Source organism: Lithobates pipiens, unplaced genomic scaffold, assembly GCF_037356315.1.
Source record: "Lithobates pipiens isolate NorthernLeopardFrog02 unplaced genomic scaffold, aLitPip1_a1.2 Scaffold_16, whole genome shotgun sequence".
NCBI classification, from domain to species: Eukaryota; Metazoa; Chordata; class Amphibia; order Anura; family Ranidae; genus Lithobates; species Lithobates pipiens.
Genome location: NW_027507748.1, coordinates 169604058 through 169748236, shown reverse-complemented (window position 1 = coordinate 169748236; position 144179 = coordinate 169604058).

The window sequence follows — 144179 nt, the reverse complement described above, 5'->3', positions numbered from 1 at the left end:
TCGGTACAATGTATAATTGATGATTTCAGCTGTTTCGTACTATAAAGTAAACACTACCAAGTCCTATATATTACCTATGGCTTTAACTGAGAAACAGCGAACCTTCTTGCAAAACAGTTATCATTACGCGTGGTCCGCAAAAACTCTCAATTATCTGGGTATAACACTTACTGCTAACTCAACTGACCTCTACCAAGCTAACTATCTAACCTTCCTACATGCTTTACCCACAGATTTGCTTAGACTATCTAAAGAGACGCTCTCCAGTGCAGGCAGGTTAGCTGCCTTCAAAATGATCCTACTTCCGCGATTACTCTACCTCTTCCGATCGCTGCCCATCCCATTACCCACTTCCTTCTTTACGCAAACCCATTCCCTTCTCAAACGCTTTGTATGGCAGAGTAAGAGGCCTAGAGTGAACCACAAGACTCTTACAAAACACAAACTGACAGGTGGTATGGGATTTGTTGATATTAAAGACTACTATAATGCAGCAATTTTAGCGCAACTAAGAGCCTGGTTCACTCCTGACCCTGTTAACCACTGGAGCTCCATTGAAGCTTCCCAGGTCCCTAGTGGCAACCTGAAAATTTGGCTCCTGAGTGCCCCAACTTTACGCAAATCTGACAAACTTATGTCTCCGACCATTCGTGCATCAGTAGCAGCATTCTCCTATCTCCTTACTAATTCACCTGCATCTGACACTCCATGTAAAATACCCATACCGATAGACATCCTCAATCTGCTCATACCCCACATGCAGATAATCCCATGGAAAGATAAAGGTATAACACATATTGCAGACTTATACTCTTCTGACTTCCTCCATTCATTCCCTACACTGCAACGTACCTTCTCACTCACCTCAAAAGATTACTACAAATATATTCAAGCATCGCACTGTTTAATCAAACACCCGCACCTTCAAATTACCATGCCCTTGAAACTCTGGCGATATCTCTCCAGCACTACAGCCCCTACTAAAGGCATATCGCTTTTTTATGCTACGCTTAAAGGTAAATCCACTTTTGATAAACTTCCCCCTATGCTTAAATGGGAAAGAGATATCGGTACTACTTTCTCTTCGCAACAATGGCAAACAGCACTACGTTCCGCCTATACAACAACAAAATCAGCTAACCTATGGGAACTTACATATACAGTGGTGTGAAAAAGTGTTTGCCCCCTTCCTCATTTCCTGTTCCTTTGCATGTTTGTCACACTTAAGTGTTTCGGAACATCAAACCAATTTAAACAATAGTCAAGGACAACACAAGTAAACACAAAATGCAATTTGTAAATGAAGGTGTTTATTATTAAAGGTGAAAAAAAATCCAAACCATCATGGCCCTGTGTGAAAAAGTGATTGCCCCCCTTGTTAAAACATACTATAACTGTGGTTGTCCACACCTGAGTTCAATTTCTCTAGCCACACCCAGGCCTGATTATTGCCTCACCTGTTCACAATCAAGGCATCACTTAAATAGGAGCTGCTTGACACAGTAAGGTCCACCAGAAGATCCTTAAAAGCTACACATCATGCCGAGACCCAAAGAAATTCAAGAACAATTGAGAAAGAAAGTAATTGAGATCTATCAGTCTGGAAAGGGTTATAAAGCCATTTCCAAAGCTTTGGGAATCCAGCGAACCACAGTGAGAGCCATTATCCACAAATGGCGAAGACATGGAACAGTGGTGAACCTTCCCAGGAGTGGCCGGCCGCCCAAAATTACCCCAAGAGCGCAGCGACGACTCATCCAAGAGGTCACAAAAGACCCCACAACAACGTCCAAGGAACTGCAGGCCTCACTTGCCTCAGTTAAGGTCAGCGTTCATGCCTCCACCATCAGGAAAAGACTGGGCAAAAATGGCCTGCATGGCAGAGTTCCAAGGAGAAAACCACTGCTGAGCAAAAAGAACATCAAAGCTCGTCTCAATTTCTCCACAACACATCTTGATGATCCCCAAGACTTTTGGGACAACATTCTGTGGACCGATGAGACAAAAGTGGAACTCTTTGGAAGGTGTGTGTCCAAGTATATCTGGCGTAGAAGGAACACTGCATTTCATAAAAAGAACATTATACCAACAGTAAAATATGGTGGTGGTAGTGTGATGGTCTGGGGCTGTTTTTCTGCTTCAGGACCTGGAAGACTTGCCGTGATAAAAGGAACTATGAATTCTGCTGTCTACCAAGAGATCCTGAAGGAGAATGTCCGACCATCTGTTCGTGTACTCAAGCTGAAACGAACTTGGGTTCTGCAGCAGGACAATGATCCTAAACACACCAGCAAGTCCACCACCGAATGGCTGAAGAAAAACAAAATGAAGACTTTGGAGTGGCCTAGCCAAAGTCCTGACCTGAATCCTATTGAGATGTTGTGGTATGACCTTAAAAAGGCCGTTCATGCTCGAAAACCCTCTAATGTAACTGAATTAGGACAATTCTGCAAAGATGAGTGGGCCAAAATTCCTCCAGGACGCTGTAAAAGCCTCATTGCACGTTATCGCAAACGCTTGGTTGCAGTTGTTGCTGCTAAGGGTGGCCCAACCAGTTATTAGGTTTAGGGGGCAATCACTTTTTCACACAGGGCCATGATGGTTTGGATTTTTTTCACCTTTAATAATAAACACCTTCATTTACAAATTGCATTTTGTGTTTACTTGTGTTGTCCTTGACTATTGTTTAAATTGGTTTGATGTTCCGAAACACTTAAGTGTGACAAACATGCAAAGGAACAGGAAATGAGGAAGGGGGCAAACACTTTTTCACACCACTGTAAGCTCAACCTCAGGTGGTACATTACCCCCACGCAAATACACTCCTACAATAACTCCTTAAACACCAACTGTTGGCGGCAATGCGGAGCCCCAGGCACCCTTTATCATATATTATGGGAATGCCCCAGAATCAATACCTTATGGGAAGAGGTTTTCCGCCTCATTGCAGAAGTCACTAACATCCCTATTAAACCGTCCCCTGAAATGGCAATTCTGTCCATAGGCATAGAGAACTACCCGCACAACCTCCGATGTATAATTACACAGATTCTTTTGGTAACTAGACTATTGATAGCCCGCAACTGGAAATCCTCTGCACATATCTCCTGTGCAGAAATTATTTGCCTGGTACATACTTATGGTTCATACGAACGAATGTACGCTATTGCAGAAGGACACCTAACCACAACAGCAAGGCGGTGGGAAACATGGGATGCTTGGTTCTCCAACCAAAGCCCTCTACACACCTGATCTATCACTCTTACAATATAGACACTATAGTACACCATACTCTATACCACCTGCTTCTTCCCCCTCTATCTCCCCCACCCTCCTCTCTTCCCCCCCCCCCTTTTTTTTTCTATTTTGCTATTTCGATATACCACATTACACTGAAGGTACTATGAGATTTGAGTTCCTCTACCTCATACCTTAAGATGCGCAGTTCCATACTTACTTGTTCAGGTTTATATAGTTTTTTTGGTTTACTTACGAACCAGTTAATATGTTGTTTCTATTAATGTACTGTACTGCAGGCAGCTTGTTTTAACATCCTCATTGAGAACTTCACTCCTGTGTCAGTAGAGTGCCTGCTCCTCCAGATACAGCATGTTCCCAGTTGGGGTGTCTGGATGGGAGGCTTTCCTACATAAAGTTGTTCTCCTTCTGTTTTGCATGCCTTGTCTTATATTTGCACGGCCCGGATATCTTATATATCCTTAAGTCTTGGCCTGAACCCACCTATGCAATATTGTTATAATGTATAATGTATATGTGGTTTCACTATCGTCTTTATTTTGCTTTCTTCTCTGTATTTGAATTCCAATAAAAATATTGAACACAAAAAAAAAAAAAGAGTCACTTTGAGGGCTTACAATGTTGTGGCAAAACCAACACCTTGTTCCGCCATTTCTGCAGAGCATATAGGGCAGGCTCCTACTTTCAAACATCCAACTTACAAACGTCTCCTACTTGCAAACGGAAGGAGACAACAGGAAGTGAGATGAAAAAAGACGGGCGGCAAAACAAATTATACAGGGGTGATAACCCTTCCCTATGTTTTCCAAAAAGCTTAAAAATAGATTTTTTGACTGGAGCTACACTTTAAAAATGTACCAGTTCAAAATTACAAACAGATTCCACTTTATACAACAAACCTACACAGTCCCTGTCTTGTTTGCACCGTCTGTATACTGCTGTTCTGAGTAAATAGTGCCTGGGGGCCCCACGTCTTTCCTTTTTTTAATGTGGGTGCGGGGTTCCCCTTAATATCCGTGCAAGACCCAAAGGGTCTGTTTAATCCTGGCAGAGAGAGTATTAACACGGGACATAGACTTCTGTGTAAAGTGTGTTTTTCTCTCCACTCCCCAGTGGGCATTATTTTTTCTCCCTACCCCCACCGGGCACCATTGTTCTTCCCCATCCTATACTGGCCACTATAATTCCTCCCCACTCTTGCTGGGCATTATATTTGGCCCCATGCTCCAATGAGCACTACTGTCCCCCCATCCCCACCATAGCACTGTTGTCTCCCCACCTCCCATAGGGCTCTGATGGTCCCTTTGATAAGTTTTCCCGACCACCTGATCAGCACAATTGTCTACCCTCTACTAAGTACCAATACTACCCACCCTCCTAAACATCGGCGTTGCCCCCTCCCCTCCAACTGAACACTATGATGCCCCGATGACACAAATGCATCTTTTTATTCCTTACATCCCCCACACTAACTACCAACATTAGGGCATTATTTTTTCCACTGTGAATTGTATGTTTACAATGACAATAAATCTTGTTGTATCTTTTCCTCCCACAGATACTAACACCAGGTTTTTTTCATCCCATCGACTACCAAACCAAACTCATCACAGGTCTGAGGGTATTTTCCTCCCATTGCCCAGTATGCAAGGGACACTATGATACATACTCCTTACTGCTTCATTCCTTACTATCAGGGAAATTGTATATACGGTAATGCTCATAATAATTCTCAAGTGACAACTAAAGATTCCCTAACTTGTATTCATGCTCATAATAATTCGCAACTGACAAGTAGACATGACCTAACTCATGAGCATGCCCATGCATATTAGCATGAACATACATGAATACTTGGTGCTCACTTGCCTATTTAAAGTGGCTCCAGAGACCAGAGGTTTGCTGAGTGGTCGACAGCTTCTACTGCCTGTGATCTCATCCTGTGTTTGTTCATGCGTTGACCTGGCCTGTTTGACTCTGCTTATTCCTGATATCTTGTTGCTGACCCAGCTGTGACCTGATTCTGCTATTTGCCCATTATTCTGGTGTTTTCTCTGCTTGCCTAAAACTGACCCTGGCCTAGCCCTGACTCTGCTCTGGATCTGAATCTGTACCTATGCTGCTTGGCCGATACCAACTTCTGCCTACCTGACCACTAGAGATTCTGCATCCACCTGATCACCAGCTTGGTTTCTGCCTGCTGTTCTGTACCTGCTGCCGTGTACCTGCACCTGTCAGTCCTGCAGTCTGCCTGCTGTCTTGCACCTGCTGCCATCTATCCGCATCTGCTAGTCTGCCTGCTGCTTGGCACCTGCTGCAAGTACCTTCTGTCCATGATCTCCAACCAGGAATCCATGCCACTCTGTGCCCTGTTACATCCTGTCACCATATTCAGGAGAAACAGGACAGAAGGTATAAAGGAAAACCCTCCTGTTCAGCCACAATCAGTTATGTGACATTTACACTGTTCTGTTTATTGCATTGCTACATTGTGCCACGTAGTATGTTACATAGAGCTGACCCCTAAACTCTATATGCTATCTTTGTGTATTACATGCAATATCTGCGACAAAAGTGTTTATTTTCTCAGCAGTTGGTCATTGCTGTTTATGTATGAAGACTTTAAGGTAGGCTAAGACAAAGTCATGCCCAATATTCTGTGCAATTTAGCTATACTTAGGGGTTGATTTACTAAAGAAAAGTAGACTGTGCACTTTGCAAAGTGCAGTTGGGCTCTGCACGTGCAGGTGCTCCAGAGCTTAGTGAATGAGGTAAAGCTTTACTTTGCGAAGAACACCCAATCATGTGAAAGAAAAATAAAAAAAACAGCATTTTTTCTTGCACATAATTGGATTATGAAAGTCAGCAGAGCTTCTGCTTATTTACTAAGCTTTGGAGCAACTGCTCTTGCAAAGTGCAACGGTGCACAGTCTATTTGCTTTTAGTAAATCAACCCATTAGATTTGTAATAAATCATGCTCAATATTCAGTGTAATTTAGCTACATTTAGCTTTTTTGTTTTGATTGAGAAAAAAAAAAAAAAAAAAAAAACATTTAGCTTTTTTGTAATGCACTTAGAAGATCACATGTTTTCTCTGTCCCAAGCAGTCCCTCTTTCTCAGGTTAAAAAGTTGGGAGTTATTAGCTGTTACAATTAACCCTAAGAATCTCATGCAGGCATTGCAATGAGACAAGTTAATTCATTCAAATTATTGATTTATTGTAGTATAATGCAAGATACAATGAAAATAATTATATAATTAATTTATAAAATGTATGTAAGCTGATCAATATAATTTAACAGCACAGAATATGATCAACAGCTACTTTCTGCAACATGTTTTAAATGTTGGCATTTTAAATCTAATGAAATAATGAACTCAATTTTCATTGACTTATAGTAAAGAAAAAAAATCATTTCTAGCAGGCATGAATGATGAAAATTGTTCCACTTGAAATGAAAACAGTACATAAATCTCTGGAAACAAACTTTGAAGGAATTAAGCAGAGTCTAGGTCAGTAAACTGACTCTTCATTAATCAAAGCGCTCAATAATTGATTTTTTTTTCTCCTGCAGGTAACCTCTGTCTACAAGATGCTGGCAACTACAATGCCACTATATTAATTGCTGGAAATGCCAAAATGGCAAAATTTGCTTAATTCAATAATGCAAATATCTCAGACAAAAATGGTCCCAATGTGTACTCATTTACCCAGCTTATGCAAGTGTATGTACAAATATACTGTATTGCCACGTTCAATCAATGGTGTACCACACACCTGTTATTTTGGATGCTATTGCTTGCAACTGGAAACTGTTCAAAGTTCCCACATACAAAGTAATACCAATTTGTTGCAGCACTCTTTGTTTTATTATTCAGAAGTAGGGATGAGCCGAACACCCCCCTGTTCGGTTCGCACCAGAACCTGCAAACAGACCTAAACTTCGTGTGAACTTTAGAACCCTATTAAAGTCTATGGGACTCGAACGTTCACAATCTAAAGTGCTAATTTTAAAGGCTAATATGCAAGTTACTGTCCTAAAAAGTGTACATGGGACATGTCCAGGGGACATGGGTCAATGCAAAAAAAAAGTTTTAAAAACGGCAGTTTTTTCAGGAGCAGTGATTTTAATAATGATTAAAGTGAAACAATAAAAGTGTAATATTCCTTTAAATGTGGTACCTGGGGGGTGTCTATAGTATGCCTGTGAAGGGGCGCATGTTTCCCATGCTTAGAACTGTCCCTGCACAAAGTGTCTTTTGTGCAGGAAAAAAAGTATTTTAAAATCACTTGCGGCTATATTGTCGGCTCCCCGTAATACAGAGAACACTCAATGAGTGTTCTCTGTATTAGCCGACAATTCATTCATTCATTGATAAAAAAAAAAAGCATGGAGGTTCCCCTAAATTCAATTACCAGGCCCTTCAGGTCTGCTATGGATATTAAGGGGAACCCCGTGTCAAAAAAAAATAAAAAATTTGACGTGGGGTCCCCCTAAAAATCCATACCAAACCCTTTATCCGAGCACGCAACCTGGCCGGCCACAGGTAAAGAGGGGGGACGAGAGAGCGGCCCCCTCCCTCCTGAACCGTACCAGGCCACATGCCCTCAACATTGGGAGGATGCTTTGGGGGTCTGTGACCCCTCAAAGCACCATGTCCCCATGTTGATGGGGACAAGGGCCTCATCCCCACAACCCTGAGCAGTGGTTGGGGGGGTCTGCGGGCGGGGGGCTTATCAGAATCTGGAAGCCCCCTTTAACAAGAGGACACCCAGATCCCGACCCCCCCCTGTTTGAAATGGTAAGGGGGTACAAAAGTGCCCCTACCATTTCACAAAGAAAGTGTAAAAATGGTTAAATAAGAAAAAAACACTTTTGAAAAATTCCTTTATTAAAAATAAAAAAAACGTAAAAAAGATTCCAGCGGTGCTAATCCACTCTTGCTATCCAGCGACGGATCTCCGGGGTCCAGCGATGGATGATCATATCCAGCGACGGGGGATCTCTCAGTCCAGCGCTGTCCATACATCCGTCTTCTGTCTACACTCCGGAGACACTGCGGGGATCCCAGCGCTGACGTTTCTTATATTAGGAGGGTAGGGCCACCCGTCATCTGACCCGCCCCCTCTGACGCTGGTGAGGGGAGCCAGGGGTTCCCCAGTGACGTATGGGTGACCCCGCCCCCTCTGATGTAACGGAAATCTGCGTTACACCCATAGACTTGTAACGGGTGTTCCCGGCTTTTCGAATTTGCAGCGAACAGCCCAAATTGTTCACTGTTCGCTGAACAGGCGAACAGGCAATGTTCGAGTCGAACATGAGTTTGACTCGAACTCGAAGCTCATCCCTATTCAGAAGTAACACATCTACACTGTTTCAAATATGTAAACATGACAGTGAACTGGCAACACTTTTAGGTCTTGTTTCTTGACCCTTGACTTCTTTTTTCAGTTCCATACCACTATGGAGGCACATGTGTATAAGTGTAAATATGAGCCTGATATACAGTAAAGTCCCAAATCCTTTTCTCCATTTAGCTTCTTGACTATTCCTCAAAGTGATTGTTTTTTTTTTTAAATAACAAAACGTCATTCTTACCTGCTCTGTGCAATGGTTTTACACAGAGCAATATGATCCTAAAAATAGTCCTGGCTCCTCCTCCCTGCAAAGTGCCCACCATCTTAAGCTGCTGGCTATGGTAGAACTTATGAGGGCCCGCTTCTGAGCTGGGCTCTGTGTGCCCATTGACTGGCTGTTATTGACAGCAGTGGGAGCCAGTGGCTCCCGCTGTGGACTCTGAACCTATGAGAAGGGAGAGAGCAGGGAGAGACACTACTCTCATTCACAGTGCTTGATTGAGATCTGGCTCAGGTAAGTAATGGGGGGGGGGGGCTGTTATTTACATTATGTGTTAATGGAATTGTTTAGATTTAAAGCCCCATTATGATTGACTCACATTTATCATTCACATGCTGTTTGGAGCACTGGTCATCTGCATGATACGCATGTCCACGTGCAGTTTGGACATTAATTGTGATGTCTGTATTAATCTGATTTTCTGTTAGTAGGTCTGTGGAGACCCCATTGCATTCTACATTTAATTACTGCATCGTCTGACTGGTTTCATGACTTTTATGTATTGGTCCTATGCGGGCTTAGATGTACTAAGGCACACAACATCTCATTGGCTAGTGCATAGTTTGGTTTCCTAGGAACCCCAGTGACCCCATTCTTATCCTTCTATAAGTGTGACAGTCTATGCAATTGCTTTGAATGGTTTGGCATGTTTGGGATATTAGAGATGTGCATTTTAACAGACAATGTTGTCTTTTAACCTTTTGCAGTTTTCTATTGTAGTTCTCTGTCAAATTTCATAATTTTTGAATACTTTTTTTTCTGAGTATACCGCTGACAGTTCCCATTTTTCTTTTGAGGTACAGGCCTCTTTTTGGACCCTTTTCCCTAACCCCCTCTTTTTTCATGTTACTCCTTTCCTCTACTTCAGAACCAACATCAGAATAAAGTAATGTCTGTACATTCTCAAGATGCAAGTGGCTGACGCTGTGTTCAAATAATTCAGCTGACTTCTCCATGCATGATGCTGGGGCTATGGCAGGAGTAGCTGTGGACAAGGAGAGGAGGCAGAATAAGTCATTCTGGCAGCTGCGGTTGACTGCGCACTAGTGTCAGCTTGGGTCATAGAGGATAAGGAGGATAAGGATGGTTTAGTAAGCCAGTCCACCACCTCCTCTGCATGCTGTGGCTGGATAGCATGGGCAACATCACTAAACAGAGACAAATGTGCCCTGCCTTAGGACGGACCACGTCTGCCTTTACCTGTGGACACAGACGCTGCTGGCCTCCTCATAGTGCATGGGAATATCTGCCTCTCAGACATAATGAGGAGGGCTTATTACCCAAGTTTAATAGAAACTGGGACATGTATGATTGGATGCACTTTATTGAATGAAAATTAGTGTTTGGTGCACTTTAAATGTAGGATTGCCACTGGCAGAAATGTAAAAATTATAAAAAAAAGAGGGGGACACCAGTGTCACAGTCAGAAAAACTGCATCTGACAATGTAAAAAAACAGGGCCGGCAGGGGGCAATAAAAAAGACAAAAAAGAAAAAAAAACAGAACGCCCCAAAAAAAACATGCAGCAATAAAAAAAAGGGGTATATAGCACTGTATACAGCACTAAATGTTATGTAATGCTGGACACACACTACACTGACACACTATACCCACACTATTCTGACACACTGCGCCATACTAACACACCACACTGTACTGATACACTATATTCACACTATCCTAACACTACACTAACACTCTACACTAAGAGTCACAATAAGTGAACACACCAACTTGCTAGTAGCAAACTGAGCCCTGCTATATCTATTGCCACTCCAAAAACACACTGCAAAAGCTTTCTGTGGGAAGGAACCTTTTAGAGTGTGGGACTATGAGCACTAAGCCATGTTTGGACAAAGTCATCATCACTTTGTCCGCTCAGGCCACTGACAGTGCTCTGTGCCCTAATTGGCAAAGCCTTGCACCTGACCAGCAGTCAGGTGCATTTCTTCATCCAATTAGGGCCCTAGAATGCGTGTGAAGTGTGGAGCGCATTGTGAGGCTCTCGTCAGGTAAACATCGTGCCAAGCGCCCTGAAAATTCAGTGTTTACCGAGTGGGCGAAAAGGTGATGTTTCGGTAGAACTTTTGTTCAGCCCGAACCATTCACCCCAACTCTAGTGGAAATGTTCTGCCCTGAGCTCAGGAGAGGGAGATAGTTCTGTAAATGAAAGCATTTATTTACAAAACTATCTTTCTCTGGTGCAGTATTAGCATGTAAGAAAAAATAGCAAAAAGAACAGCACCAAAAATAACACTGAATGTAAGTGATTCATATCGCAAAGTAAACAAATTTAACACATTTTGTAAATAGCGCATTTTTTAAAGTCAATTGACTACTTTTGAAATATATACCGCATGAGTTATTTTACTTAAAAATTCATGCAGTATTTATCTCTTAGTGAATTGACCTCTATTTTGTTGGCTGATTTTATTATATTATGGGTGCTGAGCTAATTATTATCTGTCAGGCCATGGTTCCACAGTCTCTGCACATTTACAAGCATGTAACTTATCAATCAGCAGCTGGCCACACCTAAGCCTGCCCACTGCTTATTGAACTGACATCACTGCAAAGGGTAGTGCGTTGATTATAAGGAATATTGGGCTCCATTCATGAAGCTGTATTGAGCACCTTAGGAAATGTGGTAAAATACTGCTCACCATTTTTCAAAAAGTTTTTTGGTATTCACAAATAAACGCTCCTAAAATACCACATATGTTATTTGACAAATTTTGTGTTTTTTGTGGCATGAAACACTGCGATAATTTACTGCAGGTGTGTGATAATTTTCTGCAAGTGTTGTCATATCCATCGGGTGGGGCTTATTTTCTGATGCACAATTTTCAAGGGCCCTGGAAGAAGTGAGCAATGGTGGAGGAGAGCTCAAGAAGCTAAACATTCTGAATCTAGTGGAGCACATAGTAAGCCTTTTAACAGTTTAATTTGTCTTAGCAGATGCACTGTCATGTATAGCTTGTCGCATATATTTTATCTGTTTTATCTGTCTCATTTCTGGTGCCTACCTTGCTTGGGACACATGTTTCTTCTGTATTAGATGCCTCATTTCTGTTGCATATCTTGCTTGTGGTACATGTTTGTTCTGAATTAGATGCCTCATTTCTGCATGCTTAGATCCATTTTTAGCTATACACTTTTGTTGTGTCCCTCACTGCTTGCTGTGCACATGTTTCCTGTTTGTCCAAAAATGCCCAGTGTGAATGTTCAGCCTTTCTTCTTCATTTGTTTGGACTTCTGAAGCATGCCCAAATAGGCTTGCTGTGCATTTGTTTGATATGGTTTAGCATAGGAAAAGAAGAAAACCACAAATTACATGATATCTTAACAAGATTTCTTTTTAGTAACAGCTCCAAACATCCAACTTTGATCCAGCCTTATCAACAGCAGTGGTACATATACAGTACATATTCTTATGTGTTTTTTTTTTTTTTTTTTGTTATGTTTTTTTTATATTTTCTTTACTGTATTCAAGTCATCCATTGGAAAAGTTTTATTTTGCTTGTGCTTCATTTGTTTTCTCTGTACCTTCCAAGCCTTATATTTTAACTTTTCTACAGTATGAAAACATGGAGCACAAGTAACCAGCTGCATCCTTAAGGTCAACTCAACTTTACAAGGTGGTCATAAACTAAAGACCACCCCTTCACCCCTCATTTTTAGATATATTTATTATTTTTATTATTTTTTTCCCAACTTTTTTAAAAGTACAAAGTGTACTTCTGTTCTAGCCAGGCCATGGCAAATTACATCTATTACTCTTCTGCAGCGAGCCCTCCTCCTTCTCCCTCCCTGCCTTCTGGGACCTGTGTGTGTTCAGAAAGCGCTGTGCAACTTGAGTATGCGCAGTAGGAAACCAGCTGTAAAGCCTAAAGGCTCCACTACCAGTTTCCCTTAGTTGTAATGGCGGCGCCTGCACCTGAGCCAGTGGATGAATCATCCTCGGGGAGGCCAACATCGCAGACTCCCTGGACAAGTAAGTGTCCTTATTAAAAGCCAGCAGCTACAGTACTTGAAGCTGCTGTGTTTTAAAAAAAAAAGAAAACTTTTGACGCTGGAACTCCACTTTAAAGCATCCATGGTCCAATTTTAGGTATTTTTCATTCCTACCTTCTCATGCATAAGTCCAGAATTTAGGACTAACACATTTTTATTGTGTCCAATAAATACAGCCCAAATAGAGCCAAGAGAAAAACAGGAGATCAATAATGAATGTTATGGAGGTTAGTAATGATAGTTTCCTTTCAATCCTAAAATCCATGTATTCAAATGCTCTCACGTGTACTATGTGCCTAGTTAGTAGAAAATATGTGCCTAGTGTTGTTTGAAGGAATTTCAAGTTGAAGCATATTCATTTTTTTTCCTTTGTAGACACCAAACTTATTCACCATGGAAAGTACCAAAGGGAAAAACACCTCCGAATGTATAATTCCCAAAGTAAGTGCCAGACTGCACTCTTGTGAAGGTAGTTACTCCTGTCCAACCAAACATACTTCACATTTCTCCATCTAACTGTGCATAACTTTTTGATTCTCTTGTAGTTGAAAGATGCATTGTCCAAAACAAAACGCAGGAAGGATGGGCTTGGTAAAACCAGCAACGTTTATGGTAAACAATAGTTGGTATTTTTACGTCACGAGAAAATTTAATTAATTAGCAACTTTGTGTTTTTCATAGTGCCCCAAAAAAAAAAAAAAAAAAAAAAACATCAACTGACAGCAGAGGTGCTTGCATGAAGACTGCTCTCTCAAGATTCCAGAAAAGCAGACATCATTAAAGTTCCTAGAAAGTAAAACATTTATATCTGTGCTAGGTAATTAAGTGATATTCAGTTATGTTGAACAGTTATGTTCAATAATAAAAACGGTCATGAACAATTTGACCTGCAGCTGAACACTATAACCCAGATATTGGGCACCAGATATTAATACAAATAATAAAGTGCAGTGCTAGATTATGCACAAAATTACGCTATGCATGAATAATGTGTATCAAAATAAAAGTGAAAAACAATGCAGTAAGTGCAATATGACCTAAGATATAAATGACATATGTCCAATAAAGTGCAACTGTATAGTGAAATATAATAGGCAATACTATATATAATCAAAAAAAGATGCACAAATTGTGCAGTTCTATGAGACTATGTATAATAAAGCCATAATTGCATACAGAATGCACAAGATATATATATATATATATATATATATATATATATATATATATATATATATATAATGGAATAGTGAATGCTGTATGTGAATGGTGCAATATAAAAAAAAAAACTGGAACATTTAGCTATAAATATATGTGTAAATAGAAATAGATGCACTACTAAAAAAGATACAATATATATATATCTATATATATATATATATATATATATATATATATATATAAACTCAAAAGATGCAAAGTTTCAACTGTGAACAAAGATCTACACCTGAGTTAATCTAACACCGTGAGGTAAAGGAAATTGATTAAATGTCCAACAAAGAAATACAAAAAGAGTCCATATAATAAAATATAATAAAATGTCCTAAGTCCTTGGACAGAATTACCCGAAATCCTTCTTACAGCATGAACACACCCTGTGTCCATGGAATATTAAATGCCAGATGGCCGCTTACCGAAAATTTAGGATCTCTATTGTGGAGATTAGACCAGCACAAATAGAAGGGATCACTCAAGCAGGGATAGCACCTTCAGATATTCATTCATCCGATCCTCTCCTCCACTGATTAATCAAGGCTTCCAAAGATAACTCAGGGCTTCCTAAAAAAACACTCCGTGGCACTTCCGTTTGGGGAGCAAGGACTTGTAGAAGACAGGTTATAAGATAAAGAGAAGGAGCTCCATAGTGCAGTAGATAAATGTAGCAAATTCCTTTAATAAAAAATTTCAAATTTCCAATACAAGTGCTGCACCACAGATGAACGGATAATTCTTAAACGAAAAAGACAGCCGTAGCTCGCACAAGCTGACTACTGCATTGTGTGTTGTGACGTCCTGTACTAGCTCCGCCCAAAGCTGCGTTTCTCCATAAGAGGCTTCCACAGGGAAGGAGGCTAGACTATGGATAAAAGGCTTACCAGAAAGCCTGCAACCTCCTTAACTTAACTCAGGGAGGTCAAAGAATGCATAGTAGAATCAAAGATCCGCTGATGGAATAATCTGGCGTTCCCCTCCGGAGAGATCCATAGACATCAGATGGAAGCCCAATAGTGTAAACAGCAGGAGATGATGATATGTTTAACTACTTAAGGACCGCCGCATGCCAATGTACATCATCACAATGGCATGTACAGGCACAAGCACATACGTGCTTGCCTTCCAGCGGGTGGGGGGTTCGTTTCGCTGCAGGAGCGATCCGGGATGAGTGGATGGCCGTTGGTTTCTGGCCATCCCCTCTCGATCGCTCCTGGCGAATGAGAAGCTTCCTCCCACTGTGTAAAGTAAACACAGGCAGGGAGGAAGTGATGTCATTCTCCTCGGGCGGTCCTTTTGACCGGACTACAAGAAGTGAAAGTAAGTGTGCACCAACACTACACTAAAACGTAGGCACACAAACCCCCCCCCCCCCATCACCCCCCCCCGTCACAGTGTCACTGATTGCAGTGATCATTTATTTACTGATCACTGCATTCAGTGTCAGTTGTGACAGTAAAAACTGTCAGGGCAGTTAGTGTTAGTGATTGCCCCTAGTTAACCCTTTCACCCCCTTTTGCCAGTGTCACTAAGCGATAATTTTTCTGATCGCTGCATTAGTGTCGCTAGGTAGCTAGTTATTTTTTTAGGTTCACCGCTAGGTTTTTATAGCGCTAGGTACCCCCATATACTACCCAATAATGGTTTTAACCCCCTGATTGCCCCTAGTTAACCCTTTCACCAACGATCACAGTATAAGTGTCACTGGTGACGCTGGTTAGCCAGTTTGTTATTTAGGTTCCCCGTCAGGTTTTTATATAGCGCCAGGGACCCCCATATACTACCTAATAAAAATTTGAACCCCCTGATTGCCCCTAGTTAACCCTTTCACCACTGATCACCGTATAAGTGTTACGGGTGACTCTGTTAGTTTGCTTTTTATAGCATCAGGGCACCCACCATTTATTACCCAATAAAGGTTTAACCCCCAGATCACCCGGCGGGTGATATCAATTAGGTTTTAGAGTCAGGGTCTACGTCGCCCCAGGCAGCGCTAGGTTAGTGCCAGTACCGCTAACACCCATGCGCAAAGCATAAACCTCCCGTAGTGGTATAGAATCTGAACAGATCAATATCTGATCTGATCAGATCTATACTAGCGCCCCCAACAGTTTAGGGTTCCAAAAAAACGCATTGTTAGCAGGATCAGCCCAGATACCTGCTAGCACCTGCGTTTTGCCCCTCCGCCCAGCCCACCCAAGTGCAGTATCGATCGATCACTGTCACTTACAAAACACTAAACACATAACTGCAGCGATCGCAGAGTCAGGCCTGATCCCTGCGATCGCTAACAGTTTTTTTTTGTAGCGTTTTATATTTAAATCTGGAAGGTAGTGCTTGGTTTTCGGGGTCCCGTACGTGGCTAGGCTCCCAAAAAGTCCGCCACATGTGGTATCCCCGTACTCGGGAGAAGCAGCAGAATTTATTTTGGGGTGTAATTTGACTTATGCCCATAGCATGTGTGAGCAATATATCATTTAGTGACAACTTTGTGCAAAAAAAAAAAAAAATGTTAATATTCCTGCAACTTGTGGCAAAATATAAAATATTTCATGGACTCAAAATGCCTCTCAGTAAATAGCTTGGCGTGTCTACATTCCAAAATGGGGTAAGTTGGGGGGGGTCTGTGTTATTTTGGCATTTTATGGCCTTCGAAACTGTGATAGGTAGTGAGGAGTGAAATCAAAAATTTGCACCCTTAGAAATCCTGAAGGCAGTGATTGGTTTTCGGGGTGCCGTACGTGGCTAGACTCCCAAAAAGTCCCACATATGTGGTATCCCTGTACTCAGGAGAAGCAGCAGAATATATTTTGGGGTGCAATTTCACATATAACTATGGCATGTGTGAGCAATATGTCATTTAGTGACAACTTTTTGTAAACTTTTTTTTTTGTGTCATTATTCAATCACTTGGGACAAAAAAAAAATATTCAATGGGCTCAACATGCCCCTCAGCAATTTCCTTGGGGTGTCTAGTTTCCAAAATGGGGTCATTTGGGGGGGGGGGTTGTATTGCCCTGACATTTTAGCACCTCAAGAAATGAGATGGGCAGTCAGAAATTAAAAGCTGTGTAAATTCCAGAAAATGTACTCTAGTTTGTAGACGCTATAACTTTTGCGCAAACCAATAAATATATGCTTATTGCCATTTTTTTTACTGAAGACATGTGGCTGAATAAATTTTGCCCTAAATGTATGACTAAAATTGAGTTTATTCGATTTTTCTTATAACAAAAATAAGAAAATATCTTTTTTTTTCTCAAAATTTTCGGTATTTTTCCATTTATAGTGCAAAAAATAAAAATCGCAGAGGCAATCAAATACCATCAAAAGAAAGCTCTATTTGTGGGAAGAAAAGGACGCAAATTTCGTTTGAGTACAACATTGCATGATCGCGCAATTACCAGTTAAAGCAGTGCAGTGCGAAATTGTAAAAAGACCTCTGGTCCTTAGACTGAAAATTGGTACGGGCTGAAGTGGTTAAAAAAGAAGAAGAAAACTCCACTAGTGTAGAGTATCTTCCCAAGGCATTTTATTAATAAAAAAGGGGGGAGTTGCAATGCATACAATCTCCAATATGGGTGTAAAAACACAGCAGTATTCCTTGCAAGGAAAAAAACCCACAAGCCCATTTTGTATAAAATTGCGCATTATGAAATCTCAAAATGCAGCACACATTCTCATCTTCTTTAATGGAATAATAATGAAGCTGCTTGGCTGCTTATACTGATTGAGTTATTGCAAATACATTTTCAAAGTTTTTTTTTTTTTTTCTAGTGATATAAAGAATAATATTAATATTATAATATTAATATTAGTATGCTTGCTATTTTTTTATTTTTTGGTGCAAGTTACCACAACACCATTATCCTGTAGTTTTTAAGATCAAAGATACAACTATGTTGGTGTCCCTTGTTAATTTTACTTTGTATTTTTTAAAATGTAACTGCTTACTCCCAAATTGTCTTTTGAAGTAAAACACATAGCCAAGTATTATTCTCCACATTTTTTTTATTGTGCATTAAAAAAAGAAAACAAATAAAATTAGACATACCATCTGCCAATAGAACTTAACCAAAAAGTGCATTCTATGCATCCAAAAATATAGAAAATATACAAAATCAAATCATTATTCAACCAAAAAATAAAATAAAAGCCTCATGCATTTGTCCTGCTTCTTAATATAGGGGGTCAAAAATGCCAAGAGTTGGTGAAAGCAGGGGTCCGTCGGCCAAAGATAATTCCGAAAAATATCTGAATTATTCTCCTGGAGCTCCTGCAGCAAAGGCACATGACATAATCGATTTATAAAGAAACCAATTTTTGGTCCAAGAAATCCTCCTCCTCCTCCTGTTTCTGGACTGGACTTGGGTCAAAGCAAAAACTCCACGTCCAATAATAAATAACATGATCTCTCCTCCGATTCCGCAACATGGCTGGTTGATGAATGGCCATTCAGAAATGAACTGAAAAGCGAAAACTGAAAAGTGCAAAATAAAAAGTGTGAATCAACACTCACCAAACACAAAATTAGCAGAAAGAGCCCAAAGGGTGGCGCTAAAGAGCTGAAAAACCACGAAGTACGTCACCACATTTGTGTTTGTTGGCCGACAATTGTGTGCCGTTTGTATGCAAGACAAGCTTAGGACGAACCTTGCCCTTCGGACAAAAGTCAGCGGTTTTGTCTGCAGAACAAAAGCAATGGGAAATCATTAACAGAGCTGTAAATGCAGTAGAAGTAGCACCTCATAGTGAAGATATTAAGATATCAAGGGTGACATCAACATGGTGTTGATCAGGAAGGAAAGGTTAGTCTGAATATGTGTACTGACATTAGAAAGTGACTACAAATGCCTAGAATTTGTATCAAGTTAATGGCATTTCATCTTTTCTACTATACATCTTAGATGTCTAACTTGTTTGCGTCATTGCTTAGAGAGAGAGAGTTTCCAGCAATGGTGGCTGATGCTCCATCGGTCAGGGGGCGGAAGACAGACCTGACCACCCCGCGTCGCTTTAGCACGCCCCACACCCCCCGTCACCAGATCACTTACCCTGTGCTGACAGGTGGCGGCAGTGGTTTTCTCCCTCCCTGTCTCCTCCGTGTCCCAGGCTTCCTTTGATGGTGGTAGCTTTATACCTCCCTCAGTCTCCTCCATGTCCCGGGCTTCCCTTGTGTTGTGTCTCCTCCTCCTTCCTTCCTTGGCTGTACATCTTCTCCTCAAATAGGAAGGTTTCTCCTTTTGGGCAATCAGGAAATGGCTCTCACAGTCCACTTCCTCATTCGCTGGGAGGAGAATCAGTGTGATAATAGCAAATATCCATTCGCTATTGTCACACAACTGTGTTGGCTCGGAGCGCAGTGCTCAGCGCCCCAACCCCACCCTTTTTTGAAGCATATTAGAGCCTCTGGCTCCAATCACATGCTTAAACCCCTCATTGGAATCCAGGGTCCAACGGATTTGGTTGTCGGAATCTCTGACCATGTGTACAAGGGCTTAGAATTCTATACCCTTATAAGAGACCCAGAATTGGAGTCTTTCAACTCTATTATACAGCTTTGAGGATGTGGATTATGTATATTAATAATATTTGTGGAGTTTCTTGACATACATTTATGATCCACAGAGGATTTTTTTTATTTTGGTTATACAGTATGGGCTCACATATTCAAATTCTTGTTTTTTTTTGTTTTTGTTTTTTCAATCAATTTCATATCATTTAGGATATACACTTAGTTGCTTAATATCGCACTAGATGATACTGTAGACACATTTTGACAGAACTAAGCTCTGGGATACTAACAGTATTTAAATTATTTAAATGTATCCAATTTGGGAAAATTTTAAATAGTTTTGAATTTGTATTCTTGTTAAACACTTTCTGAAATAACAACTAACAATGTTCATTGGTCAAACTGGCATTCATACATTTCAAATCTTTTATCTATAGGATTTCTCTGTATATACTTCTTTTTTTTGCTAGCTTCAAAACAAATTAAATTGACTTCAAGAGATCCTTGCTATATATAACTGCTCCTATTCTCATTCCATTTGTCCTGTTCCAATCCCATAATTTCCTCCTAGAAGTCTTCAGTAAATCTGTCTCAAGAACAATGATGTGCACAACAGCTTAAAGGAAGTCACAGCTGGTATCTGTCATTAAGGCATGGGAATGTAGAGCCAGTGGATCAGTTATCATGTAAAAAGGCAAGAGAAGCCATTCACAAGGATTAAAGTGAGTCTTAGGACAAAACATGGTATTTTTATTTTTTTTTGGGGGGGGGGGGGGGGGTGGTTGTTTTTGTGATTCAGTAGGGAATAGAAAAAAAAAGTTTTCATTTTTTTTTTGGCTGTCTGTGTTTTATTAGGGAGAATTTCTTTCACTTTCTGTTGGGTAAATACAACAATAAGTTGCCCCCCAGAACAAGTGTCCCTCATTACCCTCTATTGCCCTTTATTCCTTTGAAAACCTAGGATTTTCCATGTTCATTAAATGCCAGTTCTAGTAACAATGGCTACCAAAAATAGGTAGAGAAAATATCACTGGTGGAAACACAAAGAGCAAAAAAAATAAAAATAAAACTGACAGTGGTTCAAAGTCTTTCCTACTCTAAATTAAAATAAAAAAGGCTTGGCTTTAGATACAATTTCAACCAAGGGACAAGGTAGATGTCTTTATCATCCCTTGTTGCGATTTTCTCAATATTCTATTTTCATTCTAATAATTAAAGCTAGTGAATTTCCTCATATGCACAAAATGCATAGCTAATACTTTCACTAACATGTTTCAGATTTTGATACCACATTTCTGTAGGAAAAAAATCGTATATAATTACAACATAGAATTTACCAGGTAAAGGCCACTAAAATGTCTAATTTCTATCACCTCATTGTAACCTGCCCATTTAATAGAAGGATAATCTGGTTTTAACTTTTTAAAGAATACTCTTCAGATATTACAAAGGAGGGCACAATAAGTACCTTGAAGAAATCTCTGAAATTACTTTTCTTAGTGAACATCAGTGCATGTCACCTCCAGTTTAACTTTACTTAAAATAGTATTAATATAAAATCAGTCAAGTGAATAAAACCAGCGTAAGCCTTGATTAGAACAACATAGAATAGGAGCTCCACAAAGAATACTGCATAAAAAAATAAGGTCACCAGTCTGCAGGGATACTGTTCATCTTGTGTTAACTGGAAAATTTCCCGACTTTTATGTCTTAAAAATACTGAAAAAAATGATGACACCTTCAGTGAGTCATGACAATTATTTAAGTTGTGAAATGATGCTTATAAATGTTAACAGAAATTTAGCATTCCTTTATAAATGTGAAACTGCTGACATGTCTATGAAATTGTATGACCATTTATGTTATTAGATTCTTAAAGGGGAAGTAAAGGCTAACGTAAGTCTACTTAAAAACACTGCCTCCCCTTTTCTCATACTTACGGTACATATCATTTGTTAGTGATCTTCATATTTCAGATTAACATATGTAGTAACCATGTGATTGTTTTAGTTAATTGCGCCAAGATTACAGATACTTTTACTTTTATGTTTTATTGTATAAAAAATAATGCATGTATAAATGCTTCCCATGTGCATTTACATCATTGTGTGAAATCATAATCCTGTCAATAAATATATAATGAATTCCCTGTAAAGCTATACTGTTTTCAAACCTGGGTTTTAAAAATTGAAAAAAAAGAAAATAAAAAATATATTTTCATCCCACACATACCCATACTCAGGAGAGGTAGCAGAATGTGTTTTGGGGGTGTAATTCCACATATATTGATGGCATGTCACGTATATGTACATCACGGTGTTCAAGCAGTTATACTAGGGCATGGCTACAGCTGTCAGCCATAATCCTGGTATTTTTTTGTAGCCACCTTGGCAGTATGATTATGTTGGATTGTTGCATCTCAAAACGGTATGCAATTGTTTTGCATAGAAATTTGGTGTTTTATATTGTAGGCCTGTAATTCTTAACAATAACACATTTAAATCTGTCCAAACAAGAGTCTAGTAGATATCCAAGGTATGATAAAGTTTGAAACACAAAATTATAAATTATAATATAATAAATAACTATAAATAATTAAAAAATAATAATATAATAATAATAAAATTAATTTCCCCATGATTCACTACCACTCAATTCTGCAAGTGTTCTAATTTACTATCGCTGTTTTCTAGCTGGTCTAAAACCACTTTTGACGTAAAGGGACACTTTTTAGTTGCTATGGACAATCTCAAGTTTCCAGGTAGAAAGAACAGTGTATATAATATAAAAGAGCAGTAATATAAAACTGCATGCAGAGCATTGGCCAAAGCACTAGGAACAAAAGGGATGTGAAATGATTTCATACAGTAATGTAATCTGTAAAATTACAGTGTACTGTATGTGTTATGAATTTTCTATTCTTTGAGTTTGCCGCCAGGCTCACCCCCCCGTGTGTTGCGATACTCTCAGGGAATGGAGCCCAGCACACAGAGGCATTGGGCAGAGGACACAGCCCGCAGACACAGCGGGGGCACACATTGCAGGATCCTGGGGACAAGGTAAGTAACCTGCACCAGGATCCTGCAATGCAATCCAGAGTGTGGCTTGGGGTCACTGCTAATGGCACTGAAATTTAACCCGAGCCACGCTCAAGAAAACCACCAGGGAGGTTAAGCCAGTAATGGCCTACACTGTAAATTTGATCCTAGTGGCTAATTAGCCTACCTGTGGACTTTTGTTGTGTTCTGAGCTCTTCTGTCCCACTGGAGAATCCAGGATCTGATCCAGCAGTTCCTTCTAGTAACAATAGAGGTGGTCGGGGACCAGAATGTCACCAATCATCTCTATGGTCTAGGAAATCAGAAACTACAAGCATTTTGTCACTTCACGGTTAGGGAAATTGTAAACAGTGAGGGGGGGGGGGGGGGGTTATCTCATGTTTTCAAGGGTATAGGAGAGATCTGGAGTCTTATGGACCCCAGATCTCTCCATAAAGAGGACCTTTCATGCTTTATTTTTATCACAAGGAATATTTTGTAAATATTTTATTATATCTTTTCATGTGACAACACTGATTACACTTTGCTACAATGTAAAGTAGTGTGTATACAGCTTGTAGAACAGTATAAATTTGTCCCCTCAAAAGAAAAACCAAAAAACTAACACACAGCCATTCATTTCTAAACCCCAGGTAACAAGTGAGTACACCCCTAAGTGAAAAAGTCCAAATTGAGCCCTATTAGCCATTTACCCTCCCGCTGTCATGTGACTCATTAGTGTTACAAGGTCTCAAGTGTTAATGGGGAGCAGGTGCGCTAAATTTGGCGTTATCCCTCTCTCTCATATACTGGTCACTGGAAGTTCAACATGGTAGCTCATGGCAAAGAACTCTCTGAGGATCTGAAAAAAAGAATTGTTGCTCTACATAAAGATGACCTAGGCTATAAGAAGCCCATTCAGAATGGGACCCACCATGGTGGACCAAAGAAGCTGAGTGCACGTGTTCAGCATCATATCCAGAGGTTGTCTTTGGGAAATACATGTATGAGTGCTGACAGCATTGCAGCAGAGGTTGAGGGGGTGGGGGGTCAGTCTGTCAGTGCTCAGACCATACGCCGTACACTGCATCAAATTGGTCTGCATGGCTGTCCTCCCAGAAGGAAGCCTCTTCTAAAGATGATGCACACGAAAGCCTGAAAACTGTTTGCTAAAGACAAGCAGACTAAGGACATGGATTACTGGAACCATCTGATGAGACCAAGATAAACTTATTTATGGTGTCAAGTGTGTGTGGCAGCAACCAGGTGAGGAGTACAAAGACAAGTGTATCTTGCCTACAGTCAAGCATGGTGGTGGGAGTGTCATGGTCTGGGGCTGCATGAGTGCTGCTGGCACTGGGGAGCTACAGTTCATTGAGGGAACCATGAATGCCCCTTTCTAACAAATGACACAACAAAGCTCTTAATTCACTCGCTGGTCATCTCCCGCCTCGACTACTGCAACTCCCTTCTCATTGGTTTACCTCTACATAGTCTATCACCTCTTCAATCCATCATGAATGCCGCTGCCAGACTCATCCACCTTACCAATCGCTCTGTGTCTGCTACTCCTCTCTGTCAATCCCTCCACTGGCTTCCGCTCAGCCAAAGAATTAAATTCAAAATACTAACAAATACATGCAAAGCCATCCACAACTCTGTCCCAGCTACATCACTAGCCTAGTCTCTAAATACCAACCTACCCGTTCTCTTCGTTCCTCTCAAGACCTCCTGCTCTCTAGCTCCCTCATCACCTCCTCCCATACTCGCCTCCAGGACTTTTCCAAAGCCTCTCCAATCCTATGGAATGCCCTACCCCAATCTGTCCGCCTATCTCCTACTTTATTAGCTTTTAGACAATCCCTGAAAACACTTCTCTTCAGAGAAGCCTACCCCACCCACACCTAACTGTATTTGCATTTTTTCCATCAGCTCATCCCCCCACAGTTATTACCTTTTTGTTTCAACTTGACCCTCCCTTCTAGATTCTAAGATCTAACGAGCAGGGCCCTCTGATCCTTCCTGTATTGATTTGTATTGTAAGTGTACTGTCTGCCCTCAAATTGTAAAGCGTTGCGCAAACTGTTGGCCCTATATAAATCCTGAATAATAATAATAATAATAATAATGAATGCCAACATGTACTGCGGCATACTGAAGCAGGGCATTATTCCCCCCTTCAGAGACTGGGCCGCAGGGCAGTATTCTAACATAATGACCGCAAACACACCTCCAAGATGTCCACTGCATTGCTAAAGAAGCATAGGGTAAAGGTGATGGGCTGGCCAAGCATGTCTCCAGACCTAAACCCCATTGAGCATCTGTGGGGCATCCTCAAACAGAAGGTGGAGGAGCGTAAGGTCTCTAACATCCACCAGCTTGGTGATGTCGTCATGGAGGAGTGGAAGAGTACACCAGTGGTAACCTGTGAAGCTCTAATGAACTCCATGCCCAAGAGGGTTATGACAGTGCTGGATGATAATGGTGGCCACACAAAATATTTAAACTTTGGGCCCAATTTGGACATTTTCACTTAGGGGTGTACTCACTTTTGTTGCCAACGGTTTGGACATTAATGGCTGTATGTTACGTTATTTTGAGCAAAATCACTGTTATACAAGCTGTACACTCACTACTTCATATTGTAGCCACGTGTAATTTCTTCAGTGTTGTCACATGAAAAGATATAATAAAATATTTACATAAATTTGAGGGTTGTACTCACTTTTGTGAGATACTGTATATTACACAACAGAAAAACATAGCAACCTCCTGGGTCTATGCCAGATAGGAAGCAGAAAAATTGAATTCCCTGGCGAATGAGGATACTCACCCCCCTATAATAGCCATGAGAAAAATAACTACATATGTCCATAGTGTTCACATTGATAATAATATCCTTCCTAGAATGCAGTGTTAACAAGGACCAGCAATCCTGGACAGTCACCCCCACATAGAAAACCTGGCCAGGGAAAACGTTATAGAGGATAATGATATGTGATCCATTGTGAACATGTCAGAGCTGGGCTCAACCCTTCCTTCTCTGAGATGGCCACTCAGCTTTCGGCTAATTGCCAGCTCCTCTCTCTCCATAGTGACTCCCCTGTTGATGATATCCTGCTTGTCAGTCCTGCTTACTTAAACCTTCCAGCTCAGATTATCTACTTCTGTCTCGGTCTGAATCATGGTTTCTGACAGTAAGCAAAGGCCATGAATTCAGAAGATGTAGTCAATCCACGTGTTGGTAATATTTCTTCCAGATTGGATGAGCAGGATCACCATATGGATCAGTTTACCATGGCGTTACAAATGCTCCTGAGTTGCACGGCTCACCTGGAATTTCCCTCTGTGGCTGCTCCAGTACAACCTGTGTTGCAGCCTGTCCCTTCTGCTGCTCCAGTCTCTGTGCGGGCACCAGCCTCGAGTATTACCTGTCTAAGAGGTATGTCTGGTTCTCCTCCGATTCCCCAGCAATTTGGGGGTGATCCAGTCCAATGCAGTGGGTTTCTCCACCAGGTTGAGATATACTTTGAGATGACTTTTTAAACATACAGCAATACAAACGTGATTTTACCTTACTGATTGTGAGTAGTTTTATGTTGATCTAAATAAATTTATACTTTAAACATACTACACCATGGATATGCCTCTTCCCTGTAATATGTAAACGAGGCACAATATACCCACGGGGGAACGAGGGATTCCCCAGCACCACAGCAGAGGCAGGCCAGGAAGCGACACAGTGGCTTATACTGTGAAGGCTGATCCACCCCGGATGGGGTCATACCTCTGGTGAGAGCAAATTTCATAAGTGGTCATCGAGCACTGGGAACAGAAATTGAAGTCACCCCCTCCACCCCTCCCCCATACATAGAAGATTCTTTTACCACCTGATTCTATTTATATTTTTTATCACTGTTTTTTTCACTGTTTTTTTACCATCATACTTTTTCACTTTTTATCATCAATTTTTATCATCTATTTTTCACCTTTATTTACTATTATATTTTTTGTCATCATCTTACCCTTTTTTCTCATTTTTAAATTTTTAAATTTTTTATATCAATTTTTACACTTTTCCATCAACTTTTATAATCAAGTTTTTATTTGTTTCACCATTTTTTTCATTTTTTCTTCTTTTTATCACATACCATTTTATGTTTGGACACTTACTTCATGATTGGACACTTGTTCTGTTTTTTTGCATTTAAACAAAAGACACTGGTTTTTGTCACTGGCACTAGCACTTTAGTATTTGTATTTAAGGAATAGTATATCTGTTTATATATATTTTCTGTATGGACTATTGAGATTGATTGATTAACATATACATAGGAGTATTATTTTAGAGTATTATATCCTTACGCTTTTATTTTTATTTCTATTCTTATCTTTATTTTTATTTTTATTTTTAAATTTCTACTCAAATATTTGCCAGCAACGCTGGAAAATTTATGCATATTTTTTCCTATACTCATTTAGTTTGAATTAGGAATGGTATAGCGCCAAATCTATTCCCCTCTCTTATTTCGTCTTATTGTTCCATCCAAGTTGGGTGGAAATTAATAGAGGCTGCTTTTACCAACATCGCATTTTTTGCACTAAAAATTCCATAGTGCGACCTACCCCCCCCCCCCCTTTTATTTCGATATACTTTGAGATGATGCCCCAGGCGTTTCCCGCAGACAAAGGCAAAGTAGGTTTTGTGATATCTTTGGTTTCTGAGAGAGCTTTGGGCAAACCCTTTATGGGAGACGTAAAAACCCATTGTCCTGAGTTACCCAGACTTTGTGGCTTCCTTTAAAATGGTATTTGACATTCCCACACACTCCGATTCTACTGCCAAGTGCCTCATGTCCATCAGAGTACAATAACGGTTACACCATTTAATTCCATAATCTAGCAGCAGAGGTTGCTTGGAACAATGAGGCCCTCATGGCTGCTTTTTCTCATGGTCTTTCAGATACCATCAAGAATGAGATAGCAGTCTCAGATATACCCACTGAGCTGGAGAAGTTGATCACATGTGCCATCCTCATTGACTCCAGACTAATTCCGAGTCTGGCTCGGGCTGGGATTTCAGTACCATAAGCGATAACCCCAAGCCAGACTCGGGATCGCATCGCTGGATACAGGGAGAGTTACTTACCTTGTCCCCTGGATCCAGCGATGTCCTCAACGCTGTGTGATCGAGCTGTCCTCCGCTCAATTCACACAGTGCCTGAATGCCGCCGAGCTCCGTTCCCTGTGACGTTACGGCGCACGGAAGCGGAGATCGCGCCAAATTCAAAAAGTTAAAATACACAAAACACACACAGTACTGTAATCTTACAGATTACAGTACTGTATAAAAAAATTACACACCCCCTTTGTCCCTAGTGGTCTGTGCAGTACCCTGCATGCACTTTTAAATTATAAATACTGTTTTTTCCGCCTGGAATTTGGAGATTGTCCATAGCAACCAAAAACTGTCCCTTTATGTCAAAAGTGATTTTAGACCAACTATAAAACAGCGATAATAAATTATAATCACTTGCAGAATTGAGCGATAGCGATTTGTGGGGAAATTCGTCATCAAACACTAAATCTAATGACAGCAACAATTCTGCAAATTGGCAAATTTCTGTGTTTTTGGATTTGATTACATTGAATATTATTTATTATATTATAAACTTCATCATACCCGGGATGTCTGCTAGACTCTGGTTTGAACAGAGTTATTCCTAAGAATTACAGGACTACAATATAAAACACCAAATTTCCATGAAAAATAATTGTACCGCTTTCAGCACCTAAAACCAGAACTAATCATACTGCCAGGGAGGTTAAGGAGCGCTTGCGGAAGCCTCCTGTACATTTGTTTTCAAACTTTGCAGTCCCACCCTTGCCTCCCTCACTTCCCATGCCTACTGGTACCGAGTCAGTCAGTCAAAGTGAACCAATGCACTTGGACTTTACGTGTCTCTCTGCAGATGAGAGAGCCCTTAGGAAGATAAGGGGATGAGGGAAGCCAATTAAAATGTGAGATCATTAAATATTGAGCATCTACAGAAATCAACAAGAATGCTGGCATATTGTCTTGAGAACTCAAAGTTCCTTAATCCAGGCACAGATAACAACCATGAAGAAACATGCACATTCGTATCTTCAACCACTGGCACCACATGTCAAGATACTGAGAAGTTCTAGCAATTCACTTAGTTTAAAATAAGGCGCCAAGTGAATTAGCCTATTCATTCTTTATGCTATTGAATTTATTAAGGTATGACTGTGGGACAGACTTCACCCCTTGGTCAGTCACCTCTGGGGGTGCTACCTTACCTCAGCAGAGGTCTTAACTATAGGTTATATTTAAAGCTGATTCTGATGGCTGGGTTAGGGTTAGGATTTCTGACATCTGTACATCATCCCATAGTTCACAATGTTTAATATTAGTTGTTTCCATCTCCCTGGAACTTAAATTTTAGATTGTATAAAAGATGAAACATAATCCCCCAGATGCTGGTTCAGGGACAGCAACCCTATATAAATTCTGGTGCTTGCACAGTTCTGGACTGTGTCCACCAATGGTTTACACAGATCAGTCCTTTAGGTTGCTTTTTACTTGTATGTTGTGATATGTCAGAAAAATGTATTCATGAAAAATTATAAACTTACTGTCTAGCAGCCAGAATTCCCAGGGGTTACCATATATGAAATTGGTGTTTAATAACTGTTATGACTGATTTCTGATTGGGACTCTAAAACAAAGTTAATACTGCAGCTGCAGGAACAGATTCACAGGACTCAATCACTGTGTTTAAAATGTCCGTTCAGTGTCAAAATTTATTATTACATGTTATTTTATACATAGATAAGAAAGGGGTGGTGTGAGATGTTATTAAAAACGAACAAATAGAAATATGTTATTAAGAGCTAAACAAATAGAAATATATTATTAAAAGCTAGCGAATAGAACAATTGCAAAAGTAAAACATTGAGAAGGGAGGGGGGAGTAGAGAGTGTTTAGTAGGAGAGGTTTCTGTGTGTTAGGTGAAGGTTACAGAACACTAAAGCAGAGGAGGACAAAATGGAGTCTCTTGTGCTTAAATGAACAGTACAGTGAATGTCCATGTCATTTCCCTCCTTTTGTTTATTTGACACCATTCTTCTCCGCGTTACATTCAGCCGATTGCTGGTAACTCCTGTTACATTGGCGCAGAGAGACGGCGTCCTGTTCAGCTCTCTCCTAACTTTCTCACAATAATGGGTTCATCAGGGCTGGTGGACCATTTGTCGGTACAGCAGGTAGTCACACGGAGGCACAGCCTGATGAGGAAGTAAATGACAAATATGAGAAATAGGAACATCGCAATGTAAGCGCCTAGTTTCTGTAACCATGTTGCTATACCATATAAAAAGTCACCAAAACCTCCTGAAGCCTTAAAGGGGTTCCATCCATCTTTAGCAATATCTCTGGCCTTATTCTGTAGTTCTCTTATCTTAGCAAGATGTCCTTTAATAATGTCCTCATTATCAGAAATGTATATACAACAGTCGGTGCAAAATAACTTACACATCCCACCTTGAGCTGCAGTGAGAAAATTCAGCGTTAATCTGTGCTCTAATACTACTTTTTTAATCTGAGCCATTTCTTCACTTAATAAACCTATATCAGTGGTAGTAAGGTTAATAATCTCATCTACAATTCTAGTGTAATTATTTATTCTTTTCATTGCTTCAATTCCCCATCCTGTCCAGGAAGGGAACCAGGACCACGCCATGTCGCCTTCAGTGAACAGCTCTCTTTTGAACACTAAAGGGTATTCTGGATTTCGATCTGCTCGCACTGTATCTTTGCGAACAGCCAAAGCAGGTGCTAACTTCCCAATATAACATGTGCCTGTAACATTAGCAGGAAGCCAGGCGTAAGCTTTATTTCCACATATATAATATAACCCTCTACGTATGGACGGTATGCCTGCGCCTAAGAAACTGGAAGCAATAACATGGAATCTCAGGTAACCGATATTTTCACATATTGGGAACTGTGAACAATTTGTACTATTAAAGGGTTCTATTTAGTTCTGGATCTGGGATATAATAATATTGACCATGGTTTCCTCCATAAACTGTAATCTTTGCCCTGGTGCAATCTGAATTGCCCAACCATGTACATTTAGTGTTAAACGGGCATGTAATGTTTAAACAAATCTGTGGAGTGTCTATCTGTTTTGAAACCATCAAAGTTACTGATCTATGCTCATTAGCTGTGGAGACTATGTATGAGCCGTTTATTCTGGTCCTGTTTAGATCAGTGAATTTGAGAGGCATTGCTATCATGGGTATTGTTCCTGTTTGGGGATGTAAGTGAGAACACACCCAGCAGTCACTAGCGTTGCTATGGGTTGCATACAATTTTAACATTTGTATGAAAAGGTTATGTTTCCATCTCTCAGTTCTCACAAACAACAAAAAGAAAAAGAACAACATCATAATTTTTTCAAAGGATATCATCACTTCAGGATTTTCTTGCAGTGACTGGCGTGAATCCAGGAGGGCTTTCCTTCCAACTTGACTGCGGAACCGGTTGTCAAAAGCACCAAATGTGGTCCGTCAAATTTTGGTTCTAGCGGCTTTCTGACGTGTCGCTTGACCACCACCCAGTCACCTGGTTGGATTCTGTGAATACCTGAAACAGAATCTGGGTCGGGAAAAGATTTATAAACACCTTCATGTATTTTATTCAAAGTTCTTTGCAAAATCTGAACATATTCTAACAGACTAGAGTGAGAAGCCTGCAACTGTTGGGGAAAATATAGCCCTGTTTTGGGTGGCCCTCCAAATAAAATCTCATAGGGGGACAGCCCATGTGGTTGTTTTAGGGGTAGTTCGTACAGAATATAGGGCTAATGGCAAAGCTTCCACCCATCCTTTTCCTGTATCTGCTTTAATTTTTGCACATCTGTTTTTCAAAATTCCATTAAGTCTCTAAACTTTACCACTACTTTGTGGATGATAAGGTGTATGGAAAGCTTGCTGTATGTGAAGGGCTCCCATTACCTCTTTCATTACTTCCCCAGTAAAATGGGTTCCTCTGTCACTCTCAATAGTTTCAGGAACTCCATATCTACAAACTATTTCATTCAAAATTTTCTTTGCTGTTGTTTTTGCATTTGCTTTGGCTACCAGCCAGCACTCTGGCCAGCTTGAAAACATGTCAATACAAACTAAAGCGAACTCATAGGTGCCTATTCTGGGCATCTGAATGTAGTCTATTTGAATTCTTTGGAAAGGGAAATCTGGCCTAGGAGAATGCTTTTGGGGAACATGGACAGGCCTCCCTGCATTGTACAGAGCACAAGTGAGACATGAAGCACAAAACCTGGCTGCAAATGCACTAAATCCAGGTGCTATCCAATAGCAGTCAGTAAGTGCCACCATCGCGCCCTTAGCAAGATGACTGACGCCATGTGCCAGTTGTGCTAAAACTGGGTACAAACTCCTGGGTAGACACCACCTGTTGTCAGCGCTCCACAGGCCCTGCTGATTTTGGGTAGCATTACATTTGATCCACTTATCCATCTCTTCATCAGGGGCCTGGTTCTGCAACTGAATTAGAGTTTCTACATCCCACTGCTCTTGATGAGGGGAATCTGTCCCCGCTACCTGGGCAACCCCTACAGTGAGTGTGACTCCCAATGCCATAAGGGCAGCATCCTTTGCCGCTTGGTCCACTAAAGCGTTTCCTCTGGCTGTCATGTCATTTCCCCTTGCATGCCCTTTTACCTTCAAGATGGCAACTTCTGCTGGTTTCTGAAAGGCCTCAAATAGCTGCTCTATGAGTTTTGCATGTCTCACTGGCTTCCCTGCACTAGTCAGGAAATTCCGTGCTTTCCAAATAGGCCCAAAATCGTGAGCGATTCCAAACGCATATCTGCTGTCAGTGTAAATGTTTCCCCTTTGATTCTCTAGGAGATGACATGCTTTGACTACAGCACACAACTCTGCTTCCTGTGCTGACATCTGGGGTGCCAATGCCTCCTGGTGTAAAATGGTGTCTGTAGTAGTTACAGCAAAACCTGTGTGTGGCTGACCATCATCGGTGTAAAATCTGGAACCATCTACAAATAAGTGTGTGTCACAATCTGATAAAGGCTCATCTTTTGCTGGTGTGACAGAGGCCCTTTCTACCTCCATCAGAGCCATACAATCATGAGAAAAACTCTCATCAGTACCATTTGTTGCATCTTCCTCATCAATTATAGGAAGAAGAGTAGCCGGATTTAAAGTAACACACCGTTTGATTGTTAAATTCGATGGAGCAAAAAGAGCAGACTGGTACTTGTCAAATCTACTGGCAGACACATGTCTGGTATTTACTTGATTCATGATTTCCTGTACTGCATGTGGCACATACAGGATCAGAGCAGAATCTAGTACAAGCTCAGTTACTTTGTCTAGCAGCAAAATGCAGGCTGCTATGGCTCGCATACAACTGGGGGAGCCTTTAATGACAGGGTCTAATGAGGCTGATACATACATCACAGGCCTCTGTTTGTCTCCATGTAGCTGGGTGAGTACACCTGCAGCAAATCCATTGACTTCATGACAGAACAACGAGAAAGTCTTATTATAGTCAGGAAGTCCAATGGCGGGAGCTTCAGACAAAATTTTAATAAGCTCCTTCATCTGCAATTCATTTTCCCATGTGAGGTCGAAAGGGTTTCTAGTGGTAGCCTCATATAGAGGAGCCATAAGTTCTGATGCATTTGGAATCCAGTCCCTACAATATCCCACTAACCCCAGGAAGGCACGTAGTTGCCGTACATTTCTTGGCTTTTCAAATTTTTGTAGAGTTTTAACTCTATCTGGGGTTAGGTGACGGATTCCATGTGAAATGAAGTGACCCAGGAAGATCACTTTCTCTTGGCAGTATTGTAGCTTATCTTTGCTAACTTTGTTGTTACTGTTATAGAGAAACATGAGAAGGCTTACGGTTTCTATGCTACAAATGTCTTTTGTATCAGAACAAATAAGCAAATCGTCTATGTACTGAAGCAAGACTGTGTTTGGGTGTGAGGGGGACCATTGGTCCAATACCTGCTTTAACGCAGTATTATATTCAGAGGGGCTACTCACACAGCCTTGGGGCAATCTTGTCCATGCTAATTTTTGGGCATCATTGGTAAAAGAAAAAATATGCCAGCAATCTGGGTGCAGGGGCACCGAAAATAAAGCATTTGCAAGATCAATCACTGTAAAGCAGGAGCTGGAGGCAGGTATTCCACTTAGTAAAGTGTGGGGATTGGGCACAATCGGGGTATCTGCCTCAATTATTTTGTTAATGGCTCTCAAATCATGCACCATGCGGTATGTCACCTGCCCACCCTTCTTGTCTGGCTTCTTTGCAATTGGGAACAGGGGTGTATTGACTTGGGACTTAATTGGTACAACAACCCCTGCGGCTTTCAGCTGAGTGATTTGATCGTTTATCCCCTCAATCTGAGCAATACTCAGTGGGTACTGTTTAATCTGTGGGAGATGGGCTCCTGGTTTAATTTTTATCATGACTGGGGTGCAATCCAGCAGACCTACATCATATTTGCTGGTGGCCCATAATTCAGCAGGAATCACTTTCAATTCTGGTGGAAATGGCGGAGTGGAGTCTTGAATTAAAAATACTCCACACGCAGTATTTAAAACTTCTCCTGACAGACTACTGACCACTTGGACTCCTGTAGGAGTGTAGTCTATGTTTGCTAAAATTTGATTCAAAATGTCAGCTCCCAAAAGATTGGTAGGAACTGTGTCTGAAACTAACACTTTAGTGACAATTTCTGTTTGCTGTCCTAGCCTGAGTTTAAGTGGCTTGGACTCAACCAAATCAGTAGAGGTCCCGGTTAGGCCAACACCAGAGATAACATTTGTAGATAATAATCCTGGAGGTAAGTCCTCTATATTAAAAACACTTCGGCTTGCACCAGTATCTATTAAACAGGTTAATTCTGTTTCTCCTCCAGGATAGGGGAGTTCTCGTAAAAATAATTTTACTCTGGCCTCGGGACCATTGTCTCCCCTATTTAACTTGATTGATACTGGCATGCCATTTTCCTATGCCTGATCCACTGCTTTTGGCAGAGAACTGGGATCAGCATGAGGTCCCTCTAAGCTCTTTTCCAGTCTACGGTCAGGAAGATGGCAGTATTTGGCTATGTGTCCTTCCCCATCACAATTGTAGCATATGATTGGTCCCCGATTGCCACGATTTCTGACATTGCCTTTGCCTCTTCCTCTACCTCTCTGCTTCCCCACATACATAACCTTGGGTTTGCTGTCTTTTTGGTTAATCCTGTTTTCTATGGATAACAGGATAGGCAGGACGTCTCGAATAGACATATTGCCTGCCTCAGGCCTTGCTGTGAACAACTTTTCTTTCAACTGGGGTATTAAACCATCTAGAAACCTTTGTTTCACCAGTTGTGTAGATGGACTTGCAGTTTCTCCCGCCTTCTCTTCCTCTATTTTAATGCCTGCTTCCTCAGCCATATCACTTAACCTCCTCCAATAAGCCCCTGATGCCTCCTCTTTCCCTTGCTTGGCATTCATAAATTCAGCATGTCTGGTTTGTCCATATATTTGGGGCAATTTTTCCTTCAATTTCTCACAAACCTCCCGTCCATTAACCATCTTACCTAGATTTTTGATGTCTATACCACATTCTTTAAGTATATAACCAGACATGTTGCTTCCCACTGCTTTAATAAGAAGCTGATGAATGTCAGTAGCAGAAGCCTCATATGCTTCCTGTGCAGCGCTAAGTTTGTTTGCAAACCCAATTGGATTCTTTCTAGGGTCTCCCAATCCCTCTAATATGGATCTCATATCTTGGGGACTAAAAGGTACATGCCATTTAATTTGAGACTTACTGTCAACAGCATTACCTTCAAAAACTAATTGGGTTCTGACAGGATAAACTGCAACAGATTGATCTATGACCGGGGCAGAAGGGGTGGCATCTCCCTTCTTTCTCTCTTCATCTTGCTGCCACAATTTGGAAATGATGGTTTGCTCCGGAAGTTCAGACTCTATCTCTCTTTGTCTGGCCAAAGCCTTAAGTTCAGATAGATCTAGTTTTGCATATGTGCCTTTGGATTTATGCCAATCATCTGCTTCTAAGATACGAGCCAAATCCCTCTTTGTAGGTTGATATGGGGCTGTTAAACCTCTGCTCTCTACTATATTTCCCAGCTCATCTTTTGTATGTTCCATGTAATCTAATTCTTTTGCTTTTGTGCGTGGACCCCTTAAAGCCAAACTGGCAGCCACATAAGGTGGGGGGTCCTCCTCCATAGAGTCTTCTGGCCAAACGTAGTAAATTTGGGCAGTACTTTTATTAAACATCTCCATCAAGCCAGTTTGATTTGCTACTTTAGCTTCTGTCTCCCATGTGCAAGCTATTCTCCACGTTCCTCCACTGCACAGTAGTGGGCCATAATCGTGCAGAAAAGTTTGCCATACTTGTAAATCAAAAGTCCCTTCAGATTTTAAAGGTTTAGCTGTTCCTTTTGTCCATTCTACCCATTTACCTAGGGGCTCAGTATAGGCGGAACCATACCTTCGGTTCATATATTCTCTAGCGCTCATCTTGCGCTGGGCATTTTCTGAAGGCTTCTCTCCCTTCATTCTCTTACTTAAATTAATGCCCATAATGACTGGCCAGTCTTCTCTATATGTGCCTATACACTCTTGCCTCTAAAACAAATAGTACAGCAAATCTGCAGATTTACAAGAAAAGTCTCCACTTATCTACGTGGATAGAAGGGGTTTATGACAATAGACAAAACACTCATTAACCCCCCTGACGGTATTCCCGAGTCTGACTCGGGGTGGATTTTTTATACCAAGAGCGGTATCCCCGAGTCAGACTCGGGACTGCATCGCTGGATCCAGGAGGAGGATTACTTACCTTCTCCCTCGGATCCAGCGTTGTCTCCCCACTGTACGAGCGAGCCGTGTCTCGCTCGATGCATTACATCGCCGATCTCCGTGCCCTGCGAGCGTTGCGACGCACGGGCACGGAGATCGGCGCCAAATTCAAAAAGTGAAAAACACAGTAAACATACAGTATAATGTAATCTTACAGATTACATTGCTGTATGTAAATATTTCACATCCCCGTTGTCCCTAGTGGTCTGCCCAGTGTCCTGCATGCAGTTTTATATAATAAAAACTGTTCTTTATGCCTGGAAACTGGAGATTGCCCATAGCAACCAAAACTGTAATTTTACATCAAAAATGATTTTAGACCAGCTAGAAAACAGCGATAATAAATTAGAATCACTCGCAGAATTGAGCGATAGCGATTTGTGGGGAGATCCGTCATCAAATACTGAAAAGTAATGACAGTGACAATTCTGCAACTGAGCAAATTTCAGTGTTTTTGATTTGATTACATTATTGAATAATTTTTATTATTGTTATATTATTATTTGGTACAATTATTTATAATTATTTATTATATTATAATTTATGATTTAATTTTTCAAACTTTATCATACCCAGGATGTCTGCTAGACTCTGGTTTGGACAGATTTAAGAGAGTTATTCCTAAGAATTGCAGGACTACAATATAAAACGCCAAATTTTCATGCAAAATAATGGTACTGCTTTTAGCACCTAAAATCCGAAATAATCGTACCGCCAGGGAGGTTAAGAGACCCTCCTCGTCTCTTCTCTTCTCTGAGTTTTATCTGACCCTACCATGCGCCTCTGACCCAGGTCGCCCACAAGGAGTCAACGCAGGGAACTGCAGAGGATTCTCCCTATCCACACACAGTCCAGCCCGTGAAGGGGGACACAAACACATTCACACACACACGTTACCCAACCAGAAAGGTCCGAGAGTGGTCTGGTTTCCTTGAGAACCGACAGATAAGATACATAGGAAAGGCAGAAATATAGCAAGCTTAAGGACAGCTTACCTAGCCGGCATTTAGATGTCTGCATTCCCGATGATCCAGATCAAAGCGTGGTTCCTTCTGGAAACTCTGCCAAGCTCCTGGCTGGCTCGCCAAAATTGTTATGACTGATTTCTGATTGGGACTCTAAAACAAAGTTAATACTGCAGCTGCAGGAACAGATTCACAGGACTCACTCACTGTGTTTAAAATGTCCGTTCAGTGTCAAAATGTATTATTACATGTTATTTTATACATAGATAAGAAAGGGGTGGTGTGAGATGTTATTAAAAACTAACAAATAGAAATATGTTATTAAGAGCTAAACAAATAGAAATATTATTAAAAGCTAGCGAATAGAACAATTGCAAAAGTAAAACATTGAGAAGGGAGGGGGGAGTAGAGAGTGTTTAGTAGGAGAGGTTTCTGTGTGTTAGGTGAAGGTTACAGAACACTAAAGCAGAGGAGGACAAAATGGAGTCTCGTGTGCTTAAATGAACAGTACAGTGAATGTCCATGTCATTAACAATCTTCATTATATACAAAAACCTGAAATAACAGCAACCATAACACTTTAACACTTTAATTTCATAACTAAAGAATCTGACATTATATATTGTCTTTCATTCCTCTTTTGAAGCTTTATATTCTCTATCCTACAACCGGTCCACTTCATTGTAATACTAGGTAACTTGAGACAGTGCTGGTGCAATGCACTGCATTACTCATGTAATATTATATACACAAAGACCGGAAATTACATTTGTACATATTCAATGTGTTATCAAAATGAATAATATGCAATACATTTCTAATTTTAATGCTGTTAATCATTACTACTGTCTACAACTTGCTATTTATTTGTGTGAACTTAAAGTATGATTTATGTAAAATAATATTTCCTATTAAAACAAATCATTATTGGTGATAATTTCCTCTCTGCTGCTGTCCTTAAATAATTGATATTTTAAAACATCAAGTGACCTATTAATAAATCATGCATTTATTTACACAAAACATCATTCTCTTTACACAGATGTCTACCTTGGGGGGTTGCCATTATTAGAAGATATACATCTCCTACTGTTCACATTATGTAGCTGCTGTATGATTGAGGTAGCATTTCACTCAAAGGCAAAGATGCATTTTTTTTTTTAAAGACAATTTCTATCCAGAGCATTTACAGTACGTTTAGATGGCAGAAAACCGAAAGCATAGTGTGTTACCAGTGAAGTCATTTTAGTGCTTACCTCCTTGCACCCAGCCTCAGCATCCTTTTAATTGGGCTATTGCGTCCAGTGGGAAGGTTTGCCTGTACATATGATTACTGTGATTGACTGTAGTCACTTGATAGGGTGCTGGAGATGCAGGCTGCTAATCATTGATAGATACTGGGAGCTGTGTTGAAAACTTGGTCACTATGCTGGGAACATGCAGTGAACGCTCAGTCAGCACAGAAACCTCAGCCGTGCATTGACGCATGTGTGTAATGTGTGAGTATTAAAGCATACCCTCTTTGCCGCAACCCATATGCGCAATGTGTGCAGCAAGAGATTAAAGTGCTTTGTGTGTACATTGCTTATATGATAGTTATTTTATATTTTGTTATTGTAGTGCTGTAGTTGTAGACTAAGCACTAAAAGGAGCTCTCAATGGCTCAGTGCTATCACAACAGCTGCTGAGATAAGACAAATAAAGAAATGAGGAAACTAATGCGCAAAACCAAACTGCATAGAATAGGATGTAAAAGGATGGGAGAAGCTGCCAACATATAAAAAGATATAATATTAGTGCGCTGAAATCAATAGTGGTCAAAAAATTCAATTATACCTTCCAAAGGGTTTAGCTAAACCCGTCATATGACCCTAGTCACATAAAGTGCTCTCATGCATAATGTGCAAAACAAATCCAATTAAATTCAATAAAAGTGCATATTGTGCATAATAAAATGCAATCTTCATAAATACTAGGCTTATGGAGACTTAAAAAATAAAGTGCTAGAAAGATAATAAGTGTCCTAGATGTCAAAAGTCTCCAGCGGATTTAATACACATGATGTGGAATTGTCCAAAAGTGGCTAGATATTGGCGAGAGGTGGTTAATACAATCAATGCTACATGTAATACGCATATCGACAGGACCCCTATGACATGTCTACTGGGATATTTGGACGAGAAAGGTTTCTTTCCCAGGGAGGTGATGATATTAGTTACCAGACTATTGTTTATTGCACGTAAGTTAATTGCTCTAAGGTGGATATCTTCGAATGCACCTTTACTTGAGGACTGGCGTCTTCAGGTAAATGAAAACATCTTGAAAGAACAACAAATTGGTTGCAATAGGGGAGAATCCAATAACTGGATTAAAATATGGAAACGATGGATATCGGATCCACGGGTCGGGTAGCTCCACCCTCATTGGTAATGGGGGAGTCTGTATTGAGTGGTTAGTATAGTTTTTCTTTTTCTGTTTGAGTGGGACAGTAAAAGCAGTATTCAAAGGAAGATGTGGGTATAAACATTCTCCTCCTTTGTCAGCTTGTGATATATAACTCACTATGGAAACTACGCTATGGATTTTTCGCCCGGAGAGTGCGTGTGTTTTTTATATTTTTTTATTTATTTATTTATTTTTATTTTTTTTTGTTTTTTTTGTGTTTATGTCTGTGTGTATGTTTGTAAATACTTGTGTCTAAAGGATGGTTAGGTAGTATATATGATAGTGGCAAGTAAGAATAAGAGAAAAATATAAAAAGTTGTTTTGCACGGATCAATTGAAATAAATAGGAAAACGAGAATATGATGTATTAGCGGTATAAGGAAACAAAACTGTAAAATATAAAACTGATATTGTAACTTGGTCTGTTATAACTTGTAATATGTCAAATAAAGAAATAAACAATAAAAAAAAAAAAAAAAAGAAAGATAATATGTATTCACATGCAGTGCTGATGTATCAAAAAAATATTCCATAAAGTGCCTATGTGCATATGTAAACTTTACACTAGTGCCTAAAAACTTATACACCAAGATCTGTGAATAATATGATTCTAATATCCCACATGAGTTCTCTCCTTTAGCGTGCTCCACAGTATTAAACAACTTATTCTTCTGATCGCTTATGATAAGGTGCTAGTATACTTATACAGATCACAAAAAAACGCCAAAAAAAGTTACTTATAATAAAGACTACAACTTTTTCCACCACTAGATCTTGCAGTCAGCTCCGATTACATCCATTCCTCTGCAGTTACTTTTACCTTCAGATTTGAGCCACACACTGGTCTCTCAATCACCCTATCTCATCCTCCCTCCGATTTATGATCAAACCATTTCAACAGGTGCGGCCATACGGGAGAACAAAGAGAAAGAGACACAATAGTGTGATACTGCAGGTACAGATTGATACTGGACTGTGCTCGGCGGTTCTACTCACAAAACCTGAACTTATATCAAGCCTCTGATAGAGCGTCAGTGTATTCACTCCTCCTCACAGCCTTCCTGCCGACCGAAGGCTCCACGCCACTTGGTTCCTCTTTTTTGGGAGGATTTACATGGAAAAATCCCTTGCTGTCACTACAAGTACCTATTTGGAGTATACCTGGTCTATAGCACTGTCAGGACTGTGCAGCTCTACAGGTAATTTGATATTCTCAGCACAGACAGTAGCAGAAATTTTGCAGAGGTTCTACCTCTTCTCTATTCTCCTAAAAAAAAAAGTGCTTTTATTGCCACCCATGTCCCAGAGACCATACAAGAAACGTTTTGTTCATAATATTCAGAAAAATCGTATGTCCCATTTCGCTTATATTTCTTGGTTCAATAATATAAAAAAATAAAGTAAAACTATTACAGAAATGTTTTTCCTATTTATGAAAATTAAAGCAGAAAAATGTAGCGGGAGTTTCATACTAATGGCATGGGATGCAAACCTAGTGGGAATTACATGCATCAGGCTCACTAGATCCAGTGATATAGGCAAATAAAGTTATTTGGATATCAATTTTTTTACTGGAAAGCATGGCTCCCTCCATGTAGTGCATATGCTTTGATTGAAATTATTTACTCAATTAAATTAAATGTGTCTCTTTTTTTTTTTGTTAATATTCAAGCACTCTAAGCCCTTGTACACACGGTCGGAGATTCCGTCGGAAAGGGGCCGATCGGAGCGGTTTGTCGGAGATTCCGACTGTGTGTGGTATGCATCGGACTGTTTCCGTCGGAATATCCGTTGGACCAAATTTTCCAACTTGCTGGAAATATTTTCTGACAAACTGCTCCGATCAGACATATTCCGATCATGTGTAGAGAATTCAGAACGGACAAAGTGCCACGCATGCTCAGATCAAATTCCTACATCAAAGCTATTGGCTACTAGCCTGAACGTAGTCCCATTGTAACGAAATTACGTCATCACGTTCTGAAAGATCGTATTTTCTGACAACTTTGTCCGACCGTGTGTATGCAACAGTTTCAGACAAGATCTGTCGGACAAAATCCGACGGACAAAATCCGACGGATTTGGTTGTCGGAATCTCCGACCGTGTGTACAAGGGCTAACGCCCTAAATAAAACCAGGTATCAGCCTCTTGTAGTCCCTGCACAGCAAGGCTGGAATGCAAGAGAAAGTTGCAGCACAATGAGCTAAGCAGTTCATGACAATAAACATGCTGATAGGAAAAGAAGGAAGAGTGGCAGAAATATGAGCTCATCACTGTGCTGCTTCTCCTTTCATTGTCCAGTTACAGGCTGGGTGGGTTCATGGTGACCTGGGCTCAGTGGGTAGAATGATGCTGGCCATCAGTCAGAGCATATCTAGTAGCAGAAAAAAAATACTGTTTATGCAGCAAACACTAATATTATATATATTTTTAATCTTTGACTAGGATATACATTTTTATCCTGGTAGCTTTGTCTGAAGTTATGATTTAATTGTTTTTTCCCTATAAGTTAACAATTGTATCTAAAGTAAATAATAAAAAAAAGTATTAACACTTCAAAGAAATCAGTGTGTAAAGCTACATCTGATTATTTTAAAAAACACAGTGGTAGAATTTTGAGAATAGAAGAAAAAACAAACAAAACGTATATCTTAACAAGCACATTTTACCTCTGGCCCTGTAGAGATACATAATGAGTAAAAATCTGTTTCTGACAGTTGCTGCCTCTGGATATTAGTCTTTCATGCTTTGCTTCTGATTGATGTTTCAGTAACTGATTAACTATCATTGTAATTTGTATTTGCAAAGTAAAGCTTGCATGGTTTCTAAATATGTTCTAAATATGTATAATAAACATAGAAAAATATAAAATAATGGAGACTTTAAAGGGGCAAATAGACACAAAATAATTATAAAATCACCTATTTGCACCTTTAAAGTCCCCATTTAAAAAAAAAAATTGATATTCAATAATTGGGATGTGGTGCCAAAATATTTTTTCCTCATTTAGGACGTAATAGTAGTCTGTATAATAAACATATTTCAGAGAACTGTTTTTTTTTTATTATTATGATTATTATTTTTTAATAATAAGTAAAATAAAAAAAATGGGTACAGAGTTAAAAAACAAGGTGCCCTTCCTTGCAGGCTATGGAAAATAAAGAAAACAAGCTCTGTACTGGGGACTTTTCAAACTTCCACTAGAGGCAATTAGGTTGATAATAATATGATATAAAAACCTTCCTTCCCTTTGTGCAGTGAGCTTAAAGGCAAAAATATAATCCAGAGGTAGCAAGGCCAGCTTTTTCTCTTTAGATGTTGTAAAACCAATTAATATGTTTTTACACTCCAAAATATCTAGCCAGCTCTAATTCTCCCTTGATCCAAATATCCAAAGCACTACATTAGTAAGATAATAATAATAGTAAATGAACAAATGCATACATGAATAAATAAAAAATATGCACTTAAAGTGGATGTAATCCACTAGATTCTCATATGAGCTGTAACATGTCATTGTAAAATCGAAAGCCACAATCAGTTATTTTTTTTTTTTTAAGTTGCAGCTTCCATTTAAAAACAAAAAAAGTACCTAGCAATCTTGCCATGAAGGTTGTTATTCTGGCATTTCCAATTATGGAGTGCCAACTGTATCCCAGTCTGAAAAATAGAAACTAACACAGTCACCATGTCTAAGGACTGGATAAACTTCAGTATGGAAAATGTTTGTTTTTGGGCTTAGATACACTTGAAGTATAACTGCTGCAAATGTTTTTTACCCTACATAATGACCAAAGTATCTCCTACCTAACTACAGTTATGAGTAATTTTTTTTAAATGTGGATACATTTTCAATGGAATTAATTCACAAGATTCCAAAAGATACTTTGGAAATGCGTTGTTTTGAGTAGGGACATTTTTACAAAACAAAAACGAGAGAGGACGGTGCCCTCTAAGTGCAGCGTGTTTCTTACAACAAATTTATTATAGTGGATTAAAAACTCACATTTGATTTAAAATCCAGCATTGTAAACAATAGAGTATTTTCATCCACATGTTTCCAAGTAGTAGGGGTATCACAGGCCACTGGAGAGTGTCCTCTGTCCTGGGTCCTGTGTCCTGTGGCTTTCTGGCGGTGCTGTGGGTAATCAGCGCTTCCGGGTGGCTGGGATGCAGATGGACAATGCTCCATGTAGTGCTGGTGTCCTCACTTCCGGGAACGGGGTCAGGCGGGCGGCGCTTCGCGTTCAAAGCATGCATGCTCCTTCATCAGGCTATACTGGTGGCCATCTTGGTAGAGGGAACTTATACATAAGCGAGAGGAGGGGTAGGATCATAATAGGGGAGAGGGTGGAACTGTGTATAGTGATGCAGTGAATTTGCAACCATGGAGCAAACATAATACAGGAATAGTGCCTGTGTCACGGGGGGAATGAGGAGGATGTGATGGGACAAGGAAGTAAAAGGAGGACTGGGGGATTGAAGCTATGAGATTGATACACTAATTAGATGTGTAAATACATAATACTAAAAAGGCGTGGGATAAATATATATATATATATATATATATATATATATATATATATATATATATATATATATATATATATATATATTGGATATTATTTAATGAGTCATTTTGGAACATATTTATATGTTAGCAGCTAAATTTAGACACATACTTATGTAGCTAAAAGTGAACAGGGCATTTGGTTTAGGAGTTACCAATATATTTTTTGCATTGCTAATTACTAATAACTAGTTTTATGACTATATACTTACTGGAGTTTATATAAAAACAACCGGTGGGAAAAAAGATTTTGAATCTATAAAAAAAATATTTAAAATAGAATTTAAAATGAAATAAATTAACCCCTTGACATTTTACAAAACATTCATATTTTCCATTTGTTCTCATTTAACATACACTATTTTCTCATCTATTTTTAATAAATAGACAAATGAAATCCAAAGAATTCTAATGGTCATTGCTTCATGCAGAACAAGACCATTCATTTTAATAACACTCAAAAGAACAGAAAAAATAGGCAGAACTTAATTTTATTCCTGTGCTTGTAGAGAGCATGAAACCTTACTGTCTATGGGAATAATTTATCTCCCGCAAAGCAATTATTCTGAAAAGACAAATGCGTAAGTGAGCTCCTGCTAGAACTACCGTATTCTACTTTACATTAAAAAAAAAACACACCCCAAATCAAGTTTCAGTAATATCTGTATGTCAAAAACTGTATCCCAGAGAAGAGCTTTATCTGGTTAGATGCTCATTCTTTTTCCTCCTACGAATTTACCCTAACAGTGATGAATGAGTGACTGTCATTCTGCCATAAAATAATGGCTTGAAAATATAGTTGCTGACAGCTGACTATGTTTTGTAGCATTGATTATGCAGCACGAATAAAATAAACACTTAGAATTTGTTTTGTATGGTTTTATATATTCTAATCTGATCTAGAAATATGAGGAAACAGAAATGCAGTTTAGTAACAACGTACAAAACAATTTTAAAAATTAGCTCCAATGTATCATTGTTTAGAATTATGTCCTACAAATATTTTGTGGCTATTTAGGTTTTACTAAAGTGTCAAAGTCTTCCACTGGCTATGCAGAAAGCAAACCTATTATGCTTACTACCTTAAACTATTATTTTTTATTTTTATTCTGTTTTTGCTGTCTAATGATTGTGGATGAAACCATGGCGGGTCTAGTGACTGACTCAAACACAATACCCAGAAGTGCCTCAGTAGACCCTTTTTTGTTTGCATTATTCAGAAAACAAATATTTGTGAAAACAGTGTTTGATTAATTCACAAAAATATTGAAATACATCCTATTTATGCTATGTTGATGCTAACAGGGTTGGATATTTGTAAAGTTACAATATGTTTTCTATAAATATAATATAAAGCATAAATGAATTACAAAAAAATCTAGTGTGTCATGTGATTCGACACAATGTCTTTACAATGTCTTGTGAGGGGCTTCATATTTTTTTATTTCAATTATAGCATACACTTTTTATAGCTAAGCCTTAAAATGTGCATTGCAGCAACAAATGGTAATGCAATGTACATGCATGGGTGTTTTGCATATGCACATCCATAGCCCACATTGGGGTTGATTTACTAAAACTGGAGAGATCTAAATCTGGTGCAGCTCAGCAAAGAAACTTGCTAAAGTCTGCTTTATTTTTCTCTGCAGTATAATACACATTGCGGAAGATTTACTAAAATTGGAGTATGCAGAATCTGGTGCAGCGCTGCATTAGAAACTCATCAGCTTCCAGTTTTTTTTTTCTCAAAGCATAACTGAACAAGCTGAAGTTAGAAGCTGATTGGCTACCATACACACAGATGCACCAGATTACTGCACCAGGTTTTGCGCTCTCCAGTTCTAGTAGCTAAACCTCAGGAGATTTGCTAAAAGTTCAGCACTCAGAATTTGGTGCAGCTGTGCATCGTAGACAATCAGCTTCTAACTTCAGCTTGTTCAATTAACCACTTGCCGACCGCCTCACGCCGATGTACGTCGGCAGAATGGCACGGGCAGGCATAAGCACGTACATGTACGTGATTTGCCTCCCGCGGGTCGGGGGCCCGATCGGGCCCCCGCCCGGTGCCTGCGGCGGTCGGTTTTCGTTCGGGAGCGATCCCGGACGAGGGGACGGCCATTCATTCATGGCCACCCCCTCGCGATCGCTCCCGACGAATGGAAATCCTCGGTGACATCACTTCCTCTCCTGTAATGTAAACACAGGAGAGGAAGTGATGTATTCTCTCCTCCGTGTCGGTATTTTTCGTTCCGACACGGAGGAGAGCGGATCAGTGAGTTGCACCAACACATCCCACACACAGTAGAACATGCCAGGCACACTCACACCCCCCCTTTACCCCCCGATCACCCCCCCAATTACCCCTGCCCCCCCAGTCACAGTGACACCAATGTCATTTTTTTTTTTTTTTTTTTGCATTGGTGTCATTTGTGACTGTAATAACTGTTAGGGCAGTTAGGGTTAGCCCCCTTTAGTTCTAATGTACCCCCCTAACCCCCCCAATAAAGGTTTAACCCCGTGATCACCCCCCGTCGCCAGTGTCACTAAGGCTGGGTTCACATTGCAGCGGTTTATGAGAACGAATGTGATTCGCACCGCACTGCAGTGCAAATCACATCCGATCTCTGTGCGATTCGAGTTCAGCCATTCGCCGCACCCGCCGCACCCGCCACACCCGCCGCACCCGCCGCAAATTCGCACGGGACCCTTTTTTTGGCCCGCAGCAGAATCGGATCGCATGGGTGTTCACACCATGCGATCCGAGTTTGCAGATCGCACTGCGATATGCGAACTGATCTGGGGGTGTCAGTAACATTTCACTGACACTCCCAGCAGTTCGCATAGGGCAGTGTGAACTGCCGCCTGGAGGCATGCGATGCGGGAACCCGCCGCGGATTCGCGGCGTTCCCGCATCGCTCCAGTGTGAACCCAGCCTAATAAGCGATCATTTTTCTGATCGCCGTATTAGTGTCACAGGTGACGCTAGTTAGGCAGGTAGGTATTTAGGTTCGCCGCAGCTTTTTATAGCGCTAGGGACCCCCATATACTACCGCATAAAGCCCCCTGATTGCCCCCTAGTTAACCCTTTCACCAGTGATCACCATATAACTGTTACAGGTGACGCTGGTTGGTTAGTTATTTTTTTATAGTTTCAGGGCACCCGCCATTTATTACCTAATAAAGGTTTAACCCCCTGATCACCCGGCAGGTGTCATTTGTGACTAATAACTGTTAGGGCAGTTAGGGTTAGCCCCCTTTAGTTCTAAGGTACCCCCCTAACCCCCCCAATAAAGGTTTAACCCCGTGATCACCCCCCGTCGCCAGTGTCACTAAGGCTGGGTTCACATTGCAGCGGTTTATGAGAACGGATGTGATTCGCACCGCACTGCAGTGCAAATCACATCCGATCTCTGTGCGATTCGAGTTCAGCTATACAGATAGTATGGCTGAATTCGTGTCGCACCCGCCGCACCCGCCGCAAACTCGCACGGGACCCTTTTTTTGGTCCGCAGCAGAATCGGATCGCATGGGTGTTCACACCATGCGATCCAAGTTTGCAGATCGCACTGCGATATGCGAACTGATCTGGGGGTGTCCTTAACATTTCACTGACACTCCCAGCAGTTCGCATAGGGCAGTGTGAACTGCCGCCGGGAGGCATGCGATGCGGGAACCCGCCGCGAATTCGTGGCGTTCCCGCATCGCTCCAGTGTGAACCCAGCCTAATAAGCGATCGTTTTTCTGATCGCTGTATTAGTGTCACAGGTGACGCTAGTTAGGCAGGTAGGTATTTAGGTTCGCCGCAGCTTTTTATAGCGCCAGGGACCCCCATATACTACCGCATAAAGCCCCCTGATTGCCCCCTAGTTAACCCTTTCACCAGTGATCACCATATAACTGTTACAGGTGACGCTGGTTGGTTAGTTATTTTTTTATAGTTTCAGGGCACCCGCCATTTATTACCTAGTCTCACTAGTGTACCCCTAAATTTAGGGGTGTCTACTTTCTAAAATGGGGTCATTTGGGGGGGGGGGGTTTGTGCCATCTTGGCATTTTATGGCCTTCAAAACTGTAACGCCCTTAGAAAGCCTGAAGGCGGTGCTTGGTTTTTGGGGCCCCGTACGCGGCTAGGCTCCCAAAAAGTCCCACATATGTGGTATCCCCGTACTCAGGAGAAGCAGCAGAATTTATTTTGGGGTGTCATTTCACATATGCCCATGGCATGCGTGAGCAATATATCATTTAGTGACAACTTTGTGAAAAAAAAAAAAAGTTTGTAATTTTCCCGCAACTTGTGGCAAAATATAAAATATTCCATGGACTCAACATGCCTCTCAGCAAATAGCTTGGGGTGTCTACTTTCTAAAATGGGGTCATTTGTGGGGGTTTTGTGCCATCTTGGCATTTTATGGCCTTCAAAACTGTAATAGGTAGTGAGAAGTGAACTCAAAAAATTACGCCCTTAGAAAGCCTGAAGGCGGTGCTTGGTTTTCGGGGCCCCGTACGCGGCTAGGCTCCCAAAAAGTCCCACATATGTGGTATCCCCGTACTCAGGAGAAGCAGCAGAATTTATTTTGGGGTGTCATTTCACATATGCCCATGGCATGCATGAGCAATATATCATTTAGTGACAACTTTGTGAAAAAAAAAAAAAAAAAAAAAAAGTTTGTAATTTTCCCGCAACTTGTGGCAAAATATAAAATATTCCATGGACTCAACATGCCTCTCAGCAAATAGCTTGGGGTGTCTACTTTCTAAAATGGGGTCATTTGTGGGGGTTTTGTGCCATCTTGGCATTTTATGGCCTTCAAAACTGTAATAGGTAGTGAGGCGTGAAATCAAAAATTTACGCCCTTAGAAAGCCTGAAGGCGGTGCTTGGTTTTCGGGGCCCTGTACGCGGCTAGGCTCCCAAAAAGTCCCACATATGTGGTATCCCCGTACTCAGGAGAAGCAGCAGAATTTATTTTGGGGTGTCATTTCACATACGCCCATAGCATGTGTGAGCAATATATCATTTAGTGACAACTTTGTGTAAAAAAAAAAAAAAAATTTTTTTTTTGTCATTATTCAATCGCTTGAGGCAAAAAAATAAAATATTCAATGGGCTCAACATGCCTCTTATCAATTTCCTTAGGGGGTCTACTTTCCAAAATGGGGTCATTTGGGGGGGTTTTGTACTGCCCTGTCATTTTAGCACCTCAAGAAATGAGATAGGCAGTCGTAAACTAAAAGCTGCGTAAATTCCAGAAAACGTACCTTAGTTTGTAGATGTGACAACTTTTGCGCAAACCAATAAATATACAATTATTGACTTTTTTTTTACCAAAGACATGTGGCTGAATACATTTTGGCCTAAATGTATGACTAAAATTGAGTTTATTGGATTTTTCTAATAACAAAAAGTAGAAAATATCATTTTTTTTCAAAATTTGCGGTCTTTTTACGTTTATATCGCAAAAAATAAAAATCGCAGAGGCAATCAAATACCATCAAAAGAAAGCTCTATTTGTGGGAAGAAAAGGACGCAAATTTTGTTTGGGTACAACATTGCATGACCGCGCAATTACCAGTTAAAGCAGCGCAGTGCCAAAGTGTAAAAAGACCTCTGGTCATTTACCAGCAAAATGGTCCGGTCTGAAAGTGGTTAAGCTTTCACAATAAAACCTGGAAGCTGATGGGTTTCCAATGCAGAGCTGCGCCAGATTTTGCATGCTCCAATTTTAGTAAATCCCCTCAATGTTCAAATACACTGAAAAATAAAGCAGAATTTTTTTTTTGTGTGTGTATTGAAGTGAATTACCGTCAATTCATTTTGATGGTGCAGTCTAAAACAAAGCACCCCAATTCAGAACAATATGTGCATTATCATGTAAACCAACCCTCAGGCTTATCTATCGTGGTGCTGGATGTAATAGACCCCAAAGTATTTCAGAACAACATGAGGCTCTCCCAAATTATACAACACTACTGATGCTGTTTAATTAGCATGCAGATTCTTACTCGCAGACTAATTTAAAGTGGTTGTAATGTCACATGCATTCATTACTTTGATTCTCTTTGTTTTAGGTCCCTGTTCAGTACCGTCTGTGTGTTTTCCTAAAATGATAATGTTAAATACCTTCTTTTGCAGAGCCCTGCTGTCCTGGCATGTGACCTCCCTTTGCTTCCCTTCCCAAGTAGGTGAGTACAGTGGGAGGGGCTGAGATTCCCCTCTGATGAATGCAAGCTGGCATTCACAGCAGGAAAGAAGGTATTTAGCACTATACTTTTAGGAGAGCACACATACTGTAATGAACAGGGACCTAAAACAGACACAATCAAAATAATTAATACATGTTTACTTTACAATCACTGGATGAGCTGGGAATAGAATTATACAGGCATGAGAGGAAAGGGGAAGGGAGGGGAGGGGCGGGGAGGAGATTGGCTCACACACAGGCTATGGACCTGACAGGGAGAGAGGAAGATGGAGGTACAGAGACATTGAAGTGATAGCAGGATGACAGAAGCACGTACACTGACCACGCTATCAGAGATCAGCAGCCATGATAAACATGGTCAGTTCACAGAGGGAAAGACAGGAACAGGAGGGATCAGTCAGGTATTGTACACCATAGAAAGGGACAATTGACATGGAAAAAGCACTGTGCTATATCTTGTTGCCTTTTTAGGGTTACAACCAATTTAAGTATGTTAGGTGACTTTAACTGATTCACATCAGCAAGCTGTATATTATTGTTACTTAGCATGATGCTTTACAGTGAAGTAATGTTAATTCATGTTCCATCACAGAACTAGTAGCCCCTGGAAGGGCTCCTAAATCTGAAATTGCACTGCCACTGAGAATTCTGGTGCAACACTAATAATTGGGATCTACTCTTATAGGTTCACAACATATTTTCCTAAAAACAATCCTGCCTTCTCAGCTATTATAGCTGTATATATAGTCACAAAGTGAAATTGGCAGTGATAAATACAATAAAAATAATAGAAGATGCTGAGTATAAAGTGCATTTTTTAAACATTTATGTCAATTTGACAGCTTGAAAAAAAAAGAACATAAGCAGGGAATTTATTAAAACATTATAACAACTTTAAAGAACCCGGAAAAGCAATGTAAAAGTTGTTTAGGTAGTCAAATCAGTTTTAGAGTTACCAAGTTAACCAAATCATACAGACACTACTACATTTGTATGGTCTTCTAGGTTTTAATCATCTCTAGTGATAAACAGGTTAACCACTCTGTTCTCTTACAACCACAAATATATTTCATGTAGCAACATATTGCTATTTCAAACTGCAAGGGAAGTAAAAAAAATAAATAAAATCAAAGATACTTCTGCAAGGTACCAGACTTTAAAACATGATATTTGAAGGAATGTAACAAAAACATCACTTGTCCAAACAAAATGCTGAATTCTAAACAAACAGCTAAATATGTAAGTGAAATGCAAATATGAAAACTGTATTACTGGCAAACTTGTCTTGCATACACATGGTCGCACAAAGTTGTCAGAAAATCTGATCATTCAGAACGAGGTGGCGTAAAACATGTAAGACGGGACTATAAAGAGGCCAGTAGTCAATAGCTTTTGTCTCATAATTTATTCTGAGCATGCGTGGCACTTTGTGCATTGGAGTTGTATACACACGGTCGGAATTTAAACGATCTGATTTTGTTGTCGGAAAATTTTAGATCCAGCTCTCAAACTTTGTGTGTCGGAAATTCCGACGCAAAAAGTCCCATGGAGCCCACACACAATCGAATTTCCAGACAACACAATCCGATCGCACATTTTCCATCGGAAAGTCTGACCGTGTGTTTAGGGTATTAGTCTTTTGGTTCAAGTGCTGGCAGTGTAGCTACTGTTGGGCTGATTTACTAGAGGAGTTGAGAATGTTCACTAAATAAATTGTGTGAATATTCATTTCAATTTCCAATCATGTAAAAAAAATATATATTTATTGTTTACTTCTTCATTTGCACATAAATGGATAATTGAAGTGAATATTCACACAATAAGGTTGATTTACTAATAGGCTGTTAACTTTGCAAGGGTAGTTGAACTTTGCTAGAGAATTTTCCCCAAAATTTAATGAATATGGTGAAGCTCTGTGTTCTGTCATCCAATCGCGTGCAAGCAAAAATATTTTTTTTTCCTTGCACAGGATTCAGTATTTGTTGCAAAGTGAAATTTCACCACATTCAATAAGCTGTGGGGATGATTCCCTTGAAAAGTTTCTTGCAAAATGAACAGTCTATTTACCTTTAGTATATCATAAAAAGTATATCCTAAAAGTCTATTACTAGCTCTATGTAAAATCACATTTTTTAATAAACATGTAACTTGAATATATAGCTTATTTTATCTAAGTTAAGTTCATCTTCAACATCAAAACACTGCACTAAAATTGTAGAACATTTTGTTTTTGCAATGGGAAGGATATGAATACATTAAGCATAATAGTGCTGAGAAAATGTAAGGCCAAAATGGGATATTATCATTCATTATGAATCACTATTATTGTTTTTATTATTATAATAAAAAAACCGAATGAATCCTTTATTAAAGTATCAAAGATACTTGGACAGTCTTGGATAGGGATGAGCCGAACACCCCCCCCCGGGTTCATTTTGCATCCAGAACATGCAAAGAGGCAAAAAATTAGTTTGAACATGTGAACACCATTAACCACTTCAGCCCCAGAAGAATTTACCCCCTTCCTGACCAGAGCATCTTTTGCGATTTGGCACTGCTTCATTTTAACTTACAATTGCGCGGTCGTGCAACATGGCTCCCAAACAAAATTGACGTTCTTTTTTCCCCCACAAATAGAGCTTTCTTTTGGTGGTATTTTATCACCCCTGAGGATTTTATTTTTTGCGCTATAAACAAAAAAAGAGTGACAATTAAAAAAAAAAAAAAGCATTATTTTTTACTTTTTTCTATAATAAATCTCCCCAATAAATATATAAAAAAAAAAACGTTTTTTTCCCTCAGTTTAGGCTGATATGTATTCTTCTACATATTTTTGGTTAAAAAAAAATCACAATAAGCATTTATTGATTGGTTTGCGCAAAAGTTATAGTGTCTACAAAACAGGATAGTTTTATGGCATTTTTTGTATTTATTTTTTTACTAGTAATGGTGGCGATCATCGATTTTTTTATTTTTTTTTAACAATAACATTTTTATTAAGGTATTTAAAAGACATACAAGTTTTCTCCATAGACAGAGTATAAACAGTGCATCTTAACGAATAAACAGCATTTGTTCACGTTTAAACGACCTAGACGGCCATATTAGATCTATCTGATACAGTTCAAACCTTGGTGAAACTTCAATTAGTGTAGAATAATATTAACCCCACCTTCAATGCTTATATAATGGAAGAGCTGGGTGTCCCCTGACCCCACACCCCAACTGGGATCACACTGTGTAGGGCCAAGAGAACCCCCACCCCTCCGGTTGCTTTTAGTGTTCTATTGGTTGTGTAAGACCTTGTCACTGATAACCTTCAGTATCTTCAACCTTGTATCGAATGTGGGAGCAAATGCAATATAATTTGAACCAAATTCAATACAGATTTGCAAAAACAAGAGATAAAAGAAAAACACACAAAAAAAGAAAAGAGAAATTAAAATAAAAGTACACAGTCTTTCGTGTCCGTTGTTGGTATGTAATTCACATCTATTGCCCAAGTAATCAAAAGCCCTTTTAGGGATGTTGCTCTGGTCTGTACCAGTCAGTCCACGGTTTCCATTGTGCTTGTGCCATCGGATATTTTCCTTGGGATGAGGCAAACAGAATTTCATACGTAGCATGAATATTAGTGGTAGCTAATATTTCTCCCAGATCAGCGGGATTGTGATCCCTCCAGTGTCTCATGATCACCAGCCTAGTGCTCAGTAAGATGTGTGTAGCTATTACTCTTGCTCTTTTGGGTAGTGTATCTAAGTCAAGTGAGAGAATGGCCATACCGCGATCATTGATTTTTATCGTGACTGCAACATTATGGCGGATGCATTGGACACTTTTGACACTATTTTGGGACCATTCACATTTATTCAGCGATCAGTGCGATTTAAAAGGCACTGATTACTGTGTAAATGTGACTGGCAGTGAAGGGGTTAACACTAAGGGGTGCTGTAGGGGTTAAGTGTGCCCTAGGGAGTGATTCTAACTGTGGGGGGCTGGGCTGTGTGGGACACAGAGCTCGCAGCGGACACGCGCACACACTCCCGGGGCGCACCCGTACCCGCTAGCGAAGCCTCGTGAGATCACCTTCAATAACATGATTTCGCGCAGCGGAGCCAGCCTGCCACAGTAAAACTGCGGCAGCTTGTCCGCAAGCAGTTAAAGTTTATGGGACATGAACATGAATAATCAAAAGTGCTAATTTTAAAGGCTTATATGCAATTTGTTGCCATAAAAAGTGTTTTGGGGACCCGGATCCTGCCCCAGGGGGCATGTATCAATGCAAAAAAAGTTTTAAAAACTGCTGTTTTTTCAGAAGCAGTGATCTTAATAAAGCTTAAAGTGAAACAATAAAAGTATAATATTTCTTTCAATTTCATACCTGGGGGGTGTCTATAGTATGCCTGTAAGTTGGCGCATTTTTCCCATGTTTAGAGCAGTCTGAGAGCAAAATGACATTTCTAAGAGAGAAAAAGTAGTTTAAAACTACTTGCGGCTATAATGAATTGTTGGTCTCGGCAATACATATAAAAGTCATTGAAAAAAACGGCATGGAAATTTTTTTAAAAAATGCGTGGGGGTCCCCCCAAATTCCATACCAGGCCCTTCAGATCAAGCACCTTGCCCCATGTTGATGGGGAGAAGGGCCTCATCCCCACAATCCTTGCCCCGGTGGTTGTGGGGGTCTTCGGGCAGGGGGCTTATCGGAATCTGGATCACCCTTTAACAAGGAGACCCCCCAGATCCCGCCCCCATGTGAATTGGTAATGGGGTACAAATATACCCCTACCATTTCACAAAAAAGGTGTTAATAATGTTAAAAAAGACAATAGCCGGTTTTTGACAATTCCTTTATTAATGTCTTCTTCTTTCCCAGCTTCTTCTTCCATCTCGTTCTGTTCTTCCTTCGGTTTTCTTCTTCTTCTTCCTCCATCTTGTTTTTCCCCCACTTCTTACTCTATCTTCCTCTGTTTCTTCCTCCGGTCTTCTCGTTCGGCATCTTTCTCTGGCTTCTTCTTCCCCGATTCCTCCTCCGGATGAGCCGCCTCAATGTTTTTGTTCATACCTGCAACATGTAAATCTGCATCTGGCTACTGTTATTGACCCTGCTTGTCTTGACTACTCCTTAACTCTGCCTGCATTGATCCTGGCTTGCCTCTGACCACGCTTCTGCCTGTCCCCTTTGCTGCTGCGCCACTGTTACCGACTCAGCCTGCATCTTGACATTTCTCCTGTCTACACAGCTGTGCCTGATCCATCTGACTGTGTATGACCCGGTTCGTCTGACTCTGCTTCTGTCTCCATTGCTCCTGGACTGCCTGCTACGAGCCTCTGCTAATATTTCACTGGTGTCCATTTGGCACTCCTGCTCCACTGTGGTTTACTGATGGTCTCGGCCTGCTCTTGTCTCCTGATCATTGCTCTGCTATGGTCTACTGACAATCTTCACACTCATGCCACTCTGCACTCCTGCACTACCTTTCTGCTCTATCGGGGGGCCCCAAGTCAGAGGTGTAAGGGGGGCCTTCCTCACCATGTCAGGCTCTTCAACCATGTACATGACAGTAGAAGACATCCATGTCTGAGCCTGAACGAGGAACCTCTCCCCTAGGTGAGTTGTGCCAACATCTGGCAGCTCTCACACAAGCGGTCAAGAACCAGCAGGAAGGTTATAATTGACTTGAGGAACTTGTTTAGGCTCTGTCATCACTTCCTCCATCTCACGGTGTGATTTCTTCACCAACCACTCTAGCTGAGGCACCTGCAGCATCTGCTGTTGTGATGCTACCACCTGAACCTAGAGTTCCTACCCCTGAAAGATTTTCAGGAGATCGCAGTAAATTCAGTTCCTTCCGTAATGCCTATGAACTGTATTTTCCACTACAACCTTGCACCTTTTCACTTGAATCCACTAAGGTGGGATTTGTCATCTCCTTGGGATTTGTCATCTCCTTGCTGCAGGGTAAAACCAAGTCATGGGGCCATCACTTACTGGAGCAAAATAATTCTGTGCTGTCAACTCTAGGGATGAGCCGAACACCCCCCGGTTCGGTTCGCACCAGAACTTGCGAACGACCCCCGCGTTCGGTACGAACGTTAGGACCCCATTGAAGTCTATGGGACTCGAACGTTCGAATTGGAAAGTGCTAATTTTAATGGCTAATATGCAAGATAGTGTCCTAAAAAGGGTTTGGTGACCTGCCTCCTGCCTCAGGGGACATGGGTCACTGCAAAAAAAAGTTTTAAAAACTACCGTTTTGGCGGGAGCACTGATTTTAATGACGATTAAAGTGAAAAAAAAAAAGTGAAATATTCCTTTAAATATGGTGCCTGGTGGGTGTCTGTAGTATGCCTGTGAAGTGCCACGTGTTTCTCGTGTTTAGAACAGTCCCTGCACAAAATGACATTAAGCGGAAATAACACCATTTAAAACTGCTTGCGGTTTTAATGTTATATCTGGTTCCTGCAATATGGTTGAAAATCATTCAGAAAAATGGCATGGGTAGCCCTCCCTGCCCATTACCAGCCTATTTGGGTCTTGTACGCATATTAAGGGGAACCCTGTACCCATATTAAAAAAAGGAAATGCGTGTGGCCCCCAGGCCCTATATACTCAGAACAGAAGTATACAGGCGGTGCAAACAAGACAGGGACTGTGTAGGTTTGTTGTGTTAAGTTGAATCTGTTTGTCATTTTCAACCGGTACATTTTTAAAGTGTAGCTCCAGTCAAAAAAAATATTTTTAAGCTTTTTGGAAAACATAGGGAAGGGTTATCACCCCTGTATAATTTGTTTTGCCGTCCATCTTTTTTCATCTCACTTGCTGTTGTCTCCTTCCGTTTGCAAGTAGGAGATGTTTGTAAATTGGATGTTTGAAAGTAGGGGCCTGCCCTATATGCTCTGCAGAAATGGCAGAACAAGGTGTTGGTTTTGCAACATTGTAAGCCCTCAAAGTGACTCTTGGTGGGCGCTGGAGCGCCCTGCTGTGAACGATTATATCAAGAATTGTAATTACATGCCATTGTTGAACAGTGGTAGAAAAATTGACCTTTGGTGGTTGTGGTGCTGGTGCCACAACACTATAAGTCCTCACAGTTACTCTGGGTGGGCACAGGAAGGGGCCCTCCTGTGAAATATTATATCAAGAATTGTAATTACATGTCCCTGTTAAACAGGGGCAGAAAAATTGGGCCTTAGGCACTGGTGCCATCACACTGCAACCTCTGCCATACACTCTAGTTTTATTGCAGGAATTAGCCCTGCTGCAAAGCATTGCATCAAAAATTGTACTTAAACGCCCCTGTTAAACAGGGGCAGAAAAATTGGGCCTTAGGCACTGGTGCCATCACACTGCAACCTCTGCCATATACTCTAGTTTTATTGCAGGAATTAGCCCTGCTGCAAAGCATTGCATCAAAAATTGTACTTAAACGCCCCTGTTAAACAGGGGCAGAAAAATTGGGCTGCTGGCATCACCCAGAACCAAAAATGTTCTTCCAACATATCAGCGGAGGAGGAAGAGGATAGACAATCAACATAACAGGACAGTCACTCAGCATCAGCATAGGCAGTCTTGAAGGGATGTGGTATTTCAAAAAAAATTATTCGGTTACATTAGCTTCAGGTGCTTGGTAGCTGTGGGTGATCCAAGACTGATTCATCTTGATGAAGGTCAGTCGATCAACTGATTCAGTGAACAGGCGCACCCTGTGATCGGTAACGAAGCCACCAGCAGCACTGAAGGTGCGTTCCGAAAGAACGCTGGATGCAGGACAGGCCAGTAGCTCAATTGCATACTGTGCAAGCTCTGGCCAGTGATCCATCCTCAAGACCCAGTAAGCCAGAGGATTTTCAGTGGGAAAGGTGTCCAAGTCTGACCTTGCCCCTAGGTATTCCTGCACCATGTAAATTAGACGCTGGCGATGGGTGCTGGAACCAATCATACCTTGGGGCTGCGGACTAAAAAATTGTCTGAAAGCATCAGTCAGACGGCCACCTTCTCCACCGCTCCTTCTGACTGATGCCTCAGCAACACGTTGTCCAGGACCAGGAGTTTGTGACCTCCCAGTCTCTGGGAACGCGTTGCACAGAGCTTTCTGCAAGGCCTCCCGGAGATGTCTCATCCTCTGCTCCCTCTGTGATGGCAAGATAAGGTCGGCAACCTTACCCTTGTACCGTGGATCAAGGAGAGTGGCCAGCCAGTAATGGTCCCTCTCCTTGATCCGAAGAATACGAGGATCCTTCCGCAGGCTTTGCAGGATCAGGGAGGCCATGCAGCGTAGGTTAGCTGAGGCATTCGGTCCGGAGTCCTCTGGGTCACTAAGGACAACATGATCCGCAGCTACCTCCTCCCAGCCACGTACAAGTCCACGTGTTTCTTGGGACTGTAAATCATCCCTATAAGACTGCTGCTGCTGATGCTGAGTGCCAGCCTCCACCTCCATGCTGACACAATCATCCTCCTCCTCCTCTTCCTCCTCCTCACCCTCTTCCTGTGTGATGGGTGGCACAGCAGGAACACTGTCTGGATAAAGGGGGCCTTGAGAGGCAAGGAAGTCCTCCTCTTCCTGCCTCTGTTCTGCCTCAAGTGCCCTGTCCATTATTCCACGCAGCGTATGCTCCAAGAGGTGGACAAGAGGTATAGTGTCACTGATGCATGCACTGTCACTGCTCACCATCCTTGTGGCCTCCTCAAACGGTGACAGGACAGTGCATGCATCCCTGATCATGCCCCACTGGCGTGGTGAGAAAAAACCAAGCTCCCCTGACCCTGTCCTGGTGCCGTAGTCGCACAGGTACTCATTGATGGCCCTCTGCTGCGTGTGCAGCCGCTGCAGCATGGCCAATGTTGAGTTCCATCTGGTGGGCATGTCACATATAAGGCGGTTCTTGGGCAGGTTCAACTCCTTTTGGAGCTCAGCCAGCCGAGCACAGGCATTAAATGATCGGCGGAAATGCACACAGACTCTCCTGGCCTGTTTCAGGACATCCTGTAAGCAGGGGTACCTGCCCAAGAACCGCTGCACCACCAGGTTAAGGACGTGAGCTACACAGGGCACATGGGTCAGTTGTCCCTGTCGGAGGGCGGAGAGGAGGTTGGTGCCATTGTCGCAAACCACCATTCCTGGCTTAAGCTGGCGTGGTGTCAACCACCTCTCGGCCTGCCCCTGCAGAGCTGACAAAACATCCGCCCCAGTGTGGCTCCTGTCCCCCAAACAAACCAGCGCAAGCACGGCATGGCATCGTTTTGCCTGCGTACTTGCGTAGCCCCTGCAACGCCTACGGAGCACCGCTGGTTCTGAGGACAGAGCACTGGAAGAGGCCATGGAGGAAGAAGAAGAGGAGGGGGTGGAGGAGAGAGGTGTGTCACAACCAATAGTAGCATTTTGGAGGCGTGGTGGCGGAACAACCTCCAACACTACTGCACCTTGTCCTGCATCCTTCCCAGCAGCCAGGAGAGTGACCCAATGGGCCGTGAAAGACAGGTAACGTCCCTGTCCATGCCTGCTGGACCATGAGTCAGCGGTAATATGCACCTTACCGCTGACCGCCCTGTCCAGCGAGGCAAGGACATTGCCTTCCACATGCCGGTAGAGAGCCGGAATCGCCTTCCGTGAGAAAAAGTGGCGTTTGGGGACCTGCCACTGAGGAACCGCACATTGTACAAACTCACGGAAGGGGGCCGAGTCTACCAACTGAAAAGGCAGCAGTTGAAGTGCTAGCAATTTAGCCAAGCTAGCATTCAACCGCTGGGCATGTGGATGGCTGGGAGTAAATTTCTTCCGCCGGTCCAGCAGCTGGGGCAGGGACATTTGTCTGCTATAATCGGACGTGGATGTACCACTAGCAGAGTTCCTGGAAGCACTTGGCTGTGACACACCTAATTCTACACCTTCATTCCTCTCAGAGCAGGTTTCAGAGAGGACTGAAGGTCTAGTGGGGTTGGAGATGCCAGCTGATGAGGAGCAAGGAGAGGTCCGCTTTGTTCTTTGGTGTGGGTCTTTGAGGTATGCTTGCCAACGAGCTGCATGGCAGGTCAACATATGTCTGGTCAAGCATGTGGTGCCCAAGCGGCTGATGTTTTGGCCACGTGAGATACGCTTGAGACATATGTTTCAAATAGCAGCGGTGCGATCTGATGCACTCGTCTCAAAAAAGGCCCACACCAAAGAACTTTTAGAATAACGCGCAGAGGAAACGCTCTGCGCAGGCGGAGCTCTGCGGTGTGATTCAGTCGGTGTGCTGCCCCTAAGCTGGCCCCCGGAGGGCATCCTGCCTCGTTGGACATGTGCCTCCTCCTCCTCCTCCTCCCTCCTTCCAGGCACCCACGTGGAGTCAGTGCCCTCATCATCCCCTCCCTCTTCATCGCTGTAGCAAACCTGGCAGTATGCTGCAGCTTGTGGAACATGACTGCCAGATTGCTGTCCTTCTTGAGCATCCCCTCTCTCTGTGCTCACGCTACTGCCTTCCTCTAGCTGAGTGTCATCATCAGAGCCCACCAAACACTGGGCATCCTCCTGGAGCATGTACCCAACACTGTGCTCAAAGAGTTCAGGAGACTCCTCAGGAGGACGTGGTGGGTCTAGGGAAGGAGTCACTGATGATGACATTGAGAGGAGGGACGACGATGTGTTGGCAGCTGCTTTTCTACTACCCTGAGACTGGGTGAGAGAGGATGAGGAGGATGAAGAGGGCTTGGTCATCCACTCTACCAAGTCGTTGGCATGTTGCGGTTCAACATGTCCAGCTGCAGAAAAGAAGGACAAGCATGTCCCATGGCCACGTGCTGATGACAATGCACCGCGTCCACGACCAGCACTGTTGTCTCTAGACACAGAGCCTGCTTGCCCTCTTTTATCGGCTCGCGCCTGTCTGCCTCTCCTTGCTGGCCTTCCAGACATGGTAATGGCCTGAAGGGAGTTGGGTAAAACAGTAGTTGGGTAGTTTATATTGTGCTGGAGGCACACAACACCCACTAACTCCTGCAGATGCCTTTTTTATAGAACAGCAGAGTTAAAGGGGTATATACAGATGTATACTGTGCTGTGCTGGAGGCACACACAACTTCCAATAACTCCCGCAGATGCGCAGATCTCCTGAGTGACACTACTGACTGCAAGCTCTATTGTTAAAGATGGACCACTAGCTATATAGGTGAGGTGAATATCACGGTGTATACTGCGGTCAGGGCACGCAGACAATAACAAGAAAACAGCAGAGTTAAAGGGGTATATACAGATGTATACTGTGCTGTGCTGGAAGCACACACAACTTCCAATAACTCCCGCAGATGCCAATTGGGCCCAAATAGAGAACAGCTATGTAGGTGGATAATAGCGGTATGTACTGGGTACAGAGCAGGCACACAGCACGCACTATCTCCTGAGTGACACTACTGACTGCAAGCTCTATTGTTAAAGATGGACCACTAGCTATATAGGTGAGGTGAATATCACGGTGTATACTGCGGTCAGGGCACGCAGACAATAACAAGAAAACAGCAGAGTTAAAGGGGTATATACAGATGTATACTGTGCTGTGCTGGAGGCACACACAACTTCCAATAACTCCCGCAGATGCCAATCGGGCCCAAATAGAGAACAGCTATGTAGGTGGATAATAGCGGTATGTACTGGGTACAGAGCAGGCACACAGCACGCACTATCTCCTGAGTGACACTACTGACTGCAAGCTCTATTGTTAAAGATGGACCACTAGCTATATAGGTGAGGTGAATATCACGGTGTATACTGCGGTCAGGGCACGCAGACAATAACCAGAAAACAGCAGAGTTAAAGGGGTATATACAGATGTATACTGTGCTGTGCTGGAGGCACACACAACTTCCAATAACTCCCGCAGATGCCAATCGGGCCCAAATAGAGAACAGCTATGTAGGTGGATAATAGCGGTATGTACTGGGTACAGAGCAGGCACACAGCACGCACTATCTCCTGAGTGACACTACTGACTGCAAGCTCTATTGTTAAAGATGGACCACTAGCTATATAGGTGAGGTGAATATCACGGTGTATACTGCGGTCAGGGCACGCAGACAATAACCAGAAAACAGCAGAGTTAAAGGGGTATATACAGATGTATACTGTGCTGTGCTGGAGGCACACACAACTTCCAATAACTCCAGCAAATGACAATCGGGCTCAAATAGAGAACAGCTATGTAGGTGTATATAGTGGTATGTACTGGGTACAGAGCACGCAGACAGCACGCACTAACACTACTGACTGCAAGCTCTATTATTAAAGCTAGATCACTAGCTATATAGGTGAGGTGAATATAGTGGTGTATACTGCGGTCAGGGCACAGACAGTAACCACTACACAAGAGCAAAATAGTAAATCAGCCAAAAACGATTGGTGTGTAACTGTGTTGAAGGTACACAGAACACCCACTGCTTCAGATGCTAACAAACACTACACGAGGCCGCCTGAAAGGCAGCTTTATATAGTGTGGGGCGTGCACTACACAGCCTGAGCTATGATTGGCCACAGGCAGGATGCCTGTGGCCAACCATTGCTCTCCTCGCTACTGGCGCTGCGATTGGCCAAGCATGCGGGGTCACAGTGCATGCTTGGCCAATCGTGAGACAGCAATGCATTGCGCCATCGCAATGCATTGTGGGCCACACGAATTTTGCCGCGAACGGCCCAAACGTTCGGAATTCGGCGAACGCACGAACGACCGATGTTCGAGTCGAACATGCGTTCGACTCGAACACGAAGCTCATCCCTAGTCAACTCAATCTACATTCCTTGATGCCAATGCACAGCTCTATGAGGATCCACAGCAAACCACTACTGTGGAGACAGGTCTCCATGCACTGTAACACGGCCGCAGAGTGGGTGATGACTATGTGTCAGACATCAGGCTCTGGAGTGTTGATAACAACTGGAACAACCCAGCCCTCTGTTATCAGTTCCATTGGGCCTCTCAGAACCCCTGAAAGATGAGTTAGCCCAGGTTGGAGTTTCTAACTTCCTGGATGCTTTAATAAATGTAGCTGTTCAGATTGACCCACGGCTGAGGGAGTGCAGGTCAGGAAGATCTACCGGTTTGTCTCACCCTGTATGAATAATATAAATATGATCAGTGCGCTAATATGAAACTAATATCACACATATCCTCTGTGCTCATTTGATATATAACCGAAAAATAAATATAAATATGAAATTCACTGTGTAAATAAATAAGAATAAAAATGAATTAATTAATAAATACCATGTTAGAAAAATCCCATGTAAAAAGGTTAAATCAATTGCACGTGTATACCTTATAATATCTCTGCACCTGATATATGTAATAAAAATCAGAATTTAGAATAAAAATGCACCTCTCATGGACTAAACCACGATCAAATGACTCACAAATTTACTAGCCAAAGGAATCAAGATAAATTGAATTAAGTCCGGTGTCCAACACTCAGTCTCATGCACCTTGTCCGCAAAACACCAGGCTGGGAAAACTAGCAAAAAAACGACCCCGCTATGGCATATATGCTCCTTCAATCTTGATCCACAACCTGTTGGCTAGACCCATTACGATACAGGCAACAGTAGCAAAGGAAAAACGTCAGGGAGTGTAATCTGACGTTTTGCCTTTGCTACTGTTGCCTGTATCATAATGGGTCTAGCCAACGGATTGTGGATCAAGATTGAAGGAGCAGGGTAGTTTTTTTGCTAGCTTTCCCAGCCTGGCCTGGATATTATAAGGTATATACATGCAATTGATTTAACCTTTTTACACAGGATTTTTCTAACATGGTATTTATTAATTAATTTATTTTTATTCTTATTCATTTACATGGTTAATTTCATATTTAGATTTATTTATTCGGTTATATATCAAATGATGCCAGAGGATATGTGTGATATTTAGTTTCATGTTAGCGCACTGATCATATCTATATTATTTATTACTATCTGTTTAGGTGAGAAATCACTGGTATTTGTGCAGCTTTTATTTTATTTTTATATAGGTATTTTGGATTCACATTATTATTAGGCTAGGTTTTTCACCGGACCAGCACTTGAGTTTTTCTAGTATTTTATCTCACCCTGTATGAATGCTACCACGGGTGGTCAGTACACCGAACCCAGCTCCTCCAGTCCCAATGGCTCCTGCCTCTGATGCTACTGGTCGGCTTCATCCCTCACTCCCACCTGAAGAAAATCAGTTACATCGCCAGAATTATTTATGACTGTACTGCAGGGAACCGGGCCATTATGTGAGGACCTATTCAGCCAACCTCTGTAAGTGTCTGTCTATTTCTTCTAGTAACTACCCACCTCTTTCAAGTGACTCTACTCACCTAGCTCTTCCCATTTCCCTGCAGCTTCGGGGAAGAGTTATCCAGGTATCGGCCATAATTGACTCCTGAGCCTGCAGATGCTTAAATATACACCACTTCTTCAAATTCAATCTATCCAAAACAGGGCTTATAATTTTTCATCCCCCATGTGCCCCTGCAGATGCTTAAATATTTTTCAGTTCACCTGGCTAATGGATCTTTCATGAAATTTGAGCTTGTTCTATTACCTGCTACTATAGCCACTAACCACAAAGATATGTTGTGCCTGATTGCTATTGCATCGCTCTTGTTTTCCATCATACTGGGCATGCCATGGCTACAGGCACACAACCCTTGCATTAACTACGCTGACGACACCCAAATCTAGTTCTCTACCCCTCAGCTCACTCCCTCATGTATCTCTGATTTACTAACAGATATATCAATCTGAATGTCACACCACTTCCTCAAATTCAATCTATCCAAAACAGGGTTTATAATTTTTCATCCCCCATGTGCACAAATATAAGCCCATTCCCGCATGCCAAGGTCCTAGGTATAGTCCTGGACTCTGAACTCTCCTTTAAGCCCCACGTTCAATCACTGTCCAAATCTTGCCACCTCAACCTCCACAACATCTCCCTTTTTAACCAATGACACAACAAAGTAATTCATTCATTGGTAATCTCTTAGGCCGCGTACACACGCGGGGACTGTTCGGCCAACTTTGTCCGTCAAACAGTTTCGGCAAACAGTCCGCTCAAAATTAGCATGGACGGACATGGCCACACACGACGTACGAACAGTTTGCTGAAACCGTGCGCGATGACGTGAACGGCACGTACGACGGGACGAAAAATACGACGTCCTATACACTGCATTATAACTTTCGGCGTGTAAATCCTTTCTGAGCATGCGTGGAACTTAGTTTGTCGAACAAGCCTACACACGAGGGAACTGTTCGCTGAAACAAGGTTTCAGCGGACAGTTTTTCGGAAATTCCGAAAAACCTTGTTCAGCGGACTGTTCGCTGAAACTGTCCGCTGAACGCCCACACACGGGCGGACTGTCCGCCGAAACACTGTTCAGCGGACAAAGTTGGCCGAACAGTCCCCGCGTGTGTACGCGGCCTTACTCTCTCTTACTGCAACTCCCCTCTCATTTCCTTGCCTCTACATAGTCTATCCCCCCTTCAATCCATCACGAATGCTGCTGCCAGACTCATCCACCTTACCAATCGCTCTTCGTCTGCTACTCCTCTCTGTCAATCCCTCCCCTAGCTTCGGCTCACCCAATAAATTAAATTCAAAATACTAACAACTACTTACAAAGCAATCCACAACTTAGCCCTCAGCTACATCACTAGCCTAGTATCAATATCAACCTATTTAATTCTCTTTGGTCGTCTCAAGACCTGCTGCTCTCTAGCTCCCTCATCACCTCCTCCCATGCTGGCCTCCAGGACTTTTCCAGAGCCCCTCCAATCATATGGAATGCCTTACCCCAATCTGTTCAATTATGTCCCACTCTTTTAGCTTGTATATGATCCCTGAAAAACCTTCTCTTCAGAGAAGCCTATCCTACCCACACCAAACAACTGTATTTTCGTTTCAATAATTTTTATTGAAGATTTTCAGCAGAACAAAGCAAAATAGATGAACATTCCTTATAATAATCAAGTAAAATCCACTTTTGCATAAACAAGGGTAATCTAGAAGAACAAAGATCTAGACAAAAACCTGAGGCCGCGTACACACGCGCGGACTGTTTGCCCAACCTTGTTCGTCAAACAGTTTCGGCAAACAGTCCGCTCAAAATTTGCATGAGCGGACTTGCCCACACACGAGCGGACTGTTTCAACGAACTGTTTGCCAAACAGTCCGCTCAACTTTTGAAATGAACGGACTCGCCCACGTAAGGCGGAGGCAAATCCGCCCATTTCGAGCGCGTGTACAGGTAGGCGGGGCCCGCGAAGGAGACGTCGCGGGCTCCGCCGCCTGGAATGGGCTTAAAGGGGAACCCCAACGCCGAAAAAAAATCGGTGTGGGGGTTCCCCCAAAGTCCACACCAGACCCTTGTCCAAGCACGCTACCCGGCCGGCCAGGAAAGGGGGGCGAGCGAGCGCGCCCCCCCTCCTGAGCCGTACCAGGCCGCGTGCCCTCAACATGGGGGGGTGCCTTGGGGAAGGGGGGGCCGCGCGGCCCCCCCACCCCAAAGCACCTTGTCCCCATGTTGATGAGGACAAGGGCCTCTTCCCGACAACCCTGGCCGTTGGTTGTCGGGGTCTGCGGGCGGGGGGCTTATCGGAATCCGGGAGCCCCCTTTAAGAAGGGGGCCCCCGGATACCGGCCCCCCACCCTATGTGAATGAGTATGGGGTACAATGTACCCCTACCCATTCACCTGTGAAATAAAGTACAAAAAAAAACACAACACAGGGGAAAAAATATTTTATTGCACAGCTCCGGGGGTCTTCCGTCTTCGGGGGTCTTCTCGCCGGACTCCTCCGCTATGTGTGTGTAGCTCTTTTGCTAGCGGAGGAGTCCGGCTTTCTTCCTCCCCGCCGCCGGCCTCTTCTCCCGACTTCGGGGGTCTTGTCCCCCTCTTCGGTTCTTCTGCCGGGCCACCGCGCCTTCTTGTAGCTCTTTTGCAGGCGGTGGCCCGGTCTTCTGTCGCCGCTGCCTTCCGTTCTTCTGTCGCCGCCTTCGGTTCTTCTGCCGGGCCACCGCGCCTTCTTGTAGCTCTTTTACAGGCGGTGGCCCGGTCTTCTGTCGCTGTCACCGCCTTCCGTTCTTGTTCTTCTTCTTGTTCTTCTTCTTCTTCTCCAGGCGATGTTGACACGTCGCTCCCTCCGGCCGGAATGCCAGAGCCGCGCTGTGCGGTCACTTATATAGTGACAATGGGGCGGTGTCACATGGTATATGTCACATGGGTTGGTCACATGGTGACCCCGCCCCCTTACAATGTCATAGTCCCCATGTGACATCAACCCATGTGACCAACCCATGTGACATATACCATGTGACCCCGCCCCATTGTCACTATATAAGTGACCGCACAGCGCGGCTCTGGCATTCCGGCCGGAGGGAGCGACGTGTCAACATCGCCTGGAGAAGAAGAAGAAGAACAAGAAGAAGAACAAGAACGGAAGGCGGCGACAGAAGACCGGGCCACCGCCTGTAAAAGAGCTACAAGAAGGCGCGGTGGCCCGGCAGAAGAACCGAAGGCGGCGACAGAAGAACGGAAGGCAGCGGCGACAGAAGACCGGGCCACCGCCTGCAAAAGAGCTACAAGAAGGCGCGGTGGCCCGGCAGAAGAACCGAAGAGGGGGACAAGACCCCCGAAGTCGGGAGAAGAGGCCGGCGGCGGGGAGGAAGAAAGCCGGACTCCTCCGCTAGCAAAAGAGCTACACACACATAGCGGAGGAGTCCGGCGAGAAGACCCCCGAAGACGGAAGACCCCCGGAGCTGTGCAATAAAATATTTTTTCCCCTGTGTTGTGTTTTTTTTTGTACTTTATTTCACAGGTGAATGGGTAGGGGTACATTGTACCCCATACTCATTCACATAGGGTGGGGGGCCGGTATCCGGGGGCCCCCTTCTTAAAGGGGGCTCCCGGATTCCGATAAGCCCCCCGCCCGCAGACCCCGACAACCAACGGCCAGGGTTGTCGGGAAGAGGCCCTTGTCCTCATCAACATGGGGACAAGGTGCTTTGGGGTGGGGGGGCCGCGCGGCCCCCCCTTCCCCAAGGCACCCCCCATGTTGAGGGCACGCGGCCTGGTACGGCTCAGGAGGGGGGCGCGCTCGCTCGCCCCCCTTTCCTGGCCGGCCGGGTAGCGTGCTCGGACAAGGGTCTGGTGTGGACTTTGGGGGAACCCCCACGCCGATTTTTTTCGGCGTTGGGGTTCCCCTTTAAGCCCATTCCAGGCGGCGGGGCCCGCGAAGGAGACGTCGCGGGCCCCGCCTACCTGTACACGCGCTCGAAATGGGCGGACTTTCCGAGCGGGAACAGTCCGCTCATTTTGAAAGTACAGCGGACGGGCCCACACACGGGCGGACTGTTCGCTCAAACACAGTTTCAGCGGACAGTTTTTCGGAATTTCCGAAAGACTTTGTCCGTCCAACTGTCCGCTGAAACTGTCCGCTGCAAGCCCACACACGAGCGGACTGTCCGCCCAAACACTGTTCAGCGGACAAGGTTGGGCGAACAGTCCGCCCGTGTGTACGCGGCCTGACAGTACATATTTGTATAACAACCAGACATGGTGTTTCCATATCAACTGCAGTGTCATGGACCCATAGCATTCAATTAATTCCCAACCGTGGAGAATGTCCAGGCAAGGCTCACAAGCCCGTAGCCCCTGATGCCCCAAACGGGATCAAGCTGCAGACCAGGGGCTGGGCTCGCTCACCAAAACCAGGGCACTCCCCATCCATCTCCTCCAAGGTCCAAAGTTTGAGGTACCGCTAGAAAATTGTGTAATCAATTAGTCCAAAAGATAGCTACTGTCTGTCTTCTAACCCCTTTCGGGGTACCACATAGTACACCAAGAGAGGTGGTAAAGGAGGGAAAAGAGAAAAACGTGTGAAATGATAGAAAAAGGAATAAAGAACGTAAATTGCTATTCAGGTATTACTCACTCCATAGGCCAGGGATCCAGGCCGCACCCCCGGAATGAGAGAAATATTACACTTTGTAGCCCAAGGTTCCCAAATCAACCGGAATCTCTCTGTTTTGTCTTTCCATTTGGCCACTATTTGTTCTTGTACCATAATCCAAGTTACCTTGGTTTTAAACATCTTAAAGGAGACCGTGTGTTTCTTCCAGGCTTTAGCTATCGTAACTTTGGCTCCAAGAAAAATAAAAAACGCCAGTTGCTGCAAATGTTTGGGTAGAGTCGGGATAATGTGATTTAGCAGGGCTGTACTGGGATGTGGAGCTATGGTGGTCCCTGTAATGGAGCTAATTGTGCAGAACACTTTCCGCCAAAAAGTGCGGATGCGAGGGCAAGACCACCAGACATGAGACATGTCACCTTCCAGATCACAGCCCCTGAAGCACACTGACGAGGAGCCCTGAAAGATCTTGGCCAGCCTGGAAGGAACATAGTACCATCTAAATAAAACTTTGACACTCACCTCTATGAGCGAGATATTCAGGATACCTTTGTGAGCTCTCATTGCGGCCCCATACCATTGTTTCGACTCCTAGGTGTGGCCCAAGTCAGCTTCCCAAGCCCGAGCATAAGGGGGCTTATTGTCCGTCTTCAAAAGAGCCGCGTAGATCAGTGAGATGCCCCCCCTCTGGTCCGTAGCCTGAGCACACCATTGTTCATATTGTGTCATAAAAGGGGGAAGTGGCTTAGAGGTCCAAATGGAATTTAAAAAGTGTGAGAGTTGCGTAAATCTATATAATTCCGAATCGGGCATATCTAGTTTCTTTCTGCAGTGTGTTAAAGATAGAGGGCCTGTGGGGGAAAAGAAGTGTACAATTCTGTATAACCCCTTATCCGTCCACCATTTAAAGGCTTCTATATCTTCCCCTGGGGGGAAATCCCCATTGTGGAAAATGTGTGTTAGCGGTTTCAGTGGGGAGATCAGCGATTCCCGTTTAAAAAGGTTAGAGCTCAGCGCCATGGAGTGTGAAAGGGTGGGAGCTAGAATCGCCGGTTTGCGTTTAGGGTTGCAAGTCATCAGGAAATCTATCGTGTGGTGAGGAGTAGACTGTCTTTCCATCAACAACCAATCCGGTTTTACAGAACCGGAAAAAGCCATAGATATCTGGGACAATTGTGCTGCTTGATAATAACCCCACAGGTTGGGGAGACCCAAACCCCCTTGAGATTTCAGCCGGTATAGCGTGTTTGAGGAGCATCTGTAACCTTTCTTCCCCCAAACAAACCTCACAATGTCTGATTGTAATTTGTTCAGAAATGTTTTGGGGATCGGAATTGGGAGGGAACGAAACAAGTACAAAAGACGTGGTAAAAGTGTCATTTTCACCGCATTAATCCTACCCAGCCAGGAAATCCCACATCCAGACCAACGAGTCAAATCCGTTCTACATTTTTTCGCCATGTTAGGATAGTTAGCTTGAAATAGCGTGTGTATGTCCGAAGTGGGATTGATCCCTAAATAAGGAAGCTGGGAGCGAGCCCAGGAGAAGGTAAAATTGTTCGACAGTTGGGAGAGCATATCCGCGGAGATCGTAACGTTCAGAGCTAAAGATTTTTCCATATTGACCTTTAGGCCCGAGATCCTACTAAAATCCAATAAAGTCCGGTTAATTATGGGCATAGAGGTTAAGGGCGAGGTAACAAAAAGGAGGAGGTCGTCCGCATAAAGAGCACATTTGTGTTCACAAGACCCGCACATGACTCCCCTAATGTCGGGATTGGAGCGTAAGGCAATGGCCAAAGTTTCTATGGCTATGGCAAAGAGAAGCGGTGATAGTGGGCATCCCTGTCTTGTCCCCCTACCGATGCTAAATGCGTTAGAGTACCTACCCATCAGACGTACTTGAGCCGTAGGATGCGAATATAGTGCCGATATAAGGTTAAGAAAGTACTGGCCGCACCCCCATCTCCCCAGAATATCCGTTAGGTATGACCAGTCAACTGAATCAAACGCCTTGTGAAGGTCGATGGATAACAGAAATCCTTGTTGCGGGGTACCCCCATCCCACTGTGCCTTAAGGAGTGTTATAATATCTACTGCACGTCTAATCTGGTCTGGTCCCTGTCTCCCAGGGATGAATCCCACCTGATCTTTGTGTATGTATCTAGGGATAAAGCTTGAAAGTCTGTTCGCCAGAATTTTTGTCATTATTTTAATGTCATTATTCATAAGCGAAATAGGCCGATAATTGCCCACCTCGCTGGCATCCTTTCCGGGTTTTGGAATCACTGAAATAAATGCCGAATTCATATCCGGGTGCAAGGAGGCTCCATCCCTGAGAGAATTGAACATTTTCACCAGATAAGGGGCCAGACCAGGGCCAAACTTCTTATAATACCCATTGGAGAATCCGTCCGGACCCGGAGCAGAGCCCACGGTAAGAGATTTAATAGTGTCAAGGACTTCTGCAAGAGTGAACGGATCCTCCAACAGATCCTTATGTGCCTTGGATAACTCGGGCAATGGGAGAGCATTCAGGAGTGTCTCGCGGACATTTGTAGGGGGGACAGGGCCTTGTTTATATAAGTCCGAAAAGAACCGCATAAAAGTTTCCATTATTTTAGAGGGATTCTGAGAAAGGTCCCCGGAATGTACCCTGATCTTAGGAAAAGAGTGTGAACGTGGCTTGGGGGTCAGTTTTACCGCTAATTTTGAGCCAATCCTATCCTTCTGAGAATAAAATCTGGCCCCCGTCCAGGTAAGATGCTGAGCAGCCGCTGTAGTCAAGGACATGTTTAGTCGGGCCCTGGCCTCGTCTAGTTTGGCTAGGGAATCTGCCGTGGGTCGTTGTTTATGTGCCTTAGCTAGTGCACGGAATTCTCTTGTGAATTTGAGAGTGTCGGCCTGATGTTGTGCTTTGAGATTAGAGGACAACTGTATCAACTTACCTCTTATTACAGTTTTATGTGCAGCCCATAGTGTAACCGGCGATATTTCCCCTGTATCATTCAGTTCAAAGTATTCTCTGATAGAAGCCGCTATGTCTGCGCTATGTGCAGGATCGCTCAGAATGGATTCCCGGAGACGCCAGCACGGGCGACTCCCTGAACCCATAGGTCTCCTGGACACTACAACCACCATGGAGTGATCTGATAATGACGAGTCAAGAATTCTCGCATGTTCTAGCAAGGGGATCGTTTGGGGTTTTGTAAAAATGTGATCTATTCTAGCATAAGTGTGGTGTGGAGCCGAAAAGTGTGTATAGTCCTTTGCCCGTGGGTTCATCTCTCTCCAAGTATCAATCAGATCCTCAGAGTGGATCGTGTGGGCAATGTTAATGCTCTGTTTTGACGGACGTTTAGGTTTGGACCTACCCGATGCTAATTTGTCAAGAGAAAAATCAAATGCTACATTCGAGTCTCCTCCGATAAACACCGTGCCCTTAAGGCGGTGTCGCAGCTTCCCCAGCATGGATGTAAAGAAGGAGCTTTGGCCCTTGTTGGGCGCGTAATAGGAAACAAAAGTGTAGCATTCCCCATCTATGTATCCGGATACCAGTATATATCGACCCTGAGGGTCCATAAAAGTCTCAGGTTGAGATAGGTTAATATGTTTGGAGATACATACTGCTACCCCTCTAGTTTTGTTCTCTGCGGAGGCTAGAAAAAATTGAGGATAATGTTGATGTAAATATGTGGGTTTGAAAGTAGAAGGGAAGTGCGTTTCCTGAAGTAAGAGAATGTCCGCGTGTACGGAGCGGTAATGTTCGAAGAGCTTCCGTCGTTTGAGTGGGGAGTTAAGGCCTTGAGTGTTGTGTGAAAGAATTTTAAGGGTGGGCGGCCTAATGGGTGTATCAGTCATGGACCAGAGGAGGGCAAACTACACAAAAGATCAAAGACTCACCGCTCCTATGAAGAGAGCCATACTGTCTGTGATTCATGAGCCACCAGTAATAACCACAAAAGTCCCGGAGTGCAGGCTGGATGTCAAAGCTGAATTGGAGATACCTGCAAAATACATAGAAAGAGAGAAGAGGGGAAGAAAAGAACATGAAGAAGAAAGGAGAAACAAAAGGAGAACGGACAGTAGCATGAGAAAAACCATGTCGCATGATCAATATGCTATCAAATAAATTCCTACAGGGGATCCAAGTCCCCATCAACCCCCCTGAGTGGTCAGAATCCCCCCAACCACCCCTTAATTGCAAAAAGTCGGGGAAACCCTAGAAGAGGGTATCCCAACTGCGGCTCAGAAGCGCCGAAAGTGCCTCTGAACCAGGAGGAGCGCACTGAAACCACCACCACCCCGCCACCTTTAACTATATAAACTATTGGGCCGGCAAAAGCCCACATTCAACTGCTAACAGAGCGCCCATAATGAGCTGAAACAGGGTAACTGAAATTCTAGACCCAGATCAAAAGGTATGCACCCGGTAAGTCAATCCAGTCCCACCACCCCACTCCCCCTTTCCCGCACATAGGTATGGTGGTGCACTGACCTAACCTCTATCGAATCTCTACCTAGGTCCCGTATTAAGTTGTACAACAAGATAAACATAAACATGAACTAAGGCAGGCTCCCTGGGACATCCCTTGTGGCCGCTGAGAGCAGACCCAATGTTATCAACAACATGATAGTCACATGTCTGGTCTTGCCGTTGTGAAAATAGTCTGTTTCACCAACTGCAAAAGTTATGAGAGTCAGTTACCGATACCTCAGACAGGAAGTAAAAGAGGCCATCCTGGATCTATGGTAAAGAACAGATCTTTTTTATAGGGAAAAGAAAAAAAAAAAAAAAAAACACCCAAAAAACGGAGTAATAAAGGCCCAACATGTATTTCTCCAGATGTGAGAACACCTCCCTCATATTTCCCTGTACATCAAAGAGGGAGTGAGGGGGGCTCCCGAATTTCCCTGTGTCACAGAGCATGTGGTACAATCAGGGGATCCATTCAAGAAGAAAAAAAGGGGTAGAAGATCATCCCCAGAAGGGGAAACAAAAGCTGTCTCAAGGTGGTAAATTTTCCTTTGAACGTTTGGAGCTTTGTGTCAGCCAGATCTGTTGCAGCGGACTCGCTGGGGACGGTCTCTTGACTGATGCAGGGGTCCCCCTGTTGGACTGATCCGTTGTGGGTTCCAAATGTATCAGGCCAATTCGAGTCAAAAGTTTTTCGCCTTCCTGGAACGAGGAGAAACCAAAGCTTTTGTTCTTATATGAAAAATTCAGCCGCAAAGGAAATGACCATCTGTATGCGATTTCTTTATCCAGTAACACTTGTAGTAATGGTTTGATTAATCGTCTCTTCTGTATAGTGTATGGGGAGAGGTCAGCGAATATCTGGATCTTGTGACCCTGAAACGATAGGTTCTCCGCATATCTGGATTTACGCATGACCTCTTCTTTCACCGAGTAATAATGTGGTTTGACTATAATGTCTCTGGGTAAGCCGTCGGTACGGGGAGCCTGGAGAGCCCTGTGAGCTCTATCCAATTCCAAATGACGCTCTGGGATGTCTGGGATCAAATTCTTGATGAGAGATCTCATCACCTTATGTACCTCTTTTTCAGTTTCGGGGATCCCCCTCACCCTGAAATTGTATCTTCTCGATCTGTTTTCAAGGTCATCGATTTTTGCAAACGCTGTTTCCAGTTGGTCCTGAACCTCCTCTAATCTGGCCGAATTCTGGTTGATCCGGGATACTGCCTGGTCAGTTTTCCGTTCCACAGTGTCCAGTCTCTGACCTATCTGCTGTAAATCTGCCTGTAGAGAGGTAGTGATCTGGTGTGCCTGCATTGCAAGGCTTTTGGACAACATGTGAGAGAAAGCAGTCATCATAGAAGGAAAGTCTGTGGGGGGGGGGAGATCATCTTGTGCCTCACTGACTGCAAGCAGCAGGCCTGTATGTGGATCCCTCATAGGGGTGGATGGATATCCTGCGCTCAATCCACCCAGCAGGGACTCAGTGGAGGAGGGAGAGTTAGTTATCTGTAGGGGGGCACAGTCTGTACCTTGGAAAGGCAAATGTTCTTGGTCCTGATCCGCGATGGAGGTGTCCTGAGGCGCTGTGGCCAGGAGGCCTCGTGACGCCGCCGCCATCTTAGCATAGCTGACAGGGCCGCTTTCAGCCTTCATGCGGCCGGATAGATCCTTCCTGGCGTTCGGGGTCGCCATCCGCAGGATCCTGGAGTATTCCCCCGTTCGAATCCGCCTATTTGCTGTGTGTTAGGACGCTCTGTGCTCCGTGGTGGTCTTTACAGGGCTGTGGTGGAGCGGAGCTCTAGAAGCCGGCGGCCATCTTGGGAGACTCCGCGCATGCACCCCTTAACAACTGTATTTTCATTCTCTCCATCAGCTCATCTCCCACAGTTATTAACTTTTGCTCCACTTGACCCTCCCTTCTAGATTGCAAGCTCTAATGAGCAGGGCCCTCTGATCCCTCCTGTATTGATTTGTATTGTAACTGCACTGTCTGCCCCCATGTTGTAAAGTGCTGTGCAAACTGCTTGCACTATATAAATCCTTTATAATAATAAAAATAATTAACTGGGCCACAGGAGGGCTCAAGTTTGAATCAGCCTACCGTCAACAGCACTGCCTACAGAAACATCTCCTTCCATCTTTTTTATGCATTGACTCTGATTCTGAGGCATGTTCACCTGTACCTGCAGCATACCAAGTCTTCCTGGATGTTTTTAGCAAAAAGGGGCCAGAGACTCTTCCTCTCCATAGATCTTATGACTGCCAGATTCAGTTGTTCCCTGGGGCTGAAATACCTTTCGGGTGAATATTCCCCCTAACTGAACTTGAACTTGTGGCTCTAAAGGAGTACTTTGATGACAGCCTGAGGAAGGGTTTCACCCATCCCTCTATGTCTCCTGCCTTGGCGGGTATCTTTTTTGTGGAAAAAAGGATCACTCCCTTCGGCCCTGTGTTGACTACTGCCAACTTAATAAGATCACAATTAAAAACCGTTACCTTTTACTATGCCTTAACTGTTTCACAGACTTAGAGTAGCTACTTTTTTCACAAAATTGGATTTGGGAGGGGGATACAACTTGGTCTACATATGGGAGGGTGACGAGTGGAAGACTGCATTTTGCACCTGATTCTGGCATTTTGAATACCTGGTTTCGGACTATGCCAGGATCCTGCTACATTCCAACACTTTGTCAATTACATTTTCCGGGACTATTTAGATCTTTTTGTCATCATATACCTAAATGACATTCTGATCTTTTCTGCTTCTCTGGAGAGTCATTGGGTCATGTCAGGAATGTGTTTTTCCGGCTCAGACAACATGGTCTGTATGTCAAATCTGATAAATGTGAGTTTGAATGTTAAAACATCCAATTCCTGGGCTTAATAATCTATACAGAGGGTATAAAGACAGATTCCCAGAAAGTCTCCCCCATCTTGGACTGGCCAGCACCCACAGACAAAAAGGAGATACAGCGCTGAAGCTCAGTCTGCCTTTGAAAGAATGAAAGGACTATTTACTTCTGCACCTGTACTAAGGCACCAGCCTTGCCATGTGTCCTGGAAGTGGACTCCTCAGAAACAGCAGTAGGGACAGTGTTATCACAAAGACAAGGAGCCAAATTTTTATTACATCCGGTTTCTTTATTTTCACATAAACTCTCATTGGCAAAATATGATTATGATGTGGCAGACCGCAAACTTATGGCAAATAAAGCTGCACTTGAGCAATGGATGTATCTTCTGGAAGGGGCAGCTCACCAAATATTGATCTACACTGACCACAAGAACCTGGAATATTTGATTACCATGCATTAGAGGACATTTTGAGATCAGCAAAACCATTGAACTGACATAAAGTACTTTCTGGTGGTCTGATGTGGAACAGGACTGTATGAGGTATGTTGAGTCCTGCTCCACGTGTATTCAGAACAAAGGTAACAGGACCAGAGCATGGGGTCTGTTCAAGCTGCTGCTAATTCCAGACAGACCCTGGGAGATGCTATCAATGGGTTTCATTGTCGAGCTTTCTCCATCAGAGGGTTACACTGGCATATTTGTGGTGGTAGATGGGTTGTCAAAGATGGCACACTTTGTACCCATGAAAGGCAAGCCATCAGCCTTGGAGACAGCACAAATATTCATCAAAGAAATAGTAAGAATTCCAGCTAACATTATGTCTGATTGTGGGGTCCAATTCAACTCCAGATTTTGGAAATCTTGAACATTTAGTTGTCATTCTCCTCTGCTTATCATCCACAAACTAACAGTCAGACTGAAAGAACCAATCAGACCTTGGAGCAATATTTACAATTTGTTCTTCTTTTTTTCAAGATGACTTGGTGTCATTACTGCCATTAGCTGAGTTTGCCTATAACAACTCAAATCATTCTGCTACTGGGCAATCTCTGCTTTTTATAAGAAATGTGAGGAAAAGACTGGTCTACAACATACATAAATTAATTTAAAGTGAAGAAAAAGCTGCCAACACTCAAACAAAGTTCAGCGCGAATAGTAAAACAACAGTGTAGCAAAGAAGAATATGAAGTTGAAGCAATTCTGGACCATAGGAAGAGAAGGAATCAAATTCAGTACCTGATTAAATGAAAAGGGTATGACCCTGAAGATAACTTGTGGGAGCCTGAAAACAATACCCATGCCAAGAGACCTATTCAAGAATGCAGTTGTGCCCATCCAGTTGGGAGGGGGGGATGCCAAGAAACATATTCCAGCAGACAGAATGGCTATTCTAGATGGCGTCCTGTGTGTAGGGACAGGCAAATTCATGTCCCTGTTCATGCTAATGGAAATTGTGCACGTGCACGTACTCGTTCACACACATATTCTGTTAGTCACGTGTGCGCATCTGTTGCTCATATTGGCGCCAAGCAGACTATTTAAATTGAGCCTGTGCTATGCTTCAGTGCTGTCTTGTCTACAGTGCTCCTGTGCATACCTGCAACCTGTAATCTGCATCTGATTACTGTAATTGACCTGGCTTGTCTTGAATACTCTTGAACTCTGCCTGCATTGATCTTGGCTTGTCTCTGACCGTGATTCTGCCTGTTTCCCTTGCTGCTGTTCCACAAATTTCTCTTGTCTATGGATCTGTACCCGATCTGTCTGTCTGTGTATGACATGGGTAGTCTGATTCTGCTTTTGTCTTCATTGCTGCTGGTCAGCCTGCTATGAGCCTCTGCCGATATTCCACTGGTGTCCATTTGGCACTCCTGCACCGCTGTGGTCTACTGATGGTCTCAGCCTGCTCCTGTCTCCTGCTCACTGGTATCCATCCGGCACTCTTGCTCTGCTGTGGTCTACTGAAGATCTTCCCTTGCCTGTTCCTGAGAGCCCATCCAGCCCTGCTACTAGCCAAACAAATAGGCAGGCATGCCACTCTGCGTTCATGCACTACCTGCGCACCTGCTCTATCAGGAGCCCAAGTCAGAGGTGTAAGAGAGGCCTTCTTCTTCGTGTCAGGCTCTTTTACCAGCTATGTGGCACAGCCACTTTAATGTCCTCATAACTGTGGATATTAAACTCCTGTACTCTGGCCAGATGTGTTTTATCCCTCAGATCTTTCTCTATTTCTGTTGTCTGGATTTAATGTATCTTATCAATATATAATGTATCTTATCACAAATATATCAATATATTTGTGTATAGAAGTCCTCCAAAACTTCACACAGTATTCTAAATGAGTTCTAACTAGTTCTAACTAGCATCAAACCCTATTTAAGTCTATGGAAACCAAATCTTGTTATTTTTCCATGCCTTTATTGGGGCTAATGTCATGGTCAGGGGTCAGGCTCAGAGACCAGTAGCTATAGCAGTAGGGGGGCTACCACTGACCAGCAGGATTGGTGTACAAGCAGGTCACCCTGGCAATAAATGCAGGCTCACCTGAGGTGTGGAGTCTAGTTGTGTGTTAGTACCAGGTCACAGTCCTCTGGATCACCCACCAGGAGGTGAGCAAGCCTGGGTCCAGTAGTGTGCATGGTGGGTAAGGCTCAAACAGAAGCATAGTCAGTAAACAAGCCAAAGGTCAATAACAAGTAGTTGCAGGTTGGGATCATGCTGTAGCTTAGTCGAGGAACAAGTCAAATGGTCAGTGACTAGTGGTATTAAAGATACTGGTGGCAGCTGGACAGACAAAAGCGAGATACTGGCTGGAGAAAGCACAATAATCTGGCATACAAGCAGTTCCGGAGACATTGGTTTAATCAGGAAATTCATGAGAGGAGCAAAGCATTCAAGGTTCAGAACAAACAAGGTTCAAAGCAGGATGATTCAAGGAATTGTTCAGGAAGCTGTCCAGCATTCCAGGTGGCTCAGCAAGGAGAGATGTTGCCTGACACAGCCAAGGTTCTGGTTCCAAATACAGGCCCTGAAAGCTAATTTGTAAGCTTTTGATTAAAAAGGCATAGGTAGCTTAGCGCTGCTATGGGTAACATGTACCAATGCAAATTAAAATAAAAAGAATACCATTTAGAATTGTAAGCATTACAGGAAATCTATCATTTAGCACTGGCACCACTACATAAACAGAGTTTTGGGTAATAGAACAACGCTTCTCCACTGAGAAACTGTCAGCCATGCAGCACAGTGGTACAAGCAGGAGCAGTCTTAACCAAATAGCAGTAACCCAGCAGATAAGATCTAATTTTATATTGCATTTGACCCTTTCTGCAATGCAGTGCCCTCCTTCGGCAATGTGACATTCATGCTTTCCTTTATCTGTCTATAGCTATTGGTGACATCTACAGTATTCCCAGTCTTCTTCAGGTGCCAGGGGTCTTCAGCCATTGTGATTGGCTGGCCAAGGATGAAATAAGTGTATGCCAAGAACTTACAATGAGTTCACACCAAAACTTTACACTGAGCTGTTTATGTGCAGCTCAGTGAAGAATCAGAAGAAACATGCTAAAAAGCAATGAAGTAGCTTTTATTGTAAAGGACACATACAGAAAAAAAGAGTTTGTATATATACATTTCTCCTTTTAAACTGAAATCTATTACAACACAATCTTTTTTATAATTCACTTTAAAGCACAACTTTGCTTTTAGGACATTTGTATTTGCTGCATTCAGTTTCTCCTAATTTTTAGATACATTTTTACTTTTGAGTAAACTGGCCATGCACTAATGTTTTTTTTTTTAAATCAACCAGGCGGTTGAACAAAAAAAAAATTATCCAATTTCCACTCCTGCTGTGCTATTGTGCTCTGATGCTTCCCCTCCGTCAGAACACACCTATCATTGTTGCCAGCTGTAGACGGCAGTACTGATCATTTAGGAAAAACCTGACAAGCTGGTTGTACAGAAGTTGATCAATAGATACACCTCTGTATTAACTGTCAAAAACCATGAATCAGGCTGAGACAGAAGTGCAGCAAAAATCAAACTTTTTAATAAAATGGTAAAATGGTACAAACACAGCAAACTTAGTCAAAACATAGCCAGCGCTCGGTAATCATAGTGGGTAGTCAGAATAAGCCAGCAGGGCTAGCTGATGAGCAGCAAATGAAGACCAGGTGAGTCACTGTGGAATCACTGGCAATTAACCGACAGCTGAGCATAGAGCTTTGAGAAGGAAGGGCTAAGCCCAGCCCTGACAGTACCCCCTCGTCAATGACTCCTCTCCCTTGGAGGACCACCAGGTTTGAGGGGAAAATGTCTATGGAAAGCACAGAGGAGGACAGGAGCATCTACATCCAAGGATGAGACCCAAGAGCGTTCCTCCGGACCATATCCTTTCCAATGAACCAGGTACTGTATGTGCCCATGGAACCTACGAGAATCAATGATAGATTGTATTTCATACTACTCATGGTTCTCGTCCTGAACTGGGTGAGGACGTGGTACCGAGGTGGTGAAGTGGTTGCATAGCAAAGGTTTTAATAAGGAGACATAAAATACATTAGAAATACGCATATTAGAAGGAAGGTCTAAAGCGCAAGCCACTGGGTTGATCCTACAGAGAAAACAGAAAGGCAAGATAAACTGTGGTGCCAGTTTCAGTGAGGGAACACAGAGTCAGAGGATGCGAGATTACAGCAAGACCCTGTCCCCAACTTGGTAAGAAGGCACAGGTAGGTGTCCACGGTCAGTATGGAGTCTGTATCTATCATTGACATGTCGCAAGGACTCTTGGACATGTTCTTCCAATGCATGAATACTCTGAGGAACAAATGAGTCAGGCAACATGGATGGTTGGAAACCATAATTTGCCATGAATGGAGAAAATTAGGAAGCAGCATTGATGTCACTATTGTGAGAAAACTCCGCCCCAAGGTAAGAGGCCTGACCAGTTGTTATGGTGGCCAGAAATGTAGTAATGTAAAAACTGGTCCAAGAACTGGTTGGCTCGTTATTAGACTGCAGGTGATACGCAGAGGAGAAGGGAAGCTGAATTTCCAACTGTACACAAAAGGCTCGCCAAAACCTGGACACAAACTGGCTACCCCTGTATGAGATAACAACCTTGGGTAGCCCATGAATGCGAAAGAGCTCCTGAGCAAAATTGGAAGCCAGTTCTTTGGATGTGGGCAACTTGGTAAGTAGAATACAATCAGACATTTTTGAGAACCAGTCAACCACCATAAGGATAACTGTGTTGCCCTAAGAGTTGGGTAACTCCACAATAAAATCCATAAACAGAGGCCTCTCTCCATTGGGTATAGGTTGTAGGAGGCCCACTGGAAAGTGTAGTGGTGCCTTACTCTGAGCACACACGGAACAAGCAGCTACAAAGGCAGCTACATCAGTGTGTAGACTAGGCCACCAGAATTGTTGGGAAATAGCCCAAATGAGTTGATTCTTCCCTGGGTGGCCAGCAGCCTTGGGATAGTAATAAGTCTGGAGCATGGCAGTGTGGAGACTCTCAGGAACAAATCAGCAGTCGGAAGGTTTCTCAGGAGAAGAATGGATCTGAACAACAAGAATTCTGTCACCCAAAGGTGAAGTGAAACTGGTACGAACCGTAGCCAGATTACAATTGGGAGGTATCACAGGAACGGGAATTGACTCCATCTTGGAAGCATAGGAAAACTGTTGCGACAATGCATCAGCCCTTATATTCTTAGTACTATGTAAGAATGAGATTATGTAATTGAAGCATGACAAGAAAAGAACCCATCGTGCCCTTATGGGAGAGAGGCGTTTAACCTCAGACAAGAATATGAGATTCTTTTGATCAGTCAGAATAAGAACCTGCACAGTGGTACCTTTGAGGAGATGCATCCATTCTTTAACGGCTAAAATGATGATCACCAACAACTCTCTGTCCCCAATCATATACAGTGGTGTGAAAAAGTGTTTGCCCCCTTCCTCATTTCCTGTTCCTTTGCATGTTTGTCACACTTAAGTGTTTCGGAACATCAAACCAATTTAAACAATAGTCAAGGACAACACAAGTAAACACAAAATGTAATTTGTAAATGAAGGTGTTTATTATTAAAGGTGAAAAAAAATCCAAACCATCATGGCCCTGTGTGAAAAAGTGATTGCCCCCCTTGTTAAAACATACTATAACTGTGGTTGTCCACACCTGAGTTCAATTTCTCTAGCCACACTCAGGCCTGATTATTGCCACACCTGTTCACAATCAAGGCATCACTTAAATAGGAGCTGCTTGACACAGTAAGGTCCACCAGAAGATCCTTAAAAGCTACACATCATGCCGAGACCCAAAGAAATTCAGGAACAATTGAGAAAGAAAGTAATTGAGATCTATCAGTCTGGAAAGGGTTATAAAGCCATTTCCAAAGCTTTGGGAATCCAGCGAACCACAGTGAGAGCCATTATCCACAAATGGCGAAGACATGGAACAGTGGTGAACCTTCCCAGGAGTGGCCGGCCGCCCAAAATTACCCCAAGAGCGCAGCGACGACTCATCCAAGAGGTCACAAAAGACCCCACAACAACGTCCAATGAACTCCAGGCCTCACTTGCCTCAGTTAAGGTCAGCGTTCATGCCTCCACCATCAGGAAAAGACTGGGCAAAAATGGCCTGCATGGCAGAGTTCCAAGGAGAAAACCACTGCTGAGCAAAAAGAACATCAAAGCTCGTCTCAATTTCTCCACAACACATCTTGATGATCCCCAAGACTTTTGGGACAACATTCTGTGGACCGATGAGACAAAAGTGGAACTCTTTGGAAGGTGTGTGTCCAAGTATATCTGGCGTAGAAGGAACACTGCATTTCATAAAAAGAACATTATACCAACAGTAAAATATGGTGGTGGTAGTGTGATGGTCTGGGGCTGTTTTGCTGCTTCAGGACCTGGAAGACTTGCCGTGATAAAAGGAACTATGAATTCTGCTGTCTACCAAGAGATCCTGAAGGAGAATGTCCGACCATCTGTTCGTGTACTCAAGCTGAAACGAACTTGGGTTCTGCAGCAGGACAATGATCCTAAACACACCAGCAAGTCCACCACCGAATGGCTGAAGAAAAACAAAATGAAGACTTTGGAGTGGCCTAGCCAAAGTCCTGACCTGAATCCTATTGAGATGTTGTGGTATGACCTTAAAAAGGCCGTTCATGCTCGAAAACCCTCTAATGTAATTGAATTAGGACAATTCTGCAAAGATGAGTGGGCCAAAATTCCTCCAGGACGCTGTAAAAGCCTCATTGCACGTTATCGCAAATGCTTGGTTGCAGTTGTTGCTGCTAAGGGTGGCCCAACCAGTTATTAGGTTTAGGGGGCAATCACTTTTTCACACAGGGCCATGATGGTTTGGATTTTTTTTCACCTTTAATAATAAACACCTTCATTTACAAATTGCATTTTGTGTTTACTTGTGTTGTCCTTGACTATTGTTTAAATTGGTTTGATGTTCCGAAACACTTAAGTGTGACAAACATGCAAAGGAACAGGAAATGAGGAAGAAGTCAAACACTTTTTCACACCACTGTAATTGCATTCCGCAGGAGACAATGTCTTGGAAAAATAGCCACAAGGATGCATAGCGCTCTCCTCTATCGCTGTGCACCTAACCCAAGGTCTAAAACTTCTCTTTTATTTTTATTTTTTTTATTTTTTTTCTCAAAACAACTCCAAATCTGACTTCGACTGTGTTTTCTACACGAGTCTTGATTTAATCTGGCTCTAATTGTGGACCCTTTCCAGCATCTTTGGCCAGTCACCTAAGATGTATTATGAACGCTATATCCATCTACAATAGTTCTAAACAGCAAAATGTAAAAGTAGCCAATATCTGTCTATACAATAGATTACCCTATCTATTCTATCAGAATATCTGCCCTATGCTTGTATAACAGCAAAAAAGTGATTTGTGATATTTAAACTACCCAAAACCCATGTTGTCTCACCATAAATGGCTTCATCGGGAGTAAAAAAAAGGTGCAATATGAATAAAAGTAAAAAAATGCAGCCCAAAGCCACAGTTATAATTTGTAAAAAGACAACTATATGATCGAAACACATTATCTTTTTTAGTATATCAAGGTATACCAAGGAATTTTGCAAATATAAACTCTAATTTCTTTGTATTCCTTTGTGAAGATTTGAGAGATGTCAGCAAAAACTCAGTTTAACTTTACATTGATTCACTGCATTCAGGCTTAGCTATATTGCAGATAAATGTACAGTTCTGATAACAGTGATGACAGTGCTTTTGAAACACATTCGCTTTGTAATGCATGTAAGGATACAAAATCACTTTGCAAATACAACCTATAACCTTTGTGTTTTCTTTCCCTGTGCTTATGGAGCTGTCATCTCAAGCCCAGGTGCTGGTAACATTTCTCTGTTTATATCAAGCAAGTCTGGCACTACTTTGAAAACAAGAAGTGTGAACAACGATTGTGTGGCACTACTTTGTAAACAAGAAGTGTGAACAACGATTCACTGTCTTCACTTCCATTAACCAAAATGAATGTCTTCTATTCTGCAACGCAATCTTACGTAGCACTTGATATGTTTGGTCCCTGTTCCTGTGCCCAGAACTCTGTAAACAGAGCCACATATTTTGGCACACCTGGCTGAATGGGGAATGTTTATGCACGTAGCTACAGTGGGGATCGAAAGTTTGGGCACCCCAGGTAAAAACGTGTATTAATGTGCATAACGAAGCCAAGGAAAGATGGAAAAATCTCCAAATGGAATCAAATTACAGATTAGACATTCTTATAATATGTCAAAAAGTTAGATTTTATTTCCATCATTTACACTTTCAAAATTACAGAAACAAAAAAATGGCGTCTGCAAAAGTTTGGGCACCCTGCAGAGTTAATATCTTGTACTGCCCCCTTTGGCAAGTATCACAGCTTGTAAACGCTTTTTGTAGCCAGCCAAGAGTCTTTCAATTCTTGTTTGAGGAATCTTTGCCCATTCTTCCTTACAAAAGTGTTCCAGTTCTTTGAGATTTCTGGGCTGTCTGTCACACACTGCTCTTTTAAGGTCTATCCATAGATTTTCAATAATGTTGAGGTCAGGAGATTGTGAAGGCCATGGCAAAACCTTCAGTTTACGCCTCTTGATGTAATCCCCCGTGGATTTTGAGGTGTATTTAGGATCATTATCCATTTGTAGAAGCCATCCTCTCTTTAACTTCAGCTTTTTCACAGATGGCATCAAGTTACCATCCAAAATTTGCTGAAATTTTATTGAATCCATTTTTCCTTCTACTCGTGAAATGTTCCCTGTGCCACTGGCTGCAATACAACCCCAAAGCATGATTAATCCACCCCCATGCTTAACAGTTGGACAGAGGTTCTTTTCTTTAAATTCTGTGCCCTTTCTTCTCCAAACGTACCTTTGCTCATTCCGAGCAAAAAGTTATATTTTAACCTCATCGGTCCACAGAACTTGTTTCCAAAATGCCTCAGGCTTGTCTATACGTTCATTTGCAAAGTTCAAAGGCTAATTTTTGTGGTGAGGACCTAGAAGAGGTTTTCTTCTGATGACTCTTCCATGAAGACCATATTTGTACAAATATCTCTTTATAGTGGAATAGTGTACCACAACTCCAGTGTCTGCCAGATCTTCCTGGAGGGATCGCAAAGTGAAATGTGGGTTTTGAATTGCTTTTTCACAATCCTGTGAGCTGTTCTGTCTGATATTTTTCTTGGTCTTCCAGATCTTGCTTTAACTTCCACTGTTCCTGATGACTGCCATTTCTTAATTACATTCCGAACAGAGGATATTGACATCTGAAAATGCTTTGCTATCTTCTTATAGCCTTCTCCAGCTTTGTGACCGTCAACTATTTTCAGTTTCAGTTTTCTAGACAACTGCTTAGAAGAACCCATGGTGTTGATTGTTGGGGCAAGGTCAGATGAGTCTGGCCATTTAAAACCTTTGAGATTGACATCACCTGGTCTTCCCAGACGATGATTGAGAACAATCCATGACACTGGCAGGTCTCAGCTTTGCAAAGGGAGTAGTATATGCTATAAATTCTGCAGGGTGCCCAAACTTTTGCAGACGCCATTTTTTTGTTTCTGTAATTTTGAAAGTCTAAATGATGGAAATAAAATCTAACTTTTTTGACATATTATAAGAATGTCTAATCTGTAATTTGATGCCATTTGGAGATTTTTCCATCTTTCCTTGGCTTCGTTATGCACATTAATACACATTTTTACCTGGGGTGCCCAAACTTTCGATCCCCACTGTATATATACACCTGAAAGGCTCAAGTTGCATAGTCACTGGGAATAACAGAGCAATTGATTGAGTAAGAGCAAAAAAAAAGGATATTGCAAAAGGGTAAACAGAGACTAACTATGCTGTAATGGTTAAAGAGTAAGAGACTGATACTGCTGTTTAAACAGAAAGAGAAATATACTGCAAAGATTAGGCAATAGGCGTAGTATGCTACAATCATTGTTACAAAAAACAACCCTTCCTGAACTCTGTACTGGGCAACCCTAAGTAAGGGAGATAAACAGTATATACCACAATAAAAGTTCAGCAGTCAGTAATATGCTAACCCATTTCTTCGGCCCAATTAGGGCCCAATTGTTCCTTTAGGCATTGATGCAGGCAATGCTACTGTGTTTCTTGCAGACAACTCTGTCCCTCTTTTCTCAAGGTGTAATGCAGGGTTGACCACTAGCCTATCATTCTGTATTAGCAGGTGATTTCCTTCTGTTTACTAGTAAAGCAGACCCGAATCAGTGTCCTAAGCATCTGGCTCCTCAAACGAGCAGAAGACTCAACCAAGATCTGATGTTCTGTGTCACTGTGTCTTTATTTCACTAAAGTGAAGCAGTCCCCTCACACCCTCCGTTTCTCTGCAAGTCAACTTTTTTTCCTATCCTCAGCCCAAAAACTTTACCACACTCCCCCTCCTTTCCACTACAGTGCTGCTGGGAACTGAAGTATTTTTATATTAGAATCTAAGCCCAGTTCAGTCTGTAGAAACCACACATCCAACAGCCCTCCACATGTTTCTCCAAATTCTCTAGCAGTCCAAATCCTCAGTGCACCCTTAGTGGATTGAGGGTGGATTTAACTCTGCTTTGGCTCAACTCTTCACACCTCTAGAAAACAATGCCTTGTGCAACATTTTCAACCCACCAGGCACCTTGGGGTTCTCCTTTCTCCTTGCAATAGGGGTCATAACTGACCCAAAACATAATATCTCATTATGGATTTTTTTTTAAAGAAGGCATGATAAAAACCACTAAAGAAAAAAGTTGTATGATGATGAAAATTTAAGTCCCTAATACTGCTTTATGCAATTACTGGATCAGCAAGGAACACAAACTGCTGTAAGCAACTGCACACGTTTAGTTTAGCTCTGCCCGTCTCCTAATTTCATGCAATTTTTTTAGAATAAACTGCACAAATTAAAATGCACAGCCATAGGTATCTTTGAGAGCTTTTTGGGGGCTCACTCCCAATCAGTTTAGCTAAACTCTTGTAGGGATTGCCTGCTTCTGACATTATGAGATCTCCTGTAATGACAGTCTGCAGGAAAAAAAGAGTACTGAACCACAGAAATTGTAATTCATGTCTCTTACCCGTGAGGGCAAAAAATCAAACAGGTTGTTGAAGCAGATGCTGTCTTTTTTGTCTCTCCTTGTCTGCAGTTATAGTACTGATGCAGACTTGCTGAATGTAAACAAATCACAACTGAATCAGGTGAATCGGATTTCAGTGAGTGAATCGTGCTACAAATAATGGGCATGCCTATTCATTCTAACTACTAATGAATTATGAATTGCATGACTCAAATCAAATACATCTTTTATTACAGTATTATTATCAATAAGAATATATAAAAATATATAACATTTACATTTTAAATCAGAATGACACAGTACAAGTGCTAATATAGCTTTTTGCATTTATAGAACAGACGTTTGAATTTGGTATAGATGAGCTGTCAGTAATTGAACACTCTGAATGCCCTTTGTCATATTATGCTATCATATTTTTCCACTGACCAACTGACTCCTATTTGCACCTGACATTTATCTTTTACATTTTCCTTGCAGCACATCCAAAAGGATAATAAATCATGAAGAAAATGTTAGTTCATTATAACCATAACATTTTCTCTTCTCTTCATTTAACCTCTTCTTGAGTTCGCCAGCACCCTTCAACAACAAAAAGGTCAAGTGAAACATTAAGCATTTAATTTGTTAGCATTATTACCACTTTTGACTTTTTACATCTCTATCTTAATGATTCCTACGCCTCCCTACAATAAACCACAGAGAACACCAGACTGTGACTTGAACCACTTAAGGATAAATTATACAATTTATGATAAACTGAGTATAATGTAATCTAGGGCAGTGGCATGCCAAGTTTTTGAAGTATAAGTGAACATCCATAGAAATTATTGTATACGTATCTTTCCTGTCTAGCCCTCCTGACCTAATGTAGTCCTCCATGTCAAAAGTATACTTTCATGAATTCCATGGCCACAGCCTGCTACATTGTAAAGAAACCTCTAGCATATACAGTTCATTATACAGTATCTTATTAGTACAATGTAAAATAGGGCAATGACTTGATATATTCTTGAAGGGTAAGTGAAAAGTACACATATCCTTCCTATCTAGTCCTCCTGACCTATTGTAGCCCATTATGTGTAAGATGTATACTTACATGAACCCCATAGCCACATCCTACCACAACAATGACAGCCTGCAGTGGACCGTTTCACTTGACTATTGTATAACCAAGGTACCCCCATTTTACCACTGCTACCCGCCAAAACCTCCAGCCACCCATAACCCCCTTACTTTTACCAATAACTGAGACCACACCAAGCTGGAGTAAACATTGGCCGTAGCAGCCATTTTCTTTTATTAAAACTTGAATAAATTAACATAAACTGTATAACATCTGTTATAAAAAAACCTCCCCTCAGTTAAATGATCACGTTGGCCTTTGAAGAAAAAAAAACCCAATCTTTCCACTCAATCCACTCCTGCGGTAAACGTAACAAAAGGCCTCCAGTTGACATACTAGCTCAGAGACAAACCACTGACCGCAGTGCCCCCATTAACCAGCTTACAACTCAAACCACCGAGGGTTCCTGAAATCTTCCATATCTGGGGCTTCTTCCTTCATCCGCAAAGATCAACACACAGCCACTGCCACGACATCCTCTGACCTGAAGAAGCACAGAACAGGTGTATTAATCCACACACACTATACTCGCCTTACAAAAAGGGGACGGAGGGTGGGAAGCTCGCTCCTCCGCTGCAGACTGAGCTGGATCGGGATCCTATTCCCACACAGAGTTCCCTCTGCTCCGCCCCCTCACCTTCCTGCCCAATCACCATTACTGTTACATCCACCACTTCTCTGGCATTCCCCAGGTAACCCTGTCATGCCCGCCCTACGTCTAGTTTTGTTTCTGTCTTTTACTCCGGGCTTTCTGTCTGTGTCTGCATAATCCACCCCCATAGACTTCTAGGTCCATGGGGTGGGCAAGAAGGATTGTGTCCTTTTTTTCCACAAATAGAACTTTATTTTGGTGGTATTTGATCACCTCTGTGTTTTAATTTTTTGCACTATAAAAAAAAAAGTTTTTCTCTTATATGCTATAAAAAACATCAAATAAAAAAAATGTAAAAAAGCAAAAAAAAACAGCACATTGCTGCTATTAGAAGAGAGCCCTGGAGTTGAGGTGGACGGACGTGCCTTTGCTGAGCTCCGCCGAGGCCTCTCAGCATCTTCGTCCATCCTTGTCCACCGGGCGTTTTTTCGCCCCGCCAGACCCTACATCCAGCTGGGGGAACATCTGAGCTCCGGACGGAGCCGTTATTTTCGGCCGCTCCGACGCCGAAATTGATCCCGGGGCTGCGGGCGGCGAGACAGGCCGGTCTCCGCCGCCATCTTGCGGCCTACTCCGCACCTCGAGACCTCCGGACGGCAGCTTTCGGGACGCATCCCGAGCCGGATCCCACGGCGCCACTCACCACTGGGCCCACAGGACTCCTCCGCCTGGGACAGGGGACTGATGATCGCCCGTCGGAGGTTAGGAGAGGATCCAGCACTACATCCTGAGAGGTGAGACCCGGCGGCCATCTTGGTACACCTGAGGCCTACAGCAGCTCTCTTGCAAACCCCCTCTGGCAGCTGTCTCGCAAATCCTTTTAGGGAGGACATTGTCCCCAATCTCAGTACAGCCTGCCCCCCACTGGATAGCTGTCCACTCGGACCTCTCTAAGTCCTGCACAAGCTCTAGGCCCCACCAGCGGCCATCTTGGTGCACCCAGTTCCTCCTTCCACCCTCCTGAGGCCCACATCTCTTCAATCTGCACCCTGATTTGTGCCTGGACTCTCCCTGTAACCCATTAGTGCAGTGTTTCCTGGACTCCATCACCGGACTGTCTGCCGCGGATGCGCCTAGTGAGGCCTAACGAGGCCCAGTGAAGCCTGCCAGTTACCACACCTTCCTGCACCAGCGCCTGGCAGGGGGCCTACTCACTGGAACCTGGACACTACAGCTGCCATCTCATCCCCCCACACTCCAAGATCCCTAGACAGCTGAAGTAGAGGCGGTGATTGTGAGCTCCACGGACTGCAGGTGAGGCACTGTCTTAGCCCAGGGGGCCCTTGCTTTCCCCAGGCCTCACCCTGCTGGGTTCTGGACACTCTCCCCATCCCCACGGCTCCATGGCCCTCTCCCCGACCCGGCCTCCTCCTGGGTTCAGGCTCTCCACAGCCTGACTACCGCCCTAGTGGGTTAGAGCTCTGGCTAAGGCCCCTTCTCCAGGCTACACCTGGCTTGGCCTCCGCCATCTCCGCTCGGAGTCTCCGTGGACCATTCCAGGAGCCCCCCCCCCCTGATCTGGGTGAAATTGTTTGACCATCAAGGCGGACAGCTACGGTGAGTCCACGGGAGTCGTCTACTCACCAGTCGGCTCTCCCTATACAGCCTCTTCAACAAGCCCCTAAAGAGACATACCCCCTTCTCCTGAGACTTTCATAATTTCAGTTGTTGGAATCAGCGCAAACTAGCAGAACTCATGGGCGACTAACAACGCTGACACCATGTCTTAGTATTGCTTAATATACCGCTCCTTTCCTAAGGGACCCTGCACCGCTTCATAAGCTCTCACATACACAGGGTCATTATCAGCTGCCCCTGGACCCCTCCGGATACTACATGGGCAAAGTTGGTTTTCAAAAGAATATATATCAAGGCTTTATCCCGCCATCGACCTCCCGTCCTGCACACGTCATGGAGCGATACCTACACAGATCGCAATCTCCAGCCTTACACACATTGGCAGAACCACTAGAGGCCACTGACCCCCTGCCCTCCACACCTAGCTCTCTTCACAAAGGTGGCTCTACCCAGCAAACAAATCCTGCCGAAGCAATTACGGTAACGGTCCTGGACCTGAAGCTACAGACACTCCTACAGGATTTGACACGCAATATAGCTAAAGAGGTTGGAAAGCTTGCTCAGGAGCTTAGGGGAGAGATCGACCAGCTTGGAGAGCGTACTGCCACTTTGGAATCTAAATTTGATGAGAATGTGCAATACATGCACGTATTGGAGGACGAAAACGCATTTCTTAAACACACAGTCTCCCAAATACAACTACAACAAGAAGATTTGGAGAATAGAGAACGTTGCTCAAACGTGAGGATTCGTGGAGTCCCTGAAACAGTCAGTGATAAGGAGTTGCGGGTATACTTGCTTGATCTGTTTGTCACTCTGGCTCCGCACATACCAGATATCGATTGGCGTCTAGACAGAGCCCATAGATCTTTGGCCCCTAAACCTCCTCCTGGATCCAATCCAAGGGACATTATAGTCCGTTTCCACTATTATGACAGCAAGGAAGCTTTAACTGCAGCCACACGCAATAAAAATCGCATCGATTTTAAAGGCTCTAAGATCCAGATCTTCAGCGACCTTTCTCCCATCACCCTGGCCAAAAGGCGCAACCTCCGACCAATCACTGCACACCTCCAACTACACCAAATCCCCTACAGATGGGGTTTCCCTTTTCGGCTGTCAGCATCCAAAGATGGCACACAATACTCTATCAGAGAATTGCATGAATGTGAGGCCTTCATTCGAAATTTGGGCCTCCCACCTGTCCCGGAAGAGGACCTCCAACTCCCCCCGCCCGCTCTGGCCCCCAAACCTCTCCAAGCCCCTACGGCAATTTGGACCCCAGTTCGTCTGAGACATCAGAGAGGCTTCTCCACACCGAAACGCCCCAATGTGCCTAAACAACCCACCTGAAGTTCCAGAGCCTGTCCGAATTGCACCTCCTTACCCTTGGTTTCCAGGAACCTATCGGACCTCTTCAGGAACTCTTCGGGGAACATCCCCCTAACTTTACATCTCTCCCATTTCTGTAGTGCTCAACGAGCCTCCTTCCCCCCCCCCCCGCAGGGCCCCTCCAGCTGGTATTGTACTCCCAGTCGATGGTGGTATGTCTGCCCACTGTTCAAATGTTAAGAATCCAAGGTTAATCATTCTTTGCGGGAGCGGTACATAGTTTACCACTCCAAATGTTTGTTATGTTCCTTTATAGGTCCAAGGTATTCTGCCTTGGCTTCCTGAAGATTTTATATCCTTCAGGCTTTCAAGATACATGTTTTATGTTTTTTGTTTTTTGTCTCTTCATTTTTGTCTCTCTATATTTTACTCAGGTTATTTTTTCCAATTTTTTAAAGTTTTTACCTGGTCCTTTTTTGACCTGTCCTGATTCTTACATGTCGCTGCAGGTTGTAAACTTGACATACAATATTATGTTACTAGAAAATGCTGATGTGTATATGCCTCTTCCAGACCTCCTTAGATCAGAGCACTCCACCCACATGTACCAGATTCCAATATCATCTGCTAATTATTCCATGAATGTATTATGGCTCTAAAAATATTTTCCTGTAATGTTAAGGGCTTGAATTCCTTAAGAAAACGCTGGCTAGCCTTGCGGGAATTCAAATCCTCAGGGGCTGATGTGATAATGGTTCAGGAGACGCACTTCCGCCTGGAGGGCTCATTTAAATTTGCCTCCAAGCTGTACCCTACTGTTTTTATGGCCTCCAGCCCCTCTGGGAAGGCTGGAGTAGCCATTTTGATTAAACGGTCATGCCCTATACAGATCCTTGCCTCGATCCTAGATCCCCAAGGTCGGTTTATACTCCTGAACTGTTCTCACCTGAACACCTCCTTTACCTTAACTAATATTTATGCCCCTAATACGGGACAAATTGGCTTCCTCACTAGAGTATTGGATCGGCTGCGCTCCTTCTCTCAGCCTTTCGCAATCATAGGCGGGGATTTCAACATGTGTATGTCCCCTGGTAGGGATAGATTAGCACTCTCTCAACAAACCCCGTCCCTCCAAACTCTTAAACTGTCCACCTCCTTTCGCAAACTAATCCGCTCCCACAATCTCTTTGATGCATGGAGAGTGAAACATCCCACCCATCGCCAATACACCTTTTTCTCCCCCCCACATAAATTGTATTCCCGATTGGACCACTTTCTAATAACTGCACCCTTGCTACCCAATGTGGTATCCTCTGAAATAGAGCCTATCACGTGGTCTGATCACGCCCCCATCACTCTCAATGTGACGCTCCATAATGCATCACCTAAAACTTGCCACTGGAGACTGAATGAGTCTCTATTGCGACATGCTGAAACCAAAGATAGACTGCTCAAGAGATTGGAGGAGTTTTTTCATCTCAATGTAGGCTCCATTTCAGACATATCTACTGTGTGGGAGGCCCACAGGGCAGTTTTTAGGGGGGAGTGCATCTCAGCCGGCTCACGTCTGAAGCGGGACTCTGTTAGGCTGAGGGTGGAGCTTGTGGCCCAGCTGCAGGTGGCGGAGGCACGGTTACTCCGCTCCCCTACGGTAGATCGCTTGCGCGCAGTAACTACTATTCGCAACCACATTAAGGCTATAGACGCAAAGGACATTTCAAAATCAATGTTATGGTCTAAGCGAAAGTTCTATGAGTTTGCAGACAAACCACATAGGATGCTTGTCCACAAACTTAAGCCCCGGCCCTTTTTATCCATTCCTGATTATATACTGCAATCAGACGGTACACCAACGCACTGCCCTCAGACCATGTCCGGAGTATTCAGAGAATATTATAACAAACTTTACAACTGCCTGAACACGGGCACACAGGATCAGTTCCCACAAGACAGGTTGGACTCCTTCCTATCATCTATTCACCTCCTAAAACTCTCACCAGAGCAACGCTCCTCCTTAAACCAACCTATCTCCACTGACGAACTAGTTGACGTAATTAAACATCTCCCCACACATAAAGCCCCAGGACCAGATGGCCTTCCATACTCCTATTATAAGACGTTCCTAGAGTCCCTGTCCCCACACCTGCTGACCCTATTCTCCTCACTGCTCCAGGGCACAATACCACACCCCTCGTTCCTACATGCAGTCATAACCACTATCCCTAAACCAGATAAGGATCCTTCCCTCCCTGACAATTATCGTCCCATAGCCCTATTGAACTCTGATTACAAAATCTTTACCAAGATTCTAGCGAACAGGCTCTCTCTACTAAGTATTAAGGGGTTATTCCTGCGCCTAATCAGGGAAGAGAACAAAGATCTAATTTTGTACCGCTGCATACACTGGAAATGGGGTACTTGAACCCTTTTTACAGGAAAAATATTAAGAAGTAGTGTTGCGCAGTACTGGGTTGGGTGATATTATCCTGAGAAATCAGTAAATTCTGTCCACATCACAATAATTAAAGTTAGATGTGTTATCGCCCAGACTAAAAGGGGATATATGGGAGGCTAAAATTGGCGGAATAATATGAAAAAGTGATGCTCAGGTGTGAACGAATATGAGTGGGTGTCTTCTACGTCACAATGTGAATAGCATAGTACATCCAATGGTAAGCAAAATAAATAGTGATTCTTAATGCGATTAACACAAAATCGCATAAGAAGTGCCAGTGCTAGATAGTGAATAAATCTATAGAAATATCAACTACACCATAAATAAAAACCAATGTACATAAAAAAGTCACTAAAAAACAAGAATTATGTGAAACGGGTTTGATAGTGGCTAGGAAATCGCATAAAGTGCCAGTGCCAAAAATTATTGTAAATAAATGCGTATAAATATCTTTTTACCATATGCTAAATTGTGTAAATACGGTGAACACGTAAAATCATGTGACATAAACAAAAAACGTGTCAAAAAAAACAACACATAAGAATGAGATCTCTGTAAAAATATTCGCAGTAAATGTGCACAGTGATTTAAAAAGCTATATCAACCAATAAAAAAAAAAAAAAAAAGATTGCACAATCACATATATCAGGTTTGTGTCCATTCAAGATGTGCGATAACTGGTGGCGATTATATTCGAAATCGCATGCAACAAAAACGCATAAAGTGCTGGTATCAGATTTTTGTGTGCACTGTAAAGTAACGTTGCAAACAGTGATGGTATTAGTGATGGTGACTATATCCCACGTGGTCCTGTGTACTCAGGGTATGGATGTCCCCTTACCTTACAGCTGTAAGGTAACAGCGTTTGACATGTGTATCCTCAGGGTTCCTGGTGGTCTTTTATCCCTCGAGGTCCTATCCTTATGGCCCCAGAAACTGGCGTCTCCTGCCTATTACACCGTGTTGGTCTCCTTAAGTGGACGTTCAGCGGTACTCAGGGGGGGGGGTTGTTAGGTTGCCTCAGCGGTGGTTGTTATGTGAGGGTTAAGCAGATAAGGAAAAGGGGAGCCCCATAGTGTAGTAATTTTGAACAAGATTTAAGTTTTATTTAAATATAGTGGATAAAATAATCACAAACATATAGAGATTTCTTTGCAATGTAAAAACGAGCCTCGAGCTCGATTACGTCACTTCCGGTAGCGTCCCGACGCGTGTTCGTCACGGTCACGTGACTTCATCAGGGGATGCTCTCTCTACTGCTGCCAGCGTTGATCCATAGAGACCAGGTGGGTTTCGTTCCCACAAGACATGCGGGGGACAATACTCGCCGCACAATTGACCTTATAGACCTGCTTACTAAAACTAAAAACCCCGCTTTGATACTCAGTTTAGATGCCCAAAAGGCATTTGACCGCCTTAGCTGGCCATTTATGTTTGCGATACTAAACCACTTTGGATTTTCAGGCCCCTTTATTCACGCCCTCCAAGCCCTATACTCAAAGCCCACCTCCCAGGTACAACTCTCCTCCCATCTGTCCCGTCCATTTTCCCTTTGCAATGGTACGAGACAGGGTTGCCCTCTATCGCCATTGCTCTTTATCCTCAGTCTGGAACCCCTAGCTGCGGCTATACGGGAATGTTCAGATATTAAAGGAGTTTGCCTCCGCAGAATATAAAATATCCTTATTCGCGGATGATGTCCTCCTAACTCTCACCCACCCGCACACATCCCTACCACACCTTCACCACCTACTATCCACTTTTGGTAGCCTCTCGGGTTTCAAAATTAATGATACTAAAACCGAAGCATTACCTGTAAACATAACCCCGTCCCTCTTATCTTCGCTCCAAAGTAAGTATAATTACCACTGGTGTCCTCACTCACTTAAATACCTGGGGGTTCGCATTACTGCTTCCTATGATACTTTATATAAGGCCAATTTCCCCCCCATGTTCTCGGAAATTAATCGCTTGCTGACATACTGGACATCTCTCCCCCTATCCCTGTTGGGCCGAATCAATGTCCTTAAAATGTCTATCCTCCCTAAGTTATTATATTTGTTTGAAACTTTACCTGTGGCTATCCCTATGTCACAGTTGAAATCCCTTCAAAGGAGAAGCCTCCGTTTTGTTTGGAATAATGCTTCCCACAGGTTAGCGGGGACAGTGGTCCTGGCTCGGAGGAATAGGGGGGGGCTCGGAGGCCCAGATTTCATTAAATACTGTTATGCCACACACCTGAGAGTTCTTACCTCCTGGACCTCCCGGAAGGCCCCAAATAGATGGTCAGAAATAGAAATGAGTGTTACAGCCCCGGTAACATCCTTGCTATATGCTTTGGCCTTCTACTGCCCTTCATATGCCCCAATTACGGCGCATATGCCTAGCTCCCATGTTGTTCACGTTGAATATCTGGAAAAGGTGCAATGACCGCTTTTCCCTATCCTCACCGTGTCCACCGCTTCTAAATATCCTATTTAACCCAGACATCCCAGATAGCCTGTCCTATGATCGTATGCTACCATGGACCCAAGCGGGACTCTTTCAACTCCGACACTTTGTTAACCCGGCGACACGCCATTGATTGACTTTTCCCACCTTGCAAAAGCAACACCAGATCCCCCAAAGGCTTCTACATTCATACTTGCAGATCAGACACTTTTTCTCTATCAGGTCCCCTTCTCTGACTCTGGACAAACCCACAGACTTTGAGAGCCTATGTGCTAAGGGTCCTTACGAACCCAGACTGATCTCTACTATTTACACGATATTACATGACGCCATACCTATGACGGTGAACACCCACCACTACATGAGGAAATGGTCTCAGATTCTACAACACGATATTTCCCTGGTGGACTGGGGGAACATATGGGAGCACACTTCCAGAATATCTCGATGTGTGACCCACAAGGAAACAGCATACAAAGTTCTAATGCACTGGTATCGGACTCCAGATATTCTACATGCCCGTAACAGGTTAATTTCGAAGCAATGCTGGCGATGTGGTGGGGAAGTCGGCTCTCACTACCATATTTTTTGGGACTGCCCCCTAGTCCATCAGTTCTGGCTCCAAGTCCAAAATCTGTTAGAAACACTGGCTGGCACTCCTATTCCCCTGACGCCCATTCATTATCTGCTAGGCCTCCCTTTCTCTGGTATTTCTAAGGCCTTGCGCAGATTGTTGTCCTTCATCTTATTGGCTGCTAAAAGGGTCATACCCAGGTTATGGTTGTCCACCTCTCCACCTACACTTCCGCAATTGATCACCACTGTAGCTGACATACGCAGAATGGAACACTTGATGGCCGTAGTGGAGGGTAAGATGCAGAAATTTTCAAAAATTTGGTCAACATGGGATGAGTCTACATATGGCTCTGATGGGATTGCTCCTATTTAGTTAAACCTGGATACATACATGTCCCCGAGAGAAGGTCTGAAATTTTTTTTTTTTTCCTTACAGCTCTCTCTGAAGTTAGATAGTCTGTTTACAGTTTCTGTCTATAACCCCCCTTAAAGATACGGTAGAAGATCACTACTTTAATCACATCGCTATGCCTCTATATGTTTAGAGTTTGTGTGCCTTGTAATCAAAGTATGCCTGCAATCTCGTTATGTTAATATTAATATTTCATGTATATTTTCTTCTGTATGATGTTGAAAATTTAAAATAAACAATTACAAAAAAAAAGAAGAGAGCCCTGTGTTTGTTCTCTCTTCAGTAATGTCCTGAGCCAATCATCGGGTGGCATCGGCCAATCAGTGGGCCGACTTATGAGGCAGCGGGGGTACTCGGGTGCGCTCTCTACCTCGACATATGGATCACATCCTAATAAAGCAGATGGCGTGTATGCCCCCTAGAACTCTTAAAGCGGCCGATGTACAATGACGGCGATTCGCCCAGGAGAGCCATCCTGCCGCAGTACAACTGTGGTGGCTGGTCCTTAAGTGGTTTTTCTGGGATGATGCCTGCAGTTGCAGCCAAAATTCCAGTACCTTTCTTTTAGAGCCAGTGGTTGGCTCTTGTAAATGCAATCCTAGTGGCTAACTAGCCTCTGGATTGCTTTTAAAAGCAGTGGGAGGGGAATCCACACTCCCGTCGCCTTCCCAAACATTTTCAGGCTCCACCAGTAGACCTGATTGACCAGCCGACTTGGATCGGCTTTGATTGTCTCTTGGCTGTGGTAACCCGGAAGCCATGACCTGCCATCACTTCTGGCTTATCTGGATGTCAACAACACCATTTTTTTTTTTTAAAGCGTTAGAAAACACAGATCTTGGTGTTTTGAATGCTTTTAAGGGCAGAGGAGGAATTTGGGGTTTTGTAGACCTCAGATCTCTCCATAAAGAGTACCTGTCACATGCCTATTTCTGTCACAAGGATGTTTACATTCCTAGTGAGAGCAAAATAAAGTGTAAAAATAAAAAATACTAAATTATTAAAAAAATGCCTCCATCCCTCAGTGCTCGCATGCAAAGGTGAATGTGTGTGCCGGTCCCGCACGCAAGCAAACATCGATCGTGCCACACATGTGAGGTATCACTGCAAATGTCAAATCATGGGCAGTAATTCTAGCACTAGACCTCCTCTGTAAATCTAAAATGTTAACCTGTAAAGGCTTTTAAAGTGTCAACTATGGGTAGTAAAGCATACATTGTTTTTCGCTGTTAGAAGGGGCATGCACAATTTTAAAGGATGACATGTTTGGTATCTATTTGCCTGGCATCATCTTTTATACTTTACAAAAAATTGGGTTATGTATTGTGTTTTTTGCATTAAAATTATATTATTTCCCAAAAATTGCATTTGAAAAAACACTGCTCAAATGCCGTGTGACATAAAAGAAATTGTAAAACCCACCTGTTTATTCTCTAGGGCCTTTGTTTAAAAATAATATAGAATGTTTGGGGGTTCTTAGTAATTTTCTAACAAAAAATGCTGATAGTTACATGTAAACAAAAAGTGCCAGAAAAGGCCTGCTCTGGAAGTGGATAAAAAAAAAAATACAAAGTAATTCTACGTATTATTGGGTGTAGTTTGGAACTTCAGTGCAGAGTTTTTTTTTTCTGAAAAAGTTCCTGGGATAAAAAACAATCCCCTGGACTATAAATCATATATCCCCTAGATACAAGGGATTTTACCACATTTGGTTCACTGTTTATTAGTTTGGAAAAGCTGTTATCCATTGTATCTAGGGGATATACGGTTCATGGTCTATTTGGTGCTAAATCACTTATGGACAGCAGCAACCAGCATTGATTTCATAATTCATATTTTTTTTGGAAGTATTTGTATCACTATTAGCGTGGGTACATTGGGGTGCATCAATTCCCTGGGTTATTCAATTTCTAAGACCCAGAGCTAAAATAATAGATTTGGACTTAACCTTTCTTTCCTATTTTTACACTGGGCCACTGGCTTTCCATTGCTAACTTAATCACGGGAGATGATTGGCCCCCTCATCTACAAACAATTAATTATACAAGAATCTGATTGACCGTTGGTTATTCTGTTAAAGTAAACTGTTGTCTTATCATTAAGAGTAATACCTTTGTAGTTGAATGATTGTGCAAGGGCACTTTTAACATATTTTGGTGCTAAAGTGGCATCTGAAATGTCACAGGCATGGCCACTTATAAATAGAAATTGATGAAGGATCATATAAAGCATTCATGATGTCAGAATGATGATCAAATGTTTATTTTATTGTTACACCTGTCTTTACACACACGTGAACTTTAATGGCATCCCAGTTTTAGTTTGTATGGTTCAATACTGAGTTGACCCACCCTTTACAGCTATAACAGCTTCAACTCTTCTGAGAAGGCTCTCTACAAGTTTTAGGAGTGTGTCTATGGGAATGTTTGACCATTCTTCTGAAATGTCACAGGCATAAATAAAAACTTATAAGTGGCCATCAGTTGCAATGGAATGTTTGCACATTTGTACGTTCATGGCAACATCAGTGTCATGAACGTACAAATGTGCAAGCATTCCCATAAACACACTCCTAAATCTTGTAAACAACCTTCTCAGAAGAATTGAAGCTGTTATAGCTGCAAAGGGTGGGCCAACACAATATTTAACCCTGCAGATGAAGACTGGGATGCCATTAAAGTTCATGTGCATGTAAAGGCAGGTGTCCAATACTTTTGACAATATAGTGTATTTCAGATTTTCATCATTTTTGACTCCTTACTAATTTGCTCCTAAAGTACATGTAAACCTAATCACTAAATTGTCACATACTCTTTAACATGGTACCATAGTGTAAAAAAATAAAAAAAAATCTGCAGCATTCATTAAAATAATACCTGTTGATTCTGCCATTTAGATTATCATTCACATACTTTCTGTCATGAATTAAAATCTATCTCCTATTTGCTGTCTTCCTTTGTCACCATGTGATCCTCTGGTGAAGTCTACAAGTGGCCTTGCTGACACACACTGCACAGGCACTATTTACCAAAGTCCTGGAAGTGAGTACAGAGCAATGATGTACAGTCAATGCTGAAAAAAGTACATTTTTTTCTGTCATGTGGATTACCTGGGGTTCACATTTGTGGTACCTTGCTTGTGTGGGGCACTGGTGGAGTCCTTCTGGCTCTCCTCTGAAGTGTGAGCCTTTTCAAGTGGTATACCCAAGTGCTGAGAACGGCTGTATGATATCTCTTTGGCAGATTTCCCCATCTCACTGCTGACATTCTTAGCTCCCCTCACTTCTCTGGCCAAGAGGTGTAGGTAGAAACATCCAGCCCGGACTCCTCTACAAGGACATCAGATGGTTCAACTTGTTCATGCAAGTTATACATTTAAACTATTTCTAATAAAGACATTTGTATATGGATTGGACTCTCACTGATTGATCCAGGAATTTGGGGTAGCTCCCAAGGCTTACAGTGGCAGTGGTATACTGAAATGCGGATTGATTGGCCACAACAGTGCCTTATTAAACTTAATCGGGCTGTCTATGGGTGTTTTTTTCTCATTAATTATCCAACATCTCACACTTTGAATTATATGGACATTGCTGTTATTGCAAACTTGCACCGCTAGCACCTAAGTGAATACAAGGAGTTTAAGAGTCTGGACAGTTTTTGGTGCTTGTGTTTTAACTATGGGTCTGGCATTTTTGACCTACCTCAGTTGTGGACAACCCTGTTAAAGTGGTTGTAAACCCTTACAACACACTTTGACCTACAGGTAAGCCTAGATTAAGGCTTACCTGTAGGTTCAAGAAATATCTCCTAAACCTACACGGTTTAGGAGATATTTGCCGAAAGACAGGCACTGCTGTCTACGGCACATGCGCTGTAGACAGCGGCGCGCAGAATATGCCGCGTGTGGCGGCTCCCGTGTGCATGCGCGGGAGTGATGTCATTGCGGCTTTGCCGAATGACAGCGGCGGGAGCAGCGAGACCCACCGAGAAGATGGATGTGCCGGACTACAGGGGGCAGTGGTGACATCGCTGGCTCCTGTGTCAGGTAAGTGATACATAATGGACTACTATGCGATGCATAGTAGTCCATTATGCTTTACCTTTGCAGGGAATGAAAGAGGAAGTAAACTCATCAGGGTTTACTTCCTCTTTAAACCATTGCACCAGATCCCTGAAAATAGTGGCACTGGTAACTCAGTTTTTTGTTTTTGTTTAAGCTGCCTATGAGATTGACCTACTCCAATTAGGTGTTTCTAATGGAAATTTTAATGGTGAATCGATTCAGGATGCCTGCAGCTGCAGAGGTCATTTACGTGTTGTTAGAATATGTAATCACTTGCCCATAACTAGACATGTGCATTGGGTTTTTGTCCAAATGCATTTTCGTCCGAATTTCAGCTATTTTCGTTTTCGTTTTGACAAACGATAACGAAAGCACAGAATCCGAAAAACGAAAGATCCGACATAAATAAATGCTTTATTTTCGTTTTCATTGTTACAACAGTTCGATATAGAATAGGAGATTCGACATGACTCTGACAATAACAATCTGTCTATAGAACCTGTGGTCGAATGTGCCTAACCTTACCTCTATTAGTCCAAGATTATATAGAGAAAATATCCGACAGAGAAAAAAGATTTGACAGAGAGAAAAGATTCTGCAAGTTACTGTCCTAAAAAGTGTTTGGGGACCCGGGTCCTGCCCCAGGGGACATGTATCAATGGAAAAAAAAGTTTTAAAAACTGACGTTTTTTCGGGAGCAGTGATTTTAATAATGATTAAAGTGAAACAATAAAAGTGTAATATTCCTTTAAATTTCGTGGGGGGGGGGGGGGGTGTCTATAGTATGCCTGTGAAGGGGCTCATGTTTCTGGTGCTTAGAACTGTCCCTGCACAAAGTGTCATTTATGCAGGAAAAAAAGTCCTTTAAAATCACTCGCAGCTATTATGAATTGTCGGCTCCCGTAATACAGAGAACACTCATTGAAAGTCATTGATAAAAAAAAAAAAATAAATAAATAAGCGTGGCGGTCCCCCAAATTAAATTACCAGGCCCTTCAGATCTGGTATGGATATTAAGGGGAACCCTGCCTCAAATTTAAGAAAAAATTTGACGTGGGGTTCCCCCTAAATATCCATAACCAGACCCTTCAGGTCTGGTATGGATATTAAGGGGAACCCCGCCTCAAATAAAAAAAAAATTGACGTGGGGTCCCCCTAAAAATCCATACCAGACCCTTTATCCAAGCACACAACCTGGCAGGCTGCAGGAAAAGAGGGGGGACGAGAGAGCGGCCCCCCCTCCCTCCTGAACCGTACCAGGCCACATGCCCTCAACATTGGGAGGATGCTTTGGGGGTCTGTGACCCCTCAAAGCACCTTGTCCCCATGTTGATGAGGACAAGGGCCTCATCCCCACAACCGTGGCCGGTGGTTGTGGAGGTCTGCGGGCGGGGGGCTTATCAGAATCTGGAAGCCTCCTTTAACAAGGGGACCCCCAGATCCCGCCCCCCCTGTTTGAAATGGTAAGGGGGTACAAAAGTACCCCTACCATTTCACAAAGAAAGTGTAAAAAATAGTTAAATAAGACAAACACACTTTTGAAAAATTCCTTTATTAAAAATAAAAAAAATAAAAAAAAGATTCCAGCGGTGGTAATCCACTCTTGCTATCCAGCGACGGACGGTCATCTCTCCAGCGATGGCTCATCTCATCCAGCGCAGCATATCTATCCTTCTTCTGTCTCCGCGGAGGAGACACTTCAGAAATTCCGGCGGCCTGACGTTTACCTCCACAACCACCGGCCACGGTTGTGGGGATGAGGCCCTTGTCCTCATCAACATGGGGACAAGGTGCTTTGAGGGGTCACAGACCCCCAAAGCATCCTCCCAATGTTGAGGGCATGTGGCCTGGTACGGTTCAGGAGGGAGGGGGGCCGCTCTCTCGTCCCCCCTCTTTTCCTGCGGCCTGCCAGGTTGCGTGCTTGGATAAAGGGTCTGGTATGGATTTTTAGGGGGACCCCACGTCAATTTATTTTTTTAATTTGAGGCGGGGTTCCCCTTAATATCCATACCAGATCTGAAGGGCCTGGTAATTTAATTTGGGGGACCCCCACGCTTTTTTTTATTTTTTATCAATGACTTTCAATGAGTGTTCTCTGTATTACGGGAGCCGACAATTCATAATAGCTGCGAGTGATTTTAAAGGACTTTTTTTCCTGCATAAATGACACTTTGTGCAGGGACAGTTCTAAGCACCAGAAACATGAGCCCCTTCACAGGCATACTATAGACAACCCCCCCCCCCCCCCCCCTACGAAATTTAAAGGAATATTACACTTTTATTGTTTCACTTTAATCATTATTAAAATCACTGCTCCCGAAAAAACGGCCGTTTTTAAAACTTTATTTTGCATTGATACATGTCCCCTGGGGCAGGACCCGGGTCCCCAAACACTTTTTAGGACAATAACTTGCAAATTAGTCTTTAAAATTAGCACTTTCGATTTTGAACATAGGAGTCCCATAGACTTTAACAGGGGTTCTAAAGTATGATATATACTAGCTCCGTTGAATCTTCTTTATACATTCGACAGACACCATAAGCCTTCAAAGACAGATTAGACCGTAATTCATGTGGATTTTCGGACGAATGCAAAATTTTGAACGAAAAACTAAATAAATAAAAACGAATTTCGGGAGTAACTAAATAAAGACACATGTCTACCCATAACCTGGCTACAGATTCACATTAAATACTTTTTTAATAATAACATTACGAGTTTGGATTACTAGAAAAACAAAATGACACCAGTCAAAAACTTTTAAACACAACAAACAAAAAATATTTTATCCATAGCTGTTATATTTTTCAATTATAGGACATTGCCATTTGGTTATGTACATATGTAAGAAAATAAAAACAGACAGCTATAGCTCCTGCTTGGCATTTTAAAATATTTATATTGGACCACAGGCTTTTGCCACCAGTGGTTATGTGACAGCTGGAGGCCCAGCCATGTGTAAGGTTGATGCTCAGCAAAAATACATTTACCTGACATGCCAGTTGTCAATAAACTTAAAAGCGAATTGGCAAGGAGATAAAATAATAAACATTTAAGCAGTAGATTAAAAAAAAATACAGGGAAATATAGAGTTGTGATTGTCGTCCTTTAAATTGACCTTAGAATAGTTCTCAATACTAAACAAATATTTACAAAGGAAATATAAAACAAGATATAATTTTAAAAATAGCCTTGAAAATTAGATAGACATATTCATAACATATTTTATACTTTCTTAGTTATACTATGAATAATATACATGATGCTACTATATTTTCGTTTTTGGTGGATTTCTATTCTTTTATCTTGTCAACTATCTCAATAAGGATGTGTTTTCATATGATGCTTGTGTTTGCTCATAAATTTTACAGGACTGTTGATTTCATTGAAATATTTATCAATCTGCCAAGAAGCTTCTTTTGGGAGTCATATTTCTGTCACTCCACTTCTTCATTTTAGCTTTGCAGCACATACAGTGTACCCATGCCTTGTGATCAATGAGGATATACTGCACAAAGTGCAATGCAGTTCAAAGAAGAAAAAAAGATAAATAATGATTTATTAAATTTGTCCTACAAATTGAATTAAAAGTTGGTAGTTAACAACTACTTTTATGTGTGTGGGATTGATAACGGTTGACTACAATGGCTTTACCTTTATTGAGGTTACTGTGATAACTAAGAAAATGTTTCAGTTAAAGTCTGTTGGTGAGGATGATGAAGAATCTGACATACTAGTCGAAGGTTTCAATATTCAGCACACAAGTCTTTAGTTAGAAAATCCTTTGCTAATAAGTATGTTGTTTCCACAGTATCTGTGAGCCTAAAAGGGAGAAAGATACAATGGAGCAGCAATAACTAAATACCAATGTGTATATGTGAATATTGATAAAAGTCTACATTTTAGCAAAATATTAACAAATTGAACCAAGTAATTTACATCAGAAATACAGGAAAATCAACATTTTCATTCAGTATAGAGCAATGTTTCACACAAAAGGGAAACTATTTCAATTCATTGACCAGTAGTTTGACAAAACATTTCCTTGGACCAAATTGTATTCCTTGTATTGTCTTTATAAATGCAATACAATTATTTGTAGGGGTTGTGTTTTTTAAATTTTTTTCATGAATTGCCTAGACTGATTTTCATCTATGCAAAATTGTATTTATAATAAATAATAGAGATTGAAACGTAAAAGAAAACATATATTCAATAAGGTCTATGAATTCCAAGCTTTTTTAACAATCAGTCAACTGATCAACAGTGGTATGGAGATGAGAAGAACTCAAATACAACTATTGTGAAATTTGGCTTCATCCCCAACCTTTCCGTATTCTTAACCAAAACTTAGCTTAAAACTAACATGACACTGAATGGGCATGCATTTCAATTGCTTTTATGTATTTTCTTCTTTGATTACACTCCTTGCTATTCCTTTTTTTGTTGCGCTAACATTACCAATTTTGTGCGAAACGCGTCAAAGGATTAGCTGTTTTTTCAAGATGTATCTGTGCTTTCATTAAAAAAAAACTTTGTGCATTACATTGCTGCCCTATAGGGACTTACTGTATAAGTGGACTTATGTTATAATTGTTGCCAGGTTTCATCAACTGAACACATTTCAGATGAAAGCTATGTAGTAAAAGACCAACTGTGTTTAAATGGCTTCATGTGAAGTCTAAAATTAACATATTCCCTAGTTTAGATGTATTTAGTGCTCAGCCATATGTCCATGAGTATCAAAGAGAATGTCTGGGAAAGAGCTAAACATTTTCCATTTATTTTGAGAGAGGGTTGCACTGATTTACACCCTTCAGTCCAATAAAATCCATGGGAGGATGAAGGGCTGTGTAAAGTTCAAGCCTGATTCTGCAATCTGCTGTGCTGTCATCTGTGCTGTATCCATGGAAGCATCTGAAATATTTACTAATCTATTACAACACTCTGGGCCTAAGTCTTTGAACATCAATAGCTGTTTAAGATAATGAGCTAAAGTTATTTATCACTGTGCAGTCCCGTATTAAGCTTCTGAAAAAATGTTGTTGAATTTAATGAACTTTCGTTACAATGAATAGAGAATAAACTTATTTACATCAGCCTATAGTTCATTAACTCACCCTACATGGATATCCACAAGCTTTTTATATTTCCCCAATGCCATTTGGTATTTTCTCCCATATTGGCTTCAATTTAATGTTATCTTGTATCTGCTTTTCACACAGTTTGTTTGTCATGATTGTATCAAATGAGCCTATCACCATCCTAAAAAATAGTAATAGCTCAGTGGTAACCATTTCCAATGTGCATTGATGCTGTTTACATGCAATCAGTGATGCTCAGTGCCATCTTCATTCATGTAGACGCAAGGATTCCTCTTATAAACTTTACAATAAATAATTTAGGACAAAGAAAGTGAATTTTCTTACTGCCAATGATCATTAATAAGTAATAATTATCAGTAATGGCGCGTACACACGAGCGGAATGTCCGACAGAAAAAGTCAGACGGGCGCTTTTCATCGTATATTACGATTGTGCATATGCCCCATCTGACTTTTTACGTTGAAAATTCTGACGGACCTAGAAATGGAACATGTTCTAAATATTTCCGATGGAACCAATTCCTATTGGGAAAACCGCTTGTCTGTATGTTGTTCCAATGGACTAAAAATGACGCATGCTCTGAAGCAAGTACGAGACGCGATCGGTGTAGTAAAACTAGCGTTCGTAATGGAGCTAGCACATTCCTCACGCAGCAAATTCTGTGATCCTATAATGCAGCACATTCTTTTCTTCTTTTAATGATAGAAGAATGAAGTTGTTTTTATGCTCATATTCACAAAGAGTTCTCACAAACTTATCTCATCTGATCTCATGAATAATATTCTATTTTTTGAAGTCACAATCTCCATAATAATGTATACAATTAGTTTTTATAGTCATCTTTTATTTATTTTTATTTCATCAAGATCTCCTTTTTTTTGGTATTATTGAAAAATTATTTTCTAGTGATCTCCATATATAATTTATTTTTTAGGTGTCAAGTTACTCCAATAACATTATTATTTTGTAATAATTTTGATGGTTCAACCTCAAACAACACCTAACAAAGATGGCACCTCATCCCTGAAAGTTTGAAACATGAATCAAAGGACAGGAAGGGAAATTAGGGATTTTTGCGGTGCTAATTAACAAAATACAATTAATTGAAGTACAAAGTTAGTAGTACAAAAATGTATTAAGTTTGAGCTTAAAATCAGTAGCAATATATGCTTAAAAGATTCAGAATAATGCAATACAGTGGTTGTTCTCGTCAAGCACACATAGTCCCGACATGTTTCGCATTAGATTGCTTCTTCAGGGGATGTGTGAAAGTTTGAACAAGATCTAAACCGAAAATACAAAGTACAAAATAATAATAAAGTATGTCACAACATTCGTAAGTGCAGAAATAGAGGGGAAGGGGAAAGGGGGAGGGGAAACAACAGACACACACACATCAAACCCACCTTCAACCACTACGTTGGTGGTAAAGTAGTGGGATTGTCCACCTCGGGGGTTAGCCACAGCAGTGCTGAATCGCAGGGGGCTAAAAAGCCAACCCAAGAAAACTGATAAAAAAAAGGAATATATAGTAAGACCAAATTTGAAATTTTGGGATGATTTAAAGTTCTTTGAGTACCTAGCTTAATTTCAAGGTTGCTAAAATAAAATAAGGTTGTTTTATTTTAGCAACCTTGAAATTAAGCTAGGTACTCAAAGAACTTTAAATCATCCCAAAATTTCAAATTTGGTCTTACTATATATTCCTTTTTTTTATCAGTTTTCTTGGGTTGGCTTTTTAGCCCCCTGCGATTCAGCACTGCTGTGGCTAACCCCCGAGGTGGACAATCCCACTACTTTACCACCAACGTAGTGGTTGAAGGTGGGTTTGATGTGTGTGTGTCTGTTGTTTCCCCTCCCCCTTTCCCCTTCCCCTCTATTTCTGCACTTACGAATGTTGTGACATACTTTATTATTATTTTGTACTTTGTATTTTCGGTTTAGATCTTGTTCAAACTTTCACACATCCCCTGAAGAAGCAATCTAATGTGAAACATGTCGGGACTATGTGTGCTTGACGAGAACAACCACTGTATTGCATTATTCTGAATCTTTTAAGCATATATTGCTACTGATTTTAAGCTCAAACTTAATACATTTTTGTACTACTAACTTTGTACTTCAATTAATTGTATTTTGTTAATTAGCACCGCAAAAATCCCTAATTTCCCTTCCTGTCCTTTGATTCATTATTATTTTGTATTTTTTTTTTAACCTCAAGGAGGTTGGTGTCCCTTGTTAATTTGACATTGTCTTTTTAGAAATGTACCTGCCTACTCACAAACAAACTGTCCTATTTGAAGAAAAACACATAGGAAAGTATTTTCAGAAAATAAAATCTCCATTTATTCTGTGTAACAAAATAAAGAGGGAGGCCACGTGAGAAACTTTTGGAATTTGCGAAGCCTTTTGTCCCCCAGGGCACACATCAAGTCTGTGGAAAAGAAAATTGGTAGCTTGAGGAGTCCCTATAATTTGGAGCCCAATCTGGTCCAGGACCAGAAGCAGATGACATATCTGTCCCCAGGCTGTGGTACTACACCAGCCTGTGTCTTCTGTCAGACCAGACTGAACCCAGGCCATCACTTTCTTCTCTACCCTGCAGCCTTCCCTGCACCCTTCCCTGCAGCCTTCCTTGGAGGCTGTGGCTCTGGTAGTGGACTTGTGGCAGGAAGAGGAGGAGGAGGAGGATGGGCTTGCTCATATATGTGGCTGTTCTCAGTCAGCCTCTCAACCTCTTCTGAAGGGAATCAAAAATAATTCCCTCACAGAGGAGGCATTGGCCCTCCTCCAATTTCAGCAATCCTGTGGCTAGATAGCAACCATATGCCTCTTCAGGGTTGAGGGGGCTCCTGGGGACACCGCTTGCTTCCCTAATGAGGCCCAGTGCTGCCTCCTCCATCATCGTTCCCTTCCTGGGCCTTTTGGTTGTAAAGCAGAGGGGAGGCACCTGGCATTGGGTTAGGCTCTTACTGGGCCCAGCCACCTTCTGGCTGCCACTGGGCTCGTCCTCCTCCTTGCTGCCACTGGGCACAACCTCCTCCTGGCTGCCACTGGGCATGTCCTCCTCCTGGCTGCCAATGGGCACGGCCTCCTTCTGGCTGCCACTGGGCACGGTCTCCTCCTGGGTGCCACTGGGCATGGCCTCCTCCTGGCTGCCACTGGGCACAGCCTCCTCTTGGCTGCCATTGGGCACAGCCTCCTACTGGCTGAGCTCCCCCTGTGTATAAAAAAGGGACATAGTTTTAGTTTTTGCTTCTTCGATCACACACAATTTTCAGCTCATGACTTGCAAATTGAATATTAATAAATAGAAAAGACTATCATTCTGACTCCTGCATTTTTCATTCTTGTCCCAAACATTTTTGGCCACTACTGTTTATTGATATGTATACATCACTTTTTTTTAAATCCTTAATTTGTTATCAATTATAACATCTAGTTAGCATTATTAATATTAGGACAATAAATATGTATAAAATAATATACCTGGCTCCAGCTGGGCACATCCATTTCTTCCAGGATGGAAGGCCCAGGTTGTTCCTCGTCAGCCTCTGCTGGCATTGAGGGAAGGGTGGAGGGAAGGCTGCAGGGAAGGGTAGAAAGAAATTCCCTGGCTTCAGTCTGGTCTTCCAGAAACTGCAGTTTGTTGAAGCACCATAGCCTGGGAACATACACTTGTGCTGCTGATGCTCCTGATCGGAGTGATTTCTGGAGCTTATTATACTCCTTCTTATACATGTTCCTCAAGATCCCAATTTTCTTTTCCAAGAGCATGATGGTTGCATCGGGGACCCGAGTCTTCACAAATTCCAGAAGTTTCTCCAGTTTTGACCTCCTAGCTTGTTTATTATAATATAAACTGTGTTTCACCTCCCACAAATTCCTCATCTCTCTGTACTTGTCAATGAACCTGGCCATAAATTCAGGGTCCTTAAAGTGATTCATATTTTCTGACAATATACAAGACAAAAAAAACTAATGTAAGCCTAAACTCTCATAATCTTATCCCAATATAGACCTCGATCTTGAAGCTGTATAGGCCACTGATGTAACAAAGTTAAGATTTTACCTTTGTTAGAACGTTCGTCCTCCTTCCTCAGCACAACGATTGTAGATATGACACCCGCATGTTACTTTATATACACTGCACATGCGTTGCCAGCACCTGATGTTCTTTCTAGTGTATTCCCGGTCCCTTCTCTTCACAATAGGAGCGCCATAGCAGAGACATAGCAGGTGTCTGTTATTAATTGGAGTAACGAGGAGGAGGAAATCCCGGAGGCCATAACGTCCCGATCCCAGAGGCAACGATTTAAGGCTACAAATATGTCCTTTCTTGAGATGGTGGAGATGGTGGACATCTTGAGGAGGAATGACTATGATGGTAAGAATGGACTATACACCAACCCGAATGTGAGAAAGACCAAAATTATGATGAAAGTTGTGAAGAGTCTGCACACAAATTTTGGGGTAGGACGAACAAAGGAGCAAATAAGTGCTTAGAAAAAGTAAAAGTAGTTGTTGTGTGTTCTGACTCTTTATTATTACTTGCATGCTGCGCCATGTGATTTTCTTTACTGTAGGACATTTTAAAATGGCAAGTTTCAGGTAAGTGGGCACAGTAATCGGTCGTAGGAAACATAGTTTGCTCATTTAATACAACGTTTTGGGCAGATACAGGTTAAGTTCATTTGATCATGCCTAAATATCTGTGTGCTAAAGTATATCTTTTGTTTCATTCTCATAGGGGACCAAAGACTTGGAGGACACCTCTCAACAGAGGACACCAGGAACCCCCCACCTGACAAAGAAGGGGAACTTCCCAAAAAAACACCACATCCCAAGGATCTGGAGGAAGGAGAGGTGGAGGAAGTGGGTAAACTTGTCACCACAACAGGTGAGTGTCTGACACCCCAGGTTCAGGTAATATATGTATGCCTGCATATTTATAATACATGTTTTTGCCAACATTTTTAGGTGATTTGCTGGTTGTGGAAGAGCAAGCTCCAAAATTCACAAGTGAAAGTGCACAACTCCTAATCAAGGACTAATTATAACGATGGCCTACAAATAAAGGAAACATAAATAAACTAGATAGATACAAAGCACCATCATCCAAATAATATGAAATAAATGATAGTAACTCTGGTCCCCAACCAGAGAAACATCGAACACAGAGGGAGCAAGGGGACTATTGCAGTGCAAAATTAATATAAAGATAGTAAACAATAATATAAAATAATTTATATATTTATTAGAAAGTTAATATGTACAAAAAAAAAAACATATACATAAATAGTGGCTAGTAGAAGCGGTGAAGTATTTTGACTAGTTTTGCTTTTACAGCTTCCTCAGGAAATACAGACATCTACATGTCAGGTCACCTGAGACCAGGTGACAGATGCACTCCATAGGAGTCAGAAGTGCACCGCTAGGTAGTGGACCTTAGGACTGACTGCTGCGGATTGTACCCAGGGAGATTCAGGACACAGGTCTACTGGATCACTAACACAGATCTCAGTAGGAGCTAGAGCATAGATTCCCCAGGGCGCGGAGTCTAAGAGCCAGCAGGTGTTCACCAGAGCCTCCAGTGGTGAGGATGGACTTGGCTGCAGTCTGGCTCCAGGTCGCAGCCCCTAGGGTCTCACAGCTCACACTCACAGTAGACTACAGGAGAAGGAAGCAGCAGGCTGGTACAACAAGAATAGTAAGGGGATAAGGCAGAGGTCAGGGCAACTAGCAGACAGGAACAACAGAGTACACGCCAAAGGTTCAGGGTCACAGGCAGACAGGGATGGTCAGGGACATGCCAAAAGGTCAAGGTCACAAGCAGACAGGAATAGTTGAGAACACGCCAAGGTCAGTAACAGAGACAAACGAAGAGCACACGGCAAGCAGAAACCAGGAAGCCAAACACACAATGAATACACAATGGTTGATCAGCACTGATGGCTTGCAGTGTACAGGTTAATATAGGGTTCCCTGATAGGGCCTGGGGTGGAGCCATGCTTAGAGGAGAGGTTATAAAAATCACCGGGTGGAAGTGGCTGGCCTCTTAGTCTGAACACATGAGGGGAGGCTAGCAAACACAGGAAGATCACTGCATAACCATGACAGTACCCTCCCTCTTACGAGGCCTCCCCCTCCCCCGCCTGGGTCCAGGCTTAAAGGGAAACTCCAGATGGAACCTTCCTTAACAGACAGGGAGCAAAGACCTCAGATGCAGTGATCCAACGCCTCTCCTCGGGGCCAAACCCTTTCCAAAGTACGAGGTACTGAAGAATGCCTTTACGGAACTGGGAATCTAAAACTTGACTAACCTCGTATTTTAGATTATCCTCAGAGACCGGAACCGAGGTAGGGAGAGGATGAGAGGGCTTGATGACTAAAGGCTTTTTAGGAATGGATAAGGGCATGAGAAGATTAGGAGTCTGAGCAGGGTCCCCCAGACCCTTAAAGATGAGCTGGACATCCAGCACATGACCAGCAGACTGGGCAGAGGTCATTGGATCCCTGAGGTCAGGTTGGTTAGAAGGTGACATGTCACAAGAGTCAAGCTGGATAGCTGAAACACAAACAGAATGCCGAGAGCCCTGAGAAAAAGATTGAAAACCCCACCTGGCCGAATGAGGTATTCTATCCAAAGCAGGAATTGAGCCTCTTAAACGGGTTGGAATGGGCATAGTAGCAGTAGGGTGAGGCCAGGTTACAGAAGGTCCTGAACAAGAAGCAGGAAGCTCATTGGGCATGGGCTGGACTGGCATAACTGGTGCAGAGGCCGACTGAATATTATTGTCAGGTGTAGCGACCATCTCAATCGCATCACAGGGCAAAGCGACTGTGGAACTTGCAGACAAGTTAGCCTGGCTGTGCGTCCAAGGGAGATTAGGGACAGGCAAAGGTAAATGGTTATGCAAACTGGAGTGAATGATCAACTCAGGTTCACAGGTGGGCCCCTCATCCAGAGTATCACATGACCTAGAGAGTGCATCAGTCTGACTATTGCAGGACACAACCCAGAGATTGCTATATACAGCGGGAAGAGCAGAAGATACTGGGATGGTGGTAACAGGAAGTTTCTCTTTTGGGGTACCCTTGAGTAGGCAGGAAGAGGAACAGGAGGAACCCCAAGCCAGGATCTGTCCAGCAGACCAATCAACATGAGGAGAATGGAGCCGTAACCAAGGAAGACCTAATATGATAGGAGATGAAGCCTTAGGTAAGACAAGGAAGGATATCCACTCCTAGTGGAGTGTCCCTACTGACATCTTAACAGGAAGGGGCTGGAAGCGGATAGGGCCCCCTGGGAGAACAGTGCCATCAATCGCCAAGACCACCTATGGAGTTGTAAGGGGCAAAAGGGTAAGTCTCATGGAGGATGCAGTTTCCCAATCCATGAAATTGGCAGCGGCTCCGGAATCCAGATGTGCTGAGACCGAACGAGAGGAAGCACCGACATGAAGCAACACAGAAAGGAGAAAACGAGAAGGTGATATTTCAGGGTCTAATACTCCACCTCCCAGATGTATTAGCCCTGAGCGTTTTTACGGACGAAGAGAACAAGTGTCACGGAAATGACCTAGAGGCATAGGTCCAGAGTTCTGCACCTAGCGCGTTCTTCGGGAGATAACTTAGTGCAGCCCAACTGCATAGGTTCCTCAGCAGGCAGGGGGTGCTCCTCGGATTGAAGAGAAGGGACTGGGAGCTCAGGCTGCCTAAAGAATGGCGAGTGCTGGCGTCTTTTTTCCAGGGCTCTCTCCTGAAAGCGAATATCGATCTGGTTACACAAGGTGATGACACTGTCCAGATCAGCAGGAAGGGATCTTCCTGCTAATTCTTCCTTCACTCTATCAGAGAGGCCATGTAAAAAGGTTGCAACTAGGGCCTCATTATTCCAGCTCAATTCAGCTGTGAGGATACGGAACTGAAGAGCATACTGTCCCACAGAAGCGGACTCTTGACGGAGACGTAAAATAGCGCTAGCCACTGAGGAGAAACGACCCGGTTCCTTGAAGATATTCCGAAAACGTTTCAAGAAATCAGACAGGCTAGAATCCACTGGATCATTCAGTTCCCACAGAGGGGCAGCCCAAGCTAGCGCCTCGCCGGACAGGAGGGATATAATATATGCTACTTTCGCCCGATCGGACAGGAAGTTTTGGGGCTGAAGTTCAAAATGAATTGTGCAGTGGCTAAGGAACCCCCTGCAAGCCTTGGAGTCCCCAGAGAAACGGGCCGGAGCTGGTAGTTGTAATGAATGTGTGGCTGCGACTGATGCGATAGGTGAAGCGGCAGATAGCGGTTGAGGTTGTTGAACTGGGGGTCCTAATGAGGCCTGAACCTGTTCAACACGGGATGCCAAATCCTGAAGGAATCGCATCACCTGGGTCTGATGCGATTCTTGGGTCACAAATCTGTGAACTAAGCCCTGCAATGGATCATCTGCGGGTAGCAGCACATCAGCTGGATCCATGGCTCATCAAACTGTCAGGTCACCTGGTGACAGATGCACTCCGTAGGAGTCGGAAGTGCACCGCTAGTTAGTGGACCTTAGGATGATTGCTGCGGATTGTACCCAGGGAGATTCAGGACACAGGTCTACTGGATCACTAACACAGATCTCAGTAGGAGCTAGAGCATAGATTCCCCAGGGTGTGGAGTCTAAGAGCCAGCAGGTGTTCACCAGAGCCTCCAGTGGTGAGGATGGACTTGGCTGCAGTCTGGCTCCAGGTCGCGGCCCCTAGGGTCTCACAGTTCACACTCATAGTAGACTACAGGAGAAGGAAGCAGCAGGCTGGGACAACAAGAATAGTAAGGGGATAAGGCAGAGGTCAGGGCAACTAGCAGACAGGAACAACAGAGTACACGCCAAAGGTTCAGGGTCACAGGCAGACAGGGATGGTCTGGGACATACCAAAAGGTCAAGGTCACAAGCAGACAGGAATAGTTGAGAACACGCCAAGGTTAGTAACAGAGACAAACGAAGAGCACACGGCAAGCAGAAACCAGGAAGCCAAACGCACAATGAATACACAATGGTTGATCAGCACTAATGGCTTGCAGTGCACAGGTTAATATAGGGTTCCCTGACAGGGCCTGGGGTGGAGCCATGCTTAGAGGAGAGGTTATAAAAACCACCGGGTAGAAGTGGCTGGCCTCTTAGTCTGAACACATGAGGGGAGGTAAGCGAACATAGGAAGATCACTGCATAACCATGACACTACAAAATATACAATAAAAATTAAATTTTACTATAATTGCATATATAAAAATGTATAAAGAGGGGAAGGGGCATAAACAAGGGAATCACATGAAAAACGTAGAGAAGTCTTACCAACCGTGCTAAAGCCCATTAAAATGCTCAGGCACCGCAATTGTCTCAACTTGTCTCAACTTGTCTAAACTTGTCGCGACTGGGGGTGGTAGACTGGCCACAAACAGACCAGAATCTAAATAAGGATATAGAACATGTTTTCTATAAAATACTGACAATAGCGCATGGGATCGAATAAGGTTGTAGATAACCACCACCCGGGTGAGAAGTGTGGAGTAAAAACAATAAATAAAGTGAAGGGTGCATGGGAGAACGTGAGTAAAATATCAAAACATGCTGACTAAACAAATACTCTAACTAATAATAATCCTAATCAAGGACATCATGACATGTAATCAACATCATAAGAAACAAACTAAATTTTCTTGAACAACAAAGAAGAACATGTCTGATGTGTTGGGGAGAATTTAAAAGTTCTTGAAAATGCAAATCTTTTCATTATTGTTCTAAACCAACTTTTTTTTGTAATTAAATCAAATTTTGAAGATGCACACAGTGTGTCAACATGTGCTATCTGCTATCAGCGGATTTCAATGTACGTGTTTTGTGGATGCAAATGAATTAGGTGAGAGGAAGGGGTTGCACCCCCAAAACATGCCCATTGATCCCCCATGATGGCAGATAACACATGTTGACATTAGGCATAGGATCAGGAGGGAAATACCCATTTTGACGCAATAGACATTTAGGACATACTATAATGTCTGATATTGCCTTCTGGTTTTCTACATTGAACTATGTAAGTTCCAGAGTTTTGTATGTTATATGTTATTAAACGTGCCTATTTTGAACAAAAAAAACAAAAGAATGAAAAAAAAAAAAACACAAAAACAATTTTTTATACCCAAAATTTTGAAAATGCACATGTGTGAATGTGCACAGAGTAAAAACTTTGCTCATCAGCAATGTGTGGCTTCTTATTTCAATGGTCAATACCAGTTTTTTAAGTAATTTTGTGTTTACAGTGACAATGGGGCTTATTTACTAAAGGAAAATCCACTAGCACTAGGAGAATCTAGTATACAGCCAAAAACAAACACAAGCAATAAAGAAAAATAAAGATTTTTTCAGATATATATATATATATATATTTTTAAAAAAAATTTTTGACGTTGTCTGGCATAGCAATGGCCCCCCTACCCATAAAATAATTGACACGCCTGCCTGCCTAACTTCGCATGCATTTTGGGGGACCAAGCCAGTATGGCCAGCATCCATACCCGTCAGGGGATTAATAGGAAGTCCAGCCTCAGGCCCAACTGAGGCAATATAATTTGGGGCATTTTTCCTTAATAAATTGTGCAATATGCAGCAGGATAGGATGATATGGTTGATTTTGTAGTCCGCCATATGGATTGCTGTCAGAAACAGGCGGAACTGGCTGGCCATTATCCCGAAGTAGTTAAAACCCTCCTCTCTGGGTTGAGGGTCCTGTGGGGGAATGGTGTCATAAGGTGCTTGCTCAGACCAAATGCTTCATCAGCAATAAAGACGAATGGGAGTCCTTCCACATTGTCCAAATCAGGTGTCAATGCCAGGCCACCAGTCTGGAGACGTTGGTAAAACTCCGCTGGGCAAAGACTCCTCCATCCGACATCCGGCCATTCTTCCCAACGTCCACATAGAGGAACTCATATTGTGCCGACACCACCACCATTAACACTATACTATTAAACCCCTTATAGTTATAATAGTAAAACCCGGAATGGGGTGGTGGCACGATGTGGACGTGATTCCCATCTATAGCCCCTCCACATTTGGGAAAGTCCCAACAGTTGGCAAAAGTGGAGGCCACAGTCTGCCATTCCTGTGGCATTGAAAAGAACTGTGGAGTCAAAACAGAAAAAAATATAAGTCATTTTGCACATAACATTGCAAGCAGATTAAACAAAAACATTCTTGGGCGACATCAGTATAACATTTTTTAAAAAAATTTAAAAATCTAAGGTCCACTTATATCATATTCCTTCCCCTCTCTGATGGCCCATTATAAACATTTGGGGGGGGGGGGGTTGAGGTGACTTTGGGAGCCCAAAAAAGCCTCTAGCACTGAATTTAAGGAGACACATAACATTTTTACACATTTTATTTTAGGGAGTGTTTTGGGTAAAGCACTACAATGGAGCTCACAAAATAAATTTTTATGGGACTAGGCTATAGGTGTATATGGGCCCAGGATAGCATGCTGGGGAGGTTAGTAAAGGCAAATATGCATGTAGGCCAAAAAAGGAGCATTTAAAAAGCTTCCAGCATGCATGAGGATAAAGGGGACATTCACAGCATATTCCAATCATGGTATTTAGGAAATGATGAAATAAATACAATACATTAGCAAACATTAAATACATATAATGTGATAAGTACTAATATCACTGGAAAAACACATGAAACACAAAATATTCAGAGTGTCCCCCACTGATCCCAGCGCCCTCCGAAGTAAGTCAAAAATAATCACTAACAAGCTGCTATCATATAAGAAACAAATCACAAAACATATAATGTGATGTTAAAGGATAAAACTTACCATAATATAGTCCTTCTGCAGGACCTGAATGATGGCAGAACAGGTCTCTGGAATAATGATGCCCAGAGACTGGGGGGAGAACTTGAGGTCCTGTAGACTTCTCCCAGTCACCAAGTACCGCAAGGTGGCGACTAGCCTCTGCTCCGGAGTGATGGCTTGCCGCATGCAGGTGTCCTGCTTCATAATATAAGGGGTGAGCAAAGCCAACAGATGATGAAAAATGGGGACCGTCATCCAGAGAAAGTTCCTGAAATCATCAGAATTATTCTCCTGAATCTCACGAAACAGAGGCATGTGCGAGAATTGGTCACGCTGGAGTAACCAATTCTTGGTCCATGAACTCCTCCTCACCCTGTTCATGGACTGAGCTTGGGTCAAAGTATAAACCCCAACACCAAGCCCCCACACAGCACCAATTCAGAACAAACTTAACAGAACGCACTGAAGAACAGCAAAGCCTGTGAAATGCGAGCTGAAAATCAGCAACGAGCGGACAAGAACACACTGAAAAACAGATACAAACTGACTGCACACACTGAACAGCAGTAAAACAATCTGAAAAAGCGAATCGTCTCTAACCAAACTTCTAATTCCAGATTAGCAGGAGCCCAAAGGGTGGTGCAGTGGCTATTGAACTTCCTTTTTCTAGTCCTGTCGTACGTGCTGTATGTCACCGCGTTCTTGACGATTGGACTTTGGCGTGATCATGTGTACGCAAGACAGTTTCAGTGGAATTCCGTCCGAACTCCGTCAGAAATATCTACAGTTTATTCCAACAGGAAAACTGGTCATATGTACAGGGCATAATTATTCACAGATTCAGTGTGAGGATTTGAGAGTTATAGACAGAAAGATAGGATATTCAGTGGTAGTATGTGTGATGTATTGCACTCTCAGCCCTAACCTTTCCAGAGATTTTCCAGTAACAATAATCTAAGCATTAGCAGACTGAGAAGAAATATAACTGGGGCAGATCAACTCTTGAGTTAACACTTTACACCAAAAAGGTGGCCACCATCCATCATTTACAGAATCTGATGGAGCAATTCTGATTTTTTTTTTTCTATTTTATAAATCTATTTATTAAATTTCTTAATTGCAAACAAAACATACAAAGACACAACAAACCATCATACACATTGATCCAAAAATATAATAATACGATTTCCAAAATCTAATATATGAATTATCAATCCAAAAGAGAAGGAAGATAGAAAAATAAATAGATAAGGAACTATCAAATTACAATTGACAATAATTCTTTCTTTCTCCAATAGCCCCAAACATTTCTCATATGGGAGCACACAAATTATACAGAATAGCCCCCATTGGCATTCTATACTGTATACAGCTTATCCAGCCACTTTCCCCACACTTTATCGTACTTGCTAGGGCAACCCCTATTCATACAGGTATCTCTATAAAAAGGAAGATTATTGTTTACCAATTGCTTTTAATATGAGAGCGTGAGGGGACGAGGTTTCTTCCAATGCAATGCAATAGCTTTTCTTGCCTAAAATAATGCTATATTGGCAAACACTTGCTTAGACACTGTTGGAAAAATAGTCTCTACCGAACCCAAACAGACATTGAGACCGGTAGAGGAGTGGAAGTGATAGAGTTCAATAAGTCCAAAAGATATGTGTAAAATCCCCCTGAATTTCTCCACATTGCCTACACTCTGAAGAGTACAGAGGATTTATCTTTTTATGTCTGTGTGGCATGATATACTATGTACCAGTTTGTATTGGATCATATGATCTCTCAAGGATATCAAAGATCGGAAAGGAGTACCCCACACACCCTCCAATCCTTCATATCTAAATCTGGTATATCTTGCTCCCACCTAGCTCTGAGAACCACTAATGGCAGGTTAGAAATTAATGTTAGGTGAGAGTACAATCTTGAGATAGACTTATCCAGGCACTTAGATCTATGCACTGATTCTAAAGTAGATTGTCTAATCATTAAACTATCCTGTGGAAATTGGGCATTAAAAGTATGGAGAAGCTGGAAATATCTAAATAGATGGGAACTTGGAACATTAAAAGTCGAGGTAATTGTAGAAAAAGTAGATTTCTGATCGGTAATCACTTGGAAAAGTAAATGAACCATTTCATGACTAAGCCTATGTTTGACATTTGGTGTTTACAAGTTAAAATCCATATTTTTTGCTAGAAAATTACCTAGAACCCCAAACATTATATATATTTCTTTAGCAGAGACTCTAGAGAATAAACGGCGATTGTTGCAATATTTTATGTCACGCGGTATTTGTGCAGCGGTGTTTTAAACGCAACTTTTTGGAAAAAGGGACACTTTCATGAATTAAAAAAAACGAAACAATAAAATTAGCCCAATTTTTTTGCATAATGTGAAAGATAATATTACACCGAGTAAATAGATACCAAATATGTCACACTTTATAATTGCATGCACTCGTGGAATGACGACAAACTACGGTACCGAAAAATCTCAATAGGTGACGCTTTAATTTTTTTTTCCGGTTACCAGGTTAGAGTTACAGAGGATATATATATATGTTGCTTATTTTTTAGCATAAATATAAAACATCTAAAATGCTTTCTCTTTAATATTTATTTTGCAATGAGCATCTGATTTAATGAGCATCAGTAATTGATCCCTAAATCCCTATAACTTCTATTAAAAAATGTCTCATTTACCTTATTATATTATTATGTGGGAAGCAACTATTGGCAAGAATGGCATTGAAAGCAGAGCTAATAGCAAACAGAATCACACAGTCAGCCTTCCCCAAGCCAGCAGCACATCTATACTCTTCTACCTTCTTCCACTTTCCCTGTTATAGCCAATAATCCAACGTATAGCGAGGAAAGAAGAAATACCTGACTAACATTGCTACTGTCTGCCAACTAAATATTTATCTTGGCATCATGCTAGTGATACAGTCATTGTAGCACCAGTTAGTTGAGTCTTGTTCCTTTCAAAACCTGTATGGAGTGCATTCAAAAAGATATCAAACCATGAATATTTTCTCACAAAGCTATCCCAATGCTATGAAATGATATCACTGGTAACACTGTTCTCTGGATGCCTCTCTGTCCATCCAAATGTATGCCATTACCGATACAGAGAGCAGCAGATATGATTCGATGCAATTCTTTTTTTTTTTCTTTCTGGCTTTTCCACTTACAGCAAATATGCACTTGAAATTCATACTTTTTATAATTACTATTTTACCTACCAAAAGGATTTGTAACTCTGTGCAGTCAACATTCTGTTTAAAACCTAGTGAGTAAATAATATTATACATTTTGTGTGAGTGCCAACGTTTATCTACCTCGTGATTATAACTGAGGCCATATTCAGATGTTTACAACATTTTTTTACTAGCCATAATTAGCCAATCCCCCATTCTAGCCTATCTGAGAAGTGAGTATACTGATTACTTTCAGTAGTAGTGTGAGTATAGAAATAGTATAGAAAAATAAAACTATACTTCAAATAAGACTTTGATGAAACTACAACAAGGGAATCAACATTTTCCTGAAAACTACAATCAATGAATGTATGATAAACCTTTAATGTATACTGTGACCGATTTATTTACAGTATATTTGTATTTTTGTAGAGTATGTTTTTTTTTCCTCCAGTTGCTATATGAATATAAACAGCTACATCCAGTCATTTCTCTTAGAGATTGATATTATTTCTACAACTAGGGATCTTTTGTTTAATGAATATATCATAAATGAGGTACCTTTACATGTTTGTGTAGAAATACTGTCCATATGGTAGAGATGAGAAAACTACAGATCTGGTAGTGTTTTAGTGGAGCAGAGACCATTATTCATGCCAAATGCTAAAAATTTGATTCACCTGGTCAATTTGAAATTGCTAGAAATTATCCATAAGGCAAAACACTTGGTGAATTTGTATGAATTCAAAACTTTTCATTCAACCCTCTGGTGGCTTTTCTATACATCTATATGCTTAATGCCATAGTAAAATATGTAAGAGCATGTAGTTAAAGTAAAAGAGAACACTGAAAATGGCTTTAACCACTTAAGCCCCGGACCATTTGGCTGGCCAAAGACCAGAGGACTTTTTACAATTTGGCACTGCGGTGCTTTAACTGGTAATTGCGCGGTCATGCAATGTTGTATCCAAATGAAATTTGCGTCCTTTTTTCCCACAAATAAAGCTTTATTTTGATGGTATTTGATTTCCTCTGCGATTTTTATTTTTTGCGATATAAATGGAAAAAGACTGAAAATTTGGAAAAAAAATGATATTTTCTACTTTTTGTTATAAGAAAAATCCAATAAACTCAATTTTAGTCATACATTTAGGCCAAAATGTATTCAGCCACATATCTTTGGTAAAAAAAGATATCAATAAGTGTATATTTATTGGTTTGCGCAAAAGTTATAGCATCTACAAAGTAGGGTACATTTTCTGGAATTTACGCAGCTTTTAGTTTATGACTGCCTATCTCATTCCTTGAGGTGCTAAATGGTAGGGCAGTACAGCCCCCCCCCCCCCAAATGACCCCATTTTGTAAAGTAGACACTCTATGGAAATAGCTAAGAGGCATGTTGAACCCATTGAATATTTTTTTTTTTGTCCCAAGTGATTGAATAATGACAAAAAAAATGTTGTTTTCAAAAAGTTGTCACTAAATTATATATTGCTCACACATGCTATGGTTATATGTGGAATTGCACCCCAAAATCCATTTTGCTGCTTTTTCCTGAGTACGAGAATACCACATGTGTGGGACTTTTTGGGAGCCTAGCCGCATACAGGTCCCCGTATTCCAATCACCGCCTTCAGGATTTTTAAGCGCGTACATTTTTGATTTCACCCCTCACTACCTATCACAGTTTTGAAGGCCATAAAATGCCAAGATGGCAAGAAAACCCAGCCAAATGACCCCATTTTGGAAAGTAGACACCCCAAGCTATTTTCTGAGAGGCATATTGGGTTCATGGCATATTTTATATTTTGCCACAAGTTGCGAGAAAATTACAAACTTTTTTTCTTTTTTTTGCACAAAGTTGCCACTAAATGATATATTGCTCACACATGCCATGAGCATATATGGAATTATACCCCAAAATACATTCTGCTGCTTCTCCTGAGTACGGAAATACCACATATGTGGGGCTTTTTGGGAGTCTAGCCACGTATGGGGCCCGAAAACCGAGCACCACCTTAAGGACTTCTAAGGGCGTAAATTTTTGATTTCACTCCTCACTACCTATAACAGTTTTGAAGCCCATAAAATGCCAAGATAGCACAACCCCCCCCCCCCCCCAAATGACTCCATTTTGTAAAGTAGACACCCCAAGCTATTTGCTGAGGGGCTGAGGGGCATGGTGAGTATTTTGCGGCTTTATGTATCGTGGGAGCAAATGCTGTTGCTGTCAAGATAAAGAAATCAGTGCTGCAGCTGAATGGCCTAAAATATATAGGCCGAAGCATGGGGGCATCTGCCCCAAAAGTTAGGAGCAAATCGCTCCTCCACCCCTGCTGCCCCCATGCTTCGGCATATATGCTCTTTTTTTTAACTGTAGTGGTGAAATCACTTCCAACAGCACTGGAGTCACTGCTTTATGTATTGTGGGATCAAACGCTGTTGCTGCCAAAATTTGTTTTTATTTTTCTTGTTTTTCGTTAAAAATTGCATTAGTCCGAAAATCCAAATTAATTAAGGTCGAATCTGTCATTGAAGGCTTATGTTGTCTGTTGAATGTTCAAAGAAGATTTGACGGAGTAGCTAAACTGTATGATTCTGTATAGTTTAGCTGCTCTGTTGAATCTTCTTAGAACTTTCGACAGACACCATAAGCAAAAGATTCACCGTTTGTATGTTTTTTGCTGCTTTGTTGAATCTTTGTCGTTCATGTTGAATGTGTATAGTTCAAACAGAAAATTTACTGGTGATAGTGATCACTGATCAGACAGGTAACAAGATAGGGTATATAGAATCTATATAGAATCTCAATCTATAATATAGAATCTATAATAATAAATCCCCCCCCCCCCCACAACATGGGCAGCCTCTGAGGCTATCACAACACTTGCAACACTAGTATCACTATCAAGTTCACCACAGTAACACAATAGCAGCAGATTATTATGAAAAAGTTAAGTTGAACTGTAGCTTGCTTCACTATTGTTCTGCTGCAGTGCTTATGCTTAATTGCTAAATAATTTAGGTTCTCTGACAAATGAACCAGCTACGATTGACTGTCTTCTGAAATGATTCAGTGTGTGTGTTTCTCTCTGCTAGCAATCGTAAGTGAAAGTAAGTTGGCTGTACGTGTATACTTAGTTCTAGCTATTTTACTGCTCCTCCTCTTTGGTTACAATCAGCCAATAACATTCATCATTATCATTATTTTTATTTTACTTCCCCCACCCAATTCCAGCAGCGATCTTTTCTCTCTATGTCGAATCTTTTCTCTTTATGTCGAATCTTTTCTCTCTATGTCAAATCTTTTCTCTCTATGTAGAATAATCCTGGACTAATAGAGTTAAGGTTAGTCACATTTGACCACAGTTGTCTTAACAAAAATGAAAATAAAGCATTCGTTTATGTCTGATCTTTCATTTTTCGGATTCTGCACTTTCGTTATCATTTGTTAAAATGATAACGAAAATACCTGAAATTCGGATGAAAATGCATTCGGACGAAAATGAATGCACATGTCTATTCACCAATGCAAAGACAAGGATTGTCAGGACAGGAGGGACAATAATAGTGGGTGTCACGCCTATATCTGTGCTTTCTACAGACAAAACATTTTCTTTGGGGGGCTCTTTGGGTAGGGGTACTCGAGAGGACATAAGGAAAATGCCTCTCATGCAGCCGGCTTACTGCATTTGGATTGGGAAGGTGAGGTGGAGCACCGTCTGGAAACAGAAGGGCTCTGACGATCTCTTCCTGGAATTTAAGGAAGGATCCAGTCCGTCCTGAAGCTTTGTATAGCAAATGAGCATTCAGCAGACACTTTGTTGTACCAGCATCTGGCCTTACAGGCAACTAGGTATAGTGCCAACAACTGGTCGTTGAGGTCCACCCCTCCCATATTTTGGTTATATTCGTGGACACAGAGGGGTTTCTCCACAACACCAGTCGCCGTAGGAATTAGGAATTAGGAAATAGGACTGTCGTGTCTGCATGAAGGGAGGTAAGAACGAAAACATTCTTATTATCACTCCACTTCATAGCGAGCAAGTTATTACACTTCAAGCAGGCTCTCTTCCCCAGCCTTGGATGGGAATCTACAAGCCGCTGGGGAAAGTCCTGGCGATTAGATCGCACTGTGCCACATGCTCCAATCTAATGATCAAACAAGTGACTAAAAAGTGTCACGTTCGTGTAATAATTGTCCATGTACAAGTGGTCTGCAAAACATTGGTTGAAGTGGTTTAAGAGGGGCCAATCATATCCAGGGTCTCCAGGAGGACGACAGAGTTCATTGTTGTTAAAGTGCATGAACCGCAATATCTGCTCATATTGTGCCCTGGCCATGGAAGCAGAGAACATGGGCATATAGTGAATTGGGTCAGTGGACCGATATGACCACAACTCACTCTTTTTGGTTATGCCCATGAGGAGGGATAGGACCAAAAAGGTCTTAAATTCGGAAAACCGTAATTGGTTTTCAATCTCTGGCAAGGGAGGACTGGGGAATAGGGGTGATGTATTGACCAGTGTACAAATTGCTTTGGTTCAGAATAGATCTATAGAGATCTTCGGTGAAAAACAGCAAATAAAAATCAAGTTACGTAAAATCAACTGTTTCCACCTGAATGTCGGGTTGGTCAGTGAATGGGGGAAGTACGGGTGCTTCAGAAGTGGTGGGTTCCCAATTAAGATTGGTGAATTCTGCAGGAAGGGGCGCTATGGGCTCAATTGATTCAATCTTCTTGGTGACAGTGGGACACTACAGTACCTGACCATGAGATTTTGTTTAACTGCGGCTCAGCATCACCGATATTGACCCTTCATGACCACTGTCACAAGAACCAGCGCCAAGCTCTGTCGCTCCTCCAGCTCGCTGCCCCCAATACATTCCTATGGATATGCTGCATCTCGTGGAGGTGGTGAGCGCGAGAAGCACAGCCTTGCAGCGCAGATTTCCAGCATGATATGATCGCACTGGAAACACAATCTTGCGGTCAGGCACTGTACTTGTGCTTGCCACCTCACCAGCTTGAACTGCACTTATGGGACTCGCCACATCACCAAGTGTTACTGCAGTGCTGGTTTGCTGACGCTTGCCAGTTCACCAGAAGGAATAGCGGCGCTAGTACTTCTCTGCTCCATACGAGAGTCCTGTGGTTCTTGTACCTCAACAGCAGAAGAAGATCGGGGTCTGGTATGCCTGACCTTGGCAGGGACCACAACCCCGTTGTCATAGCTATCTGTCACGGAGCCACTGTTGTCTACAGGATCATATTCTGAGCCTGAATCTGACAGATGAGTGACTTCCTCTTCACTAGGGATGAGCTTTGAGCATTGCCTGTTCAGCGAACAGTGAACAATTTGGGCTGTTCGCAGTAAATTCGAAAAGCCGGAACACCCTGTACAAGTCTATGGGAGAAATCTAAAATGCAAATTTTAAAGGCTAATATGCAAGTTACTGTCCTAAAAAGTGTTTGGGGACCTGGGTCCTGCCCCAGGGGACATGGATCAATGCAAAAAAAGTTTTAAAAACTGATTTTTTTTTGGAGCAGTGATTTTAATAATGATTAAAGTGAAACAATAAAAGTGTAATATTCCTTTAAACTTCATACCTGGGGGGTGTCTATAGTATGCCTGTGAAGGGGAGCATGTTTCCCATGCTTAGAACTGTCCCTGCACAAAGTGTCATTTCGCAAGGAAAAAAAGTATTTTAAAAACACTTTCCATTGTCGGCTCCCGTAAAACAGAAAACACTCAATGAGTGTTCTCTGTATTAGCCGACAATTCATTCATTGATAAAAAAATAAAAAAACATGGGGGTTCCCCTAAATTCAATTACTAGGCCCTTCAGGTCTGGTATGGATATTAATGGGAACCCCGCATCAAATTAAAAAATAAATTTGAGGTGGGGGTCCCCCTAAAAATCCATACCAGACCCTTTATCTGAGCATGCAACCTGGCAGGCCGCAGGAAAAGAGGGGGGGATGAGAGAGCGCCCCCCCTGATCCGTACCAGGCCACATCCCCTCAACATTGGGAGGATGCTTTGGGAGTCTGTGACCCCTCAAAGCACCATGTCTCCATGTTGATGTGGACAAGGGCCTCATCCCCACAACCCTGGCTGGTAGTTGTGGGGGTCTGCGGGGGGCTTATCAGAATCTGGAAGCCCCCTTTAACAAGGGGACCCCCAGATCCAGCCCCCCTGTTTGAAATAGTAAGGGGGTACAAATGTACCCCTACCATTTCACAAAGAAAGTGTAAAAATGGTTAAATAAGACAAACACACTTTTGAAAAATTCCTTTATTAAAAATAAAAAAAAATTTAAAAAAAATTCCAGCGGTGGATGATCATCTCTTCGGGGTCCAGCTATGGCTGATCTGATCCAGCAACGGGTGATTTTCAGTCCAGCGCTGTCAATACATGCATCTGTCTTCTGTCTCCACTGCGGAGACACTGCGGGGATCCCAGCGCTGACGTTTCTTATATTAGGAAGGTGGGGCCACCCATCACTTGACCCCGCCCTCTCTAATGCTGATGAGGGAAGCCATGGGGTTCCCCAGTGACGTATGGGTGACCCCGCCCCCCTCTGATGTAACGCACCCGCTGGACCCTGGAGAGAGAATCATCCATCGCTGGATAGCAAGAGTGGATTACCACCGCTGGAATGATGGGTGGCCCCGCCTTCCTAATATAAGAAACGTCAGCACTGGGATCCCCGCAGTGTCTCCGCAGTGGAGACAGAAGACGGATGCATGTATTGACAGCGCTGGACTGAAAATCACCCGTTGCTGGATCAGATCAGCCATAGCTGGACCCCGGAGAGATGATCATCCACCGCTGGGATCTTTTTTTTTTTTTTTTTTTTTAATAAAGGAATTTTTCAAAAGTGTGTTTGTCTTATTTAACAATTTTTACACTTTCTTTGTGAAAATGGTAGGGGTACTTTTGTACCCCCTTACCATTTCAAACAGGGGGGGCGGGATCTGGGGGTCCCCTTGTTAAAGATTCTGATAAGTTCCCCCTCTGCTCGCAGACCCCCACAACCACCGGCCAGGGTTAACATGGGGACATGGTGCTTTGAGGGGTCACAGACCCCCAAAGCATCCTCCCAATGTTGAGGGCATGTGGCCTGGTACGCCCCCCCTCTTTTCCTGCGACCTGCCAGGTTGCGTGCTCGGATAAAGGGTCTGGTATGGATTTTTAGGGGGACCCCCCCTCAAACTTTTTTTAAAGTTTGATGCGGGGTTCCCCTTAATATCCATACCAGACCTGAAGGGCTTGGTAATTGAATTTAGGGGAACCCCCACGCTTTTATTTTTTATTATTTATTTTTTTATCAATGAATGAATTGTCGGCTAATACAGAGAACACTCATTGAGTGTTCTCTGTATTACGGGAGCCGACAATAGAAAGTGATTTTAAAAGACTTTTTTTCCTTGGGAAATGACACTTTTTTCAGGGACAGTTCTAAGCACGGGAAACATGCGCCCCTTTGCAGGTATACTATAGACACCCCTTAGGTACGAAATTTAAAGGAATATTACACTTTTATTGTTTCACTTTAAAATCACTGCTCCTGAAAAAACTTCAGTTTTTAAAAAAAATTTTTGCATTGATCCATGTCCCCTGGGGCAGGACCCAGGTCCCCAAACACTTTTTAGGACAGTAACTTGCATATTAACCTTTAAAATTAGCACTTTAGATTGTGAACGTTTGAGTCCCATAGACTTTAATAGGGTTCTAAAGTTCACACGAAGTTTAGGTCTGTTCGCAGGTTCTGATGCGAACCGAACAGGGGGGTGTTCGGCTCATCCTTACTCTTCACTATCAGTCACGCTCAGAAACGGCCTCTTCATTGGTGTACCTTTGATTTGCCATTTTGGGCTTTAAATTTAGTGGTACACTAGTGAGACTCACAGATAAAAAAAGCTCCTGACTGTCAGCGACTGTATCAAAACACTACCAAAAAAAATTTGTTAGTGATCGCAGGGATCAGGCCTGACTCTGCGAACACTGCAGTTATGTGTTTAATGTTTTGTAAGTGACAGTGATTGATCGATACTGCACTTGGGTGGACTGGGCTGGGCGGATGGGGCAAAATGCAGGTGCTAGCAGGTATCTGGGCTGATCTCGCTAAGACTGCATTTTTGGGAACCCTAAACTGCTGGGGATGCTAGTATAGATCTGATCAGATCAGATATTGATCCGTTCAGATACTATACCACTAAGGGAGGTGTATGCTACATGCGTGGGTGTTAGTGGTACTGGCACTAACCTGATGCTGCCTGGGGAGACACAGACCCTATCTGACCCTAAAACCTAACTTATATCACCCACCGGGAGATCAGGGGTTTAAACCTTTATTAGGTAATAAACGGCGGGTGCCCTGACACTATGAAAAAAAATAACTAACTGTAACAGTTATAAGGTGAACACTGGTGAAAGGGTTAACTAGGGGCAATCAGGGGGTTAAAACCTTTATTACTGTAGGTAGTATATGGGGTACCTTATGCTATAAAAAGCTGACGGTGAACCTAAATACATACTTGCCTAACTAGCGTCACCTGTAATATGGTGATCAGAAAAAAGATTGCTTAGTGACACTGGTGTCGGGGGTGATCAAGGGGTTAAACTTTTATTAGGGGGTTAGGGGGGTACCCTAGACCTAAGGGGGCATAACACTAACTGCCCTACCACTTATAACAGTCACAAATGACACCAATGCAGTAATCATTAAAAAAAAACCTGCTATTGGTGTCACTGTGACAGGGGATGCAGGGGGTGATTGAGGGGGGGCGATTGGGGGTGATAAGTGTGCCTGAGTGTTCTACTGTAAGTGTAGTGTTGGTGCACTTACTTGACGTCTTCTCTCCTCGGAAGCTGGAACGAAAAGACCCTCATGAGGAGAGATGACATCACTTCCTCTGCTTCTGTTTACATTTCAGAAGCAGAGGAAGCTTGTCATTAGTCAGGAGTGATCGTGAGGGGGTGGCTGTGAATCAGTGGCCTCCCCCTCAGCACAGATTGCTCCTGAAGGGGATTCTGACTGCCGCTGGCACCGGGGGGCCCGATTGGACCCCCGCCCACTGCGAGACAGGGAAGCACAGGTATGTCCATATGCCTGCTCGTGCCATTCTGCCGACGTACATCGTCATGCGGCAGTCGGCAACTGGTTAAAATAAACACCGCAATAAAATGTACCTGTCAGTTCTTCCATTCTTTTTCTGAAGTGACTTCTATATAGACTAGTAATAACTAGGGATGAGTTTAAGGCTTTTGTCCAACATGAGTTCAACCGCAAATACCCCCAAATGGCGATCAAATGTCAATATAGAAACCAATTACTAATTAAGCATGTTTTGGCCTTTAATCATAAGCCAATTTCTGACATTTGTTGTTGAAATTATTTTTTTTTGCTAGAAAATTACTTAGAACCCCCAAACATATATATATATATATATATATATATATATATATATATTTTTTTTTTAACAGAGACCCTAGAAAACAAAATGGAGATTGTTGCAATACTATGTCACACTGTATTTGAACAGTGCTCTAATGCCACATACACACGACCGATTTTTCCATCAGAATAAATTCTGACGGTTTTTCCAACGGAGTTCCGCTGAAACGGTCTTGCCTACACACGATCACACCAAAGTCCGATCATCTAGAACACAGTGAGGTATAACATGTATGACAGGACTAAAAAAAGGAAGTTCAATAGCCAGTAGCCAATGGCTGCCCTTGCATCGTTTTTTGGTCAGTCGGAACAGCAAACAGACAAATGGTTTTCCCAATAAGAATTGATTCCGTCAGAAAGATTTAAAACATGTTCTATTTCTAGGTCCGTCAGAATTTTCGTAAAAAAAAGTCAGAAGAGGCATACACACGATCGGAATATGCAATGAAAAGATTTTGTGGGACTTTTGCTGCCGGAAATCCGACCGTGTGTACACGGCATTACAAACGCAATTTCTTTGTAAAAATAAATTTTTGAACTAAAAAATAAAAAAAACAGTAAAGTTAGTCCCTTTTTTTTGTATAATGTGAAAGATGATGTTATGCCAAGTAAATTGATACCCAACATGTCATGCTTTAAAATTGTGCACGCTCGTGGAATAATGACAAACTACGGTACTTAAAAATCCCCATAGGCTTTAAAAAAAAAATTTCAGGGTACCTGTTTAGAGTTACAGAGGAGGTCTGGCACTAGAATTATTGCTCTTACTCTAAAGTTCACAGCTATACCTCACATGTGTGGTTTGAACACTGTCTACATATGCTGATGTGACTTACATATGCATTTTCTTCTGCGTGCAAGCTCGGAGGGATGGGGCGCTTTAATTTTTTTTTTTATTATTATTTATTTTACATTTTATATTTTATTTTTACAATGTTCCTTTAACCACTTTCAGACCGGACCATTTTGCTGGCTTAAGACCAGAGCACTTTTTGCAATTCAGCACTGCGTCGTTTTAACTGACAATTGTGCGGTCATGCGACGTGGCGCCCAAACAAAATTGACGTCCTTTTTTTCCCACAAATAGAGCTTTCTTTTGGTGGTATTTTATCACCTCTTTGGTTTTTATTTTTTGCGCTGTAAACAAATAAAGCGACAATTTTGAAAAAAACCCATTATGTTTTAGTTTTTGCTATAATAAATACCCTCAAAAAATATATAAATTTTTTTTTTTTCCTCAGTTTAGGCCGATACGTATTCTTCTACATATTTTTGGTAAAACAAATTGTAATAAACGATTATTGATTGGTTTGTGCAAAAGTAATAGAGTTTACAAAATAGGGGATAGTTTTATGACATTTTTTTAATCATTTTTTTTTACTAGTAATGGCGGCGATCAGTGATTTTTATTGTGACTGCGACATTATGGCAGACACATCGTTTGGGACCATTGTCATTTATGCAGCAATCAGTGCTATACAAATGCACTGATTCCTGTGTAAATGACACATGGTAGTGAAGGGGTTAACCAGGAGGTGGCAGTGTAGGGGTTAAGTGTGTCCTAGGGGCGTGTTTATAACTGTGGGGGCATGGCTGTGTTTTGCAGATCACTGATTTCTGCTCTAATCACAGAGAGCAGAGATCAGTGTCACTTGTTGCTAGGCAGAATGGGGAGATGCTGTTTACATCGGCATGTCCCTGTTCTTCCTCCCCATGAGACGATCGCGGATATCCCCGCGGCAGTCGAGTCCGTGGGAGATGCAATTGGACTCATCTGGGGTCGCCGCCACACACGCGATGGAACGACGGCAAATTCAAAGGGACGTACCTGTACACCCATTTGCCTGTCCGTGCCATTCTGCCGACATACATCGTCGTGCGCCGGTCAGAAAGCGGTTAAAAAAAAAATTTGATCACTGTTATTCCTATTACAAGAAATGTAAACATCCCTTGTAACAGAAATAAGCACGAAAGGACCTCTTTAATGTGAGATCCGGGGTCAAAAAGACCTCAGATCTCACATGTACACTTAAAAGTAGGGATGAGCCGAACAACCCCCAGTTCGGTTTGCACCAGAAAATGCGAACAGACAAACAATTTGTTTAAACATGCGAACATTGTTAAAGTCTATGGGACAGGAACATGAAAAATCACAAGTGCTAATTTTAAAGGTGGGTGCCGCCGAAATTGTGTCAATCTCGCCACTGTTAGCAGCGAGATTGACACCCACGAGCCCCGCCATGGGAACCCGCGCCGAGCTATGTCGGTCCTCCTGCTCACCTCCCCCAATACATTCCTATGGATACGCGGCATCTTGTGGGGACGGCAAGCCCGAGAAGGCGTTTTTTCAGGAACAGTGATTTTAATAATGCTTAAAGTGAAACAATAAAATAAAATACTCCTTTAAATATTGTGCTTGGGGGGGTCCCTATTAGTCTGCCTGTAAATTAGCGGGTCTTTCCCATGTTTATAACAGTACCACAGCAAAATTAAATTTCTAAAGGAAAAAATGTCTTTAAAAATTGTTTGTGGCTGTAATGTATTCTCGGATCCTGGCAATATACATAAAAAATTATTGAACAAAAATTGTGTAGGTTTCCCCCCCCCCCCCCAGTCCATTACAGGCACTTTGGATCTGGTATGGATATTAAGGTGAACTCCACACCAAAATATAAAAAATCTATCTACTGTATATATACATATATCAAATACACTGCCACTAACTATCTATGTAAGCAGCCTCATATAGTGTGGGATGTGGACTTAGACCCCCTGAACCATATTTGGCCAAAGACATCCTGCCTTTGGCCAGTTATGGCTCTCTCAGCAGAGCACACTGTGATTGGCCAAATCATGCAGGTCAGGTGCATGCTTTGGCCAATCATCATACAGCATTGCACTGCGATATCGAAGTGCATTATGGGGTGTTCCATGGTGCTCAAATTTCTCACAAACGCCCCATATGTTCGGTTGAATTTAGAACAAACGAACACTCGATGTTCGTGTCGAACTTACGTTCGACTCAAATGGCTCATCCATACTTAAAAGCAAAAAAATAAAAATGCCGGAGGGTGGAGAGTGGAAGTGATGTTTGACGTCACTTTGGTCCTCCAAGGGCATAGAATTGAGTGGGGGCCATTTTGCCCTTGCGCAACTTCCTGCCCATTGATCCAGAGGATCAGATCATTCCCTTTTTTACCGACGGCTCCAGTAATAGGGGAAATGATCAGAAAACTGCGTTAGGGGGGCACCTCTCCCGCTGCCTATAAAAGCAATCCCATATGAAGTGCATATAGCAATGATGTGCAAGAAAAGTTGTAAAAGTTGTAAACACAATCACACACATACATTACAATCCGTGTAGATCAACTACTGTGAAGTCCAAAATAAAAGATTGCATGTAAAAATCAATAGATGTATCTGAAACCACACTTTGCAGTGAGGATCACACCAGCTAATGGATCACAGGACTCCTTACTAGAAATATATGGCTAAATATAAATATATGGTCTTTGCTAAACTGATGCAAAGACTTCTCCAACTCCTCTAATGCCGTGTACACACGACCAAACTTTCCAGCAGACTAGGTCCGACTGGATCAGTCTGTCGGACAATCCGATTGTGTGTGGGCTAGTCCGATCATTTTTCGAAAAAAAAAATTCAATGGACCTAGAAATAAAACATGTTTCAAATCTATCTGACGGACTCAATTCCGATGGACTAAAATTGGGAAAACCGCTCGTCTGTGTGCTATTCCAATGGACCAATTACAACACAAGGGCAGCTATTGGCTACTGGCTATTGAACTTCCTTGTTTAGTCCCATTTACGTCATCAAGTTTAAAATGAACAGACTTTTGAACGAACTTAGTCCGTTCGTGTGTGGCCAAGTCCGTTCATTCGTAAAGTACGTCGGAACTCCGCCAAAAGTTTGCCGGAAAACCGTTGTACCTAGTCTGCTGGAAAGTCCAGTTGTGGTTATGCGGTATCACACAAAAAAAAGGTACAGTTTAAATTGCTAGCTTTTTTTGAAGCAGCACAGAGACATGTCCAAAGGTCCCCAAAAACATAGCAGACCCTTTAGAGGGGTCTGTGTGCTTTTTTTTTTCTTTAAAAAAGCTGTCAGTGACTAGTCATTTGTAGGCAATTTTAAACATTGTTTTCTTTTCCTTTTTAACTGTCAGTGCTCCTGGCAAATTGATATGGTGCATTTTTAACAGCCTCAATAATGGGCACTTTCACCCCCTTCCTGCCCAGGCCATTTTTTAGCTTTTCTTTTCTTTTCTTCACACAATAGAGCCTTCTTTTGGTGGTATTTAATTACTGCTGTCATTTTTATTTTTTACTATAAAAAAAAAGACCAAAAATTTTGAAAAACAATAGTTTTTCTTAGTTTCTGTCAGTAAATTTTGTAAATAGGTAATTTTTCTCCTTCGCTGATGAGGCTGCACTGATGGGCACTGATGAGGGGGCATTTATGAGCTCTGATGAGGCGGCACTTATGGGCAATGATTAGGTAGCATTGATGAAGAGGCACTAATATACCACACTGATGGGCACTAATAGGTGGCACTGATATACGGCACTGGTGGGCACTGTGCTGCACTGGTGGGCAGAGATAGGCGGCACAGATAGGCAGCATTGACTGGCACTGATGAGAAGGCACTAATCGGCACTGATGGGCAGCACTGATGAGCAAGCAGTGATGGGCACTGATGGGAGGCACTGATTGGCATCACTTATGGGCACTGATTGGTGGCACTGATAGGCACTGATTGGTGGTGGTGGTGATGAGCAGTGCCCTGATTACCTGCCCAGGTCTCCTCTGTGAGGAGATGCTGTCAATCGGCTCTCCTCGCCACACACTCTGTCGTTGTGAGGCGAGGAGAGCCGATTCACAGCACTTCCATATTTACAAGTGACCGGCTGTGATTGGACACAGCCAATCACATGTTTAAAGAGCCACAGCCACAGCTTTTTACAGAGATTGGGGTAACAGCATGTCCTAGCAACACGGAACGGCCACAATTGAGGCATTCTGGGACATTGTCATATGACATCCTCCCAGAAGGAGAGCGGCACCGTCCCTCCATCATTTGATGGTGGGTGGACGGCAAGTGGTTCATTTTACAGATTTGGCTGCCATCGATTTCGTTGTGGGTCAGTTTCAGCATCCAATCTTCTTTAAAATTTGCTGAACTCTGCGTGAACCAAACCCAGGACAGTTTGGCTCATCCCTACTGTCCATGTCCATGTTGTAGATTTTCTTTCACTTTCGTCTGGTAAAACTGTTGTTACTGTGACAGAAAATGAGGGAAAATCCCTCTAATGGATCCTTAAATAGAATTAAAACACTTTTTCTAATTCTTCCCTACTCTATCCAAAATGAAAGTATAAAATATAACTAAAGGCAAACTTTTTTTTGTTTTTGATGGATTGGAGAGGGATTAGAACACCTGTCAGTTTTTTTTTATTGCTGTCTGTGCCACCGTTAAGGAAATTCACCCTCTTTGTCCTGTTTACCATTATCATTGAAAGGGAAAGTAGGGAAAATACAAAATTTGGGACCTGGGGGTCCCCAAGTGATTCCCTTAATTTTCAAGGATTTACTTTCACTCTCTGTTTGGCTTTGGGACAGGAAGTGAAGAGAAATCTCCAAAATGGGACACAGAGGGACGAAAAAAAAAATCTGGTAGGGGTTATAACCTTTCCTTTCTCTATCTAAAATAAAAAAGGTTTTGCCTATAGTTCTCCTTTATATATTTTTTATATTCTTAACATGTAATAAAATAGCTTTAAAAACAAACCTTCTCTGATCTCTCTAGCTGCTTGCTATGTAAAATAACCCACTCTCAAAGACTTTTAAAGATCTTAAGTAAAACACTGAGGAAACATTTACCACGTTTATATTAGAAGGCTGACAGGCTACCAAGAGTCTGCTGCAATACAAGGTAATAGGAAAAAAAAGATATGTGCTTCTGTTTTGAACATTGAAGACACATTTCCCACAATATCTGTAGCTACAGAGGTGAGTAAAGACTTGTTTTACAACACTTTCCTGCTTCTTCAAAGTAAGTAAAACATTTTGTGTGCAAAGCCTGGACACATGTCCCCTGTAAAGTTTACATGATGAAATGTTGCATGTTCTTTTTTTACTTTTGTGTTATTCAAAAATCTCTAGCTTCCTCTAGCTAATTTAAATTATTTTTTTTTGTTTAACAAGGAATTCTGATTACTCTGATCACTCAGAGCTGTAACTATTATAGCTAGCTAATTTAATCAAGTAGGAAAAAAAAATCTTTGTTAAGCGATTTCTATGTGGGTAGAGGTATCTTTATCTTAACCTTTTTATTAATTAAAGATATATAAAGTCATGCATTCTTTCACAAGCTTCTATTGATCACTATACTTTACCTCAAAGCTGGTTTAATGTGTTTAAATTGATCTTTCCCTGCACGACAGAACAGGCAAGCTGGGTCTTCACAGAAAGACGTCTTTGCTCTTTAACTGTGAATGCAGCGCTACTTTTTATTTAATGGAATAACATTTTTAGAGCTTCCTAAGTGCAGATATTGAGTCCATTGGCATTAGATCTCAGATCAGCTAAACTAAATGGTATTTTAGACGATGGGATGTTACAATAGTAATATAGCTAATGGACTCTTCTGAAATGGCTTGCGTGTTTTTGATGAAAAAAGTATGATACCTTTTATTGCTCTTAGAGTAACTGCATGGTTTTATTAATTAATTGAGTACTCTAATTTGTTTCTACATTTAGTAAGTAAAAAGTCACCCATGGAAAAGAATGCAATAATCTGAGGTTATGGCTGAAAAGCATTTGGGGGATTTTTATCCAGAATGTGTTGCTGGACAGTATCTACTGAATCAGCAACATAAAGACCACCTCCATCATCCGTATAAATCTGGTATTGGAAGGCAGGGAAATCAGTTATGTTAATAATATTTACTGTATCTTGTTCACTTGTGCTTGGTCAAACTGTGGCCGCAGTAGTCATATCTGGGCGCTGTGATACTCCCAGCACAGCATGCACTCTGGTTTTTTCATGTTTTTTTTCTCTTTTTTATATTTTTTTTATATTTTTTGGGGGTCACCACATGTAGTTTTTTCCTAAACCTTTTTCAAAAGCCCTCAAATACCTATTGAGCCTGGCAGTAAAGCCTGCTTAATGTAGCACCATGTTATGGGATGGCAATGATGCTGCACTGTTCCTGAATTTAGAACAGCTTTGCTATTTTCATGTAGGCTGTAGAGAAAAAGGGTTGACAGTGCTCAGGAACTGAGCTGGAACTGATGGGTAATGGCTGCAATGAACCACATGGTTGCTGGAGATTTATTCCAAAGGTTAAAACAGTACAAATTTGAATGATAATGTTACCACAAGGCTGTAAGGCTGGCTCGGGCACTGAGGAATCACTAGGACTGACATTGACAACCAACCAAAGGACACCGACCATGAAAAGCCACAAGGAGACGCCAGCTGCTTTGTTTGTTCTGTAGAGCTGGACCCGCCGCCAAGGGAAGATGGTGTCACTGACAATGGTGATGTGAATAGAGCCAAGCAGCTGACTGTGTCCAGGGGAAAAGCTCCATGGTGAGGGTCAAAGGAAGGGGGCATCCCCAAAGACAAGCCAGAGCTGAGGTGTCAGAGAAGGAGCTAGATGTGGCCAACGTGGAGCAAAGTGTCTCTGTTGCCATGAATACAGCAATGTTGTCATGCATATTTGTACTGTTTTAACATGCAGGATTCTGGGATGAGCTATATACAGGGTGCGGATTTCTGAGATGGGCTATATAAAGGGTGCAGGGTTCTGGGATGAGCTGCCTACAGAGTATGCCAGGCACAGATTCCATCCATCCACATCTAGGTACTACACCCCTCCTCAGCAATAACCTCTGCACCCCCCAACACAACTCCTCTCCTCTGCTCTGCCCTAATCTTTAGCCCCCCTACCCTCTCCAAAGCTCAACCATCGTCCCCATGGTTACCTTTCTCGCTCTTCCATCCACTGTAGAAAAATCTTCCTTTTCAGTGCACTAATTGTCAGGCTCCAGAGCTTGCCCGACCAGGTAGGAGAATGGGAATCACGCTACAGCTCATCAAGAACTTCTCTCCAGCTCTCTTGTCCTTGAATATGCTGCACTCTGCTAGAGCAGCACTTTTCCCCTGTGCAGAGCAGCAGGCTGTAGAAGCCGCAGGAGAGCCGGGCTCCTGTATTTGAAAGTGAAAGTGCTGAGCTGTGAGCAGTGGTACACAGCTAACCCAAGCTGCAAACAGTGATGGGGGACAAAGCTACTACACAGTGGGACCGCGGGACAAAGGAGAAGATCCGGGACTATTGGGAGGTATACTTATGCTGTCATACTGAAGTCTATTTTTACTATAAGGGCAGTGTCACACTGGGGCGGTGAGAGCTTTGGCGTAGTTTTAGCGGCACTTTACCATCATTTTAGCAGTGCTTTTCAGCTGCTAGAGGGTGCTTTTAACCCCTGCTAGCGTCCGAAGAATGGGTTAATACCGACCATGTAGCGCCGCTGCAAAGCGATGTGTAGTCGCTTTGACAGCGGGCCCATTCATTGCAATGGGCAGGGATGGCTTAGGAGCAGTGTATAGGAGCAGTGTATAAAGAGGCTGCTTGCAGGTTTTTTTTTACTGTCCCGCAAGCGGACCACTCCAGTGTGAAAGTACTCGGGATTTCACACTGGAGTGACAGGATAGGCGCTTTACAGACACTTTGAAGGCACTATTTTTAGCACTGGAATGCCTGTAAAGCTCCTCATAGTGAAAGTGGCTTTATGGTGTCAGTGAACATTTATGTGGTCCTCTACATGAGATGTGCAAGTAAACAGTAAAGCATGTGACAGCAACCACATAAAGCAAAAAAAAATGAGGAAAATCGCAATATTTAAGGCACACCACCACTTTGCTCGCATTCAGACACTGGTACTTAAACTGCACCATATGCACAAGCATAGTAATACAAACTTCACCATGTATACAATAATGATTACCCAAATGCCCAGGGTTCACATAAGTTAAATATTGGATGCCGAATCTGAATCCTATTGAAGTCAATGGGAGCCAAAAATGGGCAAAGGACTGTCATACAAATGGCACGGGGAGATTGCAAGATTGGACTCTGCCCTAGGGAGCATATACCAAACAATTTTTTTTATTTGGTGAGGAGCAGTGATTAAAAATTCCTAAAGGGCAATATTAAACATGCAAAATTACTTTAAATATCATACCTGGTGTATGTTCTGAATCTGCCTATTAAGTTGTGCATCTGTATAATATATACAACCAACTACAGCAAAACTGACTTTTACAGAGAAAAAAAATGTAATTTAAATTACAGCTCTCGGCTGCTATATTCTGTTTATAAACAAATGGTTGAAGACTCCTTTTATCTATACCAGACCATTATACTAGACTAGGGTCTGGTATAGATCATAATAGGGAATCCCTAAAAAAAAACTGTGTATGGTTCTCCCTAAAAATACATACCAGACCTTAGAAAAAAATTCCATTTGGCAGGGAGCAGAGATTTTAAAAATGTTTAAGGGCCCGGTCACACCAGGATCACATTAGAACGCACACATTCCAGTTCAAAGCATATTGTCAGCCTATTCATTTAAATTAGAAAAATGTAAAATGCACCAGACCACGCAAAAAATAGTTCTTGCAGTGCTTTTAAGAATGCACTTAACCATATTGCATGGTACTGAGATACCATGTGTTTTGGTGCCGAAAGCGCACAGGGTTTGTGTCTACATTTGGGGTGCCATTACAAATATATTGCCACCTACATGCAGATCGCAAGGGCAGTTCAAATACAGTAGGTGAAACAGGCATGGAATGCACCTTTAATGCACTGTAGTCTGATGTGAACCAGCCCTAAAGGGAAACAAAGAAATAATTGCAGTTTAGATTGCCAGTAAATTACAGTTTCCAGCTGCTTCTTTCTGTTTTTAAACAAATGGACAAGGATTATATTAATCCATACAAGACCCTTATCCTAGATTAAGGTCTGGAATAAATGTAATTGCAGACCCCCAAAAAGAATCAGCTTGGGGTTCCCCTAAAAATACAGAGCAGACCGTTCTCCTTTATAAGGGTCACGTATAGATGTCAATAAAGACCTCATGCAAACAAAGCACAAAATTGGCATGGGAAACCAAGCGTAGAATGAATCAATCTTTCATCCATGATAAAATGGATGCTATAGATAAAAACCAGATGACAAAGTTTGATATCATATGGAAACCCTGGATTAAATATTATACATCAGATAATATTGACAACCGAGTTTTATTGTTATGGTGATTAAGATTTTTTATAGAATTACAACATTAGATGATATATAAAACCTCCTCCGGAGAATTATTCCCTCCCCTTCCCCTCCTATATACCTTTTAGACATGTGCAGAGTAAAATATTTCGTTTCGGAATTTCGTTTTCGTCCGAAAGCTTAATTTATTTAGTTACTCCCGAAATTCGTTTTTATTTATTTCGTTTTTCGTTCAAAAATTGCATTCGTCCGAAAATCCACATGAATTACGGTCGAATCTGTCTTGGAAGGCTTATGGTGTCTGTCGAATGTATAAAGAAGATTCGACGGAGCTAACTATATAGCATACTTTAGAACCCTATTAAAGTCTATGGGACTCCAACGTTCAAAATCTAAAGTGCTAATTTTAAAGGCTAATTTGCAAGTTACTGTCCTAAAAAGTGTTTGGGGACCCAGGTCCTGCCCCAGGGGACATGTATCAATGCAAAAAAAAGTTTTAAAAACGGCCGTTTTTTCGGGAGCAGTGATTTTAATAATGATTAAAGTGAAACAATAAAAGTGTAATATTCCTTTAAATTTCGTAGGGGGGGGGTGTCTATAGTATGCCTGTGAAGGGGCGCATGTTTCTGGGGCTTAGAACTGTCGCTGCACAAAGTGTCATTTATGCAGGAAAAAAAGTCCTTTAAAATCACTCGCAGCTATTATGAATTGTCGGCTCCCGTAATACAGAGAACACTCATTGAAAGTCATTGATAAAAAAATAAATAAATAAATTTAAAAAAAAAGCGTGGGGGTCCCCCAAATTGAATTACCAGGCCCTTCAGGTCTGGTATGGATATTAAGGGGAACCCTGCCTCAAATTTAAGAAAAAATTTGACGTGGG